Source organism: Hyperoodon ampullatus, assembly GCF_949752795.1.
Source record: "Hyperoodon ampullatus genome assembly, chromosome: 17".
Lineage (NCBI taxonomy): Eukaryota > Metazoa > Chordata > Mammalia > Artiodactyla > Ziphiidae > Hyperoodon > Hyperoodon ampullatus.
The window spans coordinates 56610251-56754429 of record NC_136930.1 but is presented as its reverse complement, the minus strand read 5'-3'; the positions used below and the strand labels follow the sequence as shown (position 1 = coordinate 56754429).

Below are 144179 nucleotides of genomic sequence, written 5' to 3'. Positions count from 1 at the left end.
TTTTCTGAATACATAATGTGATTTTCTTATGAGACCAGTTACTGTCAGGGTTATTTTGCTGTCATCTGTATGCATTTACATGAATGCAGTTTTCCTCTCTTTTCAGTAAGATGACTGACTATATGGGTATGACTTGGAATACTCTGGAAATATTGATCTTCTCCCCAAAACCTGCTCCATCTGCAGCCTTCCCCATTTAGCCTGATGGCAACTGTACCCCTCCAGTTACTCAGGTCAAAACCCTTAGAGTTATTTTCAACCCTACCCTTTTTCTTCCACTTTGTTATGGGTTGAGTCATGTTCCCCCAAAAGATCTGTTAAAGTCCTAACCCCCCTGTACCTCAGAATGTGACACTATTTGGAAACAGGGTCATAACAGATGTAGTGAGTTAAACTGAGATGAGGTCATACTGCAGTAGTGGGGGCCCTTAATCTAATACGACTGATGTCCTTATAAGAAGAGGAAAAGAGACACAGGGACATGAGGGGAGAGCACTGTGTGACGATGGAGGGCTGCAGCCACAAGCCAAGGATCACCAAGGATTGCTTGCTGGCAAACCACCAGAAGCTAAGAAGGGGCAAGGAAGAATTACCCCCTTCAGGTTTCAGAGGAAGCATGGCCCTGCCAACACCTTGATTTCAGGCTTCTAACCTCCAGAACTCTGAGATAACACATTTCTGTTATCTTAAACTACCCAGTTTCTAGTACACTTTGGCGGCCACTCTAGCAGACGGATGCAACCCTACATCCAACTGGTGAGCAAATCTTTGTGCCTCTACCTTCAGCATACATCCAGAATGAGACACTTCTCACCACATCCAAACTGGCCTCCCAGCTGGAGTCTATTCACAACATGGAAGCCAGTGTGATATTACATTAACACCTAGATCAAAGGATGTCACTTTCTGCTCTGCCTGCAGTGGCTCTCCAGTTCCTCTGAGTAAAATCCAGAACCCTCACAATATTCTATGAGGTCTGTCTTCCCTTGTTTTGCCAACACTCTCCTGTGACCTCTCCTTCTACCTAGAGCCAGTCAGTCTCTCCCCTCCCTCTCCCCTCCCCCATCTTCCCCACCTCCCTTCCTTCCTCCTCTCTCCCCCTCCCTCCCTCTCCCAGGCTCTCCCACCCTCTCCCTCTCCCATTTAGCCACACTGACCTCCCTGCAGTCCCCTGAACTAGCCATGCGGCCTCACACCTCAGAGCCTTTGCACCAGCTGCCCCTTCCGTCTAGAACACTCCTGCCCTAGATATCCAGAAGTCTTGCGTCCCTTCACCTCCTTCAAATCTCTGCTCAAATGTCATCTTCTCAGAGCGGTCCACTCTGACCATCTCATTTAAAATTACAACCTCTCCTACATTCTCAACGGCCCTTCTCCTTGTATATTGCTATTTTTTGTAGCACTTATCAGCTTCCAGTATATTATATAATTCATTTGTTATATGTTTAGTTTTTATCTTCTATCTCCACCCTCCCCAAAGAATTTTCCCACAAGCAGAGGAATCTTCGTCTTTTTTTCCCCTCTAATGTATCCCAAGCACCAAAACAGTAGGTGCTCAATAAATACCTGTCTGTTGGATGAATTAATATCAAAAGGAGCTGTCAGCTACAGGCTTGGGTCAGTTCTGCACCAGTGGTTTGCTGGAGTCTGCTCACACCAGCTTGCATCTCTTCCCAGCTTCTTGTTTGGTGACATCACATTGGTAGTTTAGAACCAGCCATGGTGGGAGTATTTATACCACAGAAATTGGCAAGGTCTACAAATCAGGGCTTTTTTTTTTTTTTTTCCAGGAGAGCTGGATGGTAAACATTTACCAGCATGCCACCTCTGCCTAACATTATGAAAGACATTACAAGAAGAGCTAAGTTTTAGCTGTGAGACCAACTGATAAATCAGAACCTAGCTCATCTGGCCTGCTTTGCTCCTCAGAAGCTAAATACCACTGAACATAAATGCCCTGCTCTGGTCAGGGTTCATGTAACAGTGTTTATCCATTATGATCACTACCGAGAAGAACGGTGGATAAAACATGGTCACCATCTAACAATGCATGTGGTCTACTGCAGAATCTATATTGAGGATACAAACAAACATGGGTAGGTTCTCCACTCAGATAATTCCTCAGTTTAACTCTATTGCTGAATTTTGTAGCATAATCATTAACTTGGTATTAGGCTTCCGTGTAATGGAAGAAATGCTTGACAAGGCTCAAGCACTGTGATAAGAAATGATGACACTGAGGTTAATAAGACCTGTCCTTTGTCCTCAAGGTGCCCACAGTCTAGTGGAGAGAATGACACAGATAATGCTAGGATACTTCAAGATACAGAGACACACAAATTATCAAAATGATTTAGTCTTGCCACCATCTGCAATTTTTTTGCTTTTAAAAAAAATCAACATAAGATAGTAAAACACAAGCCTGATGATGACCATTTGGATATAATGCAAATGGTCGGTCATTGGATACTGCCTTTTGCCCATCCCCTGAAAGGGGTCAGGCTAATATTCATATCTTCTGGTGGTGATGGAGGAATGGAGGGTAAGAAAAAGTAGGAAAGACCAGGAAGTAGAACCATCCCTCCTCAGGTGGCAAGGAGGCAGAAAATGGATCCCCATGACTCTGGCTCCATGTTTCAGAATCAGACCAAAGGAAGCAGGCATCAACTAACCAGGAGATTCCTGGAAGGTCAGCCAAATGCAGGACACAGAATGAGAGTGACCATATGCTCCAGTTTGCTTGGGACCATCCTGGTTTACCCCTGTCACCCTAGTATTGGTGTAGTTTAGCATTTGTCCCAGATAAGAGTCAGTCCGTTTGGATGACAACTGTCCTGAGAGATATTAGGACACAGTAGACATAAACCACAAGTGGCACCACATGATGACATAGCACCCTGAGATGCCAAGCCAGCTAGCCTAGTCATTTCTTTAACTCTGCAGCAACATGATGCTATATTTTATACCATTTTATGCCCATCCAAACCCCCATCTATTGTAGAAATTTGGGACGCATAACAGAGGTCCTTTTTTTGGTAATTTGTGTTTTCCTGCCAAGTCTCTTTCATCCTTCTCTTGATAATAACACCTCTCTCCTGTGTGAGAAATACATTCACGCATACCCACTGTGAACCCAGCCCCGGAAGTGGCACCTGACCGAGGACTGGCCAGCATCCTCAAGTCTAGGTCTTTTTTCCATAAGCCTGAAAATATTGGACCATTTCTCTGGCCTTATCTGGAGACCCTGCCTGAGAATGAAGCCAATAAAAAGCTGTGAGGCAGGATGCAAGGGCATGAAACAAAGAGACAGTGTTGATGGATGAGCTACAGAAGTAAGCTGGAGCCAGCTGATAATTTAGCTTTTAAATCATGTTTTTTTAAAAAAATGAACCTTGGGCTTCCCTGGTAGAGCAGTGGTTGGGAGTCCGCCTGCCGATGTGGGGGACGCGGGTTCGTGCCCAGGTTCGGGAAGATCCCACATGCCGCGGAGCGGCTGGGCCCGTGAGCCATGGCCTCTGGGCCTGCGCGTCCGGAGCCTGTGCTCCGCAACGGGAGGGGCCACGGCGGTGAGAGGCCCGCGTACCGCAAAAAAAAAAACAACAAACCAGAACCTTATCCAAGGTTCTACATCCTCCTCAGAATGTTATCCTGAGGAAATTACTACATAGCTCTCATAATTGTCCCTCGCATCCCCATGGCTACTGCCTCTCATTTCAGGTCACCATCATATCTCAACCAGACATTTGCAACAGTTTCCTAAATGGTCTACCCATCCCCACTGTCCACCCACTACCTCTTACCCTACATGCCCCCACCCCCCTCAGAGTTACCAAAGTGATTTACTCAAAATCCAGATACAGATCTTCCTTGACTTATGATAGAGTTACATCCTGATAAATGCATCATAAATGGAAAATATCATTAAGTCAAAAATGGATTGAGGGACTTCCCTGGGGGCACAGTGGTTAAGAATCTGCCTGCCAATGCAGGGGACACAGGTTCAATCCCTGGTGCAGGAAGATCCCACATGCTGCGGAACAACTAAGCCCATGCACCACAACTACTAAGCCTGTGCTCTAGAGCCCACGAGCCACAACTACTGAGCCCATGCGCCACAACTACTGAAGCCCATGCACTCTAGGGCCCACGTGCCACAACTACTGAAGCCCACGAGCCTAGAGCCTGTGCCCCGCAACAAGAGAAGCCATCGCATGAGAACCCGGCACACTGCAACTAGAGAAAGCCCGCATACAGCAACAAAGACCCAATGCAGCCAAAAATAAATAAATAAATTTATTTTTAAAATAAATTAATTAAAAAATAAAGTTCAAAAAAGTGCATTTAATAGGGAACTATGCTCAATATTTTGTAATAACCTATAAAGGAAATAATCTGAAAAGAAATATATATATATGTATAACTGAATCACTGTACTATACACCTGAAACTAACACAATATTGTAAATCAACTATACTTCAATAAAAAAATAATTTAAAAATGCATTTAATACACCTAACCTTCCAAACATCATAGCTTAGCCCAGCCTACCTTAACATGCTCAGAATACTTATATTAGCCAACAGTTGGACAAAATCATCTAACACAAAGTCTATTTTATAATAAAATGATGAATATCTTGTGGAATTTACTGAATACCGTACTGAAAGTGAAAAACAGAATGGTCATATGGGTCCAGAATGATTATATGGGTACAGAATGGTTGTAAGTGCATGGGTTGTTTACCCCTGTGATCACATGGATGACTGGGGGCCTCTGCTCAATGCCACTGCCCTGCATCACAACAGAGTATCAGAATGCATACTGCTTGCTTGGGAAAAGATCAAAATTCAAAGGACGGTTTCTATGGAATGTGTATTGCTTTTGCACTATTACAGGGTCTAAAAATCATTAGGCTGAGCCATCGTAAGTTGGGGGCCATCTGTATATATCACTTTCCACACTGGCTCCCCATTGCCTATAGGACCAAGTGGAGGTGAAAATCTACAGGGACTCACAGAGCTGCCTCCTGCCCATCTCCCCAAATACACCAACCCCTTCTAGAGCCACACCCCATTTGTTCTCCAAACCTCAACCCCACACAACTGTCTACCCTGGAGCCTTCCCTACTTCCCCTCCCTGCTCAACTACTTCAGCTACATGGAACACTCACTCCTCTATTTCTTGCCTCAGTTTTAGAATTTCCTCTTCACATAAGCCATGTGACCTCCAAGGCCCCCTGACATGGAATTTGAGATGTCTGTCCGGGACTTCCCTGGTGACGCAGTGGTTAAGAATCCGCCTGCCAACTCAGGGGACACACGTTCGAGCCCTGGCCCGGGAAGATCCCACATGCCACGGAGCAACTAAGCCCATGCGCCACAACTACTGAGCCTGCATGCTGCAACTACTGAAGCCCACGCACCTAGAGCCCATGCTCAACAAGAGAAGCCACCACAAAGAGAAGCCCGTGCACCCCAAGGAAAAGTAGCCCCCGCTCATCACAACTAGAGAAAGCCCACAGACAGCAACAAAGACCCAACGCAGCCAAAACTAAATAATAATAATAAAAAGATGTCTGTTCACTTGTTACATTTTATTGCCTTGTCAGTGTGTCTTTCTCTAGTGTCAGACCTCAGCCTTTTGAGGATATGCCCCTCCCTGAGACGAACTTTCTTCCTTTACCTCCCTCATCCCCTCAGCCCATCCTTAACTCCTCTTATCTCCACTCAGGTGGATCTATTTCTTCACACCAAGGTGTCCTCAGCCCTCCCTCAGGAAAATCTTTGGTTCTCATATTTAGTAAGCCTAGGTGGTAATGAAAGTAAAGCATAGCATCTTCAATCTGTGAGAGAGCTATTATTAATCTTTTCTTTTACCAGAACAGAACAATTACTCTTGTAGAATTTTCTCATATCATTTCCATGGCCCCAGGGTATGCCATTTTACATTATAAAAACAATTCCTTTCAGCCCTTCAATACCCAGTGTACTGTAACCTGAGTCACTATTAAACAAGGCTGAGAGAAAAGCATTTTCCTAAATGGGTTTATCTGTTTCACGCTGAGCAACTGCAGATATGGGACTAAAATTAAAAATGTAAAAGTAATTAATTATTTGAAGCTAGATTTAATTATAGGCTATATATGAATTTTTGACTATAGAAATAACTTTGTTATTTTCTTAATAAGTTTCAAACACCAATTTAAATCAATCACTTTTTCCTCCTGAGTTTTATCAAATTTGTATTGCTTATTTTTTGATAAAAGAAACAGTATTTTTCACAAACATAGAAAACAAACTTATGGTGACCAAAGGGGAAAGTAGGGGCGGGGGGGAGGGATAAATTGGGAATTTGGGATTAACTGATACACACTACTATATATAAGATAGATAAACAACAAGGACCTACTGTATAGCACAGGGAACTATACTCAATATTTTGTAATACTCTATAAGGGAAAAGAAATCTGAAAAAGTATATATAACTGAATCACTGTGCTATATACCTGAAACTAACACGATATTGTAAATCAACTATACTTCAATTTTAAAAAAAGATTAAAAAAAGGAATTTTTTAGGGGGGGTCAGGTTTCTTGAGATGTAATTTGTATACTGTAAAATTCACATTTGGGTGTACAGTTCTGTGAAAGATGACAATGAATGCAATTCTGTAACTACTACCACAATCAAGATAAAGAATATTTCCCTTATTTCAAAATGTTCCCTTATGCTCTTTTACCATTGATCTTCTCTCCCTCCAAGCCTCCTATCAACCACTAATTGGTTCCTGTCCCTATAGTTTTGCTTTTTCCAAAAGGTCATATAAATGAAATTACATAGCTTGTAGCCTTTTGATTCTTTTTTCACTCAGCATAATTATTCTGAGATTTATTCAGCTTGCTGCATGTTCTTCAGTAATTCCTTTCTTTTTGTTGTTGAGTAGTATTCCATTGTATGGCTATAACAGAATTTCTTCATCCATTCTCCTATAGATGGACACTTTGTTTTCAGTTTTTAGTGACTACGAATAAAGATGCTATAAATATTTGCATACAGGTTTTCGTGTAGACATATGCCTGTATTTCTCCTTGGTAAATACTTAAGAGTGGGATTACTGAGTTTTATGGTAAGTGAATATTCACAAGCAACTGCCAAACTGTTTTCCAAAGTTGCTCTACCATTTTGCATTTCCACCAGCATCTACAAGCGTTCCAATTGCGCTATATCCTTGCTACCGTTTGTCTGATTGTTTTCTCAATCTGATCATTTTAATAGGCGCGCATAGTGGTACCTCGTTGTGGTTTTGAAATTTATTAGTTTTAATCCCTTGATTTGAATACTGTTAAAGTCAATGAGTCAAGTCTAGAGATTTAGAGAGAATACTACTATTTATACCAAAAAAAAAGTTTCTCAGTCAGTTGTAATTGTGGGACCTGAAATAAGCACTTACAATGCCAAACAAATTTGAATCTCTGAATTTTAAAAAACACATTTTTCTTATTTTATTATTGACAATAGCTACTCTTTTCTCCCATAAAAAATTAACAACCACTGTTTCACGGCATGTAAAAAAAAATTAAAAGTCATATTTATTGCATCCATACTCTGAACAAGGCTATATGTACAAATTATTGTCTTGTCCCAAATATCCATTCTTCTTCTTTAGTAACAGATGCCCTGATTTAACAGATGCCCAGATGCCCTGGGTGTGTGGCTAACTGGAATAAAGGTTATATTTTCAGTCTCCCTTGCAACCAACAGTGGCCACATGTTGTAGAAGTGTCATGTGAAAACTTCTAGGAACCTCTCTTAAATGATGGTTTGCCTGTGCCATTTGTTCCCTCTCTTCTTTGTCCCTTCCTCCTACCTGATACAGAGCTAAAGAAGCCACCTTAATCCATGAGTTAACCTTGACAATGAGGCCATGCTCAGAGGAGCAATAAGACAGAAGCAGGAAATTCCCTGCTGGTTCAGTGGTTGGGACTCCATGCTTCCACTGTCAGGAGCCTGTGATTGATCCCTGATCGGGGAACTAAGATCCTGCAAGCCCCACGGCCAAAAAAAAAAAAAAAAAAAGACAGAAGCAGCCTGAGGTCCTGAGAATTTTGCCAACCTTTGGATATTTAGATGAAAGAAATAAATTTCCGTCTTGTTGTGGTAGATTAAACAATTACCCCTAATTCTTCACTCCTCCTTATACCCACATCCTTTCCATGGCCTCATCATGGGCAGAGAGTATTCTCCACCCTCTGACTGTGGGCTCAGCATGTGATTTCTTCGTAGGTAGAAACAACAGTGTGCTAGTTCTGAGACTGGGCCTTATGAGGCCTGCTGGCTACTTTGTGCCTCTTCTTTTACCAGAAGAATAGTCCTGGCTTCCAGCATTATTTACAACAGCTAAGACATGGAAGAAACCTAAGTTTCCATCAACAGATGAATGGATAAAGAACATGTGGTGCATATATATACAGCACTCAGCCATAAAAAAAGAATGAAATTTTGCCATTTGCAACAACATGGATGGGTATTATGCTTAGTGAAATAAGTCAGATAGAGAAAGACAAATACTGTATATTATCATTCATATGTGGAATCTAAAAAGTACAAACTACTGAATTTAATAACAAAACATACAGATTCAGATACAGAGAACAAACCAGTGGTTACTGGTGGGGAGAGGGAAGGGAGGAGGGGTAATATAGGGGTAGGAGATTAAGAGGTTCAAACTACTAGGTATAAAATAAATAAGATACAAGGAAATATTGTACAGCACAGGGAACATAGCAAACATTTTACAATAATTTTAAATGGAGTATAATCTAGAAAAGCTTTGAATCACTATGTTATATACCTGAAACTAATATAATATGGTAAATCAACTATACCTCAATAAAAGGAAAAACTGCTAACTGAAAAAAAAAAGGGAAAATAGCAGTCAAGTAAATTTAATGAGGAAAGTCTTTTTTTAAAACGCTGCTTTAACAACTACATATACCTATATAGAAAAAAAAATAAAACTTGATCCATAAGTCATTCCATACACAAAAATTAACTTGAGATGGCCAGTATACCTGAGACAGGCTGGGATCTGGGCCCCTTTGCTTCAGTGCTTGCACCTGGGTACACGTCGAGCAACAAAATACAAGGAAATTATGTGGGACTAAAAATAACTGCATGCCTGCGCAGTTAGGGAAAATTCTGGACAAAAGATAGAAAGAGACCAAAAAACCCAACTGCTACTTTTCAAGAGCTCGGAGCAAAACACGGGGTCAGCAGCAAAAGCAAGGTACTGTGCATGCCCCCTGCACATACCACCACCTAAGGGGTGGGCAAATCCCCTGGACACACCCCTACCCTCACCGCATATAAGGAACAAGCTTGCCCCCCCACCCCGAGGAGCAAGCAAGGGAACCTATTGTTTGATCTAGGTCCCCGCTGCTGCAGCAGGGATCCCAATAAAGCCTTGCCTGAATTCCCTGTCTGGCCTCTCATCAATTTCTATCGACTAAGGAGGCAAAGAACCCTGGTCAGTAACATACCTACCTAAGCATAAAACCCAGTGTTGAAATAAATTTCTAGGTCCAAGATGGAGTGGCTCCTTCCCAGGGTGCCACGTCAGCAAACCAAAGCTTAGATAATTTTTGTGTCCCTGTAAATGCTCTGCTTGACCAGAAACACAGTATATCCAGTCAGCCAACCCCCAACTCCAAGCCAACTCTGGGCTCTATACTATTTCCTTGTTCCTTCTCACCCCCAACAAGGTCGACTAAGTGGTCCCAGCCAATCAGATGTTTTCTATTGTTCTCTTCCTTGTTCCTTATTCTTTATCCCATAAATGTTTTCTGCCTTTCACACCATTTTGCAGTTCTCCAAAAGGGGACTGTCCTCTTCACGAGGTGTTAAAGTTTGTATTACCTAAATTATTTTCTTTAAACTTTTAACACCAGAAACATAAAGCACTAAGGCTATATATTTCCTAATATAATTAAACTGATTGCCCCCAATACTACTTTAATAAAAAATAATTCATATAACTTGGGCTTCCCTGGTGGCGCAGTGGTTGAGAGTGACCCTGCTGATGCAGGGGACGTGGGTTCATGCCCCGGTCTGGAAGATCCCACATGCCGCAGAGCGGCTGGGCCCATGAGCCATGGCCACTGAGCCTGCGCGTCTGGAGCCTGTGCTCCGCAACGGGAGAGGCCACAACAGTGAGAGGCCGGCGTATCGCAAAAAAAAAAAAAAAAAAAAAATTCATATAAGTACTAAGTACTTACGTGCCAGACACTCACTGAAGAACACTTCTCCTGGCATCATTTTGTTTCATCCTCAAAAACAAACGCCATAATTCCATATTCCCCTCCATATTTGTAGGGGATTGCTATGTTTTTATCTAACATTTGTTCCCTTTGGTTTGGCAATGTCACCAGAGTTTCCTTAGAAGACCCACTTCTCCCTTGTACTTACTCCTTGTGTTTTCTCTAGCTCTAGCCTCAGACTCCGGTTCCCAGGTTGGACATTTGAAGTCTTCATGACCTTCCCAGATTCCTGGTGGTGCCCTTCGTCTCGCTTTGGCGTTCTCTCCTCATCTAAGGCGTGGTTCCTAAAGCTTACCACAGGTCAGGATCACCTGGAGAGCTTGTTATAGAGCTTCTTAGACCCCATCCCCAGAGATTCTGATTGGTAGCTCTGGGGTAGGGCTCTTCAATTTTCATTTCTAACAAGCGCCCAGCTGATGCTGATGCTCCTGGTCTTAGGAGCTGAGGGTTTGTTAAAAATGCAGATTCTGAGCCCTACCCCAGACCTACTGAATCAGACTCTCTGAGATTAAGACCCAGAAATCTGAGTTCTAGTAAAATCTCCAAATGAGTCTTATGCACACCAGAGTTTGAGATCCACTGTTCCATTAAGTGCTTTTGAACCCTGATTTCATATTAGAATCACTTGGGGAGCTTTTAAAACATTCAGAAGCCCAGGCTTCTGTCCTGTCCACTTTTCTCTAACACCAACCTATTCCATACAGATCTACACAGGGTGAGATGCAAGCACTTTTTCACAGGACCACTGGATTTTAAGCTCCATTGATATTGGAGACTTTGGTCCCTACAGTGTCCAGATAGCCTATAAGAGCAAGTGGCATGTGGTAGGCTCTCAATCAGCATTTCTTTAATGAGAAAATATGAACATTTCCCTCCTACACAGCTGATTAGACCAACAGTGAATTATTTCAGACCCTGGGGCCAATCAGATTCCCTCTTGCAAAAATTGCATTCAGGTTCTGGAGAATATGGATTTACAAGCAGTCAGCTCTGGCTTTATGATGTGATATAAACTCTTTGAGGCTAAGGGCACCACTGAATGAAGGAGGAGATGGGCAAAGCAGGAAAGAGGCAACTGGCCATCTTGGAAGGGAAGAAAGCAAAGCAAATGCACAGAGAAGATCCAGAGACAAGAGACCTTACAACCTTAGAGGGAAAGAGATGGAGCTGGAGTGAGTAGCTACCTTGGATTTGTATTGCTGATTCTGATTCCTGATTTCTGGTCTTCATGAAACTCAGCTTCACACCCTTCTCTAGGTTTGGGGACATATCCCTGTGTCCTTCTATTGAATCCACCCTTGTTTTCATTATTTTGAACTGGTTTCAGTTTGTACAATCAATCCCTAAAACAACAGTGATTTACCAAGATGTGCAAAGAAAGATGAAAATGTTTTGACACTGTCTCAAAGCCAGGAACATTCAGTAACTTTCAACTGAAATATTATAATGGCTTGGGTTTCTACACCTAATTTACACAATGAGGTAAATGTTTATATAGATTCACCCCTTAAGAGTCATTTCTGCCTTTCTGAAGACTTCAGAAGCCTTTTACAGATTTTCAGTTTTTTCTCCCCAGTGTCTAAACTACCTGTGCACTAAACGTGAATTTGCAAAAATATATATATATATATGTTTCTGACAAAAGTGAAATGCAACATTTAGAACCTCCAATTAATTTAAGTAATTTAAAAGATTTTATTTGGGGGGGCTGAGTAACTATTTTCTGAATACATAATGTGATTTTCTTATGAGACCAGTTACTGTCAGGGTTATTTTGCTGTCATCTGTATGCATTTACATGAATGCGGTTTTCCTCTCTTTTCAGTAAGATGACTGACTATATGGGTATGACTTGGGATACTCTGGAAATATTGATCTTCTCCCCAAAACCTGCTCCATCTGCAGCCTTCCCCATTTAGCCTGATGGCAACTGTACCCCTCCAGTTACTCAGGTCAAAACCCTTAGAGTTATTTTCAACCCTACCCTTTTTCTTCCACTTTGTTATGGGTTGAGTCATGTTCCCCCAAAAGATCTGTTAAAGTCCTAACCCCCCTGTACCTCAGAATGTGACACTATTTGGAAACAGGGTCATAACAGATGTAGTGAGTTAAACTGAGATGAGGTCATACTGCAGTAGTGGGGGCCCTTAATCTAATACGACTGACGTCTTTATAAGAAGAGGAAAAGAGACACAGGGACATGAGGGGAGAGCACTGTGTGACGATGGAGGGCTGCAGCCACAAGCCAAGGATCACCAAGGATTGCTTGCTGGCAAACCACCAGAAGCTAAGAAGGGGCAAGGAAGAATTACTCCCTACAGGTTTCAGAGGAAGCATGGCCCTACCATCACCTTGATTTCAGACTTCTACCCTCCAGAACTCTGAGATAACACATTTCTGTTATTTTAAACTACCCAGTTTGTAGTACACTTTCGTGGCCACTCTAGCAGACGGATGCAACCCGACATCCAACCGGTGAGCAAACCTTCTTGCCTCTACCTTCAGCATACATCCAGAATGAGACACTTCTCACCACATCCAAACTGGCCTCCCAGCTGGAGTCTATTCACAACATGGAAGCCAGGGTGATATTATATTAACACCTAGATCAAAGGATGTCACTTTCTGCTCTGCCTGCAGTGGCTCTCCAGTTCCTCTGAGTAAAATCCAGAACCCTCACAATATTCTATGAGGTCTGTCTTCCCTTGTTTTGCCAACACTCTCCTGTGACCTCTCCTTCTACCTAGAGCCAGTCAGTCTCTCCCCTCCCTCTCCCCTCCCCCATCTTCCCCACCTCCCTCCCTTCCTCCTCCCTCCCCCTCCCTCCCTCTCCCAGGCTCTCCCACCCTCTCCCTCTCCCATTTAGCCACACTGACCTCCCTGCAGTCCCCTGAACTAGCCATGCGGCCTCACACCTCAGAGCCTTTGCACCAGCTGCCCCTTCCGTCTAGAACACTCCTGCCCTAGATATCCAGAAGTCTTGCGTCCCTTCACCTCCTTCAAATCTCTGCTCAAATGTCATCTTCTCAGAGCGGTCCACTCTGACCATCTCATTTAAAATTACAACCTCTCCTACATTCTCAATGGCCCTTCTCCTTGTATATTGCTATTTTTTGTAGCACTTATCAGCTTCCAGTATATTATATAATTCATTTGTTATATGTTTAGTTTTTTTCTATCTCCACCCTCCCCAAAGAATTTTCCCACAAGCAGAGGAATCTTCGTCTTTTTTTCCCCTCTAATGTATCCCAAGCACCAAAACAGTAGGTGCTCAATAAATACCTGTCTGTTGGATGAATTAATATCAAAAGGAGCTGTCAGCTACAGGCTTGGGTCAGTTCTGCACCAGTGGTTTGCTGGAGTCTGCTCACACCACCTTGCATCTCTTCCCAGCTTCTTGTTTGGTGACATCACATTGGTAGTTTAGAACCAGCCATGGTGGGAGTATTTATACCACAGAAATTGGCAAGGTCTACAAATCAGGGCTTTTTTTTTTTTTTTCCAGGAGAGCTGGATGGTAAACATTTACCAGCATGCCACCTCTGCCTAACATTATGAAAGACATTACAAGAAGAGCTAAGTTTTAGCTGTGAGACCAACTGATAAATCAGAACCTAGCTCATCTGGCCTGCTTTGCTCCTCAGAAGCTAAATACCACTGAACATAAATGCCCTGCTCTGGTCAGGGTTCATGTAACAGTGTTTATCCATTATGATCACTACCGAGAAGAACGGTGGATAAAACATGGTCACCATCTAACAATGCATGTGGTCTACTGCAGAATCTATATTGAGGATACAAACAAACATGGGTAGGTTCTCCACTCAGATAATTCCTCAGTTTAACTCTATTGCTGAATTTTGTAGCAGAATCATTAACTTGGTATTAGGCTTCAGTGTAATGGAAGAAATGCTTGATAAGGCTCAAGCACTGTGTTAAGAAATGATGACACTGAGGTTAATAAGACCTGTCCTTTGTCCTCAAGGTGCCCACAGTCTAGTGGAGAGAATGACACAGATAATGCTAGGATACTTCAAGATACAGAGACACACAAATTATCAAAATGATTTAGTCTTGCCACCATCTGCAATTTTTTTGCTTTTAAAAAAAATCAACATAAGATAGTAAAACACAAGCCTGATGATGACCATTTGGATATAATGCAAATGGTCGGTCATTGGATACTGCCTTTTGCCCATCCCCTGAAAGGGGTCAGGCTAATATTCATATCTTCTGGTGGTGATGGCGGAATGGAGGGTAAGAAAAAGTAAGGAAGGACCAGGAAGTAGAACCATCCCTCCTCAGGTGGCAAGGAGGCAGAAAATGGATCCCCATGACTCTGGCTCCATGTTTCAGAATCAGACCAAAGGAAGCAGGCATCAACTAACCAGGAGATTCCTGGAAGGTCAGCCAAATGCAGGACACAGAATGAGGGTGACCATATGCTCCAGTTTGCTTGGGACCATCCTGGTTTACCCCTGTCACCCTAGTATTGGTGTAGTTTAGCATTTGTCCCAGATAAGAGTCAGTCCGATTAGATGACAACTGTCCTGAGAGATATTAGGACAGAGCAGACATAAACCACAAGTGGCACCACATGATGACATAGCACCCTGAGATGCCAAGCCAGCTAGCCTAGTCATTTCTTTAACTCTGCAGCAACATGATGCTATATTTTATACCATTTTATGCCCATCCAAACCCCCATCTATTGTAGAAATTTGGGACGTTTAACAGAGGTCCTTTTTTTGGTAAGTTGTGTTTTCCTGCCAAGTCTCTTTCATCCTTCTCTTGATAATAACACCTCTCTCCTGTGTGAGAAATACATTCACGCATACCCACTGTGAACCCAGCCCCGGAAGTGGCACCTGACCGAGGACTGGCCAGCATCCTCAAGTCTAGGTCTTTTTTCCATAAGCCTGAAAATATTGGACCATTTCTCTGGCCTTATCTGGAGACCCTGCCTGAGAATGAAGCCAATAAAAAGCTGTGAGGCAGGATGCAAGGGCATGAAACAAAGAGACAGTGTTGATGGATGAGCTACAGAAGTAAGCTGGAGCCAGCTGATAATTTAGCTTTTAAATCATGTTTTTTTTGAAAAATGAACCTTGGGCTTCCCTGGTGGCGCAGTGGTTGAGAGTCCGCCTGCCGATGCGGGGGACGCGGGTTTGTGCCCCGGTTTGGGAGGATACCACATGCCGCGGAGCGGCTGGGCCCGTGAGCCATGGCCGCCGAGTCTGCGCGTCCGGAGCCTGAGCTCCGCAACGGGAGAGGACGCAACAGTGAGAGGCCCGCGTATCGGGAAAAAAAAAAAAAAATTCATATAAATCACTAAGTACTTATGTGCCAGACACTCACTGAAGAACACTTTTGCCTGCATCATTTTATTTCATCCTCAAAAACAAACGCCATAATTCCATATTCCCCTCTATATTTGTAGGGGATAGCTATGTTTTTATCTAACATTTGTTCCCCTTGGTTTGGCAATGTCACCAGAGTTTCCTTAGAAGACCCACTTCTCCCTTGTACTTACTCCTTGTGTTTTCTCTAGCTCTAGCCTCAGACTCCGGTTCCCAGGTTGGACATTTGAAGTCTTGGTGACCTTCCCAGATTCCTGGTGGTGCCCTTTGTCTTGCTTTGGCGTTCTCTCCTCATTCAAGGCGTGGCTCCTAAAGTTTACCATGGGTTAGGATCACCTGGAGAGCTTGTTATAGAGATTCTTAGACCCCACCCCCAGAGATTCTGATTGGTAGTTCTGGGGTAGGGCTCTTCAATTTTCATTTCTAACAAGCGCCCAGCTGATGCTGATGCTCCTGGTCTTAGGAGCTGAGAGTTTGTTATGCAGATTCTGAGCCCTACCCCAGACCTACTGAATCAGACTCTCTGAGATTAAGACCCAGAAATCTGAGTTCTAGTAAAATCTCCAAATGAGTCTTATGCACACCAGAGTTTGAGATCCACTGTTCCATTAATTGCTTTTGAACCCTGATTTCGTATTAGAATCACTTGGGGAGCTTTTAAAACATACAGAAGCCCAGGCACCTCCCTTAGAGATTCTCATTAGATTTTCTGAAAGGTCTCATGAGAAAAAAATTTGCAACCAAGAGATGAGAAAGACTGCTCTGAATTGTGTTGTCCTTAGGAAGGAAGGTAGGACCCAGGCATGTACCTGCAGAAGCTGGCAGTGCAGGGAAAGAGAAGAATGGGGGCAAGGGAACAAACATTTGTTTTCTTGGATCATTAAGTAGCCTTCGAAAATACGAGTTTTATTGGCTGCATGGTATCCCATTATAAGCTGTGCACTATTTATCTTATTTATAATCCATATTTACCCTATTTTACCCATTAAAAAAACTGAGGCCGAGAGAAGCCCCATTTGATTGGACCTAGAACTGCCTGACTCCCAAACCCAAGTTTCTTTTTACGCCAGAGGTTCTCAATCTGGCTGCACATTAGAAACACGTGAGGAACATTTAATTTACACAAATGCTTGGATCTCTCACCAGACTAAAGGAATCTAGGACATATACTTTCATTTCTCTTGGGTATATACCTAGGAAAGGAATTGCTAGATAATACAGTAATTTTATGTTTAAGCATTTGAGGAACTGCCAGACTGTTTACCAAAGCAGCTGCACCATTTTACACTCCCACCAGCAATGTATGTGGGTTCCAATTTCTCTGCATCCTTGACAACATTTGCTATTTTTTGTCTTTAATTATAACCCATCCTAGTGGGTATGAAATGGCATGTAATTTCCATTTGTCCTTTCACCTTCACAATAATTTTATTTGTGTGGTTTTTGTAGGGGAGAAAAGGGTTGTGAAAACTTCTTCTTTTATAATCTTTAAAGATTATGTTAATGCTTAGATGTGATTTTTTTGCCTGATCCCTTCTCACCTCTTTATAATAGTACCCCATTTTTTTCTTTGATGAGGACTATCCCTTATCCACTCTCAGTCTATATAATTTGAGTAGAGCTTACCTCCTCCCCCCTAGCGCCAGAATGAACACCTGAATCAGGCTTGGCTAATTGGAAACGTTGTATTAGAACAGGGCCTAGTCCGGAGCCGAAAACCACACCAGTCATGTGAAAGAGATAATGTAATATAAGCATGTATTAATTAAGTATCAAGTTGTTAACCAGGACCCTAAATAGGTAGAAAGAGAACCCTAAAGCTCCTAGAGGTATAGCAACTGCAGGAAGCAGCTTCTGCCTTTAAAGCAAGGGGATAAAACGGAAGAGGTGAGAATTACTAAAACAGAAGTGTGGAGAAGCAGCCCTTGGAGTTGAAACCTCGGAGAAGGCAAACTCCAATCCATTGGTGCAGACGTCTCTCAGCTCAGAGGAGGGGCCCCATGGGTCTGGTACCCACACACATCTCAGCAGAATGGGCTCCAGCCCCTTAGTGCTGGTGTCTGGCTCTCTGGTGGGGGGGAGAGGGGTGGATGCAATAAAGCTGTTTCTGCAAGTGTTGCAAATTGGGTTCAGGGACCGTGTTAGTAAGAAACTGCAGCTGCTAGAGTGAAGAAGTGACCCTCGCAAGAACCCCAAGCAGTCAGGGAGTCTACAGTAAGCTCACAGGAAGAAGCATGTGCTTTCTTCTTCCTTCCTCCTTCCAGGTCCTGCCTCAGTGCCCCTCAGTGGCAGAATCTACAAAAAAGCTGCCACCAGAGAATTGTGGTTTGCAGAGTTCCAGCTCCAGTGCCACAATGTAGAGCATAGAAAGGTGGGCTTGGAGCTGGCACAGTCCACCCCTTTGGCTACTCAGCATCCGTAGGCACCCTTCTTTACACATTTAAACTTTCAAACAATTAACTCCCTGTTTCACCTAACAGGATGCAACTGTCCTTCATACAAATGAAGGTATTCTCACACTCTTCAGAAAACGAGAAGATGCAAAATCCTAATGGTCATTGTAGCTGTCTTTAGGTTATGTTAATTACCTCTCAATTTCAATCTCAGTCCCGGATGAAATTCTGTTTCTGAAGACCAAATGGTAAAGTTAACTGCAAATAAAAAACACTTGTAGGGGGTGGGGGAGGGATGGACTGGGCGTTTGGGATTAGTAGATGCAAACTATTATGTATAGAATGGATAAACAACAAGGTCCTACTGCATAGCACAGGGAACTATATTCAATATACTGGGATAAACCATAATGGAAAAGAATATAAAAAAGAATGTATATGTGTGTATAACAGAGTCACTTTGCTATACAACAGGAATTAACACAACATTGTAAATGAACTATACTTGAAAAAAAATTTTTTAAACCACTTGGGGCTTCCCTGGTGGCACAGTGGTTAAGAATCCACCTGCCAATGCAGGGGACATGGGTTCGAGCCCTGGACCAGGAAGATCCCACATGCCGTGGAGCAGCTAAGCCCATGAGTCACAACTACTGAGCCCATTTGCTACAACTACTGAAGCCCACGCACCTAGAGCCTGCACTCCACAACAAGAGAAGCCACCGCAATGAGAAGCCCACGCACCGCAAGGAAGAGTAGCCCCCGCTCGCCGCAACTAGAGAAAGCCCGCATGCAGCAATGAAGACCCAATGCAGCCAAAAAAACAAAAAACAAAAAAAACACTTGTTTAAATGATTAGGGAAAGGAGGAGAAAAAAAGAAAATAATATATATGTGTGAGTGTATGATTCTTTTATACATAATATATATTGTACATATAATGTATATGCACGTATATTTATATATGTATAACATTTACATAATATATGTGTACATATGTATATTATATATACATATATGCATATAGCTATAGATACATATACACCTAACAAGGAAGAAAATATTCATAGCTGTTAGAGACATAATTTATGTAATTGGTCACAGGTCATATTTGATATTTTAAACTTCTCCATTTTTGTATTAGTGGTATTGCTGCATAACAAATCACTGCAAAACTTAGTTGCTTACAACAACAAACATTTATCTCACATGGTTTCCATGGGTCAGGAATTCAGGAGTGACTTAAATGAGTGGTTCTGCCTCCCATGAAATCACAGTCAAGATGTTGGCTGGGTTGCAGTCATCAGAAGGCTTGAGCAGGGTTAGAGGATCCACTTCCAAGATGGCTCACTCACATTGCAAGTAAGATGATGTGGGCTGTTGGCAGTAGGCTTCCTTTCCTCTCCACGTGGAATTCCTCATAGAGCTACTTAAATAGCCTCATGACATGGGAGCTGGCTTCCCCCAAGAACAAGTGATCCAAAAGAGAGCAAGATGGGGCTTCCCTGGTGGCACAGTGGTTGAGAGTCCTCCTGCCAATGCAGGGGATGCAAGTTCGTGCCCCGGTCTGGGAAGATCCCACATGCCGCGGAGCGGCTGGGCCCGTGAGCTGTGGCCGCTGAGCCTGTGCATCCGGAGCCTGTGCTCCGCAACAGGAGAGGCCACAACAGTGAGAGGCCCGCATACAGCAAAAAAAAAAAGAGAGCAAGATGGAAGCTACATTTTTTTAGGACCTAGCTTCAGAAGGTACATTCCATCATTTCCATAGTATTAGTATCCTATTTGTTATATGGGTCAGCTCTATCCAGTGTGGAAGAGGACACACAGCTTATGAATACTGGGAGGTGAGAATTTGGGGGCACCATCTTGGAGGCTGGCTATTGCAACTATGTGTTCCATGTTTCTTTTGACATCAGCCAGAACCTCAATTTGTTCTTTAATTGGTGAAGCAACACAAACCTTCATTACTGAAGTGTTTGAATACACCGTGGTTCTGCCTTTGTTTTTAGTAGTTTTTAATTAACATTTACTATCAGATATAGAAGTAATAAGAGGCATCTTAGAGGCTCCTCAGTTCCAGAAATAGTCCTCCCTACTCTCAGCCTGTAGCAGGAATCCAATTTGCTCTTTGAAATTGGGATCAATTATCCCAGACAGTAGAGTAACTCTCTTTTTTGCCTGTTGGTTCAGAGGCATAAGAAAGAAACCCCCAAATGACTTGGTGGCAGTCTCATCTTCCAAATGAATGGAATTATTGTTGCACCCTTGGTAGGAGCATTTCACCCTTAGAAACAAGACCTCCAAGCCAGCAGAGCTCAAAGTTGTGAGGGGAGGAAGCAAAAATTCTCTGAGTGGGTTATAAAATGTAATAGTGAGAGGAGCTCCTCCCATTTCTATCCTTTAATTCCTGGACCCATGTATTCTAGGTATGGAAGAGACACACCATATATTGACCTCTGGTTCAAAGTTTATACTGCATCTTGTAAGAGAATATCCATCCTTTCAAGGTGTTGTCTCCAAACTGGCATTACTTACATAATGATGTATTATAGCAAGACCATTTAATACCACAAATTCCTTGATTAGAAGCAGTGTTGGCAGAATACCATGATGGCAAACAAGCATTTTGTTAAGTGATACTGACAGAAGCATTATGGGAAAGAAAAGAAAACTCATATACACAATAGGCTCTGTTCCATTAAGGATAAATTTCTATTCCCTCCATGATGGAAAGGATCCAGTGTAATCAACCTGCCAGCAGGTGGCTGACGGGTTCCTTTCCCCTCCCCACCAGAATGGTGCTATACTGTGGGCTCAGTGTTGTTCTCAGCAGTAGTGATAACTAGGTCAGGTATGTCGTTGAAGCCCATGCATAGTCTCCATTTTGTCACCATAGCCACTTTTTTCATGGGCCCAGTGAACAAGCACTCAGCGGCGGGAAAAGACATCTAACTGACATCTGTAGAAAGTGCCATTCTGTCCACCTGATTTTTGAGAGCCTCCTCTGCTGTGAATGCCTATTGATGGATTTTCACATGGGACACAATTATCTTCATACTTTGTGCCCATTCTAAAAGATCCATCTATATACTTCTTCACCAGACATCTTTCTCACAAATCTTCCAATCCTATTCTTTCCAAGTCCCTAACTTGACTAACATGTTTGTAGTACTTGCTCCTTCCTGCTCATCAGATTCAACCTGCATAATCCCATCAATGTAGTGGGTCAGTGTGACTTTGTGTGGAATATCAAGATGCTCATGATCTCCACAGACTATACTATGGCTGAAAGCAAATGAGCTGACTTAGCATGAAACAAGACTGTAAAGGTATACTATTGACCCTGTCAAGGAAAAGCAAACTGAATTTTGGTGGTGGTCCTAGCAAATTGTTAAAAATTGAAGGAGAAAAAAAAGGATTTTCCACATGAGGTGCCAGGAGCTGTGTTGATTTGTTCCAGCAAAGATATTACATCTGGAAGAGGTCCTGCAAGTGAGTTACCCTCTGATTAACATTAAAATAATCTAGTCATGCTTCAAGATCCATCTGTCTTCTGCACAGACCAAATAGATGTGTTAAATGGAGATAAGAATCAACATTTCTGCATCATTCAAGTATTTGGTGATGGTAGTAATCCCTGCAATTCCTCCAAAGATGTCTTATTCTTCTGGTTTACTATCCTGGTAGGGAAGAGAAATTCCAATAGCTTCCCTTTGACCCTTCATACCCTAATGACCCTTCATACATGAGAGAGCTAATACAGGGACACAATCAGTTGCCTAGTATGTCTTTAAGTTGCACATTCTGGAACTGGAGAAAAACACAGGGTGGGCTTATGGACCTACTGTGATTCAAACTTGGCATGTAACTCAATTTATCACCTGACCACCATAAACCTCCATTTTGAATGTTGGACCAGATGCATTTTGAAACCCTAGCAATCAGCATCAGTTCAGAGTCAGGGTGTAGTAATCTCCAAAAGTTCTAGATATTTCTATTCCCCAAAGCACATTCACTCTAGAAAATGGCCACAGGTCCCTTTGGGGAAGGCTTCACACGGACTTCAGTAGTTGTAGCTCACGGGCTCTAGAGCACAGGCTTAGTAGTTGTGGCGCACAGGCCTAGTTGCTCTGCGGCATGTGGGATCTTCCTGGACCAGGGCTCAAACCCATGTCCCCTGCATTCTTAACCACTGTGCCACCAGGGAAGCGCCCCCTTTAGACATTCTTAAAGTAACATTTAAAGCCAACCTGAAAGAGTATTATTTTGGAATTTTTGCCATTTAACATTTACATCTAAAAGAAAATCATCCTCCAGAACTCAAAAAAAGGGATTTTTCCCCCTAGGACCTTATAAACCATTAAGAAGTTCTCAAGAAAAATTGAGAGAAATGATTTTTCAGCAAAGAATTCTTTACCTTGCTAGATTATCAGTGCAACAAATATAGGTTTAGACACACTGGTTGAGCCTCAAAAAATGTACCTCCTACACACTCTATGCTCCACCACAGCAGAAGAGGAAATCAAGAACGAGTAGAATGAAGAATTTAGGCTACAGAAGTGACAAAGTCGATTCTCTGGATAAGGACAGGAAATGCCTGGGTGATAGCTGAGCAACATGCGTGGCAGAAAACCTTTCCACATTGGAGGACAGAGGGCTGGCTCCAGAAGTATTCCAGGGGTAAGAAATGACCTGATATTATATTGAAAATTATGAGATCCTTTCCAGAGTTACTGGACAATATGGTAAGATCAAGTCAGAGGCTAGAGGAAAATGAGACCGTTATTAACTTCTGGAATAACAAAAAAGTAACATAAAAAATAAATTCAACCATAGCAGGCTATGTGGTTTAGCGGTAAACAGAGTTTATCGTCATTAAAATGAAAATACTGAATTTGGGATGTATAAAGATTGAAATATTAATATATTAGAAAAATGGTGTAGTAAAATAAGTAAGCAAAATTTCCACTCTTTCTAGTAGGAAGTCAATAAATAATGGGCAGATCCAAAGGTAGCAGCAGATTCATATTAATTTGAAATATACAGGTAAATTCTACAACCACTACATGAGTTGAAAGTTTCCTCTGTGAATCTGAAAAAGGGATTACCTCTTTTTTGTCACCAGTGTTTTGGTACTATATGATTTTTTTAAACTATCTGCATATAATGTTGGAGGGTGGGGGGCAGCAGTAAGACAGAAAGAGACAACAGTTTTACATTAAAACACAGCCTCCAGGGCTTCCCTGGCGGTGCAGTGGTTGAGAGTCCACCTGCCGATGCAGGGGACGTGGGTTCATGCCCCGGTCCGGGAAGATCCCACATGCCGCGAAGCGGCTGGGCCCGTGAGCCATGGCCGCTGAGCCTGCGGGTCCGGAGCCTGTGCTCCGCAACGGGAGATGCCACAACAGTGAGAGGCCCGTGTACCGCAAAAACAAACAAACAAAAACCCGCCAAATTCTCTAAGAAAAGTGAACATGATCACACCTAAATCCATCCACTCTGGTTTTTTTTTTACAAATAATTTTATACAAAGGCTTGTGGGTCAATATTCATTTACAAAAATAAGTTTAGTTTTTTAACGTAAGTACTTCCACAGTTTCAAAAAGAAATTCATTTTCATATTTGCATGTCTTTAAAAGCGTCCAAAGGACTCATTATCCTTCTGCATTCTGCTTTTCAGAAAGTACTTTTGAGGTAGATCTGTTTCGGATTCTTTTTCTTTTTCTTTTCTTTTCAGAGGCAGATGAGTTTGTATCCTGTGTTTTTTTCTTTTTCTTCAAACAGCTAAGAGGATTAGGGCCACTTATTTTCTTGCACTTTTTTTTCCTTCTCTGTTCAGGGTTTTTTACTAAACCCTGTTCCTCTTTGAGTTGCTTGATACTTTGTTTCTCTTGCCCTGAGACAAGCTGACCTGACTCTACTGCTTTAGCAAATGCAATTGTTTTTGGAGAAGGTTTGTCCAAGACTATAGTGTTCTGAATAATGAACATGAGAGGAATTCCGGGCTTTTTCTTTACTTTCATAGACAAATTCTGATCCTATTAAAAACAAAAATTGAATTATTTAGTTCAAATATATCAATTAAATCAGATGCCTTAAAGAGATTTCTAAGAACTTAAAGAGGGCTATACTGAAAATAAAAGAGATCCCAGGTTTTACTTTTCAAATCAGTATGTCTTACTAATGGGAGTATATTTTATGATAAAGAAAGGAAGAAAAACATAAAAACTGAGCACAAACAGTTAAGTTGCAACAATGTGAACGGGATTTATCAATATTTTATATTGATCAATATTCTAAGACCACAAATTTTCTAGGACCTTGAATTACAAACTAATGTAAAGGTAAATATACTAGGTGATGTCCCTCATTTCTACTCTGAGATATGTTTCAGAAAGGGTCAAGAATGCTCACAGAGGGCTTCCCTGGTGGCGCAGTGGTTGAGAATCCGCCTGCCAATGCAGGGGACATGGGTTCGAGCCCTGGTCTGGGAAGATCCTACATGCCGTGGAGCACCTGGGTCAGTGTGCCACAACTTCTGAGCCTGCTCTCTGGAGCCCGCGGGCCACAGCTGCTGAGCCCACGCACCTGGAGCCCGTGCTCCGCAACAAGAGAAGCTGCCGCAGCTGGTGACAGCCCACGCGCAGCGGCGAAGACCAACTCAGCCAAAAATAAAAAAAAATAAAATAAAAATAAAAGAATGCTCACAGAGATTGAAAGAATAGAAATAAAGTAGGAATTAGCTGATTCAGATTCTAGACTCAGCTCTGCTTCTAATTGTGTAATTTTATAATCCTACAAGCAAATTTAAGGAAATCTGTATGTATGGAAGCTTATTAATTAATATCGACCCTGAGAGTCTCTCCTCCCCTGCTTCCCAGTCTTTAAAAGCCTGAAACAGTTCCATACTGGTGGTATAGTCTCAAACAATATGAAACATGACTTTCTAAGAAATAATATGAAATACAGGAACGTGAAAAAACATGCATAAACATAAAATGTAAAATCTTTGCTCTACTTACCTTCCCTTCAAAAGCCCTAAAACATATCATCACATCTGTCAATAATTTTTATTTTACAAAAGGATACTTCAGTAATTTAGAAGAAAATCATTATGCTTAAGGTTCTCTCCTCAAATTCTCAAATGACAATTGCTATTGTTGACGACAAATTAACTTGAAACTGTGCATTTTAAAAAGTTGAAACACTTAAACCACTTCCACCTAATTTTTCCTAATGATAAATAGCTCCATATGGAGTATAAATAGAAATGATTAAGATTGACTCTGGTTTTAAAAGTGGTATCACCTGTGTTGCCACAAAATAATGGTGAGGATTCCCATCTTCAACCATGGAAAGCAGACATTCTGATCCACTCACTGAATTCTTGAAATGGGAACAGTTTCGAACCTGGCATTTTTGTGCAATCAGCTTTGCCCCATATAAGTCCTTTCCCAATGTTTCCAACTCTTTTAACACACATCTGAAAAAAAAAGTTATTAGCAGCTCACAATTATAACAGATGCATATCTGTTGTTCACATAAATTATAAAAAAAAATACTCAATTCTTCTTTTTAAACTACAAACCATACATTAAGCATTTCACTCTTAAAAGACCCGAAAAATGCATACACCAAGTAGAAGGAACATAATAAACAGTTAACATGTACTGAGCATTTATGATGTGCAGGCAGCATGTTAACTGCCTTTACATAAATTCTCTCTTATCTCAAAACAGCCCTACAAAGTTGGGCAGTTTACTTTATTTTTTTCTACTTTTATTCTATTTATTTATTTTTATTAATTTTTCTTGGAGTATGGTTGCTTTACAATGTTGTGTTAGCTCCCACTGCAAAACAAAATGAATCAGCCACACACATACAGATATCCCCTCCCTTCTGGACTTCCCTCCCGTTCAGATTAGCACAGTGCATAAGGTAGAGTTCCCTGTGCTATACAGTATGAGGGCAGCTTACTGTAAAATTATCCTTATTTTAGAACACCTCATTCTGAGAGATTTCAAGTAACATGCCCAAATTCAAACAATAAGAGGTAGAGTTGAAATGTGAATCTAAGTAGTTTGACGATAGATGCTTTGCACCAACCACAGTGCTACAGGCTTCTCCTTCAAGTGCAAATCGGTTCACCTTCAGAATATTTTCAGCTTAGAAAAGTAAACATTCTCAAGTCACCAGCGTGTTTAAAAACAATCACAACTTTCTTTCACTTTGCATTTTCATATTAATATCAGGCAATGTTTTTCAAAGTGTCATCTATAAACTACCCCTATCGGAATGACACAGTGATATTAATTTCTAGCTCCTTTCTCATCCCCAAATCTGAACTCCTTGTGGAGTCAAACATTAGCATCTTAATAAGCTCCCCAGGTACTTCCTCTTAAAAATTACGAGAACTACTGAGTCAAAGACTGCTCAACCTTAGCCAGCCTTTGCCTGACTCTACCTTGCCTCACCCGCTTTATCACACCGTTAGTTTTTGCTTTTTTAAAGAGATTTTCCTTTCTAAAGTCATCCATTTTGAACTCCATTTTGAGTTTCAGGCCTAAATTGCCAACTACTTATTGAATATTTCCTGTGGATGGCCCACCATCAGCTCTTCGTCAAATTCACGATGTCTAAAATCAAACTACTTTCCTGCCTCCACACTTCTCCAGGGCTTGCTATCTCTTTGAATTTATTATCTTCTCAGACACTGTTTCGAAATCAGAAATCCTATTTAACCTCTGCTTCCTCACTCCGACCCCTGCCCCTACCCCATCAGCGGTAGTCCTAGCTCAGCTGTTGGTATTTACCTCTGTAATGTCACCTTGTGAAGTTCCCACCTCTCCTGTCTCAGGTTCAGGCTCCCATTATTTCTTGACTAGACAACCACAAAACGGGTTTGCCTGTCTTCATTCTCTTGCTTCTCCAACTTACCCCTCACATAGCTGCAGTTACCTTTTCTAGAAGATACTTATCAGGTCTGATAGCATTTATCTCTTGATACACACTAAGAATTGACAATAATATGCTTTAAAATAAACTAGCAGTAACTTATTCTTAAATGAATAAGAATGGCCATGTTGGGACTTCCCTGGAGGTCCAGTGGTTAAGAATCGGCCTTCCAATGCAGGGGACGCAGGTTCGATCCCTGGTCAGGTAACTAAGATCCCACATGCAGCGGGGCAACTAAGCCCACGAGCCACAACTAGAGAGAAGCCTGCGTGCCTCAACGAAAGATCCCACATGCTGCAACTAAGACCCACCCGAGGGAGCCAAAAAAAAAAGAATGGCCATGTCAATAATTGCAAAAACTGGGTGATAGACGTTTCGTTATACTATTCTATTTTTGTGTATGTATGAAATATCCCAGAAGTTAAAATAGATTCTTTAGGGGGAAAAGTGCTGCAGAATATTTCATGCAGTACCTCTCAACCTTTTTCATATTACAGCCCTGTATTAAAAATGTTAATATTTCTATGGCAGACAGGGGTAAGTGGACAAGGCTTGTAGCCAGAAGCAATCAACTCTGGGGCACAGACCATCTGAGAACTTGTCTGGGAGCTCTGAAGGAGATGGGGATCAAAACTTAGGGGGCATCTATGACCCATTTGAGGCTCTGCTTGAATGAAACCCACATGAAGTTCTGAATATAGAAAGCTGTTCATGGAGTAGTGTTATGTGAGAAAAGCAGGCCATTAATATCACATGCAGAGTAAGAGCCCATTGGTGTGTGTGTGTGTGTAAAGAAATGGATGATACACCACATGCTTACAGTGGTAAGTCACTGGTGTGGTATTATAGTCATTTAAATTTTCTCTGTTCACATTTTAAAGGAAATATTCTACAAAGGAAAAAAAAACAAAACTAAGTTTATGAATAGTAGTTCTTCATTATGCAGCCTCAACTTATCTTCTTCCCAGCTTCTTTCCCAAATATACGCTGTGCTCTAATCTCTTTCCCTAGCATTTCACAACTCCACTCCACTCCTTTGTTCAAGAGGTCCCTCCCTACAAGTCACTTCTCTTTTCTTTCACTTAAAATATGTCCTTCCCCTCAGAACTGAACCGTGACTGAGCTCAAATGTTATCTCCTCTGTGGAACCTTCCTTGATTCCATCCTTCCTCCAATCAACCCCCCAAGATTCCATCTTAGGTGTTCCCACACTTTGAAGAAGTGAGGAAACTAGGGGTCAAAACACACCAATTAGAGGTTGATTTATGCACCTTGCTGGCCATACGGGCTGGGAGATCATCCTGTTCACCAAGTTACCCTCTGGCTAGAGCAGTGCTTGGCGTATGGCTGGTGCTCAATAAACACAGTTGAATAAACAAATGACCTTGCACAAAGTTAGGAAACATAGAGTCCTAACATCTTTCTGGGAATCGAAGATATTACATCATGGGGCAGTTGTGAAGCTTGAAAAATTCTTAAACTGGGAAAAGCTATGCAAACAACAAGCAATCACAGAGGATACAGGTCTGAGATACCAATAAACGCTCTACATATACTATACCTCGTCCGACTTATAGCAAGTTTGTAAGTAGTTACGAGCTTTTTTCTACAAATGAGTAATCCAAGCATCAGAGAGGTTAAGTAACTTGCCCGAAATCACAAAGCTGGTAGAACTGGGCCCAATACTGGAAACCAGGTCGAAAGACAAAGCACGTGCTCTTATCCTTCAGGCTAAGATGAATACTCGCCGGATCTTATACTGTCTATCTACTTGGTAGATACTCGCCCACCCTCCTTAGCAGTCCCGCTGAACTCGTGGGCGGCGCGCTTTGCCCCTCGAGGGCTCCCAATGGATGCCTGCGAGCAGCGGCCTCGCCTCTACCGCACCCGCGGGGCCCCCGCGCCTCCACCCGGACCAGCCAGGCCCACCTGGTGGTGCACAGCTGAGTCTCCCCCATGAGGTAGCGGGGCAGCTGCTCCCGCAGCTGGATGCGGCCTCGCAAAGCCGCCTGACAGAAGGTGCCGTCCAGCAGGATCTGGTACGGCTCGCGGACCCCAAAATTGTTGCGGAAGAAGCCAAGATGCTTCTTGGCGTGTTTCTGCCTCGTGATCTTCATGCCTGGCTTTCCCGGAGCGAGCCACCGGACCAGAAAGCAGCAGCGAACTCCCCCGACACAGCCCGCTATCGGCAACACTGGCTTCTTCCGGAAATGAAGAACCCTTGGCCCCGGAAGCAAACGCCCATCAGTGGGCCTGGTTACGTCACTCCCAAACGAGAGCGCGCTTTACCCGGTGCCCGCGCTTTAAGGGACACGCCCTCGGGGGCGGAGCTTGCGCGTAAGTGTGAAACCAACTAAGTGCGCGATTAGAGGCGCACATGCGCAGTCATGGTCCAGGTTAAAAAAAATACACACTGCCTCTTGCGCGTTACCTGGCACGGCATCTGAAAAATCCGCGGTATAATAATAATCAGTGAAAATATTGAGGTTTAATATGTCCTAGTCACTGTTCTAGGTAATATACCTTATATCTTTCCCTTTAATGTTAATAATTCTCAAATAAGGGAAGAAAGCGACCAAAGTATATTGGGCGACTATGATTGGGCAGGTTTGTAGTGATTGCCTTCCTATAAAGAAGTTAAGCACGTTTACTAAGGGCACGTGGTTCTTAAGTGTCAGAACTATCACCGGAACTCAGGTCGCTTGCCTGAAGTTCAAATATTCTTGCACTCCCCCTCACCTCCCGCACACATTCCCGCCATAGGACCACTCCCACTGAAAAGACAAATGTCAGGGCAAAAAGTCCCCATCGTTTTGCATTTCCTCTTCTCCTGGAGACCATCCTAAATCACTCGCAAGGAGTGTTTCCGGAGGACTTATTCAAGAGCTTCGTTTTCCAAGAGTCAGTGTCCCTAAACTAGAGTGCTAATTCTGCCCCTCACCCAAGCCATTTGACCTTGAGCAACTCCCCAAGAAACCTGGGTTCAGCTTCCTCGCTGTCAAATAGGTTGGCAGGACTAGATGACTATTAAGAACGCTTTTTATGTCTATAGTCTCTGAGGTAGGAGAACGACATACTGGGAGGTACAAAGCTGACTGAAAGTTTAGAAATTACTTGGTCAACTTGATTAATGAAGAGAGTAAATCTGAAAATTTTGAGTTCCCCCGTGGCTAACTGCCACATATCCACTTCAATTCTAGGCAAAATAACCAAAGAATGGGGAGTATGGAATTTTGCATTTTTTCTTCTGGCCTGGAATCTGTCCCAGCTCTCATTTTAGCTAAAGACTGAGAGAAAGAACCAATGCAGAAAAATAACTTACAAAGTGATCGAGATGTGTTATTTGCATTTGGGGTTTTATTTGAAGATATAGGTTTATGAAATTGGAACCAAAATCTTCTATAATGTTAACTCTGTCTTGATTCACAGCACAACATCCCTTAGATGACTGCTTTCATTTAACTGAAAATAAATTTAGGAATTGGAAGACATGAAGAGTTATTGTAGGATTGGATTCATGGTTCTTGAGCATAATTGCTCATGACCTTCCAATCTGAATACTCTCTTTATCCCTGTGTGCCAACACCCCACTCCGACTATAATCCCACCAAAGACAGAAAATATACTATCCCAGCCTTGCAAAACAGTTAAAACAGTTTTAAAAACAGGCTCACAGATTTATCTACCAGCTCCATCCTGTTAACCACGTTTCAGTACTAAGAAAAATGAGGTTCAGGACTAGGGATTTGAGTCATACTCTAGTTGTTGTTTTTTTTTTAATTTACTAGACTGTAACATTTTTTTCAAGCTCTATGTATATGACAGTGCTATTTACACAACTGACCCTTATTTCACAAATAAGAAGACAGTCTATACTGCTGATTATCAAGTTTAAAACAGAATTTTCTGTTACAGCAGTGTTTCTCAAAACATGATCATGGGACATGCAGAAAAGTTCTTAGTGTGCTTGTTTAATATGCCCATTTCTGATTCAAAACAAGTACTGAGGGAGAGGAATACTAATCAGAGAGGAAGTGACATTTATTACAATATCCCCAAGTTATTTATTATGCATATTGGTGTTCCAGAAGGACTGTCTGCAGTAAAGCATCACTGTTTACCCAATGGGACATTTTCATTAAATGGTCCACTGAATACGTTTTGGCCTGATGCCAAATGACCTAGTATTGGAAAACCAATATTTGGTCACAGCAAAGGCAGAAGCCAAATATTGCCGTTATTGGAGAAACTATTTGGATATAAGTTTAAATCTGAAATTTTACTTTGAAAATTATTATAATATTATTAAAATTTTTTAATTAAAATTTTTTTAATACTCATCGAAAATTTTTTTGACCTTAGAGTACAGGAACAGTAAGGTCTCAGCATTGCTAGCTGCTATTTTTTTCCTCAGGTCAGTACACTGGATATTTTCCAGGCCAAACAGACATTCAGTTGAGGTAGGGGATTAATTTATTTTTCTTTATTTTTTTATACTCTTCATATTCTTTATTACATCTGGATCAAATATAATTTATAATATGATGTTGTTGTACATGATTTTGAAGTTCTTTCTTCATGAAATTTTGATGAAGCCAAGTTGACCTGAAAATGATTTATTCCTGCAAGGTATGACTAATTCCCAAACAAGAATTTTCATGAAAGATTCATGTCCTAAATGGAATTAAATAGGTAAATATTAAATACAATTCATAAAGGTTATTTTGTTTAATTTCATAAATACTAGTATACGAAATAATTCAGCAAAGATATCTATTGTGATATTATTCTGCCTTATATTCATATTTAAATATTTATAAATATTTGTTAACATCCATTAGCTCCAAAGGAATACAACATTTTCCCTAATGTTATCCAGCTAACATATTCTTTAAATAAATAATTTCCTTAAATAAATAATTTAAAACAACTTAGGTAAACTGGTTTGTATTGAGGGCTGATTAGTCCTTCACTAAGATCCCCTAGGATAAACTCCATCTGGGACTTGCTTACTGTGAGTTTTTATATATAGGGGAAGGTGTTATGAAGGTTGGTTCTGGAGGCTGCCATGTTTTTAAAAATCATCCTTACAGCTTTCAAATTACAAAAATAACACATGCCTGTTGTAACAAGAGGAACAATGGAACAGCACAGGACATTCATCTCCTCTTCCTTGCCCAAATAACACATGTTAATCTACTGTGTAACTTCTGTAATTTTTTTAATATTCATATACTTATTTGCCTACATATGTAGAGATTTTTGTCACTCTATGTTATTCAAAGATAGAATCATATTTTATCACTTCTGTACATTTTGCTTTTCTTACCCAACAATCCTTGTGGAAATCCTCTCCACACATACTCCAAGTCAACTGGCATAGTTCTTATTCATTATTTTTAATGGCTGCATGAAATTTCCCACAAAATCACCACATTTAACATAATGACTGTGACACAGACTGTAAATCGATGCTCAATATCTCTTCTCTTTAGTAATAGCATCCTAATTTTATTCTGGACAATAGTGCTCCCAGAAAAGAGAATCCATTTCCCAGCCTTCTGTGCAGTCAAGTACAGTCATACAATTAAGTTTTAGCCAAGGGTATGTAAGTATAAGTGTGACAAGGGACTTCTGGGAAAGCTGCTTAAAGGAACCTAACTTGGTGATGGGAACTTTTGTTTTTTTTCCATTGCCTTTCTAACCACTCCCTGGAATTTGGATGTGACGAAGGGAACCCTAGCAGCATATTTTAGACCAAGAAGTAAACTTGAGGATAGAGGCCATGTGCTAAGCTAGCAAAGTAGATAACAGAAGCAGTCTGGGCCATCAGTGACTATGAAACTACCTTTCCAAATCTAGACTTTCTACCTCTGGCCTTGTTTTACATGAGAAGAAAAATAAACTTCCATTTTAGTTTAAAAAAATTATTTTCTTTGTATTTTTTGAGACTGTATTTTTTTTAGAGCAGTATTAGGTTTACAACAAAATTGAAAAGAAGATATAGAGACTCACCATGTAGCCCCTGCCTCCACACATGCATAGCCTCCCCCATTATCAACATCACTTAGGACTTCCCTGGCGGTGCAGTGGTTAAGAATCCGCCTGCCAATGTAGGGGACATGGGTTCAAGCCGTGGTCTGGGAAGATCCCATATGCCGTGGAGCTACTGAGCCCACATGCCACAACTATTGAAGCCTGTGCACCTAGAGCCCGTGCTCTGCAACAAGAGAAGCGTGCGTGTAGCCCCTGCTCTCTGCAACTAGAGTAAGCCCGTATGAAGCAACGACGACCCAATGCAGCCATAAATAAATAAATTCATCAAAAAAAAATCACTCACCAGAATGGTACACTTTTTTCAACCAAGAAGGAACCTACATTGATAAATTGTTTTTTTATATGCAGCCAAACCCAATCTTAATTGACAGAGTATGTTAAAACTACTTGCCAGAATTAGAGAAATTTTTATTGGCAGATGTTTTTGATAAAACTTTGATGTTGGTTAGTGTTTGCCAATACAATTACCCTTTCTTTGAACAGGTTCAAAATCCTAGTTTATAAGTTTTCTGTGAAAGGTAAAAGACTTTTTCAAAGTAAAATAAACTAAATCCTTTTTACGTACTTTAGAAGTTATCTTGACATTTGTTTCTTTTGAACGTATAAACAACTTGATTTGAACTGAGAATGTCAGTGGGATATATCTCCTGTTTGGAAAAGTTAGTTAAATATGAAGAACCCCAGCTGCTTGGACAAGAAACATCAAGGAAATGTTAGTTGTCAATCAAAGAAAGCGAGCAGAATTTCTGTCTGTTGGCCCAGCTAGTACCAGTGGGCTCTTCCTTAAATGACAAAGGAGAAACTGTCTCTTGGAAAAAAATTTCAAGGGATTTCTCTTTGTCAAGGATATTTCTAAGCAAGACAGTGATCAGGAAGTAGTTCACCATTGGTTATCAGATGACTGTTGTCAGATGGCTGTAAAATTAGACTAGCAAATTTGCTTGCTAAATAGTTTATTTGAATGAAATTATACAGAGAACAAATACTGCCATGTGAGGTAAGTTGAAAGGAATTCATTATTACACAATAGATCTGAATAGTGCTCTCCATTGGGATTTTACTACAAAATGTTCAGTGGCATTAATTAAAGTAGTAAAAACATACAATGGTAGAGAAAAAAGAAAAGTTAAGAAGTGGTAGCAATGTGCAAAATGTTTTACTTTGATACATACATAACAAACTGCTCTTTGAAATTTAATTAAATCATAACTGAAACTGGTAGAGAAGCTCATACTGTATGGGGTCATTCATTTTTAACCTATCAAAGCATTTTTAGAAGCTTAATGAATCCTTATAAAATTACTCTAAGTAAGCAAATATTATTACTGTTACTTAAAGGAGTTTAAAGATTGAGAATTATGTCAGATTATGGCATTAAACGAGTTCCTAAAAACACTATTTATTTATATTGAACAAAATGTTGAAGACAACACTTTCACTCATGGTTTCGTATATATTTTTAAGCAGCAGGAGGACTTCAGGGCAGAAACTGAACTTCTGGTGGCAAGGCTTTCAATAATTCAGTAGAATATTATTTCAAAGTCTTGTATTTATAATTGAATTACACCAATACAAGGTATTAGTTACATGATATTATACCAAATAAAAGTCGCTCTTAGAATCTGTGCAAATGTTTCAATGTGAGATCACTTTCTTTTAATATTAGTTGATAAGTCATACATCAAAATACTGGGATGAGAAGATCAAATGTCATTTTAAAAATTATTATTTTAGCAAACATATAGAAAATACCCACATGCTGAGTCATAGGTATAAATGAATATTATTTTCTTTTTATTGGCTTTCTCGATTGTGACTTTTCATAATTTTGAACAAATCACTTAGTTCTTCAAAGTATAACCTCACATAGTATGTATGTACACAGAAGAAGACATATGACTTAAATTGATCCCAGACTAAAAGAAAGACTTTTTCCCCATGGTTAGGGGGAGAGGTTTTCTTTTTCTTACAATAAACATTAAAAAAGAAGCACATTGTGTTCTTTGCTACTGGCAGCTATTTTGAGGTTATGGGGGTAGCCAGTCAGTTTGTAGACAGAACCAAAACACGGTAAAAGACAGAGTCAAGAACTGGAGTCTTTATGTTGCTTCATTTGGAGTCTGCCTCCTTGTAGACATTTAGTTATGTGATAGAATACATTTCCTTCTTGTTTAAAATAATTTAAATTGTTTTTTGTTTACTTTTCTTTTTTGGTTGCTTGTAGCCCAAAGCATCCTAACGGATGGAATATTTGTGAAATCTATGCAACAAAATGTACTTTTAAAGGGAAAATGATAATATTACCTGTATAATATTTTGCCTTAAAGAAGTTTAAGGTGTTCTGCATATGTTCTTGTTTTATCCTACACACCATTGTGAAGAGACTGGGATGCAAAGTTAAGTGTTGCTGTTAGCTGCTTTCAACTATCTCCCAAAGGCATCTTTTCCATTCCAGTTAAATATTAAGGAAAGCATTTAGTGTTTTAAGCCAAATGATTTCTTTTGGTCAAATGAATATTTGTGGACTTCTAAAGAGTTTATGAACTTAATTCAGAACCTGAGTTTTGCCCTATTTATATGTTGCTTCTTCTGGCTCTGCTGATGTCTAATTTTTGTGTCCCAGGCCTTGTGCATGAATTGTGATGGCACCGCAGAGTCTTTTGGAGAGGAGGAGATAGGACGGCTCTTGCCCTTTCCTCCTGTTTCTATAGAGTAGGGAGTTTCTGATCCCCTCCTTATGAGTGAATATTATTGGAAGGTAGGCTTCCTGTTTCTCTCTATACCTGGTTACTTATGACTCCCTGACAATGGAGTGACTAATCTGATGTTTGGGGAGATCCTGTCACCATGCCATAATGGCATCTCCTTCTCAAGGGGAAAAAAGGATCTTTGTGTTCCTTTCCTAAAAAATAATCTACAAAGAAGAGATAAGAACATACACCCCTTATAGGCTTTCATTGAAAATGGTGCTTCCTTGACTCCTTTGTTTCTAATGGGTACTAAAGCAGAACAATTCCTTGCTTGTATGTCATGAGCGCGTGGTTACTTTCCAGAGGGACAGTAAACAGAAGGTCAGCTGACTTTCTACCCTCTTCCTTCATACCAAGGCTAGAACCGATGCTAAGTTGGTCCTATAGAGGTTGCCTGCCAACCCTGAGCTCAACTCAGACCATCAAGATGTCCAAAGGAACCTTGCCTTCCATAGAGGTCTGGAAGAAGGCAACAACTGAATAGGAATAAACTGACATTAAAAAAAAAAAAATCCTTTGGCTCATCTGAATACTGAATAGGAATAAAGTGACATTTTAAAAAATCCTTTGGCTCATCTTTGGTGTCTTGACTCTTCTATTTTATTGCATTGAAAGGGATTTAGGTAAATCTTAGCCAAGTGAAGGAAAACAGCTCTAGTACTGGCTGGGTCTAAGGCATGGACTGGTCACAGTCTGACATTCACTGGGCTGTGTTTTCCGAATGGGTTGAGTTATTATGCCACAAAAGCAGAACTAGTCAGACTATTTATTTTTTCATTTTTTCGCTCAGGCATGGCAGGCTATCCTTTGCTTCCTGTCCTCATGCGGTAATCACCGTGGACAGGGCCCACAGCTTGCTTTGGAAGGCCTTTACCATCCTCTCTCTTTTTGCCTCTGACTAAATTTGAAATATTTCCAGCAAATATAGAAGTATGCTAAAAACTTTAGCTCCAGTGACAGAGAGAGAATGAAGAACAAATTATTGGGAATACAGGATAAATTTATTTTATCCAGTATATGAATATCCACAGTGAAATTAACAACAACAACATCAAAACTGCCTTTTGGAGGGCGGCTAAAGTACAATTTAATGGTTGTGAGCAATCTTCTTTGGGTGATCAAATATATTCAGTATTCTGTTATTTAATTTCTTCTGCATGTTTGCAGGCTTACTTTGCTCTAGGATCTTGAAGAGGAAGTTTAGTTTATTGATTTGAGATATATCCTCTTTTATAATGTATACATTTAGCTATAAACTTTCCTCTCAGTACTGACGCAGCTGTGTCCCACAAATTTTAACATTTTATATTTTCTTATTCATTCAGTTTACTGTGTGTGTTTTAAAATTTCTCTTAAGACTTCCTGTTTGATCCACGGGCTATTGGAAGCATGTTGTATAGTTTCCAAGTATTTGGAAAATTTTCTGCTACTTTTATATTTTGATTTCTAGTTTGAATCCATAGTGGTTGCTGAACATACTCTGAATGATTTCAGTTACTTTAAATTTGTCAAGGTTGGTTTATGACTCAGGATATGATCTCTATGTTCCATGGGGATTGGACAAGAATGTGTATTTTGTTGCTGTTGGGTGGAATGTTTTATAAATATTGATTAGATCCTGTTGATTGATGGCATTGCTAAATTCCTTTATATCCTTGCTGATTTTCTCTCTAGTTGTTCTGTCAATTGTTAAGAGAGGAGAGTTGACATCTCTAACTATGACTGTGGGTGTGTCTATTTGTCCTTTGAGCTCTATGAGTTTTTTCTCAACATAAGTTCAGCTTTGTTGCTAGGACATACACATTTAGAATGGCTGTGTGTTTTTGGTGATTGACCATTTTATCATTATATATTTCCCACTGTCTCTGGTGATTATCTTTGCTCTGAATTCTCTTTTATCTGATATTAATACAGCCAGTCCTTCTTCTTTTGACTGATGCTTGCATGATACATTTTTCCATCATTTTATGTCAATGTGCCTATATCATTATATTTGAAATCAGTTTCCTTTAGACAGCCTATGGTTAGGTTGTTTTTATCCATTCTTCCAATAGTTGTATTTTAATAGGTGTATTTACAACATTTATATTAATCTAGTTATTGATATGTTTAGGCTTAAGACTGCCATTTCATTTTTTTCCCCTATAATTCTCTGTTTTTATTTCTGTTTTCTTTTTATTGCATTCTTGTGGGTTATTTGAACATTCTTTAGAGTTTCATATTGATTTATCTATGGTGTTTTTGAGTGTCTCCCTTTGTAAAGCATTTTTAATGGTTCCTCTAGGTATTATATTAGATAAAAATAACATCACAGTTTACTGTTAAGTCATTTAACCAGTTCAAGTGACTTGTAGAAACCTGACCTTCCTATATGTCCCTTAACCAGCCCTTATTTGCTTTAAGTGTTTCTTCTACATATATTTAGAGCCACACTAGGTAATGCTATAATTTTTGCTTTAATTCTCAAAAATAATGTAGAAAATTCAAGAGGAGAAGGAAAGTCTATTGTAATTACTCATATTTTTGTTTACTGTGTTCTTTCTTCCTTATGATGCTCTAAGGTTTATTCTTTTATTGCTTCTTTTCTTTTTAGAGAACTTCTTTCAGTCATTCTTTTGGGGTAGGTCTGCTGGTAACAAATTGTTTTAGTTTCCCTTCATCCAAGAATGTTTTGATTTCCTTTTTATTCCTGAAGGATATTTTGGCTGGATATAGGTTTCTGGGTTGGTAATTCTTTCTTTTACCAGTTTGAAAATATTATGCAACTTCCGCTGGTCTCTGTGGTTTCTGATGAGAAATCCACTCTAATCTAATTGTTTTTCTCTTATATCAATATAAGGTGCTTTTTTTTTTTCTTGCTTTCAAGATTTTTTCTTTGGTTTTCAGAAGTTTGACTGTAATATGTCTTGGTGTGAATTTCTTTGGATGTACCCTGTTTGGCATTCACTCAAGCTTCTTTTTTTTTTTTTTTTTTTTTTTTTTTGTGGTACGCGGGCCTCTCACTGTTGTGGCCTCTCCCGTTGCGGAGCACAGGCTCCGGATGCGCAGGCTCAGCAGCCATGGCTCACGGGCCCAGCCGCTCCGCGGCATATGGGATCCTCCCAGACCGGGGCACGAACCCGTATCCCCTGCATCGGCAGGCGGACTCTCAACCACTGCGCCACCAGGGAGGCCCTCACTCAAGCTTCTTGAAACTGTAGGTTATGACTTTTCCCCTATTTGGGAAGTTTTTATTCATTATTTCTTCGAATACCTTTTAACCCCTGCTCTCTTTCTTTTGTCTTTGTGAGATGTCAATGACAGGATTGTTAGATATGTAAGTTTTATAGTTCCAAAGACCTCTGAGTCTCTGTTCATTTTTTGTTCCAGTCTCCTTTTTTTAAGTTGTGGTAAAATATACATAACATAAAAATTTATATTTAAAACCCTTTTTTGAGTGAACAATTCAGTGCCATTAAGTATGTTCACATTGTTGTGCAACAATTACCACTGTCCATCTCCAAAACTGTTCCATTATCCCAAATTGAAACCCTGCATCCATTAAACAGTAACTCCAGGGCTTCCCTGGTGGCGCAGTGGTTGAGAGTCTCCCTGCTGATGCAGGGGACACGGGTTTGTGCCCCAGTCCGGGAGGATCCCACATGCCACGGAGCGGCTGGGCCCGTGAGCCATGGCCGCTGAGCCTGTGCGTCCGGAGCCTGTGCGCCGCAATGGGAGAGGCCACAACAGTGAGAGGCCCACGTACCACACAAAAAACACAAAAAACCCCAAAAAAACCCCAGTAACTCCCTCTTCCTCCCTCTTTCCAAGTACTGGTAATTGCTATTCTACTTTTTCTTCTCTACAGATTTCACTATTCTAGGTGCCTGATATAAATGGAATCATACAATATTTGTTCTTTTGTGTCTGGCTTATTTCATTTAGCATACTGTTTTCAGGGTTCATCCTTGTTGAGAAGGTTCAGCATATCTCTGACTTTCATTTCTTTTTAAGGCTGAATTATATACCCTTGTATGTAAATACCACATTTTATTTATTCATTCATCTGCTGAAGAACATTTGAGTTGCTTCCACCTTTTGGCTATTATGATAATGCTGCTATGACACTGGTGTACAAACATCTGTCTGAGTCCTTGCTTTCAATACTTTTGGGTATATTCCTAGAAGTGAAATTGGTAATTCTATGATAATTTTTTGAGGATCTGCTCTACTTTTTCTCACAGTGCCTGTACCATTTTATATTCTGTTAATTTATGTACAGACTGGGTGATTTTTATCATTCTATCTCCAGTCCTCTGATTTTTTTCCATTGTCCTTTCTTTTCTGCTGTTAAGCCCATCCATTGAGTTTTTTTATTTTTGGTTATTGTATTTTTTAAGTTCTAAATTTATGTTTCATTCTTATTTATATCTTTTATATCTTGGCTGAGACTTTGAATTTCTTTTCTGACACTCTTTTCATTTGTTTCAAGTGTGTTTGTAATTGTTTGTTGAAACATTATATGGTGACTGCTTTAAAATCCTTGTTGGACAATTCTAACATCTCTGTAATTCCAGTGCTGGCATCTATTTGTCTCTTTTCATTCAGCTTGAGATCTTCCTGGTTCTTGATGTGATGATGAGTGATTTTTTTTTAAATTGAGACATAGACTTTTGGGTATTTTGTTACAGAACTCTGGATCTTCTTTTTTTATTTCTTAAACTTTAAAAAAAGTTGAAGTATAGTTGCTGTACAATATTATATAGGTTACAGGTATATAGTGATTCACAATTTTTAAAGGCTATACTCCATATATAGTATTATAAAATATTAGCTATATTCCCCATGTTGTACAATATATCTTTGTAGCTTATTTAATAACTAATAGTTTGTACCTCTAACTCCCGCACCCCTATTGCTCCTTTCCCCTTCCCTCTCCACACTGGTAACCACTTGCCCTCCAAGTCCATCCATTTTGCTGCAAATGGCAAAATTTCACTCGTTTTTATGGCCAAGTAGTACTCCATTATACATACATACCACTCTTCTTTATCCATTCATCTGTTCTTGGATACTTAGGCTGCTTCCATATCTTGGCAGTTGTAAATAATGCTGCTATGGACATTGGGTTGCATGTATCTTTTCGAATTAGTGTTTTTGTTTTTTTTGGGTATATACCCAGGAGTGGAATTGCTGTGTCATATGGTAGCTCTACTTTTAGTTTTTTGAGAAGTCTTCATACTGTTTTCCACAGTGGCTGCACCAATTTACATTCCCACCAACAGTGTATGTGGGTTCCCTTTTTTCCACATTCTCGCCAACATTTGTTATTTGTGCAGAACACTGGATCTTGAGACATATGTTTTAGCTGGTTTCCTCTGACACAGCTCTGGCAATGGAAAGAGGAGGGAGTCCTTCTTATCACTGCCTTAGGAGGGTACAAATAGAAGTTTCACATTCAGCCTCCATTGATTCCCTTGGGGGTAGGACTAGTTCCTTGTTATTGCTGGAGGATGGGAGTTCCAGCTCCCACTACACGTGAACTTATATCTCCTGGATGGGAGGGGTAGAAATGCTTCATTACTGCTCTTCTTGTTTCCTTCACTGGCATTAGGAGTGGGTGGCTTCATTACCAGCTGTGGTGAAATCCTTAGTCTCCACTAGGCCTTCTTTGACATCACTCCATTGGGGGATGGAGTGGGTGCCTTATTACATACAGTCTGGTGGGGGTGAAAGTTCAAGCTCCCCACATGGTCTCTACTGGCAGTGTGCAGAGAACAGACTTTTGTTGGAGTTTTAAAATCTGTGCCTGTTGATATTTTCAGGTGACTGGACTTCAGCTCCAAGTCTGGGATATATGCGGCAAATAGAAACTGGGAAATCACCACTGTGTTGCTCCTTGGGTCCCCATGTCCCTAACCAGTCTTTCTCCTTCTCTTCACCTTGCAGAGTCTTATGTTTCTTTTATTATATAATAGCCTGGAATTTTGTTGTACTTATAGGGAGGAATAGGAAAAAATATTTCTACTTCATCTTCCAAAAAAAAGAAGTCTGGATTTTGAATACATTTTTAATGTGGAGCCTACAGAAGTTTCCAATGAAGCAGGGGTAGGGTGTGAAGGAAACAGAGGAGTCAAAGATGGCCCCAAGGGCTTTGTTCTTATCAAGTAGAAGAATAACACTGTCATCAAATGACAGGGGGAAGACTGTGGGAAGAACATTTTTTTCGAGGGGAGGTGGTATTTGGAGCTCAATTTTTGAAAGGTTAAGTTGGAGGTGCTTGTGGGACATTTAAGTGGAGATGTTGAATAGACAGATGGATATGCTGGTGTGGAGTTCAGTGGAGAGGTCTGGGGAAATATAAATTTGGGAATCATCAGCACTGCATGATGAGACTTGAGATAGGGAGTAAAGATAAGGGAATGAAGATGTACAAGGACTGAACACTGCTGCTGTTTTTAAGTTAAATTAATTTAATTAAAATAAAATTTATTTTTAATTTTAAAATTAGGGAAGGGTAAAGAAATCAGCAATGGTGACTGAGAAGAAAGGATCAGTCAGCGAGATAGGAAGGAAACTAGGAATCCAAGTGAAGGAATGTCATTCCTTCTAGACCCTTTCTAGTTAGGGTGATCATATTGATTTCCTGTTTAAAATTCTACTTCATTCTCGCTCTCTCTCTTTCTCTCTCTGTATTTGTATCTTTTGGCTCTGGGCTATTTCATGCAGAGGGCCCACATACACTGTCTTTGTTCAGATTACAAGAACCCATGTAGTGTGTTTAGCATACATGACTGGAAAATCTTAGTGGGATATTTAAAAGGACAAAAATTGCAAAGAAATTTTAAACAAACTGCAATATGGCTCACCACTAATTAACAGAATGACGTTAGACAAATCACGTCTCAATTTCCTAACATGGGAGTTTGTACAGCTCTTCATAGTTTCCAAGATTGGAAATGGGGATTAATTTAAAAAATTAGAAGTGAAAGCATTTTTTACGAATGGGACGCTACATAAATGCGAGCTATAATGCAGTTATGATCAACTGCCTAGTGGAGGCCGACTAAACATAAAGTGCAAAACATTTTTAAAAGTCCATTTTTTCCTTTCTTAAAGCTTTCTGTAAGCCGCTAACGAACAACGCGACTGTGCAGAGGATTCCATTGCCGAAGGTGACTGGAAGCGAGAAAGGAGGCGGGGCCTCCCCCGGCCTTTCCTAAGAGCTCCGCCTCTCGAACGCCAGACTGCGTCTGACGTCACGTGAAGCTTGTACTTCCGCTTCCGGTTACTCTCGTTTCTCTCTTTTCCTGTCCGGCTGGAAAGATGGCGTCCCGCAAAGAAGGCACCGGCTCTGCTGCCACTTCTTCCAGCTCCACCACCGGCGCCGCAGCGAAAGGCAAAGGCAAAGGGGGGTCCGGAGATTCAGCCGTGAAGCAAGTGCAGATAGATGGCTTGGTGAGTGGGGTTCCGTCTCCCCAGGCCCACGTGGGGAGCTCAGTTCCCAGCCCGGTTCCGCCAGACGTGCTTCCCGGCAGCCTCCCCTCTGGGCTTGCTGAGGCTGGGCCAAGGTTTTTCCCTAAAACGTTTCTTTATCTTCATTTTCTGCTCGGGAGACGCGGCCGCCTTCTCTGCCATCTAATGGGGGAGGTGAGGGCTGAGAAAGGGGACCTAGGCTAGGGTGTGTGTGTGACAGATTCTTGGGGTCTTGTTTTGAGATGCTTGGGAGAGGTTATTTGGAGAATGACTCTTCTGGGAGACAAGTAGGTGACGGAGGTGTCGAGAAGGATCTAGGACTCTAGGGCTTTTGGAAGGGGAGAGTAAACTTTATTGCTTCCCTGCTGGCATCTGACATCTGTAACTTCACAAGTGGAGATTTACTTTGTAGCCACTTTTGAGCCTGTGGTTCAGCGCTTACCTGAAACCGCGTAATTGGAATAAATATCTTGTATGTTGGCTTCTGCTTTCCCTATCTGTGAACATTGGAGTGCCTCAGGATTTGGGTTTAGGCTTCCTTCCACCTGGTCTCTGCTTGACAAAGTAGATGAAAGCACAACTCTGGAGTCAGACTGCTTGGGTTGGAATCTAGCTCTACAATTAGCTGAATGACATTGGGCATGTTACTTAATCTCTTTGTGCTTGGTAAATTAAATGGTAAAACGTGTTACCATTTAATTTTAGCTGCTACTGGTATTATTTGTAGAAGTTACAGTGGTAGACTTTCTTTAAGGCCCCTTTTCAAAGCTTTAAATATTTGTACTTTGATAACTCCTAGATTTATATTTCTTGCCAGACTTGGTTCTTGAATGCCACTCTTATATATCCAGCTGCCTACTTGCTATCACTGTTTGGATATCTCATAGGTACTTCAAATTTAACGTGTCCAAAATAAAATTATTGACTCTCCCACTCATTAATCTTACCTCAGTCTCTCCCATCTTAATAAATGGAACTACTATCTCTCCATTTGAAAAAGTCAAAACCTAGGGATTCATGTATGCATGTTCTTTTTTTTTTACCCTCAGCTTACAGTCCCTCAGCAAATTCTGTTTGTTTCACCTTCAAAATATATCAAATCCATCTGCTTCTCATCTCTATGCCACCAACCACATCCACTTACAATAAAATACAGACTTCTTATACAGACTTCAGGGTCCTGCTACTCTTGTCTCTTTCTTCAGACTCACCTCATACTTTCTTCTAGGCTTCAGTCACAGTGAGCTTTCAGAGTTTTGTTTTCTCGGCCTGAAATACTCTCAAATATTTTTCCTTCTCCGTGGCTTCTTTTGAGCCTTTAGGTATTGGCTTAAATGTCAGCATCTCAAGAAAGGCCTTGCCTAACAACCCGGTAAAAAATAGCCCCATCCCCATCACTCTTCATACATCACCTTTATTTCCTTCGTAGTATTTTCTACTGCCTGTAATTGTCTTGTTTGCTTTCTTGTTTGTCTCCCCCACTAGAATGTAAGCTACTGAGGGCAGGCAGGGATTATGGTTTTTCACCTGTTTTGTTCCCAAAACGGAACAGGTTAATTGACACAGATCGGATAAACTGATGAATTTTGTGCTGCTCCTGTTTCATGTCCCGATATCTTCTTTTATAAAGATTATTTTAATGGCATCTTGACTTGATTTCTTAGCCTGCATACTTTTATTAAAACATTCACTTAATGTGAACGTTCAGACCTTGTTAACTTTCCTCTTGAAATGGTTTTTTTTTTCCCCTCCTGGCCGCGTTGCACAGCATGTGGGATCTTAGTTCCCCCGACCAGGGATTGAACCTGTGCCCCCTGCAGTGGGAGCTCAGAGTCTTAACCACTGGACTGCCAGGGAAGTCCCTTGAAATGTTTTTAGTGACTTTGCAATGAATTCAAGGCCCACCAAGATGTTGTCCTTGCTTTTGTGTTCACATTTATTTGCTACTATTTCCAAGCTTCTACGTAGGAACGGTTCATTCCAGCCACACAGGACTAATTTGGTTAGCCTCATGTTTAATCACATTTGTTTCCAGTGTCTTGGTAATGGCCAAGGCCAATTTTTCTTCTTTTTTTCTTGAGCCTTTCCTTTCTCAGCTTTAGTCCTGTTTCATCAATTTTTTCTGTATCTTTAATGTTACCTTTCTCTTGACCATGTGACCATTGTCAGACTTTCCCATGTTAAAATGTTGAGCCCTGTCTCTTTTTACTTAGTACTTTGTGTTCATTCTTAGTCCCCACTCTTTTCCTTGAAGTCACTGGTTAAAGAATTTGTCTATATTTGTGGTCTTCCATTCTTTTTTTAACTCAACTGCTACTAGAATCTGCTATCACCAAGTCCCTGACTTAGTTTTTAAAAAGGTCATTGATAACATTATCAAAGAACTGTAAAAAAAAAAAAAAATCAAGATATATTATACATGCAAAATAGTGTCTGTAGTACATAATTTAAATAATCAAAAAGTAAACATCCACTTACCTGGCATTTAACTTGAGAAATAGAACAACATTATGAGTATCTTTGAAGCCCCTTCCCCTGTTTCATCCCTTTCTCCCATCCCTTCTTCGAAACCTATAATCACTCCTGTGAGCTTTGTTTCAGTGATTTCTTAGTTTTCTCTATAGCTTCACCCCACAGAGTATTCCCAATTTGTTTAGTTCTGTTTATATTAATAAAAAATGAAATATTAATTAAATTATAGTATATGTTCGCCTGTGTCTTGAATCATATATATGCGTATCTCATACCATGATTTTGAGATTATTCTGTTCTAGCGTGAGGAGCTATAATTCATTCATTTTCATTACTATATAGCATTTCATTGTATGACTAGAACATAATTTTCCTCATCTAAATGTTAATGGACTGTTAGATGGCTTGTTTTCGTTGTGTGACATGATATCTCTCAATAATCTTAATTGTGCATTTCAGTAGGCCTGTCAGTGTGTCTTTTGTTATACATTGTGCAGAGTCAGTGCTCAGTATATCCTTGTAGAACGGATGAGTGAGTCTTCATTGTAGTCAAGTGGTCTCATTGTTCCTAGAGAAGATCAAGCTAATTCTTCCTATTGGACTTTTCATGTAAAACCCACCTTGTTCCCCCCAAACCAGGCTGAATCTTACCTTTCTTATGTACATTATACTTTTGATACTCAAAGTATGATCCAAAGACCGGCAAGACAAGCAGAATTGGCCTCGCCTGGTAGCTTGTTAGAAATGCAGAAATATAGTATTTCAGAATTTTTCCTGATCTACTGTTTCAGGTAATTTATAGCATATTAATGTTTGAGTAGTACTGCTCTGGGCCACATCGATCTCTTCCTTTCTCTGAACTTTTTGTGGTGACAGCTTGTGTTGCTCATCTTGGCGTGTAATCATATGCTGTTAATGAAAGGTTTACTGTATATTAAGGAGAGTCAGGGGGAGTACTAGTAGGTATCCGTAAGTAAGGTAGTTTACCTGCCTTAGGTAGGCAAACCTAAGTCCATCTGACTTTTTCATCTCAGGTTGCTTCCAAGGTTTGGATAACCCTGCAGACGTCCTGGACATTGTTCCTTTCCCTTAAGGCGAGAAAGCTTGTTGAAATCCATTTCCTTTTTTAAAAAAACTTCATGACAGTGCTTGCTTCCTGTGTTTATGGCATATACACCATCAGTGATGAGCTACATTAAGTGTTGTTCCTTGTAGCTTTGTGGGGATGATTGAAGGAGCTTAGCATATGTGGTATTTCACATGGAGATGATTTAATAAGTAGCATTTCTGGACCTTACTTTCTTCTGCTTTAATGTGAGGATAAGGTATGGTCTTCCTACTGTAATAAATAAAAGCTTAACATATAAAATTTCCTACTGATGTTTAATCATTGTCCGTAACAGTTTTAGTAGCTGGGATTGATTTTAATAGTTGGTATTAGTTACAGTGGGATTCCAAACTGGATGCCTGACCAAGTAAACGGAATATAATGAGAAATTTAAACTGTAGTTGTTTCAGTCTAGATAAAATGGCATATATCACTTCCCAAATGCTTGCTTCGACATTAAAAGGTGTGGGCACAGAAAGTCTTTTACATCAGACTGCTGGCTTTTTATCTTTTGCTTTCTTGTCACCTTTGGCTTCAACTAGCTCCTGTATAATTAGAAGTTCTGATCTTATTATCCAGGATTTCATAAGTTTATCCAGATATTTTAAGCCTTGGCAACCTTTTTCTGGGCCTTTAGCGCTGATATTTTTGGGGAGAAAAACCTCTATAAATCATTAGGCTTTGAAGACGGTGTTTGCCAGTTCTTATTTTTGTGGTCAGATACTCTCACTTTTACTTTACCAGGTCTGCTTTAGATAGTTTTTTAGATAAAAGTTCCTGATTTCAGAACTACATGGAAACTTGGTTGCATTTGCTTTTCTCTGGGAAATTAGTTCATAATTTTGTTTTTGTAAAATATTTAAATTATGGTACTTGGATATTATTTCATTTGGCAGGATATGGGAAAATATACTGAAAGAGAAAATAGCTTTATCTTTTCCCCCTGCAAACTACTGTTTGTAGAAGATTGTTCTATAAAATGGTTATCTCCTGTAAAGATTAGACTTGATAGCAAAGTATAGTATAATTTACATATCCATCTATTTGATGACAAACTGTACTTGTTTCATCAAAACCGAAGGGCTGAAGTGCGTACTGGTATATACCAGAGCCGTATTCTGGAATTTTATTGATGTTGGTACCAAGCCCAAGCATACAAGGAAAAAAAAATGGATTTAGCAAAATAGTGGTAACTCAGGATTAACTTACTCAAAATATAAAACTTTTTTACTCTTTGAGTCTGAATATCAACTGTATTTTGGCATAAAATTTTAAGGATTTGTTTTCCTCCCAAATAGTACCTAAATGCCACAGGTATTCATTGTATCTTGATGATTAATACGAAACATTTTTTTTCTCAATACCTTTACCTTCTATCCCTGTCCCCAACTAGTTTCATTTGATATAAGTAGCAAATGTTTGTTTATCTGTGGGATAGCAGTAATGTGCTAAAATTGGATGTTTTAGAAAACAAAAAATGGTATAATTCATAGTAAGAAAAATTTGGAGAAATATAAAAACCACAAAGGAAATTAGTTTATACGCTCATAACTTGAGGGTGGATACACTATTAAGAGTTTGGAATTTTCTTTTCTAGCGTTTCTTCAACGCTTTAATAAATATCTGTAGTTGAAGTTAATGGGTTAAAGGTGGTTGTGCACATTTTTAAGCATATTAAGCATGTTGCCAAACTGCTCTCCAGAATAGTTGTATAGTTCAGTGTGCTTTCCCACTTACAGAGTATAGAGTGCTGTTTCTTGACACCATTGCCACCTGAAAGTTATGGTTTCTAAAAATCTTAGTCTTTATTTTTAAAATTAAGTATGCATGTTAGTATGCTTGTTGCAGTGGTTCATCAATTCAGTAAATATTTCTTGTCTGATAGTGATAACACTCACAGATCTGCGCAAGTCACCCAGCCTTCTGGTATTATCTTTGATTGTTCCTTAGGGTTTCCCTTGGATTCTCTTAAAGTTACTTACTTAGTAGCTGTGGTCCTAGAATGCAGAAACTCCTTGGAAAAATCCTCATTACACAAAATAAAATCAAACTTTACAGCCTGACTTTTAAGATCCTCTTTACCTTTTGTTTATAGCTTCCAAATGAGAGCTTGTAGATACACTGTTTTCAAGTTTGGTTTAAGGGTAGCCTTTAAAACAAAACCAACATCTTTTTCTTTTGGGTAGAAGAAAACCCATTTTAGATTTTGTACAGAAATGCATAACCTTCAGTTTTGTTCTGAAGGACCTCTTGAGGATAAAGAAGGTGAATAATCACCTCCCCCTGGGATTATTGTGGTATACTTTTTATGCTGGAAAGTTGAAGTGCTTTTAATTTATTAAAGCTGTTTAATTAAACACAGCCATTTCTCTGGGTACACATGGTACACAAATCAAAACGCAAAAAAGAGTAGGTAGTGAAAAGAAACTGTCACTTCCATTCCTATCTTCAACCACCCTCTTCTCAGGGGCAGTCACAGTTACTCTTTTTGAATGTTTCCTTCTGGACCTATTTTGGCAAGTATTGCCTCCTGTTAAGGAAGCAGAAACAAACTGTAATCGAAGCACCTAAAAATCACCTTAAGGCCTTCTAATTAAGCAGTGGTTCATGCTCCTGAATATAATAAACTTAAACTGTGTTGGGAAGCAGACAGCTCATAACAGCTTTGAAATTTTGTTTGTTTTGTGTGAGAGGGGGAATGAATTTTGTTCCAGCTAAGCCTTTTACTTTAGGAAAATTATCTTCTAGCTATATGTGGGAAAATTTGCTTATTGGTTATGTATATTGAATTGGTAAAGTAAAAATTTAATATTCTAAGTTAAATATCCTTCTCAGTTAACATTTAATTGAAATTACACATTTGTGTGTTTGATTGCATCATTGTACTTTGTGATGACTTATTTTTATGATGAGGGCAGAGCTGTTCTGTTGAATTTCTTGAGGCTGCGTTGTCCTTCTTCACCTTTCCCCAACAATTAATAGTTGATTTAACTTTAAATCTGTGGACCATCAATGAGCATTAGATCCAAGAGAATTATTATGAAATACAGTCTTTCAACTGCAATATTATAGAAGCGATATTGGTTAAGTGTATTGGAACATTGTAACTAATCCCATATGTGTCAGGAGCAAAATATCTTTTTTTTTTTTTTCTTATTGAAGTTACTTGAATTTCTTTCACATCAAAACTTAACAGCAGTGATTTAAATCCTATTTATTATTTGACTCAGCCAGTTATGAAATGGAACCCCATCCCACTTGAGCCATAAAATGTGTTAAATTTAAGACTAATGCTGCTTTCTGTTTTTTGAATTTACATTTTGGCAGTAACTACCTTCTTTGTTCAGTGTTAGAAAAAATGATCCAGGCTTAACCAAATAAGAAAACTGCCAAGTTCACAGATCAGTCAGTGAGAGAAGCCAGAATTAAATGAAAGTCTAGATATTGACTTTACAGAATATGCTAAGGGGAGATTCTGTGGCATTACAGTTTCTTTGAGACTAAAATTCTTCTACAGTAATAGCTGTTCTTTGACGGTGATGGATGTGAGAAATTCAGGCTGTGGACCTTACTTCCCAGAATCTACAAAACTGGAATAAAGCCAGCTAGGAATCATGCATCCTGTCTGACCTCTTCTGTCTGGCTAGCAACTGGTGCAGTTTGGGCTTTACCTTTTTATTTCAGACTTAAGAAACTCTTGTAGTGGATCTAGTCTTTATTTTTAGCAAGGATAATGATGTTTTAAGGAAACTTACATCCATCCATCCATACACATATACACAATATTTTGAATAAATCAATTAATCAGTTTACTCACACTCTTGACTTTTTAATGCAGATTAAAAAATCCTGTCCTAAAACCCTGTGGTATTGGTTGTTATAAGAGATAGCTCTAGGTACAGATGCCTGGTAAGTCTAAACAAAAATGGAAATTTGGCATTAAGTGGCTGATTTTTAATAAGTCATATTTATATCTTATAAGACTGAAAAAAATCTCTGAGGAATAGACTCTGAACATTCTGAGGAGACAGGGGTAAGTGCCATGAGGGTATCTGGCATATTCTAGTAACTCACTAAATATTTGTGGGATAGATAGATGGATGGATGAATGAAAGAGATTAGGTAAAATATTTATTGTAAAATAGTAGTTGTAATAGTCGCTAACGGTTATTGAGGCTTTACTAGGCGCAGTGTGATAGGTACTTTGGGTGGGTTATTTTTTAATCCTTGTAACTATGCTGTGAGAATAGGTACTGACTGATTTATCTCCATAGGAGATAGGTGGTAAGGTAACCTTAAGGCCACGGAGCTGGCGCTCGAGCTTAATTTTGAATTCTAGTGCCCAGACTGAACTATGCTGTATGGTTTTCCTGTTTGTACAGACCAGAGGTTCACATTTGTGTGTACTTGTAAGAATTAATTTTAAGCTTTTACTGAAGTTTTTTCTCTCACTTGAACATTATTTTTTTTCCACAAAAATAAAGATTAATTCTAGAGTTACTGTGTACTAGACAACAAATGGAAGACAGCAAATCAAGGTTTGCATGTTTGGGGCTTCAGCTGGGCTTGCTCACTTGATAAATGATTTACTGTCTTACCTCTGTCTTACAGAGCATGCGATTCAAAGTGGAGTTCTGCTGCTGAAATGAGTTTGTTTTTACCCTTCTTAAACATACAGAGTTCAGAATAGAATCAAAACTAAGAGAATAGTGGTCTGAGCCCAGCAAGTGCCTGTCCTCTCCTGTAGCAAGCGGGGGTTGGGGGGAAGCTATGGGTTTGATAGCTACACAGTTTAGAGTCCACATCTATTGAGATAATGTTATATTTTGAGAGACTTCGTTATCAGTGACATAAATTAGGAAGTGTTTGATTATAAACTCTAAACGTTCCGCTCCTGGAGTTGGGAGAGAACTGTACCTGCCTAACGTTACAGGTTCTATAAACCAGTGCTGATTAAGTGTGAATTGTTACTGGTCTGCCTGAGACAAGCACGGGATTCAGACTGAGTCTTTAGAAACTTTGACAGCAGTTTAATATTGCTTTGTAGCCAAGCTTGTGACCCCTGAGCTTGTATTCTCTATGTCTTTAAAAATGTTTTCACTTTCTAGTAAGTAATTTTTTTTCTTTGACTAAAATACTGGTCTGTGGTGGACGGGAGGAAAATGAGTTCTTTGCTGCTTGTAGTTTGAGAAGCGCTGTTATAAATGATTTGTATGCCTATTTTAGATAATAGCATCTTCCTATAACCAGAGGAAAGCCACTTCCTATAACTAATAATATTTAGTAGAACCTACCTAAAATAATATTGTGATCACTAAATACCACTACTTCTACTTTTTTTATTATCCGGTTTAATGGTAAAACATTTAAATAATGTCAGCATTTCTTATCTGTGAATTCTAACAAGATGAACAAATAGATTCAGTGTTTGTTTACCCTAGGTGCACAGTACAGGTTGCAACCTCCGAGCAGTCCTTATGAGCTCAGCTTTATAAAAGAAGGTTAAAAATGATAGATGGTATAGTTCTAACAGTTTGGAACTACTTAGGTCCCAAATCATTTAAACTGGGCTTTCAACAGATCCTTTTTATGTGTAGTACAGAGACAGTGGGAAACCTGCTGCTTTTCCCGGTGAAGATTTATTGCCATAAGTTTGCACGAAGTTTGAATTGATATTTTGCTGATTTATAATTGGCTTAGGTTAGGCTTCTCTTAAACAGATCTCTCTGCTTGTTGAAAACCAGTCTATGTATCTGGAAGTTACCTCTTTCACCTTGATGGTGTGTACATATGCATATTTTCTGGTAATTTTTGTATGTGTGCAGCGACATCTGTGAATTGAGTTGAAGAGTAACCGTATCAACAAGACATTAGAATTTAAAGTCAGCAGGTGCTCAGGCTTATAGTGTGTGGATTTTTTCTTTTTCTTTTCCTTTCAGAGCCACTTAACCATGCTTCATTCAGTCCATATTTTTTTTTTAATGTACCCGAAAGAACATGCTAAAATCAAGATACATTATGTCCACACCATTCTGTCAACTCAGGAGCACTGTCAAAAAAGGAAATTAAATTAGTTTGCTCTTCTTTGTGCAACGCCATACAGTAAATTGCAGTGATTGCTGTATTTTAAAATCATTTCCCTTAATTTTTTCTTTATTTGATTTTTTTTTTTTTTTTTTTTTTGCGGTACGCGGGCCTCTCACTGTTGTGGCCTCTCCCGTTGCGGAGCACAGACTCCGGAAGCGCAGGCTCAGCGGCCATGGCTCACGGGCCTAGCCGCTTCGCGGCATGTGGGATCTTCCTGGACCGGGGCACGAACCTGTGTCCCCTGCATCGGCAGGCGGACTCTCAACCACTGTGCCACCAGAGAAGCCCTATTTGATGTTTTTTGAATTAAAAACAAATACATGCTTATAATACAAAGATTCATAGAAGAAAAGGTATGTCCTTCCACACCATTCTTGTTCATACAAACATAAATACATAACTGCACGTATATAATACATTTTTTTACTACTTTTTAAAACTCTTTCTAACCCTTTGTGTGTCATGGGCCTCTGGGAATCTGGCAAATGCCATGGACCTTTTTTCCAAGAAAGTGCCCTTAAGTATGTAGACACAAAATATTACATTTGATTTTAAGAGGTTCTTAGTTCATTTGTGACCTTCAGGTTTGAATGTTTGCTTTTAGGGTTTATGGACTTGGAGAAGTATACTTGTTAATGTAGAATTTTGGGAAGTGTGGATATTTTTTAGCCATGTCTTTTTTTTGGGGGGTGTGTATGTGTGTGTTTGTAAACATGTAAACATCCAATTTCTGGTGAATTAGTTTTACATAAACAGATTTTTCTAGGTAACAGATTGTATATTAATTACCTAATTAATCTCATTAAATTCTAAAATACTTTAAAAGAAAAATTCTGAATGTTATACTCGGACTTCTAAAATAATACAGATTTATTTTTGATTTATTTTGATTTATTTTTGATTACTTAGGCTTATTATAAACTTGAGTTATTTTAAACTTGAGTTTATATATACACATATAAAATATAAATAATGTCAGAATATAGCAGTGGTTCTTAATCTGGTTCCTTGGGCCTCATAGCATTTCAGGGGATCTTTGAACTCTGAAATTGGGGATAAAATTTGGAGTGGGTACATATGAATTGTTTCTTCATCATATAGACATTTAAAAAGTACATACAGTTTTTTAAAGTTAAGGTATTATTTATATACAATAAAACCCACTCATTTTAAATGTAGTTTGATGAACTTTAGTAGTTGTAAATAATTATATAATGGGAACCACAATTATACAATTATTTGTGACCTTCTGCCCTCAGTATCCTCCCCCTCACCTTGGCCCCAAGGCAACGGCTTATCAGCTGTGGTTTTGCCTTTTCTAGAATTCCATATAAAGGAAGTCACATAATGCATAGCATTTTGTTGACTTCTTTCACTCAGTATAATGTTTTTGAGATTCCCTGTTGTTGTATTGATACTTTGTTCCTTTTTTTTTTTTTTTTTTGCGGTACGCGGGCCTCTCACTGCTGCGGCCTCTCCCGTTGTGGAGCATAGGCTCCGGACAGCGCAGGCTCAGCAGCCATGGCTCACGGGCCCAGCTGCTCTGCGGCATGTGGGATCCTCCCGGACCGGGGCACGAACCCGTGTCCCCTGCATTGGCAGGCAGACTCTCGGCCACTGTGACACCAGGGAAGCCCACTTTGTTCCTTTTTAGTGCTGAGTAGTATTCCATAGAATGGATAGCCTATTGCAGTTTTTTATCCACCTGTGTTTGGTAGACTTTTGGGTTGCTTCCAGGTTTTGTCTATTATGAATAGTGCTACTGTGAACATTTGTGAACATATATTTGTGTGAATATGTTTTTATTCTTCTTGGGTAAATTCTGAGGAGTAGGGATTTGGATCATGTAGTAAGTTTATATTTAACTATACGATACTGCAATTACTGTTTTCTATCTTTCCACCAACAATTTTCATGGAGCTCTAGCTTTTTGGAAAGGTCTTAGTTTCCACTTCCTTGAGTCAAACAAGTCAAGACCCCATCTGCTGACCCAGGACAGAGATTGGGCTGCAATTGTTCCTTGCCCTTGGGGATTGTATCTAGGTCTGATGTACCTTTGGATACTGCTGTGTTAACTCACAGGGTTAATGCTTTGGTCTGTGAGTTTTCTCTTCTAGCTTGGTTGACTGTCGAGTTAAGCTTTTCAGAAATGCAGCTTATTCATCATTTCTGCATGCACACAGGAGTAGAGGGGGTTGAGGTACTTCGTATTCGTATATTGCAAGGCCAGAAAGTTCCAGATTCAGTTCTTAAATTACTTTTTAACTTTGAACTTCATTAGAGTTGCTACCTTGATTAGAAGAATTTTGGGTGGTAACTTCGTAGACGTATCTTTACCAGGTAAAGATTAACCTTGACAGTGGTATTAGAAACATTGCTGATTATAAAAGCCATGGCAAACCTTTCCTGAAAGGATTTTATTAATATATTGTTTCACAATTCATCAACAAAAATGATATGAAATTGTTAGTTTTGAATTATGTAGTAGTATCTTAGGATGTAACTGAGTCTGCTAGGAGATCGGGTTTATTATTTATATACCAGAGCTTTTGGTAAAAACATGAAAGTGTGCTACTCTCACCCTACTGTTCATCCCTCTTTAGGCCTTTTTGTTCCCTTAAGATACAACTTGTATATTTTATGAAAAGCAAATATTAGTATTTTTTTGAACTAGTGTTTAAAACCCGTAGTTGGCAAATATTCACTTCACCCAGCTCTTCGTAGGGCTGGCTGCTTGTTCTTCAGCTCTCTGCTCAGGGGTCATCTCAGAGAGAGGCCTTTTCCAGATCAGCCTAGCTAACAGCACATTTCTCTGTTTTCTTCATAGTGCTTTTAACAATGTATAAGCACGTTTATTTTCTTAATTGTCATTCTAGAATGGTGGTTCTTAAACTGTGAGAATCCCCAACACTCTTTTAGAGGGTGTCCGAGATCTAAACTATTTTCGTAATAATAACTATAAACATTATTTGTCACTTTTACTCTCATTATTTCATGAGTGTTTAATGGAGGTTTTCAGATGCTACATGATGTGTTATGTAAAAGACTGAATGCAGAAGCAAATAGGAGAATCCAGTTGTCTTTTATTAAACTAGACATTAATAGGATTTACAAAACTGTAAAACAGTGTCATTCTCCTATCCTGGTTAAAATTTATTTTTGAAAAGGTAAATGTTTTACAGAAATGTGAAACAATGTCATTTTTGTATCCTGGTTAAGTTTTTTGTTTCGGAAAGTAGTTATTTTACATAAAAATGTAATTTAAGTTAGTTTGTGATGCATTTATTGTTTTAAGTGAATAAGGTATTTTGAACATTTTTGGTTTGAATTTTCATATGTAAATGTCAATATAAAAGTTCTTTGAGGTCCACAGTAGTTTTTAAGAGTGTTAAAAGGGCCCTTTGATCAAAATATGTGAGAACTGATGTTCTAAAATATAAGCCCCACGAAAGTAAAGGCCTTATGTATTTGATTTAGTTTCATATTCACAGGGCCTGGCATTGCTATAACTGGCCTGTAGAAGTCACTCAGCAAATATCTGGGTGAATGGATTAATGAGTGAATGAAAGAAGCTGAAAATAACAGAATTCTGGTGATTCTATGCAGGGCTTCCAAGTTTTTCTGTAGTAACGGGTCTTTGTAGACATCATATTTGATAGAAAATTACTCCAATTCATCAGAAAGCATAATCTTTATTTTGGTCAGATTTAAATTGTTCCCTGGTATGGAACTGAAAGTTTCTGATGTGCTTTTGATTAGAGATTCTGCTAAGTGTTCCTTTCCAGGAAGGATGGAAGATTTAACCCATCATGCTTATTAATTAACTCAAAGTTTAGGTTGATTGACTTCTGGTATAACTAATTTATTTGGATATTTTAGATTATTATTTATATTTTATCCTATAGTATTGAGAATACTTTCTGTCTTGGAAGTTAAATTCTTTGTTGCTTTTAGCCTTTTGGGCAAAGTTAGGTTTTCATTTTTTTTTTTTTTTTAATGTCAGACACTTAAATAGTATTTTGTTCATTGGAGATTAGAAATAGTCTGCTTTGCATTTTCAAATTGTCTTCACTGAATAGTAAACAATAGTAGGAAAAAATGGTTCCTCTAGGGTACTTTCAGCAGACAGGAAGTCTGTTTACTGTCTTGCAAGTTGGGATTCTTTGGCAAGGTTTGCCCATCCTGAGAACATGCGAACTTCAGAAAGCTAGGAGATGGTTCTAGAGACTGCTGACCTATTCCAGGAACAGTACTTACTGTGCAGGGCATGTCAAGGAGGTTAATAAGCATTTAGACTCAGAATATGACAATGTTAGGGAGGTGTAGAAGAATTCAGTAATTTCAGATTCTGCTGGCCAGTTTGTTTCTGTCCCGTAAGGCATAATTTGTAGAAGAATCTTCATTTACCTGCTAATTTATAGGATAAAGGAACCTGGTCGGCACTAGTTCATAAGTAGTCATAAATATGGGGTCAAGCTATAAAAAGTAAGTTTTACTCTGCTATAGACATGTGAATACTTCTCAAATGAACTGCTCACATTACCTATCTTCTCATTTTTTTATTGTAGGGATCCTTTCAAGTAGGGCTTGAGTTTCTCTTTATGCTTTTATAAATAAAAGGTTCATTCCTGGGTTTGTATTTCTCAGTGTACTCACTTTTTAGCAACACAGGGAGTCTTAAAACAGGAAAGAAAACTTGTGGTTTAACCAGTTGAGTGCGTTGCAATCACCTGAGAAATTACAACAGAACAAAAGGACTTCCCTGGTGGCGCAGTGGTTGAGAATCCGCCTGCCAGTGCAGGGGACACGGGTTCAAGCCCTGGTCTGGGAAGGTCCCACATGCCGCGGAGCAACCAAGCCCATGTACCACAACCACTGAGCCCGTATGCCACAACTACTGAGCCCGTGCGCCTAGAGCCCGTGCTCCGTGACAAGAGAAGCCACCACAGTGAGAAGCCCGCGCACCGCAACAAAGAGTAGCCCCTGCTCACCGCAACTAGAGAAAGCCTGCACACAGCAACGAAGACCCAACACAGCCAAAAAAACAAAAACAAAAAAACCCACCTCATTAAAAAAAACAACAAAAAACAGAACAAAAAAGGAAGGCTGGTCCATACTACCTCATTAAAAGTTAGAATGAAGTAGGATGTTAGAATCACCTGGAGAATCTAAAAACAAAAATAGAAACCAAAAAGCAAAAAAAAAAAAAGCCCACAAAACCCCAAACCCAAAAAACCAGTATAGGAACCCCAACCCAGGTTAACTAACTCTGATTTTTAGGGATTGGGTTTCAGGCATCAGTATTTTAAAAATACTGATGGCTGTCATATGTAGCCAGGGTGAAGACCTCTCTTCATTTATTTAAAAAAGCTCCCCAGGTCATTTTGATAAGCTAAGAACATTTGTGATGCTTATAAACAAAATATAATAGAGGAGTATGTTTTTGTTTTGGGGAGCTATTAAGTTTTTCATTTATCTTGCTTTTAAGAGTAAGAACAGGTAGCATGACATCAATAAACAGGATTAATTAAAAGTATGTCAGCACTGTTTTATGGACAGAAGCATATGATTGGTTGGAGGGAGAGAAAAATGAAAGGCTAGTAAGCATGACTGAAACAGGACATGTGTGGTGGAACGTTCCCATCTTGTGGCTTGTGAGGATAGTGCTACTAAAGAGCTGAATCGCATTCTTACAGTCAGTGGCAGTTTCCTGTTCATGCTACTTCTTATCAGGGCACAAAAAATGTGACCACCAGTACCATTCCCTCAGTCTTTTTGCTGCAGGTCCCTGTAAATCTTTCACTGAACTTTTCTTACTCCATGCAGAAACCCTGCGTCTACAACTTAGTTACAGAGACTTCTTCCAGAGCTGTCGCCACTGCATTCTGTTTCAGTCTTGTTATGAAAAACATATTTGGAGCCTAAAGTTACTCGGTTACTGTGAAGTAAGTAATTAAATGTACCTTGGTGTCAGAAGTCAGATCTCACTTTCCTGATTTAATAAATCTATGTCAGATTATCTGTTTCCTCCTCTGTAAAATGGGAAAATAATATTGCTAACTTTGTAGAGTGATTTTGAGGATTAAATGAGTAATTGCATGCGAGGCACTTGGTGGGGTGCTTGGCATAAGTGACTGATAAATGTTTACCATTCATTCCTTTAGCAAATATATTTTGAGTATTTTTTATGTGCTAGTACCTGTGTTGGGTGTTGAAGATGCAGTGAGTAAAAACATCCCTTCATTTTTACGAGGACATTTAAGAGGGGAGACTGTGAGCAGTACATGGATTCTTATAAATACCAATAATATCTGGAATATTTTTCTATATACAGTAAGTTCTTGGTTATTTGTGTAGAATTTCAGAAGCCTGTATGTCAGTAGGTTCCTTCTGCTCAGGAATTTCCTTTTGACATCTAAGTGAGCCTACTCTGAAGTTTGTAATGCAATTCTAGTACATTATTTTTTGAACTAAAGAATTGAGATTTTAATGTGTATATAAGAAATAGGAAGGCTCTAAAATGTCAAAATGAAGAATGAGTTTGCTTAGTTTTGGTAAAGTTGTTTTTTTTCCTGAATGTTTTATTTCATCAGATTTTATTAAATTGGCAAGATCATTTTAGTGATCACCAGGCCTTTCCTAAAGGCTTCTATTTTGGACAGCCATAAATGCTAGAGAGAATTCATCTTTAAAATTGAAATACTCTTTTCTGAAACTGTCACCTGTGGTCCTTAGTTTGTCTTTCAAAGTAAGACGCATTCTCTAGTGCTTCACTATTTGGAAAGTGCCTTTTTTTTTTTTTTTTTTTTTTTTTTCGGTACACGGGCCTCTCACTGTTGTGGCCTCTCCCGTTGCGGAGCACAGGCTCCGGACGCGCAGGCTCAGCGGCCATGGCTCACGGGCCCAGCCGCGCCGCGGCATGTGGGATCTTCCTGGACCGGGGCACGAACCCGTGTCCCCTGCATCGGCAGGCGGACTCTCAACCACTGCGCCGCCAGGGAAGCCCATGGAAAGTGCTCTTTATGAGTGTCCCTAGCCTGGAGAGAGATTTGAATTCATTGAACTGGTTCTCATCACAGAGTTTTAAACTTTCTCTCTTATAATTAACCCTTTTGGGGTATACTTATTCATGTTGATAGTGTTTAGCCGTTGGTTAAACCACTGTGCTTTTCCCGTTGCTCAATTGAATACTGTTAAATTTTCTCTTGATTGTTATAGAGAACTGGCTGTAACAGGTCAGTGATGCTTGAGAGAGTGAGATAATAATTTCTTTTACTTGGAGCACTGTACTTCTGTGGATGCTGTATAAATTGCATTGATTCTTGGGGCAAGCATATCAGGCTGCTATGCTGTTTGGTTACATTGCTCCCAACCCCTTTACAGTTCACTTTGGTAAGAGTGAAGACAGTGTTTCAATATAAGATACTTTTAAACTATGCTAATTTGTTTTTAAACATAATTATTTTTTCTCATTTCTTTATAAAAGGAAATAAGATTATTTTGGCCTGGCTTTTTGTGAAACTATGCTGGGCCCTAGTCATCAATACTGCTTTTTGCACACACAGGAACCAGCTGTTAGGAATCAGTTCTAGGATTTGTGCAAAGATCTACATTAAGCTCAGATATCTTCTAGCATCTCTCATTTACTTTGATTTCACCTGTGGTTCAGTGATCTCATTAATAGGGTTAAGTATCCAGGAAACTAGGTAAACTACACAAGTTGGTAGGTGTGTCTGTGATAACTCTTTGTCAGTTTTGTTTATCCCTTCTTATTCATGTTTCTTCTGTTCTTTTAAGTGTGTGAAATGATTGTTCTTGGCAGAGAGTCAAGTTGAATAGGAATTAAACAGTTCTGTTTTCTTTTTATTGATAAAGTCAGTAATATTGATGATTTACTGAGCATTTATTACATGGCAGACCCTGTGTGAAGTATTTACTGTACATTTTCTCATTTTTAATAGTGTCAGTAATGCTATGAAGTAGCTCCATTTTGCAAGTCAGAAGTCTAAGACTTAGGAAGATTAAATAGCTTTCCCAAGGTCACAGCTAATAAATGCTAGAGCTGTAAATCATTCCTATTCCTGCATGACCCCTTAAGCCCATTTTTTGCCTTTCAAGAAGTGGAGAGGTCTTTTATACAGGAATATGTAAGGTTTGTACACTTTCTCCACTTCACAGTATTGAAGTAGTACACCAACTAGTACTGCCAGTCCTTCTACATGAAGCTTTTTTCCCTGCTGACAGCTTGCTGTTCTTAGGAGGTCTGGATCTTACACTGGTGTAACGTCTTTTTGGGTCTGTTTATCACAGAGTCTTTGCTTCATATCTGTTCCTAACACATGGTTTTAATTATTAAGTTACTGATATGAAAGTCATGTCCTTGTTAAAGTATGCACATGAGCTTTGGAGTTTGACTTGGTTTAAATTTTGGTTCTACCATTTCCTGGATGTGTGATCTTTAGTCATTTACTTCTCTCTGCTTCAGTTTTCGTATTTGTAAAATGAGTATAATAATGCCTTTTCCCTAAGGTAGTTGTGAGAATTACGTGATTGATAATACATGTAAAATAATTAGAATACTGCCTGGCACATGATGTTCAATAATTTTAACCTGTGTTACTAACTGGTTACCAATGATTTATTTCTGTCAATAATATACTTGTTTTAAATTAAATGCTAATCAGTAAGATACTAATTATCATTTTGTTGTTAGACTTATTTTTTCCCTCTGAGGACTTTCCGTTATATTGTAGACTGTAGTGCCCTTTAGTCTTCAGGCCATGGGCTTGTACTGAATAATAGACTACTATTAATAAATACTATGTGCCAAGCACTATTCAAAGCCCATTAATATATTACCAGTCTCATGTTGTAGGAATTATTATTAATCATTACTGTTACTGTGAACTTTTAAACTAATTGCCTGTTCAATCCTGTTACCTCTTTATCTTTATGGAAATATTAAAGGAGAGAGTAATGGTAAGAGCTGACTAATCCATTAGAGATTATTTGGTGTATCCTTCTGGTTGAGAAAAATTAGGTAGTGCTAGAGACTGGGTTCTCTTTGTGTTCTCTGTTACCAAGCAGATTCTTCTTAGATACATGTTCCCATTGTTGCTTCCTCTGATTAATTAGATGCTCTGTTCAGGAACCATCTTGAGGTGTTGAGAATTTGTCAGAGGGTTCTGCTTTTAGGTGTTCAGATAATTGAGGTCTTTATCTCTGTGTTTTATTGATACTTTTAACATCTGTGGCAGGAAATTATCTTACTATTAACAAAGGTTAACAGTATCACTTTGTAATGATCTCAGGTTCAGGTGATGTTGTTTGATTTGACAGAAGGAACTCTTGGATGCCAGACCTTTAGGGACCCTTGACTTGAAGGTTGTGAGTGCTATACATGGACACTTTTTTTTTTTTTTTTTTTTGCGGTACGCGGGCCTCTCACCGCTGTGGCCTTTCCTGTTGCGGAGCACAGGCTCCGGACGCGCAGGCTCAGCGGCCATGGCTCACGGGCCCAGCCGCTCCGCGGCATGTGGGATCCTCCCGGGCCGGGGCACGAACCCACGTCCCCTGCATCGGCAGGCGGACTCCCAACCACTGCGCCACCAGGGAAGTCCTGGACATTTTTGACATGTCTTCAAATTCCAAGAGTTTCAGATGTACATTTAGACTATTTAAGACTCTATTATTTATGTAAGGGTAAAGGAAATGATTTGTAAGGAATTTGGTTAGGCAAGTTTTATTTTTTCTTTGAAATAAAGGAAGTGTAAACTATAAGATGGCATTTAAGCTTCTTTCTGTTTTTTTTCTTCTAGGTGGTATTAAAGATCATCAAACATTACCAAGAAGAAGGACAGGGAACTGAGGTGGTTCAAGGAGTGCTTTTGGGCCTTGTTGTCGAAGATCGGCTTGAAATTACCAACTGCTTTCCTTTCCCCCAGCACACTGAAGATGATGCTGACTTTGATGAAGGTAAGGGTACTCGTCTTACTGTGTCTTTGCAGTGCACACAAATGGTTATTAATCCAATGTTCACCATAACCTTTGATATTCTGTTACTGGGAGTCTATCAGGGTAGCCTAGTTCTGAGTTTCTTGAAAAAAAAATTATACAAATTCTCTGAAATGAAGATTTATTATAAAAAACTTCATTGGTTTGGCCTTTACTTATTTGGAATTTGTGATTCTCATAATTTGGATAGGAGCTGTGCTGATGTTAACTTTCCCATTATGAAATCAGCTTGCCAAGTACGTTGTGAAGGACTGTGTCCAACACCCATTTCCTACTATAGTATTTGGCTTACTGTTTAAGAAAAGATGAGTTGAGCTATCTACTTCAGAAAGACGACACTCCTTAAGTATTTCAGGAGCATTTTATTTTTGTGCTACAGGTATAATTGCTTTGTTAGCAAAGGTTAATAGTAGTTAAAAGCTCATACCAAAGGCCAAGGTCAGCATCCTAAAGGATTAAAAAAAAAAATCTAGTTGAAAATAATTTCTCACTTGTCTGAACTCTCAGAACTCATTTTGTACATACCTTTTTTTTTAATGGCAGTTAAGACAAATAACATTTTTATCAGCTTAATTATTTTTAAGTGTACAGTAGTGTTAACTTTATGCCATTTGTTGTGGAGCAGATCTCTAGAACTTAGATTTTGCAAAAACTGAAACTCCATATCCATTGACCAACTCCTCCCCTTTTTGCCCTCCCCAAACCCGTGGCAGCCACCGTTCTACTTTCTGTTTCTAAGAGGTTGACTGCTTTAGATACCACTTATAAGTGGAATCGTGCAGTATTTGTCTTTTTGTGACTGGCTTATTTCACTTAGCTTAAGGTCCTTAAAGCTCATTCACGTTGTAGCATACGGCAGGATTTCCTTCATTTTTAAGGCTGAATAATACTCCCTTGTATGTATATACTATACTTTCTTTTTCCATTCATTTGTTGATGGATATTTAGATGGTTTTTACCTCTTGGCTACTGTGAATAATGCTGCAAATGTCTCTTCAAGATCTTATTTTCAGTTCTCTTGGATATATAATCTTGTCAGAAGTGGGATTTGCTGGATCATGTGATAATTCTATATGTAATTTTTTTGGTAGAACTTTCATAGTGTTTTCCACAGTGACTACACCAGTTGACATTCCCACCAACAGTGTGTGAGGGGTCCCTTTTCTCCATCTTCTTGCCAACAGTTGTTATTTGTTGTCTTATTGATGATAGCCATTCTGACAGGTGTGAGGCGATCTTTCATTGTGGTTTTGATTTACATTTCCTTGATATTAGTGATGTTGAGCATCTCTTCATATGCTTGTTGGCCATTTTTATGTTTTCTTTAGAAGGAGAAATATCTATTCAAGTCCTTTGCTAATTTTTTAGGATTTTTTTTTTGTTGTTGTTGCTCAGTTGAAGGAGTTCTTTATATATTCTGGATATTAACTCCTCTTATATATGGTTTGTAGATGTTTTGTTCCTTTCACTCTTTTGTTTCCTTTGTTGCGCAGAAGCTTTAATATAATTTGACTTATCTATTTTTGGTTTTGTTGCCTTTGCTTTTGGTGTAACATCCAAGAAACCATTGCCAAGACCAATGTTATGAAGGTTCTTCCCTGTGTTTTCTTCTAGGAATTTTATGCCAGTGCCGTACTCTTTTGATTATTGTTGCTTTGTAATGTGTTTTGGAATCAAGAAGTGTGAGGTCTCCAGCTTTGTTTTTCTTTCTCAAGATTATTTTGGCTATTTAGGGTCCTTTGGGATTCCATATGAATTTTAGATGTTTTTTTCCTATTTCTGCCAAAAAAAAATGCCATTGGGATTTTGATAGGGATTGCATTGAATCTGTAGATCACATTGGGTAGTATGGACATTTTAACAACATTAAATCTTCTAGTCCATGAATACAGGCTGGATGTCTTTCCATTTATTTGTGTCGTCTTTACTTTTTGTAGTTTTCAGTGTACAAGTGTTGTGCCGCATTGGTTGAGTTTGTTCCTATTTCAAGTATTTCATTCTTTTTGGTGCTATTGTAAATGAGATTGTCTTTTAAATTTCTTTTTATCATTCATTTTCTATATAACTTTTAATTGATCAACTTTAACTTTGATAAAATGTTATCTCATTTGACTTCACCTCCTCATAGTACCTTGAACATTTAATAACACAAAGTATATTCTTACTGAGGTTAATACCTTGATATTGCAGTTTGGTCTACACATCTTCTTTTCATTAAGATAGTACTTCTAGAAACTAACCAAGGCTGTTTTATTCTAGGCACTTAAGTATTAGCATTATTAAAAAACTTTTGTGCAATATGCATTTTATTTTGTTTTATTTTAAGCCAGTTAGGATCTCCTTGTTTCATTTGAACTACTGTAATATTAATATTAGATGTGTGTAATACTCACATAGGATTATGGTTGGGATTTCTCTTCAGTCCGTTTTGGCAGTATTAAGTTATCTCTATTCCCATATTCACCAGCCTATCTGGAGATACTTAATTATAATTCAGTAATAACTATTTTAGATCTGGAAGACAAGGGAGAAGACCAGGGATTGTTAGCACAATTTCTTTGATTTACAAGTTAGGAGCCTGAGAGGTTCATTTGAAGTGACTTACTCAGTTTCCTTGTTAGTGGCACAGTTGGGAGCAGAATCCATTCCTGAACAGTTTACATTGTCACGTGGCTTTCTCGGGTAATTAATTTTGTTTTATAAAATTCTCAATTTAGAATATGAGCAAGAAATAGCTGTTCAGTGCAAATATGGTAGATGAACAAAGCAAAATGTTTGACTAATTTTAGATCTTGATCATTGGAAGCTAACTTTAAAAAAAAAAATTTTTTTTATTAGTCATCCATATTATACACATCAGTGTATACATGTCAATCCCAATCTCCCAGTTCATCCCACCACCACCACCACCCCCTGCTGCTTTCCCCCCTTGGTGTCCATTCGATTGTTCTCCACATCTGTGTCTCAATTTCTGCCCTGCAAACTGGTTCATCTGTACCATTTTTTTAGGTTCCACATATATGCGTTAATATACGATACTTGTTTTTCTCTTTCTGACTCAGTTCACTCTGTTTGATAGTCTCTAGATCCATCCACGTCTCTACAAATGACCCAGTTTTGTTCCTTTTTATGGCTGAGTAATATTCCATTGTGTATATGTACCACATCTTCTTTATCCATTTGTCTGTCGATGGGCATTTAGGTTGCTTCCATGACCTGGCTATTGTAAATAGTGCTGCAGTAACATTGGGGTGCATGTGTCTTTTTGAGTTATGGTTGTTTTCTCTGGGTATATGCCCAATAGTGGGATTGTTGGGTCATATGGTAATTGTATTTTTAGTTTTTTAAGGAACCTCCATACTGTTCTCCATGGAAGCTGACTTCTTTTATGGACTTGAGATAATTGGCCTTTGTACCTTTTCATTAACATGTGCTTTAAGAAGCTCATTAAAAAATGCTTTAATAACACTGAGATTAGAACAGACTTCAATTTAATGTTAAATAATAATAAAAAACTTACAGGGCATTGTTTACTGTGTATTATATGTGCATTTCCTATAATCATTTACTCTACATAGTTGAAGGTTTTACCAGTCCTGTTTTCCACATTAGGAAACTGAGGTCAACTTGTCCAAAATCATTTAACTGGCAGTTGGTAGAATAGGGATTGAGATCTTTGGGTCCCTGGTCCCAAATCCCATGATTTTCCCACTAAAATGGTGTTGATTTTAGAAATTTAATGAAGTAGAAGCCAGTGATTAAAGGGTGTTGAGTGCAGAGCATCATTATTCTATATCTTAAATTTGTTTTTGGGAAAAACAACTGAATTTGAATTAGATTTTCTTGGTTTGCCTTTGGAAGCTAGTAGGTTTTGCCATTTTCCTTATATATGTGAATAATCGTAAGACAATGCTCTGTATTTCTTCATAGCCTCCTGTAGTAGTCTTAAATTTTAGGTTCTTTCACTTAAGCCATTTATTTAAGTTTTTTCGATGTGAACCATTTTTTAAAGTCTTTATTGAATTTGTTACAATATTGCTTCTGTTTTACGTTTTGGTTTTTTGGCGGAGAAGCATGTGGGATCTTAGTTCCCCGACCAGGGATTGAACCTGCACCCCCTGTATTGGAAGGCGAAGTCTTGTGTGTGTGTGTGTGTGTGTGTGTGTGTGTGTGTGTGTGTGTGTGTGTGTGTGTAGAATAGATTACAAGACAAATTGTAATTCTTTTTTTATTTTTAAGAAGATGTTGGGAGTAGGAGTTTATTAGTTAATTAATTTATTTTTTCTGTGTTGGGTCTTCGTTTCTGTGCGAGGGCTTCCCCTAGTTGTGGCAAGCGGGGACCACTCTTCATTGCAGTGCGTGGGCCTCTCACTATCGCGGCCTCTCTCGTTGCGGAGCACAAGCTCCAGACGCACAGGCTCAGTAGTCGTGGCTCACGGGCCTAGCCGCTCCGCGGCATGTGGGATCCTCCCAGACCAGGGCTCGAACCCGTGTCCCCTGCATTGGCAGGCAGATTCTCAACCACTGCGTCACCAGGGAAGCCCGGAAGGCGAAGTCTTAACCTCTGGACCGCCAGGGAAGTCCCCATTTATTTATCTTAATGGGCATTGGTATGCAGTCACCATTAGATGTTTATCAAACCTTGATAAAAGCTAAATTTTCCCATTATAGTCCTGCATGTTGATTATTTTAAATCATGCTAAAGTAAAGGCCTGTTGTTTTGCTTACTGCTATTCTGGTATTATATGCTTGCTAAAACTAATATTTATTCAGGGAAGGATCTTTTCCTCTGCTTTTCACCCTATGGAAGTAAAAATCACTGAACATTTAATAAACTTAGTGATTATGTATTTCGAGTTGTGTTAGGTTGGGTTTTTTGGTTTGTGTGTTTTTGTGCCTCGTGTAAAGTTGAGATTTCTAATCTGTGGTCCAAAAGAGAGACGTTTTAAGTTAGGGCCTGGCAAATGATGATCTGTGGGCCTGCTTTTGCATATAAAGTTTTATTGAAACACTGTCATGCCCATTCACTTATGTATTTTCTGTGGCTGTGTTCCTGCTACAGTGGCTTAGTTGAGTAGTTGTGACAGAGACCATATGGGCACTGAGCCTGAATTTTTTTTTTTTTTTACTGTCTGGTTCTTTAAGAAAGTTTGACCACTTCTTTTTTATATATAATTTTTTCTTGTTATTTTCCTGCTCTCAAAAGTTAAAGATAGTTCCTTCTTTTCATCATAAATTGATGGCTTTTTGTTTGTTACTTATTTCTTCTAGATGTTGCCCTTGACATTGACTCTCATCCAGAATGTATTATGGGCACTGTAATGAAAATGCTGGTATTATCAGGTGTTTGTTTCTCTGGTGCATCTGCAAAGTATCAGAATGGTATTTACTTTAATTTTAATGCATTTTTCTTTTCAAAAAAATCCCACATATTATTGATATATGTGAGAACTGTCTGTGGATAACAGGGAAGAAAGGCTTTCAATTAATGGTTGTAGACTTGTGACCAGGTGTTGTGGAAAGGTAGTGGTATGAGGCCTGAAAACCTGGGTGGAAATTTCAGCTCTATATTTAGGATCTGTGTGACGCCAAATAATTCACTTCTGAACCTGTTTTTATCTGACTCGCTAATGTTTTTCATCAAGCACATATTAATTGCTTATATACTGAACATTGGGAACATAGCTGAAGGATAATTTCCTTATGAGATTAACTTTCTGGGTAGTGCTACCATGGATGATGTTACAATAAGCTGATACAGAAAACAAGAAACAGTTGTGGCATGAAGTTTCTCTCCATGAATTCACTTTTTTTTTTTTTGCATATGTGATAACTTCTCCTTTGAGAGGTTTAAATCTCGATAAACTTTTATGTTACAGAATTTACTTTCTAGAGAGATAATATGCTCATGTTAGAGAATATATGATTTTTAAAAATTAAGTAGAAAAACTCATATTAAAATTCCCATTAGGGGGCACTATTATCAAGCTTAGGAGAACTGGAGACTAATTTGTTTTTTTAGACATGCAACCCGAGGCTTGCTAAAAGGGAAAAATATTTTCATCTGATAAGATTCAGATACTGTTTTATACAACTGAATTCCTTAAATATGTTTTAAAGTGCAGTGAATTAAACACAGATCCAATAACTCACTGTCTTGTTTTTCAGCAGACTAAATCAATATAATATTGCAGGTGATACAAGAAGCTTACTTTATTCTGCATCAGAGCCACATCCATAATTTTCATATTTGGAATAGACAATTTTAAAAATTTTGCTCTTTTAAGTCGGTCACAAAGGATGATCCTTGGCCTTCAAATAAGTTTCTTTCAGAAATGAAGCACGAAGACTGTATTGTGCTATTAAAATGCAGTTAGGGGAATGAAGTGATGCCTGAGACAGTATTGACGTGTGCAGCATGTGTAATTACTGAAGTAATTCCACACAGTGAAGCGATATGTACACGCACATAGCTCTTAACCTTTCTGTTTATTTTCAGGTACTTGAAAATTATTTTCTTAAACTCAAGGTTAGTGTTAGACCAGGAAACACTACTAAAGGCTGTGTTATACGCTATCATTTTATCATTAAGCTACCAGCAGAAGAGCAGTAAGTAGTATCGTCTTAAACAGAACTCTTCAAAGGCTAAAATAAAACTCGGCAAAAATGTAATTAAAATAAAATGTAATCACAGTAATTTTTCATGGCATAGGTGTTATTTTTCTATCACTGGGATCGGAGAGAGTGGGTTTGTATAGTTATATTACTTGCAATACTTTCTACATAGGTAAGCTATATTTTACACTGGAGAAAGTCTCTGCTTAATTACTTGCTTCCTGAAGTCTCGCCTTCCTTCTCCTTAGTTTGCTTGCAGCCCACACTGAGTGCAAAACTGCTTTAACCCTAGCTGATGATCACTATTTTGTATTGCTTTTGGGTTCAGGGAAGGGTTGAGTCAGAATGGAGAAAGCTTTTCATGTTTTTTCAGACAGATGGGGTCATTTTGTAAAAAGACATGATGTTTACTTATTATTTTGTATTATCTTCCATCTGTATGAACAGTCATTGATCACTGTGGTCTGTTCGACAGATTTCGTTTTTTTTAAAATACTGTTTTATTGCTTCTTTTCCCCCCCAAAGAGCTTTTCTTGGTGGAAATATTGGAAATATTATATATAGATAGTTTTGAAGTGTGTTTTGAAACTTACTGGAGAAGTAGGAGCATGTTTACTTTGTGACCTCAGATCATCAAGTGGAGGTATGATAATGTTTCAGATATCAGAAAAAAAATTCCTTTTCAGCTTTTATCCAGCAAATTGCATTGAGTAGGTGGTGAAAAAAAATTGCATTGAGTGGGTGGTGAAAAAGATACAGATATGAAATCCTAGTTACTGCTTTGAAAGATTTTAAGTGGGAGAGACAAGTGTGTAAATAAAGAATTGTGAAACAATTAATCTAAGTCTAGTGTGAGGAAGGGAAAAAATGATGGCAACACTCAGATATGAGCTACTAATTCCTTTTGGAGGATGACTTCACAGGGGAGGTAAAGTTTGATTTTGTAGGTGGTTATTAGTTGCATTTTAAGTAATTTTTAAGGAAGTTATGTCTTGTGAGTTTGTTCCAATTATTCACATTTCTGGGCCCTCATAAATAACACAAGCATCTCTAGAATTTAATATATATTCATTTTGGCATCTTTATTGTTCAGAGCTAATTATGTTCCTTGATAATATTTTTCAGATTTTGTTGCTGATTTTGTATTAGGTGGAGAAGTTGTTTTTGACATCTAGGCTCTTTTGATACATAAAAAGATGCTTGACAATAATAATTGAGTGCCTTGTTTATAGAAACTCAAGACCCATGCTGCAGTTAGCTCTATTTAAAATATTTAATAAATATTTAAATAGGATACTTAATAAATTTTAAATATTTAATAACCTATTTCATTTTAAATGAAACATTGTATAGTCAGGTAACTAGAGAGAATCTGTACACTGAATTATGGCACAGTTCTCCAGGGTACTGATGTCTTTGTTGTTATTCATGGTAGTATTTTGAAAATGTTAAACCATTCACATTGAGTGATTTATCACTGAATATTCAGGGTAATGAACTTAAGATTATTGCTTACTTAAATTATTTTGCTCACTCAGAAAGCTATAGTTTGTGATTTGAAACTAAGTTAAAAACCTTAACCTTACTTTATATGTTTAGTTTTTGGCTTATTAGGGTGATTAGAATATGAGAAGTAGAATCCAAATATAAAGCATCAGTCCTGATTATTTTTATGCCTTTTTTGTTCTCTCAGTTTGGGCGTCTCAAGATTTTAAATACAAGAGTAGGAACAAAGTCTAACTTCATTTTAAAAGCTTGAAAAATATTTTTGCGTTTATTGCATGTTTTAAAATTTAGGGTTTTTTCCCCCTTTTAAATGAGAAACTCCTGTGCATGGAAGGATATACTATTGAAAATGTGGTCAAGGTAAAAGATTTTTCTGCTTTAAGAAATTAAAGTGCTTTACACTGTACCCTCCCTTGGTCCCTAAAGCGTAAGTGCTATGGTTTGGAAAGAAGCCAAGTAAAACCTGTTCAAATTTTGTCCAGACTTAAAGTAATACCTTAAGATTTGAAAATTACAGGTGGATACAATACTTAAATAGTGTTTAAAATTCCTAAGTTTCCCAGGTCTAAAAATGTAATCCTTAAATTACTATTCCCAGTGGTTTAAATTTTAATTAAATAAAAATTGCCTTACTTTTGAACCACAGCGACATTAGGTATAGATATTTGAATTTATTACTAAACTTTAAGGTAATAACCATTAGAAATGAACTGTTTTGGCACTAATTAAAATGTCAAAAAGCCACAGCTACAGTGTGTAATCAAAGATCCTTGCTATTTCTGTTTTTCCAAAAATTGTCCTAACCATCACAGTTCAAGCTTCCTGTCTTGCCCTGGAGAAGTGCTACCTGGCTTCTTAAATACATTACCTGATCTGCAAGTTTTATAGATTGATAGATTATAGTTAGATTTAACGTTCTGGTGCTAATACTGAGTTTTGCAAACTGCCCTTTAATATAGAGTGATATCTTAGCCATGCCAGTGAAGTGTTCTGTTTTTTTTGTTTTCATCTCTCTAGGTGAAATTTTCATAGCTCTTGAAACTTTTATCTGTTTGAGGTTACTCTTCAAGGCTTACCTATTATCAGTTTCAGACTGGTGTTTTCATACCTTTATCCCTTTTCAACATGAGGATTATTTGCTGCCTTTTTTTTAAATTGGTAATTTTTACTCAGTACATTTTTGGTGCTTTCTGATACATTTGAGAACAAAGACAATATTTATTTTGGCTTAAGTAACAATATAATGGCATAGGTTTATAATGCAACCCTACATCTCCCCCGTTCTTCACCCCATACATCTTCATCCTTTGTTTTCTCTAATATGTAACCTACAGACATTTTAGTATACAGACAGCCTTTCTTCCCTCCTTGATCGGTGAGAGGATCACAGAATTACTCCAGTGGTCTTTGCAGAAATGTGTCTGTCTTGTTGCTGTTTTGTAGAATTGGATAGGTGAGGACCTTGTGGACATGGTTTTTGGTGGCAGGCTACTAGTCCCACAAGCAGCAACAGTGGTTAGAAGAGTCAGGCAGCAGAGTCCTAGTTAGGGAACTTTGGACTTGGGGCATGTGTCAGCGACCCCAGCAGGCAGCAAAGGCAGCAGTCACTCCACAAATAACGGTTGTCCTCACGCTACTGTAGCTTCCAGGCTCCTCTGTTCTCACCTTACCTTCTCCTTTTCTTTTCTTTCTTTATTCCATTGTTACTCGTTCATCAAGTCAGTATTTCAGTGGGAACTGTGTGCCAGGCATTTCCACTGGCCATTTCGTGCCTATATCTGCTAAGGATATTTTCTGAAGTGTTCGTTGAAGAACTTAGCTGTTCTAAGCAATGTGTTTGACTTGAAGCATGGGGAGATTTGTTAGCACATTACGTTAGTGAAACCAGATTATTGTATAAAGTGAAGATTATGTTGCTATTCAGGTGCAAGTGTCTAGAAAAATTTTTGTGTAGTTGGAGAATGACTTGGGTTTATAAAGATGTGTCCGCAAGCCTACACGTCTCCAAGTTTGTGATTCAGAGTGATTCCATTATTTTGTAACTTAATTTGTTCCCTAAAGATTTGTAAACTCATCATGTTTTTTATTTTCATATTAGAAATATTTTATTTTTGATCTCACTTGGTAGGGACTCCCAAACCTTTAGATGAAAATTTCTCTGTCAGTAATTTAATCTATAATCAAATGTACTCAGTTTTAAAAGTCTGTTAGCAAGACTTTTTTGGTGAGGTGAATTATTTCTTCTTAATTTTGAAATTTCTTCTTTTCCTCCTCATAACACTCTTCTCACCACTCCTACCTTGAAAACACAGATAAAACAAAACATTAAAAAGATTCATTACTAGAAGAGAGTGAAGGGTTGTATGAAGAGTGGTGATAGAACACCTTTATGGGTATTAGCCATTTTCTCTGGTGAATGAATGAGGAATGGGGTGGTATAGACATACTGTGAAATGTTACATATTGTGAAATGTTAAAATCACGGTAAGCAAGTCTGGGTTACTTCCCTGCTCCTTTAGGAGATGTTTGACATGATTAACCATGAGAATCATGTTTTGCTATAAGCCAGATTTGTATTTCGTTTTTGTCTCCTCATCCTATGGGCGGCCTGCTAAAAAATAAGTAGTAGCCAATTCCATATATATGGAAATGGTGTGTGTACACATTTACCATTATAGCTGTTAGTTGAGAAAAAGTTTAAAATATTTTTTATACAGCTCTTGCAAACTTTCTGAAAGGCATAAAAGGAAGGGAATTTAGACTGAGTTCTGGTAAAGTTCTGGTTTATTACTGATTGTAATCATTTGTCTCTAGCCTCAATTTTCACATTTGCAGAGTGGATCACAGTAGGAACTTTTGTGATTCTTTTTGCACGTGGGAAACTGAAGCCCAAAGAGGCCCAAGTTTAAAATGAGTGGCTAATCCAGAACTAGAAATTCCAACGTGCCCATCTAATATGTAATTCACCACAATTTAGGAGGGTTGTCAGTAATGCCAGTATTTTTTGAAAGCACTGTGAGTGATACAGATGCATGCAGTTGTGACTTGTAGGCATGATGTATTTACTTAAAAGTGACTTCTTGGTGTTACCATTTACTGTCAGCACAGCTGGAATCAAATGTTTGTTGAATTTAACACTAGATTCAGAAAGTTTCTTAAGTTTCTCCCTGTATACTAGGTATTAAATTAAAATGAAGGGCAATTCTAACCTTTAGGTCAACAGAAAATTAGTGGTAGTTGAATATATACAGTCACCTCCTGCACTCTAAGACCATTTCAATGCTGAAAGAATGGAGAAGCTAATTGAAAGTATACATTGATCTGGGTGGGTTAAGGGAGGAAAACCACGTTCTTATTAAATGCTGTTGAATGCAGTTACAAACAATAGGTTGAATAGATGGTTTAATTTGACTTAGGAGATCAGCCTCTGACTGATGACACAGGAAGACTTTCTAGAATACATTGCTTTGCAGATGACTTAAACAGACAATACTGATAAAGCTTGTCATGTGAATTTCCTTCTTTACTGAGTACACAGTATGCTTAAGTGATATGTTGTGCAATGCTTCCAATCTGCTGTAACTGCCATCTGCGCAAGCAGAGTGAGAGAGAAGAGAACATGGAAAGGAAATGGATCAGTTAGTAAGTTGTAAGGAATCTGTGTGAACACTGGGTGCCACTCATGAAACACAAAGCAGTGAGTGATTTTCCTTTGTCACCAGTACACCCAGCTGTCTGTAAACTGGAGGCTTGCGATACATTCAGCTCTCAACTTCCCCTTTTAGATGTTGTGGTACCTATGCTTGAGACCAACTAGAAAATCCAGGGATAGTAACCATGATCATGCCAGCCTCTTATTATTTTTCTCTATTATTTTTTTTTGATAAAATCTTTTTGCTGCTTCAGTGTTTGACACCATTGTTGAGGTAGGTTTAATAATGCTAGCTAGAATTTTTATGTTGCCTAAATGGAATCTTTTTGGAAACAAATTATGCCATAAAACAAGTTTCCTGAGAAACAATTAAGTACTTTAAAAAAGGTCAGTAAGACCTATAGATGGGAAAATTGCTTCAAAATCTCACAAGTTGTAACCAACAGGGAACCAACCATATGAATGATGGAGAAGTTGTGTATGGGTAAGAGGAGTTGACTGGCAGAATCTATCCTGTATACCTTTGTCAGTGAGTAAATCTCTTATTTGACTTTGAGGCTTATAACTTGTAAAACAGTTCTTTGTGTGTGCATATGGTTACCTTTTTGATGTAAACATATGAGCTCTTATGAAGCTGTTAATCGTGAGTCATCTGGTACCTCCTTAGGAATTAACATAACCTTATATAGATGACTAATAATACAAAGCCACTGTGGTTTCTGTGGTTTTACCAACCATGGCTCTAGTTCTAAAACATTTAAAATGAGACTTGCTCCCTCTTTAAAAAATTTTTTGGACAAAGAGATGTCTTATCAGAAAACTGCAGTAACTTAAGCAGATCCATAACTGGAGGGAATTAATAACAGAAAGTTTTTGTTGACACCAGGAAGTAGATTAAATAGTGCAATTGTGGTAATGAGTACCGTATATGATAAGCTTGAGCCACCTGGGTTTTATTAGGCTGCTTGATACTTTGATCACAATATTATTTCAAGGCTTGTCTATTTAAATTGCTAAGGTTTCTTGTCATCTTTGTGATTTAGACCATAATTTCTTTCACTGCAAAGAGATTTTTTTAAAAGAAAGGCTCTGGCCAAGCTGAGATTCTGGGGAGGTGCAAGTTCAACAGCTAAGCGAACCTTAGAACGAGAAAACCTTTTAAACAAAATTAAAAGCTTGAAAGTGCAGCAGTTGAGTATCAAGTTCATCCGACCTTGCTTCTCTTTAGTTTTTTGCTTGGATCATAATTACACTTTTGTTTATCCTGTGGTAGTGGAGCACTATAATGCTGTTTGGTGTAATTCAATTAATTATTGTTTGATATAAATACATCCATTTAAATATATATTTCATGTCTTGAGAATGTAGTAACTAACTGCTATCGGTTTCCCTTCAGCTGGTATTAAGTGGTTTTGATGAGCATCTTTGAGAATTTATGGAAAGATTTTTAACTACTTCACCCATAATGAATGAATTATACTAATCACAGAATTTAATTTGTTTGATAAATTGTCTTGCTTTGTCTTTGAACTTGAAATTTTAAACGTTAGCTAGCCCATTAATATAGATCAATGAAATTTTTAGTCATCAAAATCAACAGACTTTCCTTCCACTAATTTTAGAAATAGTCTTTCACAGGTATTTAATAGTATCTTTGTCCTGTAGTTAAGCAAATGTTTTGGCTTAGGAAAATAAATATTCATTTGGACTAGTAAATGGAGGACAGGGAAGATTTAATAACTTAAGATATTGTTGTTCTTAGCATGATAGTAATAATAATCATTATTAAAAGTGCTGTTTTGAAAATGTACATGTAAAATGCTTTGTACATTTATTGATGTGCTGATTAATTTCACTGTCTTGATTTTTTTTCCCCCCCACCTCTGTCTTGATTTTTGAGAACTCTTACAGCTATTGTGGACTTCTTTTAATATACCTGATTTGCCCTTGGTACTGAAAGACATATGGAAGTGATAATCAACAGCCTTTTTGTTTTCCCTGATAAGACAAAGGAGAAAAGTGTTAAAAATAGGAAGAGATTTGAGCATTGGAAAGGTTGCTTACCAAGAGTTTGTAACTTTCTGTTTTTAGAAAGTAGGGTAGTACTTTTAAGTTTTAGAGGTTTGTGACTCATTGAGGAAAGGTGAACTCATACAAAATGAAGAGGCATAGATTTAGGAACAAGCATGTGATACAAACATAGGAAAGTGAGGTCTGTCACTTAGAGCAAAGACTTACTTTGGGGAAATGGTCTGAAATAATAATAGATAGGGTCAGATTATGGAAGACGGAATGCTTGAAAAACAGGCTTAGACTTCAGACAGTTGTGTGTCATTCTGAGTTCCCCAGCAGAGGTGTAAGGGTATAACATCAATATTTTTTGTCTAGATAATGAAGATTTGAATGAAATGTGAGCAGTAGCATTAAGAATGAAAAGGTGAATACTAGAGAGATGGAAGAAATTGTAAAAGGTTGAGCTCAAGGTTATACACATATTTTGAGGGCTTGACTTCATGTATCAAATAGCTTTAATATCTGACATATTCTAGAAGAATTAAATCCTGTTTGTCATCCCTTTTCCTCTTGAATAATTTGTAAACAGCACCCGTTCTGTGATAATGGTATGTATGACAGAGCAGGTGGGTACAGTAAATGTGAGCTGTTGATGACCGGCAGGGCAATACGAGCTTTACTAAAATATTAAATATTTAAGATTTTTCAATTAAGGGAGATTTCGGGGCCATTTTGAAAAGTACACGCATTGTTTGGAATAGTCAATATGGTATAGATGTGGATTGATATTTTTAGGGCTGTCTTAAGGAGAGAGGATTGATCTTTATTATAAAGCTCCAAAGGGCAGAACTAAGATCTTCTAAAAATAGAAATAAAGAGTAAAGTAGATTTACTTCACTCGTCCAACAGAACTGTCCATTCATGGGATGGAATTCTTTAGACAGTTGTGTCCTGTCTTGAGAATAGTTTTTACAAGTTGGTGGATTCATTCATTCATGTAAAAGATATTTACTGAGGGCCAGCTACCGCAGGAACTTTGGCAGATATTGAGGGATAACATAATGAACACGTTGAGGAGAGAGACATAAGACAGTTAACCAGATAAAATAATTACAAATTGGGTTAAGTAGTGTGGAAGAAATAAACAAATTTAGCGGGTGGTGCCCCACCTTAAATGGGTCCCTTCAGAGTCCCTGATACTGAGGTGTATTCAGGTGTGTGAGAGCCAGGAGTAGAGGAAAACGAAGTGTGAAGGCCTCCCTGAGGTGGGAATGAGCTTGCCATTGTTTAGCAACTTTTAGAAAGCTAGGCCGTCTGAATAAATCCTTCTGAGTTAGAAACAAGGGGCTGTGTCATTCAGAGCCTTATAGGAATTTAGGTTTTGTTGAGTAAGCAGCAAGAGGTTTTAAGGGTTTTAAGTTAATGGTTGAGTTAATGACTGTCATGTTCTTTATAATTCTGTGACTTAATCTAAGACTTATTTTTCTTCTTGGTGGTGTATTTGAAATATTCATGAAAACTCAGCTTGGTGATTGAATGCATTGGTGATAGTGTTTATTCCAAGAAAGTTTATCTGTGGCTACTAGATAACTTTTATAAACAAATTTGTCTGGAGTTTTTATTTTTTATTAACTTTTCTATTTTGGAAAAATTGGGGGTGTACTGAAAAGTTGCAAAGATAGTTCAGAGAGTTTTCCTGTAGCCCTCAGCCCGGCTTCCTCTAATGTTATCATCTTACATTCCTGTGGTACATAAGTGTAACTAAGAAACCAACTTTGGCACATTACTGTTAACTAAACTCCAGACTTTATCCAGATTTCACCAGTTTTTCCATTAATGTCCTTTGCTTTTCTGGGATCCAGTCCAGGATACCACATCATGTTGCTTTTCGTTGTTGTGTCCCCCTAGTCCCCTCTGGTCTGTGGCCATTTCTCAGTCTTTCCTTGTTTTTCATGATATGAGTAGTTTTGAGGAGTACTGATTAAGTGTTTTGTAGAATGTCCCTCAGTTTGAGTTTGTCAGATATTTTTTCATGATTAGACTGGAGGTTTGAAGGGTAAACCTACAACGGTGGGTGCTCTTCTTATTACATCCTGTTGGAGGGTAGAATGTTATCCACATGACATCACTAGTGATGCTGACTTTGGTCACGTGGGTAAGGTGGTGTCTGATATCCTTTTTAAATCATCACTCTGTCTTGGAAGTCTTTATAATTTACGGAAACCTTAGGACATTGATGTTTTGGTTGAAAAATTAGAGTTTCTCTCTTGGAAGAAACAACTCAACTTTTCTCCTTATACTTTCTATTCCTAATAGTTTAATAGCTGAACAACATGGGTAGAGTTATGTACTATGTGCCTTAATATGTAACTTTTCACAGTTTAGATGAACTTTTTTTTTTACTTTTATGCGGTACCATCTCAGACATACTATTGGGTATCTAAATTCATTCAGGCCAGTTGGGATCTATCTCTGACAGAATATGAATTAGATGTTGGAGAACATTCATTGTAGCTCATCAGCACTTGAATATCAGGAATATTTGATGCAGGAATTATCATTTCCCATGTGTGATCCTATGCAGTGTTATTGGCAATAGTTTGTATCCACTGCAAAATGCCTTTTGTACAAAGGAACTCGCCAAACTTTTACATTTGGTGTGAACACAACTTTGTCCACTGACATAGCATATACTACCACTGTGAGAGCTACACAGTGTTATACAGTCTATGAAATTGTTTGAGAGGTGAAGTAAAAAGGCTTGAAATAATTAAAAACCAGCCTTAAATAGCTTGTGTTTTCTTTGGGATGTTTGAAACATTTCAGCTTTTAAACTACTAAATTTTGAGTTTTCCAGTTAAGAAAATAAGAAAGGATGTACAGCCATCCCTTGGTATCCACAGGGGGTTGGTGCTAGGGCCTCCACAGTGAATACCAAAATCGACGGATGCTCAAGTTTTTTATCTTATATATCCTTATTTTGGAACCTTCTGGAATTTTTCCCCCTTCCCTGAATACTGTCAATCTGTAGTTGATCAAATCCACAGATGTGGAACACGGGGGATATGGAAGCCTGCCTGTATTGAAATTTTAGGGACATTCCTTTGATTTCCGTTTTCTGCAGTTCTTAAACTTTTGTTTGATTATTGACTCCAAGTATCTCTTCATATTTGTTGACTAACCTTATTACTCTTCTGTGTATGGGGAAGAAAGCAATTGTACATCCAAGATTTTACTATTATTAGTAAAATAGGTATTTTTCCTAGCTATTAGTAGGAAGGAATTGTCTTTTTTCTCTTTTTCACTGGGAAAGCTCACTAAAAAGTAAAAATCTTGAAAGTTAGCCATGGGGAGGCAGTAATCTTTGAATGTCATCATCATCACCACCATCATCATTATTATTGTATTGGTAATGATAACATTACACCTCAGTTGTAATGGCTAACATTTATTGAGCACTTATCAAGTGCCAAAAATTGTGTTGAGCATTTGGTATGCATTAAATATAATCCCCATGGCTACTTTATGAAGTAAGTGCTGTACTATTCCCAGGTGATACTTGGTTATACACAAATGGCTCGTATAGGAAATGATTTCAGAAGAGGAAGTCACTTCAGCCCTAGGTTGGAACTAGTGGAATTTGCACTAGATCTTGAAGATGTGTGGTTCCTGCTTCTCTCTCTGACATGTCCTTCGACATTACCCTCAATTTTCCCCCTAATATGCCAGCTGTGCTAAACCACTTGTTTTCTACCCAAACCAAGATCTGTCTTGTTCCTGGTTAGGGGATTATTCTGTTCTCTTAATTTGAAATAATTTCAGATTTACAGAAATTGCAGAGAGTTCTTGTATACCCTTCACCAGGTTTCCCTTACTGTTAACATCTTATATAACCATAACATCTTACATAACCATGGTGTTGTCAAAACTAAGAACTGGGACCATTAACTAAAGTACAGATTTTATCTAGATTTCTCCAGTTTTCCTACTTATGTTCTTTTTCTGTTCCAAGGTTCAATCCAGGATACCATGTTGCATTTAGTTGTCATGTTTCTTTAATGTCCTGCAATCTGTGCCTTTTCCTTGTTTTTCCTGACCTTGACATTTTGAAAAGTACTAGTATCAGGTCCTTTGTCCACTGTCTGTCAGTTTGGGTTTGTCTGATGCTTTCTCGTGGTTAGATTGAGGTTGTAGAATTTGGGGAAGAATACAAAAGAAGTGCCTTTCTCATCACATCATATCAGGGGGTACATCATCTCAACGTGTTTTAGTACTGGTGATACTAACCTTGGCCGCTCAGTTTAGGGGGTGACTGCCAGGTTTCTCCACTGAATATTTACTATTTTTCCCTAGAAGTGAGTTACTACTCAAGAGGAGGGGAGTTAAGTTCCACCTCCTGGTGGAACAAGTAGCAAAGAATTTTTGGAGGTAAGTGAAAAACACCCCAGTAATTAATAAATATTATGAGGACTCTCAGGATTAATCTTAATTATCTTTTTCAGTTATCCACTTTTATTAGACTGGATGTTTATTGAGCTCAGGAACTAAGACTGATGTATTGTTTCCCTTGTATGTAGAACAGTGGCATATGGTAAATGCTCAATAAAATATTTGTTGAATGGCTAGAACCAAAAAAAGGAGATTGTAAATTGCTCACAAAGCTAAATTAGTTAAACTTGATCCTTTAGGTAGCAGAATAGTATTAGCAGTATTGAATAATGTGACAAAAATTTTTACTGTTTTAGTTTCCTTTGTTTTAATTTTGTTTGTGATTGAAGAATACATTCTTCCCTAATTTTAACATATATAGAAAAAGTATTTTTTTTTCTTAGCTTTGAAGGAGAACTGATTAGAATAAAGAAATTTAACAAAATAAATTTAGGCCAGAAGTCTTATTATATGATAGCTGGTTGAATGTTTTGAGCACACTCTATATTTAGTAGGGTGGATTTAACTTGGGAAAGCATATAATTTCTAAGTAAATTAGCAGTGATAGAAAAATCCCATCCCATTTCTCAAAAAAGGTGTTTAAAAGTTACAAATGTTATGTTTAACCTAGCTTTTGCAATATAAATGGACTCTCTGAACCCCAAGCATGCTAAATTTAACTTCCATATTGGATGCCGGTTTTACTTATGGATGTTTCTGGCTTCTCTTAAAACTGTATAAATCTTTTTTTTTTTTTTAAAGAGTGTCGGTTGATCCACTAAGAACAGGAACAATAAACCATACTTGCATTTGACCATTGGTGTTTTTGCTAAGTAGTGACTAAAAAGTGAAGAGGAGTTTTGTTTAAGAAGATGTTGAACACTTCAAGAGATTGAAATTGGTTAATCAATTGGATAATCTTTTGTTTCAGCTGCAGGTTGCCACCATCCCACTAAGGATGAGTTTTGTTACCTGCTTTTTTCCCTAGATGGTTAAGCAGTCTTGCTCCAGTGCCAGATTATCATTGGCTACTTGAGACTGTTAAAATACTGTCTTCTATTTCATTATTTCCATTAAAAACAAACTACACTGTCATTTGCCATTGATCCTAAGGGCCCTTGCCATTCGAAGAGAATAATCAGAGCACCTATGTGTTCACTTAAATAAACTGTTAAGGAAAAAGTTTGTTGAGCTTAGAGGAGTCAAATGTCACGTGTTTTATTGATGACGAAAATTGTTGGGAAATTGAATTATGAAATGGATGGAAATGTAAGCAAATGTTATCAAATCAATGTGAATTAATAAAATGAGACCTATAACTTGGTGAGTTTTGGCATACACACGCAAATAAATGTATATATGTCTGTGTGTAAAATTTATATGTATAAATTCCTAACAGCCCCACTGCTGTCCCTTGTTAAGATGAGCCACTGATATTAACAATGTCTTGCATCTCAGTAGAAAAAAATCATAAACAATGAAATTTAGGGGTTGGCAGCATTAAAGAATTGGCGTTCACATGACAGATTAGGATTTCTAAGAATGGGGAAAGAGGTTGATTGCGGGGAGAGCTTTTAAAATAGAGGCTGTTACATGACCAAGGTACTGATAGATAGATGGGGAGTATGTAAAAGTCCTTTAGCTTCACTTTCCTCATCTGTAAAGTGGAGACAGTCGATACCTACAACATAGATTTATAGTAGTTTTGATCATTTTGTTCAAGAGTTTGGCCTTTGTACCATTGACAGTGGGCAACTATGAAAGCTTTTTGTATTATGACAGTGTTCAGATCTGTTTTAAGACCAGTCTGAGCACTGGTGGTGAGAATGAGAGCAGGGGTAGATACGAGAAATTTGATGTCTTCTGAGTAAAGGAGTGATTTGCATTAGTGAGTGACAGCTGACTTGACTTGTAGACTAGACTTAATATGATGATCTAGAAAATTGCAGTGTAAATTCTGTTTTGAATTAAATGTATGAGAAACGTATAGGTTTACTTTTTAGAATAATCAGCCATGTCAAATTTATTTTATATCACATTAATCAACTTGTTAAAGCTAAAGGTAAAAATTACTGCAGTTATAATTATTTTGCATGTGAAACAATAGCTACCTAATAGCCAAGCCATGATAATAGCTCTCTAGTGTAGTGGTCCAGGGGTAGGCTCTTGCTGTGTTTGAATGTGATGTGATCTGTACCATGGTGATACCATCTACCTGTAGGGTTGTTCTGGGGATTAAGTAAGAATGCATGTAAAGGGCTTCCCTGGTGGTGCAGTGGTTGAGAGTCCGCCTGCCGATGCAGGGGACACGGGTTCGTGCCCCGGTCTGGGAAGATCCCACATGCCGCGGAGCGGCTGGGCCCGTGAGCCATGGCCGTTGAGCCTGCGTGTCCAGAGCCTGTGCTCCGCAATGGGAGAGGCCACAGCAGTGAGAAGCCCGCGTAACGCAAAAAAAAAAAAAAAAAAAAAAAAAAGGAATGCATGTAAAACATTAAAGCAGTACCTGACTCATGGTAAACACTTAATGAGTGTTAGGTATTGTTATTTTTCACAAAAGCATAACTTTGGGTACATTTGGGGTAAAATTTTGAGTTCATTATAGCTTGGAGGCATATGAAACATGTAGGGTCTGTCTTCTACTGGAGCATAATTTAACTTAATCAGTTGAGATTATGTTTATCACATTTCAAGATCAAGCCTTATTGAGTAGTCTCATTTGCATTGTATAATTCAAAGTAATCAGGGCAAGTTGAAATTTAGAAGATTTTTAAACAGTGTGATATTTAATAGGAACAAATAAAGGTTTGGGCCCTGAGGGAAGAAACATAAACCTTTAGTACTAATTCAGTGCGAGGAGGACAGGCTCAGCTAGAGGTTCCTGGTAAAGTGGGTAAAAAAATGTTGTAACATAATGCAGAGGGAGGCTCACCTCTTGGTAGTGGCTTTAAGCAATAGGGAAAGTGGCTTGAGTACAGACTCAGAGGGCTGTGGTCATCCTCATTCCATTTTAATTCACAAGCTCACTGGTGGAGTGAACTCCACTTTGCTCCCTGTCTGTAGCAGAACAGAGGAGGAAAGTGAGCAAATTTGCCAGCCTTTGGGTTGGTGAAGGCAACAGTAGGTCTTCGGTGTCCATATGTATGCAAATAGGCATGCATTAAAAAAAAAAGCTTTTCTAAAATCCTAAAACTCTATCCTTTTTTTATTGTTTCTTTTAAAAAAATTTCATCCGGGCCCAGTATTTCCTTAGGGGTGATCTGGAACCCCTTGGAAAAGCCACAGTGAGACTATTATGTCTGTACCCTTATTGTAATGGTCGTATTGTAATACAGGCAGGCTTGGTGTCCTAGCCTTTTTTATTTGACTGCATGTACTGCCTTAACTGTTTTCATTTTATTTTGTTTGTTTTGTTTTCTTAAAAAAAATTTTTTTTTTGGTTTTTGTGCTTTTCATTCTGTTTTTGGAGCAAGGGTGTTCTGCCTTAAATATTTTGTAGTCAGATTTACACTTCATCAGTTTTATCCTCAAATTATTTTGATTTATTTTCTCAAGGAGACTAAGCATGATACAAGGATTAAATATATGAGTATGTAGTAGAAATTCAATATCATGCTAACAGCACCTCCCCCCTCACCTGTATTGTAAGTATTCTGAAGCCCTAGTCATTGAACCCTGTATGTTAGGCAGAAATAACAAATTATTTCAGAAAGATTATTATAGGGCTAGAAAAATTTGAGTAGTATGTGGAAAAATCTTATTTCCAAGTATTTTGGGGGATTTTCCAAGTATTTAGGGATACTTTGAAAGTATGCTATTTAAAAAAATTTTCAGCTTATTCATATACCCTTATATGTATATATACCCCATGGTTTCCTGTTTTATTCAGTGGGTTACTGTATGTTGCTGTCACTTTATTTTGATGTTCATTTTATCCTGTTTGATCAGTAGGTTATCATTCAAGGTAGCTGTGTCCTTCAGCAATGTCTCCATCAATTAGTTGAGCATTTTATTGCTTTGTGACATAATATGATGTTCCAGGCTCATTTTGTACTTTCCCTGTCACAGCTCTGGAATCAGTCATTTCTCAAAGGAGCCCCATATCCTCGTAGAGAAGAATGGTGTCTAGAAGAGAGAACTGGGCATTGAGTGTACTCATTGCTGTTGGAGTATAGCACTGGGCCTTTTGAGGCTGGCAGATCTAGGGAATGTATGTATTTAAGTGCACAAATAACACACAGAAAACACATTCACATCTGTACTTCTATATTTATCTGTATTGAAAACCATGAGTTCACACTGAAACGGCCAACTCCAGTGTACTGCAACAGAGTTTATTTTAGGTTTCTCCCTTTCCGTATTTATAACTCCCTTCTCTGACAGTGAAAACACTGGCCTTTGCTATTCTTATTATGTTTACTTACTTGGTTAATCTCTCCCTCACGTAACTCAGCTATCTCTGCTGTCACACCTTTTCCCACGCCTATATCCTCCTTACCTTGCTCAGGCTCTGACTCCACCTTCCATCCCCTTCTCCCATGTGACCTTCTTCACCCCACTTGGGCTCTGATACCCTATGCCAGACCACCTGTCCCTGGATTGCCCCGCATTCCTTACCCTGCTTAGATGCTGGCCCTCTTTGCTTTGCTCCCCGCGCCCCCAACTTTATTGAGTCTCTGACTCCCCATGCCACCTACTGCCTTGTGAGGCCGCCTTTCTTACTCTGTTTAGTATTGGACACCTGCTCACCTGCTTGGGCTCTGACACTCTGCTCTGGACCGTTGCATCTCCGCCCCCACCCCCCCGACCAGGCTGTGAACTTTTTTTTTTTTTTTACTTAATTACCTGTGCACAGTAAGGCACAAGAATTTAGGAGGTTGACCCTAGTTTTTAAGACCTTTGCATTAGATGGGATTTTCTTATTGCTGTTTTGTTTTTAAAGACAGTATGGGCATGGCTATGGGATAAATAGAGGATGCATGGAGAGAAACTTTTGTTTTCTTATTCCCTGTTACTGTGTTGCAATACACCTTCATGAGTCAGTTTTAGCTCATGCTTCCTTCTTTGAAGGGTTAAACTAACTATCAGCATCACATAGTATCTCTATCTGATCTGAACATGATTTAGTTTTAGGGGAACTTTTAAGGAGAGATTGTAGAACTACTTCTCAAGAATAATTTATATATAGGTCAAAGATTTCAACAAAACAAAACAAATGAAATCATGAAAGAACTAAAGGAAAATGTAACTGAATTATTTAATATTCAGTCTTAGATTAGGTAAGACCTTTCTGTGTATGTTACAGAACCCAGAAGGCATAAAATGAATGGTTGATAATTCAGAGAATAAAAATACAAACATATATATGGCAAAGCGAAAGAAAGTATTTGCAATTCAGCACTGACAAAAAGCTAATTTCTTAATTATATAAAAATTGTTTTTACAAATCGAATGGTGGGAGAAAAGAAAACAGACCACTAGAAAAAGTGGACCAAAGGTGCCAGGCAGTTCATAGGAAAAGATAAACAAATCAACCTTTCATAATGAAAGAAATGCAATTTAAAATGTATAAGAAAATACTAGTTTTCACCTTTCAGATTTGGAAAGATTAAAAAATTTTATCGCACACTGCACTGAATTTGATAGACACTGTGTAAGGAAGCAGATACACTCATATATTACCGACGAGAGTTTAACCTGGCACAAACTGCCTGAAGAGAAGTTTGGCGGTATCAAAAATGGAAATGTTTGCTCACAGTTCTTTACCTTGCAGTTTCACTTACAGGAATTTGATTTGCACGTCTCCTTACCACGTATGTGAAGTGATGTATGTATAAGGATATTTATTACAGGATGTTTAATATCAAAAGATTGAAATAACTTAATGCCTGCCAGTAAGGGAATGATTAAAATATGGTGCATCAATTCGGTGGGATGCGACACGTTTGTACAAAAATATGAAAAGCTTTATGAACAAGTGTGGAGAACCCCTCAGATATATTTTTAAGGGAGTACGTTTTTCAGTTGTTTGTTTTTTGAGCATGCTACTATTTTGTTGAAAATATGTGAATTTATATATCTTTATGTGTAACAGACTTGTATATGCTAAGACTACCCCTTTAAGAGGATACATCTATAAACCAGAAAGAGTGGTGATTTCAGAGGGCATAGGAGTGAGAGGGACACCTACTTTTCAACTCATTAAGCATATTATTATGAAGAGTGTTTGTAAATAAACATCTCAGTGCCACTATATAAGATGAATATACAGTGAGGGTAGCAGGAAAGGATTTCTTTTTTGAAAGACAGATAATACTTTTCCTGAGTCTTCCTTAATTGTGGTGTGGAATCCTGTCTTGATTCTTGGTCATTTATTACGCCAATACATTCTCTAAATGTTTTGCCTAAGTTCCACTTAGATTTGATTTTAAGGCAATACTTACTTTTAGTAGAAGATAATAAGCAAGGTGGTCTTTTCTGTAAACCAGAATTTAATTGGTCTTTACTGCATTGATGATTTTTTTTTTGTATAATCGAGGTCCTGAAAAAATGCATAGTTTATGTTTGTAAATCTAACAGTCTTTTCAAATGCACTGAGAATTTGCCATTAAGAGGGCTCTTGGGTGAGTTTTATAAAGGGAGTGGTTCTTTCCTCTAGTTTCTTTCAGTTTGTTTCATATTATTGACGTCATGGTAAACTTTTATTGGATTTTGAGAGCCTTTCAGAGTGCTTGCAAAATTATGTGTATATCCTTCTATGCTTATCCCTGTAGTCTGTTAGATTTAGTTCAGTCCAGTAAGTAAAGAGGGTAGTGCCACAGTGGGATGCTAGGGAGTATTTCTTAGGAGGTTGTTAATTTAGAACACAAGACCTTATCTGCCAGTGTAAAAAAGTGAGCATTGGGAAGAGGGAATTTCATATTTGTGATTTCACTAGCTATGAGAAAAACCTCTGTTCCAAGAGGAATAATATAAAAAGTAATTTTGTCTAATCTCCCAAACCTTAAAATTGAAAATAGGGACTTTGTACATCCCCCTCCTCATTTTTTTTTAAATAGAAGGGCATTTCTTTTGTAGGCTTTAAAATTTTTATTTCTTTTTAATAGAGGTTCCTGTGGTGGTGTTTTGAAACAAAATTTAAATTTAAATGACTGAAGAGTACATATAGAGTGGCAGGCAAGAATTGCAAGATTATTTAGTACATGTTAAACAACCAAAACAAAGAACACTTGAGTACATTATTTGGAGTGTCCTTGGGGCTTTATAAGCGCACCCCCCCCCCCCAAATGCTAGGTTTGTGGGGGGTGGGGGAGTGATGGTCAAAGCCAAAAGGTGGCATTTGGCCTTGAACTGGAGTCTGCTCTTAGCACTGTTAGCAGCATTTTTTTCAAAGTGTAGTTAGTATGTATGTGTATCATGGATGCAGTGTACAAATGGGTTGTTATTTATAAATGGAAAATGAAGGTTTTTCTTGCATTTCTTAGTAGTTTAAGCAGTGTTTGCTGTCATTAGGAGCTGCCATCAGGCTTAGTAATGTAATAAACTATGTTTGCTCTAAGGCTGTTTATTAAATGCACCTTTGATCTAAGAACACTAGGAAACAATGTTTACCTGAACAGTGAGCATGGGGGTTGAGTGTACTCTCAGAGATACAACACTGTTACTAATTTTGGTGAAAATTCTATGGATTAGCCATGATACCTGTTCATATTGCTCTCACATTTTATTTGATTGTCAGAGCCTTTCATATGTTGAGTATAATGGCCTTCTTCTTAGTCACTTGCTTAATTTAGCAAATATACTTAAAGCATTTTCTACCTGTGTTTTAAATTTTCTCTTTATTTAAAATGAATACACAGAGCAGAACTAATCTTTGAATATTTGCTGTATCAATTATATTAGACATTTTTCTTTTACATGCTGAGAATGATAAGCAAAGTAGGTTATAATTAGATCCCAGTGTAAGTCAACCTAGAAATGGTAGTTGGGATCAAAAAGGAATGTTAACAGCAGTCTGAAGGATTAATAAATCCAGTATACCCTTTCCTGGGCTTCAGTGTCTGCAGCCTTTCAGTAAGTTGCCTTAGCTCAGCTAGAGCTTATTTTCAAATTTCATTTTTTGTTTTTTAAATTAATTAATTTATTTTGGCTATGTTGGGTCTTCATTTCTGTGCGAGGGCTTTCTCTAGTTGCAGAGAGCAGGGGCCACTCTTCATTGAGGTGCGCGGGCCCCTCACTATCGTGGCCTCTCTTGTTGCGGAGCACAGGCTCCAGACGCGCAGGCTCACGGGCCCAGCCGCTCCGCGGCATGTGGGATCTTCCCAGACCAGGGCTTGAACCTGTGTCCCCTGCATTGGCAGGCAGATTCTCAACCACTGCGCCACCAGGGAAGCCCTATTTTCAAATTTCTTAGCCCTTTATTTATTTTTAAATAAATTTTATTTATTTATTTATGGCTGTTTTGGGTCCTCTTTGCTGTGCGCAGGCTTTCTCTAGTTGCGGCGAGCAGGGGCCACTCTTCGCTGCAGTGTGCGGGCTTCTCATTGTGGTGGCTTCTCTTGTTGTGGAGCACAGGCTCTAGGCGCACGGGCTTCAGTAGTTGTGGCATGCAGGCCTCAGTAGTCGTGGCTCCCAGGCTCTAGAGCGCAGGCTCAGTAGCTGTGGCGCACGGGCTTAGTTGCTCCGTGGCATGTGGGATCTTCCCGGACCAGGGCTCGAACCTGTGTACCCTGCATTGGCAGGCGGATTCTTAACCACTGCATCACCAGGGAATATATACACTTTCCTATTGGTGAGATTCATTTCACCTGTAATAGTTTAATTAAAATACAGAAGATCTGACTTTTCAATGTGATAGGGCCTCTGACTACATTTGAATTTTTAAGAATATATACAGTTTTAAAACCCTGTAAAAATGCCCCAGATTAAACAAATGTCTCCTGGCCCTTCTAACTTAAAAAAAAAAAAAAGATTAAGAGCCAAGTAGGAAATACTTCATAAAGCTTATCAAATGGCTGAGTCAGTTTCTCTTGAATTCCTACGTCTATTTACAGGAGAAGTACATAAAACAAATACAATTTGTTGAATAATTATAAAGCAAGCATCCACATAACTGCTAGTTTAGTCAAGAAATAGAACATGGATAGCACCACAGAATCTCCCTGATCATAACTCCCTTGCATTCCCCCTATAAGTAACTAGTATTCTGACTTTTCTGAAGCTTTATTTTGTATAGTTTTACCAGGTATGTTTTTATGCATTATGAATTTAATTTTATCTGTTTTTGAACTTTATAAGTGTAATGACAGTATATGTTTTCTTTATGTCTTGCTTGTTTTACTCAGCATTATATTTCTGAGGTTCGTCCTCTGTAGTGCATTCATTTTTTTATTGCTGTATTCTATTTGAATATATCACATTTTATTCATTCATTCTGTCCTCAATGGGCATTTGAATTGTTTCCAATTTTTATGTGAAATTTCTAGGTTTTTAAAAGCACTGTATATGTCAAAACATTTTGTATGCTAAAGTTGACCATTTATGACTCCTCCTTAAGGCATGAATACCAGAGAGATTAGACACCATTCTGTGTTTAGCGCTCATACTTGAGCATATTCAGAAGAAGGCATTTCACTACTGTCTAATATATTTGTGGTGAGTTTGACAGTAGGTGCTTGTTGCAAAGTTTTTGGAACTTTTCCCTTGGTATTCAAATGTTTCTTTAGTTTTTCTGCATTATATGAATATCATATGGATAGAAGTGAGGGAAATTATGAGTTAAATTGGGCTGACTAAATATGGTATTTATCTTTATTTTTTATTGCTTTGCCTTGACAGTAACATTTTGTTGTGTTGCATTTAAGCTGTGGTCGGAATGTGTCTCTTGACCTTCTGAAGTACTATATTTTTAACTAACCTTAGCTTGTACTTTATAAGTATACGTAGGCAGTAGTCAGACCTGATTCATTCTAGCTTAGTGTCTTGGGCATTTTAGGTTTCTTACTTGAATGAATGATTGCTTTTGTGACCAAGTTTTTATTACAAGTATCTTTAAAAGGAATCATGAGTATATAAATAACTTAGCAACCCTCATTGTTAGAGGTTTTTGTAAATTTAGGTGGTTTTCAGTATATTCGAAAATTATTCCAGAAATGAAAGCAGTCATGGGAAAAGCAGTTTGGAAATGATGCTGTTTTAAAAGTTTGTAAAAATGCCCCCCAGATTAAACAAATGTCTCTTGGCCCTTCTCTTAAAAGGAAAAAAAAAGAAAAAATTAAGAGCCAAGTGGAAAATACTTCATAAGCCTATCAAATGGCTGTATCAGTTTCTCTTGAAGTCCTACATCTATTTTTCTTTAGATAATATAGTAACAAATTATGGAATCATAAATTATCGCAGTTATTTATTTGGAAACTTTCAGGTTGCACTTTAGATTTGTGAATTTTGTGATGCCAGTTTGTGATTAGTGTTTCTTTTGCTGGAGCACCAAGGTTGGAGCAGGCACGATGTGGATTTCTAGTCCTTTTCTTGAATGTGTAAACTTTGTTGATTCCTACTAATTGAAATTGTTTTGCAGTATTCCTTTAATGTGGTACCCAACCTAAAATGCCTTTTGGTTTTCTTGGTGGCTCATTTAAACTTTCTGCACAAGCTAGTTTTAAAGTTACCATGTAAAGTTGCTGAGCATATTCCATTTTTCATGTTAACTGCTCAGTCTGTCTACATTACCTGACTTCAGGCTTTCATTATCATCTCTTGCCTGAATTCTTGTGGTAGCCTTTTAACAGGTTTCCTTGCCCAAGTCTTTTCCTTTTTAGTCCATTCTCCCCTCCAAAGTGATGCCTTAAAAAAAACAGAAGTGGGGCTTCCCTGGTGGTGCAGTGGTTGAGAGTCCGCCTGCCAATGCAGGGGACACGGGTTCGTGCCCCGGTCCGGGAAGATCCCACATGCTGCGGAGCGGCTGAGCCCGTGAGCCATGGCCGCTGAGCCTGCGCGTCCGGAGCCTGTGCTCCGCAACGGGAGAGGCCACGGCAGTGAGAGGCCCGCGTACCGAAAAAAAAAAAAACAAAAAAAAAACCCCAGAAGTCTCAGAGTGTCACTTTCCTACTTAAAACCCTTCTCTGGCACCTCTGTACCTGCACAGTAAAGTCCGTGTCTCCCTGGCCTGGGACGCTTTGAGATTTGCCTCAGGCATATGGTTTCCACCTTCTTTCTTACTCTCTTTCCTGTGTACATTATATAGTATGAGATTGTTTTATAGAGTTCCCTAAACATTTGGAGTCTCTTACACTTCTGTGCCTTGCACGGTGGTTTCCCCAGGCTCTACTCCAGCTCTTACTCTTTCTGTCTGGCAAGCTCTTACCCTTCCTTCAAAACTTAGCGCAGGTTTTGAACCTCTGCAAAGCCTTTCCTATGCCCCTATCCCCATAGTCCCCTTTGTGTTAACTGTGCAACCCATATACCTTGCACTTATCGCATGGTATTGCTAATGTGGCTTTCTTACCTACTCTGAACTGCTTGAAGGCAAAGATTATGTCTTGATTCAAGGCTGGCTGTCACCTTTTACCTTAGTGCCTAGAAAAAAAGATAGGTGCTCAGGAAATGCTGGCAGAAGTCATCTGGAACTGGAGTTGAGACTCACTCTCTAATGACATTTGAAAATCTTTTCACATCCTCCTGTTTTTAGCATAGTATGGATGATTTGAGCCCATTTGGTCACTCATCTTTTATTTTCCGGGATATGTAGACTGTATTATCCTTTCTGATTAGTAGGTAGTCAAGATATTTACAGAACCATCACAAATTATATAAAATTCCCTCCATAGGACTTATCATTGACTTTGAACTTGTTGTAAAATCAATTCCTGATGTGATGCTAAATGTTTTATATTTTAAGTAATATGGTTTTAATTCAGAATATGGAACCCCAGATAAGCTTCATAAATAACACTTGTAAACTCTTCCCTAAGGCATTTGTGATTAGTTGTTTAGTCCAGTAGAGAAGCGGCAGAAATGGGAAGTTGAGTATTCATTTTCTTCATTGATGACTTCCTGTGTTTCATAGTAGGATTAGTCTGTAATTGTGTTCTCTTTTCTACTGTCAGTAAAGTTTATTGTATTGAAATGCTGTATAAAATCCATGTCTCTTTCATGGATACTAATGGAAGTAGCTGATAGTGTGAGGTGATGGAAACATTTGATTTCTAAACACTTTTCAGTTTGCATTTGATTTCTGTTACTCGAGGGGACTGATCCCTCACAGCTGTTAGAAAACGTAAGTGGGTTCCTCTCCTGCTGTACAGATCTTGCCTTGTTTGGGAACCTCTGATGGCACAGTGGGGGCTTTTAAAAGTGTCACAAAGTAAGGCAATTTATACTGTAGTAAGCATAGAATTTTGTTGTTGCTGTTTATGGCAGAAAATTGAAAGTTAAAAGTAAATGGAGGAGAAAGGTTGCTGAGCATGGTGTGCTTGTGAAAGCAGCCTTTTTTGAATTAATAATGCCATCTCTCCTGGTCATCTGGGCTTTCTCTCAGTTTTCCTCTCCTATTTCTCCTACTCCAGATTCTCTTATTGGTGAATTGAAAAATAAAAGCAGAATAGATTGATGAATCACAGACAAGAAGTAGCGTACATTTTGTCTTGATTAATGTCCTAGGTTAATATACTTGGGGGAAGGGACGCCATCAGCCATCCCGTGGTAGAAGCAGTCTATTGAATAGGTCTGTGTTTTGAACTGAAGGATTTACTTAGTACAGAAATAGTTCTCCAAGTATTCTGTGAGGCCCAGTTGTTAGAACATTGCTGAGAAAAAGAAAGCACTCTGGGGTTGGAGAAGATGCCTCTTTAGTACCTTTTTATTCTCCGTTAGGCTTTTACCACTTAGCATGGAGATTACAGCCATCACGTTGGAATACTAACCTTAGCAACAGATGTGACCCTGAAGCATGTTACTCATTTCACCAGATGTTCCATTTCTCTTCAGGGCAAACTTCTGGTTAGTTTCTTGTATCAAACACTATAAGAAATCAGAATTTGAAGTTTATTTTAGGCAGACTGTGGTTGTTTATAAATAAGAGAAAAGGCACAGTCTTTTATAACCTGAAAGACTGAGTGATTTGCATTATATCAAATAAATTGTGCTGCAGCTACATTTTACATTTTGTAATTGATATTGCCTGTATATTCTGTTTGAAAAGGTTTAGAAAATATGTATTTCAACAATATACTTATTTATTATGAAATAAACAGTTAAGTAGTATTCTTTGTTGATTGTGCAACAACTATTTATGATTTACATACTCCTTCCAAAAAAGCATTTGAAGCAGATATGAGTTTCTTGCTAATTTGACAATTTAAAACATTTTATAATTGAACAAATTGTGGATATTCTTAATCATAACATCTGCAGGATGTTGATTTATAAAAACAATAAAATGTTTTCATGCTATGCATACTTCCTGTAGTGTATGCTTACAGTTCAAAAGAATTATTTTCTTATCTGTTTCCTTCAATCTTTGAATTTTAGCACTAGTCATAATTCTGAGTCTGGAAAAGATTTCACGATATTCCAAATTTCTGTGTTTTTCCTTCCCATCAATAATGGTTTAGCAGTTTTATGTAACATTAGAAGCATTACTTTGTAAAAGTAGCAGTATCGAGGAATACATCATCTTGTTTCTTTTGAATAATATGAATATAATAGCTGCAATGTAATTGAAAAATGTGTATTAATTGAAGAAAGGGAGGAATCCCGGCATCTTTTCTTTTGGAAGCTTTGCTTTTTTTATGTTCATTCTACATCTTCACTGTAGCGGGGGGATCCAGCAAGAACAGTTTTATAGTGCATTTCAGAAGATACACTCTCCCTTCTTCCTACTTTCAGTCAAATATTTTGGTAAAGCCCTCATGTCTGCAAGACTTCCATCTGGTGAGAACTTGATCCTTTCTGCCCAGTTTCATCTTGGCTCTCTCCAGTGGTTGTAGCATAATAGCTTCTCTTTGAGATTAAAACACAGAACAAAGACAGGCTCTTTTTATTAACAGTCAAATGAAAGGCTGCAGATTTGCGAATAGTCCTTTTTCCAGATAGAGAATTATTAGAGACAGGTCTTATTTTCTTCTTTTAAACTCTGTATTCTAAAATCGTACTACTATAATGGACAGTTCTTACACTTTCCTTGTCTGTAAAATGGGGATAATAGTACCTACACCATAGAACTGTGGGAGGATTATCATAAATACATGTGAGGTGTGTAGGCTAATAATCAATGTAGGCTATTATTATTCATCTTGTGGCTTAAAAAAATAAAGCTGGCTAAAATTAAAAAGAATTCAATGTATATAACCTGCCTGGGTTATATAAATCACTGAATACTGCTGTGACCAGAGCATTTACAAAACAGCATCTTCATGATAACCAGATTTTTTATTTTTTGCTTCTGCCCAATTTTGGTATTGTTTTCTTATAGTCCTTTTTATGAATATTAATATCAGCCTTTTGTATTCAAAAGTTGTTATGATTTAAATAAACAGTTTTAGCTTATGTCATCATCCCTATGCACACACCCCATTGCCAAATTGAGAAATTTAAATAGAAGTTCTTATAGACTGAATGTTTGTGTCCCTCCAAAGTCCATATGTTGAAACCCTAATCCCCATTGTGATGGTACTTAGAGATGGGGCCTTTGGGAGGTAACTAGAGTTAGATGAAATAGTGAGGATGGGGCTTTGGTCTGATAGGATTAGAGTCCTTCTAGGAAGAGATACCAAGAGCTTGCTCGCCTTTTTTCTTCACTATGTGAAGGCATCAGGGGGAAGGCTGGCAAGCCAGGAAGAGAGTTCTCACCAGGAACTGAATGAGCCAGCACTTTGATCTGGGACTTCCCAGCCTTCAGAACTATGAGGAAGTAAACTTCTCTGGTATTTTGTTACGGCAGCCCAAGGGAAGCTCAAAATTGGAGTAGTTAGGTAGGAAGTAAGCTGATCTCTCTCATACTAAAGGGATACATTCATCATATAGGGCATTGTGACAATGAAAAGGCATTCTGTTTAATGTCTGGGGTATGGCTCTGTCCTTATTCCTGATACAGCAGATGTCTATTGAAATTTTTGTTTTATGACACCATCTGTAAAATGTTATTGTTTGTGGATGGTAGGTATTCTGAGATGTTTTGACCTTTAACAATCATGTGAGTTTAGTTGATTTTCTCTGGACAGGCACTTAATGTAGTAGTCATAATTCAGCGTCAGATGATTATCATCTAAGCAGAGGTCTCAGGAAAAGTTCATGCACCACAACCATAGCAAACAACATATCACAACATTTCATTTTTATATATTCTCTTGATTAGGTTGTTGAATAGAAGTAACAGGCAATTGGAAGCTAAGACTTTTACCTCCAAGAAGTCAAGTATTTCCTGCTCAGTTGGCTTCATACCATCCTGCGTGTCCTTAATAAAATTCCATTTTAATTTTGTAGGAAAGGTAAATTTATTAGGTACGGACCAAGCACTTAGAATAATTTTTACTTTTTACCTATTGTGAGTAATTTCACCAGAGTATGCATCTTCTACCCTCTTGAAATGTGACCTGTAAAATGTTTTGTGAGGGCATTTGAACCATGCTACCTCTGAAGACAGGAATATCTTTTTAAAGAGTTTTTCATTTGGTTTTGAGAAGTCCTGGAGAAAGGACAGTAACATTGCCTAATCTAAAGAAAAGTAAAACAGAAGAGAGATGCTTAGAGAGAGAGGCATTGTGGCACTGAAAGCAAATATCATGGATATTTGCTAATTACTGTTGGTAACTTAACTTTTTATGGCCTCACATGAGACACTGTTCACTTAACTTATGCTTTTGACCGCTTTGTTTTGACCCGATTGCCAAGCGTCCTTTTCCCAGTGAAATGCTTGAGGAAGCAGTCTTCGCATCTTTCCATTGCTTTCTTACTCAACTGATTTTAATTGTGAGTTTTGCTGAGAGCTTAGTGTGGCTTGATCTCTTCAGTGTAATGGACCCTACTTTTATGCTCTTTGATCTGATATAGCCTATGACATTATGAATTTGTCTCCTGGACCTTCTACTGCAGTTCCATAGGAGCATCTGGTTTACCTCTTGAAATGCTTCTGTTACTGAACTTCTCAAATTCTTGCATCTCTTTTTTGCTTTTTCTCTTCCTATCTTATCTATATCTTTAAACTTAACTATCATTTTTGTGAGCATGTGAATTTTGTTATGAATTAGAGAACAGAATGTACTCTGTTTGAACTTTTAGCCCTTGCTAAGTTTTTCTTTTTTAAATAAGCTTTTTGAATTATAAAAAATTAATAGAACAATATTTCAGAGAATTTGGAAAAGAGGAAAAATTATCCATCTTTTATCTTTAACATAATGATGGTTAATAATTTGGTATATTTCCTTCTAAGTATGCTTTAGCATTTTAAATTTTAGAGTGCTTTTACCTTTTGTATCTGTTTCATATTATGTTGCATATTATTGTGTTTTTGAATGCTTTTCACCATTGTTAAAGCTGTACTGTGAACTTTTGAAGGCATAAATGTATCACAATTAACTTCTTCCTATTGTCAGACATATTCGACAATTTCTAATTTTTTGTTATAAACAGTTTTTGATGATCACTTAAAAACATACCCCTCCCTCCAGTTATGAATTATAGCCTTTTTGCTGATTTCCAGCAGAGGAATCAGAGTTAAAGGACATAAATATTTTTATGGTATATTGAAAAGAATGTGGGCTTGGTATCTGGGAACATCTAGCTTTGAGCCATGGTGGTCACTTCCCTATTATATGGGCAATTTACTCATGTAACAAATGGAAAAAGTAATATCTTCCTTACATATAAAGTATAGGGAGTATCTGATTTATTGATTGAAATACAGGTAGGTGCTCAGTAAGTAGAAGCTTTTCTTAGAGCCAGCGTTTTTCCTTAGAGGATGTTGCTCTCAGTAGTATATGGTCACACATTTAAGTGTGACCATATACTTTAACACACAAATTGGGAAACTTTAGTTCCAAACCTATGCCAAGTAATGTGGGCTTTGGACAAATATAAACTGGAGCCCAGCCACACTTGGAACATATGTCACCCTGCAATTAAACCACATCTTCACCGTCATTGTGCATATTTTTTTAAAGTTACATATTTTTCAGGTGAAAATTGACATATTTTGGTTCAAATTTATTTGATTACAAATAAAGTTGAATTATAGTCTGCCCAATGGAGTAAAATTCTCCATTTAAACATAATCTTAAATATTATCTCTATTTTCCCACAATATGTTCTTCTGAAAAAGACATAAGTAAATTAGCTACGTAACGTCGATTCATTCTTTCTAAATATAGAGACAGTCTTCTACAGTGCTCATTGAGATTTCTAATCCAGTGTTTGCAGTGTTCCAGATTGCTTTCAGGATTTTTTTTTCTCTTTCCTTGGTATTAATTACTCTGGATAAACTTGCATTTATTATTATTCCTTTTGTATATCATAAGGAAAGCTATCATAGGATTCATCTGAGTTTTTTTTTTTTAAGAAGGACTTACTAAAGCACCACTTGTACCAGGCAGTGTACTTGGTGCTGAGGACACAGTGGTTTTATTGTGAAAATGTAAACACAACAAGGTGATTGTAGCGTAGTGGAATAATCTTATAAAAGCGGGAGCACGGTACACAAAGTAAGGGCACTTAGCCTGGACTAGGGAACCTGGAAAGTTTCTAGAAAGAAGGGGTTTCTGAGCTAAGACCTGAAAGGTGAGTAATACATGTCTAGCCTTTCCCTTGTCTGCCATGTATATTAGTACTGCTGTATTAATTCAGACTTGTGGTCTACCCACCCTCTGGTCTTTCTATAATTAGTGTTAGTAAATAGTATTGTATCAAGAGACAAGTTATAAGAAAGCATGATCGCCATAATTGGCCCCCAACTTGCAGATCTCAACTGCACATGTATTTGTTAATAGTTCTTCTAAACCAATTGAAAGTCCTTCATGTCCCTGGCCTATATCACAGTTTGATAGTAGTGAATTTTATATTAAAACACTTCGAATATGAACATTAAAAAATTTATCCCTCACTTTCTGCCTTCAAATATTGGTGTTTTCAGAGGAAAAGGCATTGAAACAATTGTGGTCATATACATTTTACATATTGAAGTGTAAGGTTGATTATGACTTTCCTAGAAGACTTCTCTACATTCCTAATAATTGTTAAGTTCTTAAAGCTTGTATGTGTGCTCTAAAGGATAGTGAGTTGGTCAGTGTGTCTCGGATGATAGTTAATACGGTAGTTTGTTTTGGTTACCACTTTTACATCATTTACATATTTTTGTTTGTCAAATTTTGATTTTTCATTCTTATTATTGTATTGTAATTCCATCTCAAAAATGGGGGGCGGAATGGTTCATTCAATCGTAAAAATAGGAACAATATCACTGTGTCTCAGAATAATATGTGATAATCGAACAAGGTTCCAGTGCCTACATCAGTGTTCTGAGGAGAGTTGGGGTTTGCTCCTCAGGGAACATTGGCAGTGTTTGGAGACATTCTTTCTGTTATCACTTTGGGGAGCGCTGCTGGCATCCAGTGTCTGGAAGCCAGAGGTGCTGTGCAGTATGCTACAACGCACAGGACAGCCACCACGACAAGGAACTATCTGGCCCAGAATGTCTGCAGAAACTCTGGCCTCAGTGGAATGTGGATCTATCTGTATATGCTAGGAATGAGAATCTAAGAATGTGGTGATTTATACAAGCAATAAAAGGAAAGTGAATAAGAATCACTGTGGCACATGCCTCAAAAGTAGGTTTTATGGACTTCTTGAATAATTTGCCCCTAGTTCCCAAAGTTTTTGGTTATTTAAGAAACTTTGTCAAGTGGTGGCACAGTGCCACCAAAACATTTGTGTGATTTAAAACTACAATGACAATTTTTATAAATCAATAAACTTTTTCCAGGACAAATGTAGTACTTTCCAAAGAACTATTTCCAAAAATAATGAATCTTGTCGCTAAAGATGGACAAGAGTCCCAACTACCAGAGAGCATCATTCAAAGTAGCACTTTTTTTTTTTTTTAATAACACAAGTAGAAGTTGCACTATTGCAGATAACCTTTTAAAAGCAGCTGTAAAGTTAATGACAAAATGCTGTGTTTGGAGAGAAAGCAGAGTACCTATATCCTTTCCTTTACAAAACTACTGTTAGTTAATATTTCGTAGTTTCAATCACATAGAATATGCAAAAGCACTTCCTGTTAAATGTGCACGTTACTAGATACTCAGCTTCACTGTTGATGTGCACAAAAGCATTCATCCTTAGCATATATGTGATTCTTGTATGAAGGAAAAGTGCCAGGCGATTTTGTGTTCATTATGGAAAATCCATGATTCAAGAGAAGAGTTTTTTTTTTGCGGTACGCAGACCTCTCACTGTTGTGGCCTCTCCCATTGCAGAGCACAGGCTCCGGATGCGCAGGCTCAACGGCCATGGCTCATGGCTCACGGGCCCAGCCGCTCCGCGGCATGTGGGATCTTCCCGGACCAGGGCACGAACCCGTGTCCCCTGCATCGGCAGGCGGACTCTCAACCACTGAGCCACCAGGGAAGCCCAAGAGAAGAGTTTTTAATTTAATAACTATTTTGTGAGTTATATAGACTAGAAAAAGTGTGTTAGAGTACTGATAGAGTACAGTTGTATTTCTGGCAAGAAAAAAGCATTGCTGCCACAGTGCCTGCCCACACACTACTTTATTTACAGGGAACAGCTTCAATGGCTCCAGAATTCTCCCTCCTCTCCTTGTTTTTGCACCTGAACATCTATGAAATTGGGATGTACTTTTTAATCCATGGTGTTTTATAATTAAAGTTGCTAGCTCTCTTTCCTTTCTTATGCTTTAGTGGAGTTTTAGACTTGATGAAATAATGCTATTATGCTTTTCAATCTTAATTTAGTATGTAAGAAAATAGTGAAGATAATAAAATTGAAATTTCAATCTTTCAATACTTATCTTTAGAATCTGTTCAATGAAAAATGTGTGGGAAGAGATTAAATCTGACCCTGCTTTTCTAACCTGCCTGTGAGGAGTAAAGATACCTGTATGAATCTTTGACATGAGAGTAGAGGTTACTTTTTTTTTTTTTTTAATAAATACATATCTTTTTTTTTGTTTTTATTGTTTTTATTTTTTATTAATTTATTTATTTTTGCTGTGTTGGGTCTTCGTTTCTGTGCGAGGGCTTTCCCCAGCTGTGGCAAGCGGAGGCCACTCTTCATTGCGGTGCGCGGGCCTCTCACTATCGCGGCCTCTTGTTGCGGAGCACAGGCTCCGGACGCGCGGGCCCAGCAGCCGTGGCTCACAGGCCTAATCGCTCCACGGCACGTGGGATCCTCCCAGACCAGGGCTCGAACCCGTGTCCCCCGCATTAGCAGGCAGACTCCTAACCACTGCGCCAGCAGGGAAGCCCGAGGTTACATTTTTGTACCTTCTTTATAACAGTCAGTGACAGTAAAAGCTATTTTCATTCCTTCCTTCAAATAATTTGCTAAAGTGGCATGTTTTAGCTAAACATGTGGTATCTTGAGTGGCTTTATAGTATTAATTTTGAGTAAAAATACCACAGTTTTTAACATTGAGATTATGATACTGGGATGAGGAAAGTGTTCCCACTTTACTAAGCCTTGATAATTTTAATTTATTAGAGGAAGAAATTGATGAGATTGGTAGACATACTAAACTACATCTAAATAGTGCAGCAGGATATGAATAGCTCCAGAGCTTAATGAAATCAAGGATTAGAATCTAGTCTATTTCATTCATATATGTAGCATCATCTGACAGTAACGCAATGCTGGCTGCTTTTCCTGATGAGACCTACAAGTCTGAGTAAGGAGCTGCTAATTTAGTAGAAATAGAATGAGAAAAGAACCTTCTTAGATATATAACCTGTAATCCAAGTCACCCATCTCCAGGCTGTATATTTAAACCCTGGAGGTAAATGCAAATCATCTCTGTCACTGATACACAGCAGTTTTGTTTCATTTTTTAATTTTATTAAAACTTTTATTTATATAATTAAAATTAGGATAACTTCTTAAAAACTTGAAATCAGTGGTTTTCATGAGTGCAAATGTCCATTAAATATTCTGCAGATGATTCACGTGTGAGAGAGGTTGTTCCAGTGCTTGTTTGTCTGAACTAAACTTATGTTGGGAGGAAAATCTAATGATGCTTTTGGAACCGCTGCCTCTTCCTTCAGGGATTAGCCTCAGGCCTGTTTCCTGTGTGAGGAACCCACTTGTGCTCTGTAGTCTAGAACTCTAGTCACTTCTTAAACTGTGATCCTTGTTATGCTTCTCCCCTTCTTCTGACCATTCTTATTGTTTGGGTTTCTAGATCATAGTTCTTAGTGAAACTGACTTTGTCCCCCATTGATCTATGGAATATGAGCAGCTGAAGGCACAATAGAGATAGCTGATTCCAATTTCAAAACCTAGCAAAGAAACACATGAAGTTTTATTCATGGGGGATTTTTATCTGGTCCCTGCCTTAACTCTTTTAAAAAATGTCGGTTTTCTCACAAGGGTAATCATTGCCATTTTACTACTGATTTGATCACCATTACCATGTGATAAGCATTAATCCAAATCATTTTTTCATTTGAGATATATTAAAAATTAGATGATTTTAAAAATGTATTTTTAAGGGCAGTTTGGTTATCTAGAGGTTTTCCTCTGCTTTATTTTATTGTATTTAATGGCAAAGCCAAACATGCCATTCAGGTCTGCTCTTTTCTCAGCCTGCAACTATTCTTCTGTGCTGTATTATTTTGCAAAGTAAGAAGCCAGGCCTTTGATTCCCAAGCTTGATTTCCTGGTTGTTATTAACAGAGATAGTTTGTTCATTTTAAAGGCCCAGAGAACTATATGTGATTATCCAGATCTTTCCTTTAGGGAACATTAAGCGTTCGAGTAGACCCAGGAATGCTGGCTGTCACCCTGCTCCTCTCTGCTAGAATGTCAGCTGCAGGAACCTTTTCTGTCTTTGCCCTGTTGCTGGACAGCACCTAAAAGTCCAGCACATTATAGCTTGAAATAAATACTTGCTGTGTGAATGTATAAAGGGATGAATGTATGAATTTGCTGTTCAAGATTTTTCTTCCCCAGAATATAAGGAGGAAGCCTCTGTAAGCTGTTTGTATTGTCTTTATCTGACCATCAAAATCTATTCTGCAAGGAAGGGATATATATCCTTTGGGGATAAAAGACTTTTTTGTTGTTGTTGTTAAGGTGATGTTACCTGGTTTGAAAATGCTTTGAAAGATTGCAAATGGCACCTTTTTTTCAAGTCTCGGCATGCCCAGCTCACTCTGTATCTGGACACTGCAGTGAGGGACAGTTTTTTTTGGCGGTTTGAGTGGGGGTGAACAATCTGAAACAAGTTCAGGGAAAGTAAAACAAAGATAGCCTTTTCCTAGATAGTTATTTATGCTACCCTAGATATTTATTTATTTATAGTTGTGCTGTGTATTTCTGTCAGTGCAGCCCATAGAGGTTAATTCTATTTCAAACATCTGGCAGGATCCTGCCTGCCAGTTGCAGAAGAGAATTATTTGGTCTGTTTTGTAGCCTTCCAGCATCTTTCTGTAATACTTTTCTTGCCTTTCAGTGATTTTTACTTCTCGCCTGTACGCTCTATTTCACCTTCCTCTCTAATCCAAGAGCTCCGCCATAGAAAAGCATCTTTAGGAACCTCAGATTACATAATGACAGCTGATTAGACAGGTCTCAGTAATGGCTTCTAGAGATCTCTGTGTAAAAACTCCAAAAGGTAACAGGATTACTGAGTTGCTTGAGGATGGTTTTTAGTGTGTGACTGTAGAACTGTATTTCAAGGTACGTTTGTAACATAGCAGGATACAATTTGTGCTAAGTGTATTTTTATAACATAACATTTTTGCTAGAGACCAGCTTTCCCCCAAAATGTGTATTCTTCTCAAATGGGGAAAGGTTACCTCTCTGTTGGGATCACCACTCCTTGCCTTTAGAACAGTCTTAGCTTACTAGCTCCGGTCATATCACCTGGTCGGTAAAGGAGTGTATTTTCTCTTGGGAATTACTAATCTAAATCACAGAGTTGTTTAGATGAAGCCTCCATCCAGCTTCCCACATGATGGACTTCCTGGTCTTGGTAGGACAAGGGTAAAAGTGACAATCTGTTGGGTGTCCTGCTGGGGTTTCCTTGGGACCTTCGGCCTGTCATTTTTACTCTCCCTGCATGGTGTGTCTTTGGTGATCTCAGTGCTGTCTGTGCTACTGTTTGTCTGCCCCTGAACTGAATTGATTACTGCTTCACATCTTGCCTCCTTCCCAGCTTCCCCCTACATGTGCACAGAGGAGTGGAAGTTCCCTGAGAACCAAGACCACATTCGGCTTGTTCTCCATTGCGTCTCAGTGCTTGTTACTCTTTTTTGGATCTTTTTAGCCCGTTTGAGAAGTTAGTGAAAGCTTTACACCCGCTCTCCACACAAGTGCATATTTGTATGGTTTTGGGAACAGGAGATTGTAACAGGAAAAGTAACATGGCCTCCTTACAAACAAGCCGCAAGGATCAAGCCTCACATTTATTGTGGTGGCTATGCAGGTTTCTGCTTGTTCATTTTCTCAGCATAGACCTCTTTATTCCTTACCCCGTAAAAATAAGTTTGCATGTGTAGGGGAAGAGATGGGGGTAAGAAAGGGTTGGGTGGAGAGTGTGGTTACAAGTCCTTCTGTTTCTATGATATAAATAATCCATAGGAAATTATTTGCTCTTCCTAACCTTTTCTTTAACTCCTGTCACTTTCCATTCTTGCCAGCTTTCCCTTCTTTGCGTTGCAGTGAAGGATACTCTTAAAAGATTCGTGTCCTTCAGGCTTTCTTCTTATAGCACCTTTGATACTGATTTTCTAATCCAAATTGTCCTGATGTTTGAAGGTAAAGGGCACTATCTTGCGGCAGTTGAGGCTGCAGGAGTGGATCACCCCACTAAGTGATGGGTGGCGCGTTAGAAAGCTGTTTGCTGTATTGAGCTGAGTTTAGCTCCGTCACTTGGGTGGGCAGTATTTCCAGTAACCTTTGCTCAGTCAGCGCCTTGTGTAAGGGGGCACTGCTGCTCACTCTTCCTTCCCATTTCCACCCGTATTCTCAGTTCAGTTTCTAAAGTCACCTGTTGGGGAGGGGGCAGGGAGCTTACTTCCTTTCTTTGGAAGAGTTTCAAATGCAATCAGGAGATAGAAACTTATATAGCACAATGCAGCTATATTGTTATATACCCAGTAATAATAGAACACCCAAGATTACCTTTTCTCGAAATCTAATTTCTGTAGCTTGTCTCTTTCTTTATTGACTCTGTTCTTTATTGTACTGAAAATAATTAGCTTATAGTTTTAGTATCTAAGAAGTATTTTTTCGTTTTGTAATCCTTTTTCATGGTAGACTGTTTTTTGATCATATTCATATTTTAACCTAAACTTTCCTTTGACTCAGATAAGTACCATAACCTCTAGATTATAAATAGCATTTCTGAATGATAGGTGATGGTGAAAACCCACTGAGCTCTTCTTGAGGTTATTCAGTGCACCAAGCTCTTGTTGCTAAGGCTTTCATTTATCCTCTTTACTACTTCATGAAGTCGATACTGTTTTTATTCCCATCTTACAATGGCAGACACCTAGGCTGAAACAATTTGTCACAGGTCACACAACTAGTATGTGTTAAAGATGGTGTCTTAGTCAGCTTGGGCTGCCGTAACAAAATACCATAGACTGGATGGTTTAAACAACTGGATGGTTTAAACAACAGGAATTTATTTTTCAGTTTTGGAGACTGGAAGTTCAAGATCAAGGTGCCAGCAGGGTTGATGTCTAGTGAAGGCTGTCTCCTTGGGTTGTGGCTACCTTCTCACTGTGTCTTCACACAGCCTGATTGCTCAGTACTGCCTATGGATGGAGAGAGGAAGCAAGCCCTGAGGTGTCTCTACTTATAAAGGCACATACTCCATTGTGAGGGCCCTACTCTTATGACCTCAACTAAAACTAATTACTTCCCAAAGACCCTATCCCCAGATATCATCACATTGGGGGTCAAACTTTTAACCTAAGAATTTGGGGTGGGTCACAGTTCAGTCCATAGCAGATGGTATTCAGACCAGGTTGGCTACTTCAGATTCTGAATAGTCTGGTACCATATTCTTTTCTCTGCTCCCACAGTTTAGGAGCTCTGGTATCCAGATTATTTGGTGACCATGTTAAATGTAATAAGTTGGCCAGCAAAAGAAAATGCTGTTGATACTTGTGTACGTACTCCTGTAGTATTGTATGTATTGCATACTTCTTTTGCTGAAAACCATGGAAAAGAAGGGTAAGAATAAATAAGAAAACAAAAATCATCTGTGATCCCACTCCCCGGAGAACTGTTGCCATTACCATTTTAGCATATTTCTTTCTAGTTTTTCTCTTTCGGAGGAGGGAGCAACCTAGGTTACTCACATATTCTGCTTTTCTTCCTCCTCTTGGCATCTCACGAGCATTTTCCCAGTTAAAATTTTTAGAAACATTCTAAATGATTTTTGCCTTGGAGGAAACAGATTTGAGAGCTCCTAAGAAAGTAGAGGACTGTATGAGCGGAGTGTGGGAGAAGGTGGACAAGATTGATGACTCAGGGCCTCTCACTGAGGGAGAAAACAGAGTTAGTAGGCATGGAGGGTGGGATTGATAAAGTCAGTGTATACTTTTACCGAGTGCTTTACCTATGGAACTCGCGCTGAAAAATGCTTGTTAAGCAAACAGCCATCTGGACTGGAGGTAAGTTTTTTAAATTGCCATCATCATATGGTTGGAAGTTGAAACCACCATTTTCTAGGTGGGGAAGTTGAGGTTCAGAGAGATAAATGTGTTAATTGGCCACCAGCTCCTATTGAAGAGGGGGTACCTTTAAAGCTTATGTCACTGTAACTTTTATCAGGCTCCCAGCACAGGTGATACTCAGTAAGTGGTTTCAGAATGAACAGTGCTTGTATGCTGCAAACAGTTCTTCCAAAAAATGATCATTTGTTCTCTATTTTGAATATTTAGTGCTCACTACTGATGCATCCCATTCTATGTTTTGAACAGCCTGAGTTTGATAGGTAGTTTCTTACAGGATGAAACTATTAATTCATTTTGGTAGCCCTTTCTCCTTTTATTCCCCTGCTGCTGCTGCTGCTGCTGCTTCTGCTTCTGCTGCTGCTTGTAACTTGTACAAACTGTTTTCTGTGTTAAGACTCATGAACCATTCTCTCCTTGTTTTCCTTTAAAAACCTAGATTTATAAAAAAGGTAAATCAGTTGTGATTGTTCTATTAGAGAAATGCTTTTGCTTCTCAAAAAACTGTACAATAGTTTTCCTTTGAGACCCCACATGAAAATTTCATTTTAGGCTTAAGAACTAGATAAAAGTCTTACCTACTTTGGGATCTTATGTTTTTCTCCCTTTGGATAATATAAATTACCATGTTTCCCTTTTTGATTTGATTGCCAGAGCCCAGAACTAAATTTGTGTGTTTTAACCTAAATATCTCTGGCTTGCTTCACTTTGTGCAGGTCTCTGCCTCACCTTCAGTTTCCACCTTCTTTAATCTAATTTATACTTTCCCTAGATGTGATTTTACTGGTTATGCTTTTTAATGCGCGCTACTTCATGTCCTTCGTGGACATGGTAAGATGGAGATGGATTGATTTATCCATCTATAATTTCCTAATAATTGTGACCATTCTCTAGTACGTTAACAACAATTAGGTTTCTGAAATATTTCTTTTAGTACCTAACTTTGTGCCAGCATTAAACAAGTACTTGATATACAGCTGTAAATATGACAAGGGCATTACCTGTCCTCATGAAAGAGCATGAAATATATATTTTTCTAAACCCAGAGATTCTCATTTGGTCTTCTAACATACTGTGCTCCTAATTGTAGCAAGTGGTAGCAGTGGTCAGTAGGTTATTCTTTAAGTGAGAATTCTTCATGGTGATAGGTAAGGAAAGGGGGTCTATATCCCCTTGCTCCCATCAAAGTGAATTTACTTTGTTTGTGTAAACAGATCTCAAGTGACATACAATTAACTTAGTTGCTGTTCTCTGTCATTCACTTATGTGCATCTCTTTTCATCACCAAGGACATAAAATGTATATATATTTTAAAAATTCTCGTAACCTCAAAGAAATAGGATTTCTTGGCTGTGTTTCATGATTTGGTTAAGAAGATACAATATGAATTTGTTGCAGGATATACACAGTATTTTCTGTGAAGAATCCAGTTTATTTCATAGGAGACTTCTTGAGTTACATTAAAACCTCTAAAAAACCCTGATTTCCAATAAGTTTCAAAGCTCTTACTAGTTTTAAAAGATAGAGTAGCACACACATCCTCTTTCCTTATTCCCAGCTTGGCATACAGAAGAAATTACTTGTCAGAATTCATAAACACTTTAAAGAAGAAATTAAACCACCCAGGACAAATGAACACCTTAAAAACATTTCTTTTTAAGATTAAGAAAGGCAGTATTTTTGTTATTTCTTTTTAAATAGAACAGGTTAATATCTAGGTAGAGTAGAATTTATATTGGACTCTATATTTCTCTATATTGTGAGAAATTGAACTCTTACCATAGTTCTTAAGCAGTCCCAGCGTGGCCTTAATAACAGGTGTATTATTTGGTGGGGGGGAAAGGATGAATACGTAATGCAGACTGGGTGAAGAGAATATGGAAGTTTTAAGAAATATGTACTCTATAGTTCTCTCTACCCGAAGTAGACTCTTATTTAATTCTTTTTTCAAATGCACATTCTGTTTGCTTAAATCTACATCTGCTCCTAGCTTTGAGCATCGCCTGAAACGTATGTGTGGCTTGGCAGAAAGTCTGATATGAAGAGGAAAGCACAGAATAGTTTGTCTTATTAAACAACGAGGCAGAGCCTTCACAGTTCATAGCCTGTCCGCATTCACCGTGTCTCGTGGTGCTGCTGGGAAGGAGGGTTGTGATAATTTTCTTAAAAGCCCTCCTTAGGTTAGCCCTAATGCTAGAACAGATATATTTGGATGTATTCCACTTTCCTGTTATGTTTGTTATCATTGATTTGTTTCAGCGTTGTGGGGTTTTGTTTGTTTGTTTGCTTTTAAAGCCCTTTGCATCTCTTGGTTGAGCTTAGTTTGTTTCTTTGTTTCAAGAGCATGTACAACTACATCTGGTCTCCCTTTGTTCCTTTTCTTGATCTGTTTGTGCAGGTCATCTTTGATCTGGTCCAGTGCTTAGTTTCAAATAGTAACATAGAATGCATTGTTTTAGGAGTTTGATTACATGTTTGTGATAATTTCAACTTTGACATTTAAAAATCTTTGAAGGTGGTTTTATCACTTAAAATCTTACTGATAGTGCTAAATTACTAGTTAATTTAGTGATCAAACATGCACAAGCTGTGGTTTCTGAAAACCTAGAAATTGTGTATTTCTGCTCTATCTCTGTTATGCTTTATTGATTCAGAAATAATTCACTCTATACTTTACTAATAAAGAAGAGATGAGATTCTGTAAATGGATGGTTGCCTGGGCTTCGGAGTCAGAAAGTCTAAAGTCCAATTGAGCCCTGCCACTTTACAAGCTGTGGTAAACAGCTTTTCTAAAAGGATTTCAGTAATCGTGATTAGCTCATTGGAGTTATTGTGAGGAATAAAGTCAGATAACATATGTAGACCACTTAGCAGGAAGTGTGACATAATAAGTGCTCACTAAGTGCTAGTTTCTTTCCTGATGCTTTAGTCTTGTCCTTTTCCTCCAGGCTATATCTATGTATATTTTTATTATAATATATTTTTAAATGATTTGGATTTGTTTGATACAATATCAAAGTAGTCAAATAAGACAATAGATCCATTGAATTGTTTTTAATTTTTAAAATTTAAATTAGTTTATTACTTGGTCCTTTAATTATTCCCCAATAATACATCAATAACACTCCCCGCCCCGCCCCCCCACCCCGAATCTGCCAGACAGATAGTTTTAGAGTACACTTCAGCTTCAGTTTTCTACTTTCAGCTCATCTCAGCCTGGCCAAACTGTGGTAATTCTTTGTTCCTGTTGTTTGGCAATAAATTACATTTCATGAGGGCTCACTTAAAATAATAAAATAAAGATGGTTTTTGAAATGAAGGTGAGGAATTGGAGGTGAAAAGAATGCTGATTAATTATTGTGCTGAACTGAAAAGCTTCGAATTCATTGTCCTTCCCGGTGATCTTAAGGAGAACTCGTATCTCAAACTCTTGTTCGATTGTTTGCCAGTGTGTGAGTCCAGATCCAGCATTTAAATATAAGGCAGCATAGTATTTTCACTGTTTTCATATTTGGAGATAAAACGAGAGAAAGCCCAGCAAATGTGGTGGATTTTTGAAAGGAATAGTTACTGGGCAGCCTGCCTCAGTTAAGACTGTTTAGCTCTAGGCAGTTTAAAATTGACTGTTTTGCAAAGAGGGTATCTGGAAAAAGTGAATGTGAACACACTGGTGCCAGATTGCGGGCAGATACTCGGTGTTGTAAACCAGGCTCTCCTGTGCTTGGGAGCGGCTTAAGCAATGAAGGCAATTGTAGAGGTTGAAGAGATTTATAAAACTTCACCTCATTTTTATAATCCTTCCAAATTTTGTAGCACCACCTCAGTTGCATCTAAGTGTAGCTTTTGTATTAGTAATTTGAGTTGGCTTGGTAGTAACTACCAATTTGTCTTCGAAATTCATTTGCTGTGCACTGTTTCTCCTCAGTCAGTCGGCAGGGGGTTTGCTTTTTAAACTAACAACGTTTAAAATGTTCTTTCCTAAACTTCTCACTACACAATTCTGAGCCTTTCTACTGAATATTATCATATTTTAAAGTAATCCCCTTCTCCCCAAAAGTTTTCCCTTGCTATTCATCTTTGGAAAGTTCTCCAGAAATATTTAGCCATTAACTCAGAAGTTAATATCGTTGGTTGAAATTGCCACTTGGGCTTCTGTTAAATACAAGAACTTTAGAACAAAAATGAAAGTGTCTCTAACCCTGAGCCAAGTCCTCAGAGTTGCCAGTAAATGCTTGTCTCTTATTTCATTGATCTGCATTAACTCAACTATAGGGAGGTGTGGCACTTTATATCAAGGAACTTTGGTTTTCTTTTCCTTCTCCTTTCTCTTTTGTTTCTTTTGCTGTAATTCTCTTCCTTCTCAGAGATAGGAGTGAACCTTATCTGTCTAACCACATCTTTTCTACCCAGCGGTGGGTGGTGGCTGGCGGTGGGTGGTGGCAGGGAGGGGGTAAGTGAGGATGGCTGGGAATGAGAAGGAAATAGCACCAGCCCCTACTTCCCAGAGCCTGCGGGCTGGGACACACGTCCGTCCTCACAGTCCTTTCCAGATAGCACGAGCCCTTCCCCTTTCTGTTTACCCGGTGTCCTAGCTAAACTGGGTCTCTTGTTTGTGCCTCACCTGCCCACCCCCAGCATCCCTCCCCTCTACCTCCAGCATAACTCCTGAGAGGGACTAGACTAGCAGAGCCACTAAAGCAGTGGCATTTGCCTGGGAGATTAGAATCTGGAATGAACGTTCCTTATTTCCTGTGTAAAGTTTACTGGCATGTCACTGTATCACAACTTTTTTTTCCTTGTCAGGGGGTAAATGGGTGTCAGCTGGTGTGGCAGCTCAGCTCAGTTGATTGATGGGCGTGTTGGGAGCACAGTTTTGAGACAGGTTAGTGGGACAGTCTGCTGTGCATTTCTTATCCCCACGTAGGTTTACCGGGAAGCTTTTGTAGGGTTTGATTTTGTACTTTTTGAGAACTTGGGTTGGAGGAGGAGGAAAAACTGTGAAAGGAGACAAGGGTCACATGTCTGTGTTAACATTAGAGCAAGGACATAGACCTGAAAGACTGCAGAGATAAAAATTCACTTGGCTGTTTCTGAGTTGTCTCTTGCTTGCATATAATAGAACAAATATGACTTCCTTAAAAAATTTTTTTTTATTAAATCGAAGTAACCTCTTTAAACTGTGCATTTATTGGAGCCTCATATGTGTAGTTCCAGCAAGGACTGGGCCTCAGTGCACCCCAACTTCACTTTGGATCTCTAGCACCCTTACCCTCACCTTTTCAAGGATCACTTGTAGTCTTTTTAGATCCTTTCTTTCTCTGATACCTCCAAGAGGACATTCATTTAAAAAATTTTTTTTTAAGTTGTGTTTTTTAATTTAAAAAATTGGGGTGGTAAGTCTAAACCTAGATGAAGAATGACCTGAAGTTTCACATATTTTTTTTGTGTGTAATGGTGAAATTCCAGTTCATTGTAGATTTTCAAAAGCAATTTTATTAACTCACCTGTCATTGCTCTTAACCATTGCTCTTAGATTTGTATTTTCATCCTATGAAAACTCTTATGACCTTAAAAATAAATTTTTATTAAAGCCTCGTAAAATCTTGTATGACATGATTTTCTAAACTGTAGAAGAGGAAAATAGAAGTGCTCCCCCCACCTCCAACCTCGCCCATAATATAGAGGTTTATTTCTTCGTCTCTCAATCCCCAGAAATAAATACATTGGCATTTATTACAATGGTAGTTCCGAGGGCGACAGGCTTCATTCATAGGCTTAGTCTCTTCTCTAGCTGAGAGAAACACTTCATTTTCCTCCTTATCGTTACCAAGGGGCTGCAAAGATAGGTAAGACTCTGGATGAAGAAGGAATCTGGAGGTTTGCTACTGATTGTAAAGTTTTCTACTTCATGCATCCTGAAAGTGCTATTATAAAATCTGTTGTATTCAGGCTGTTTGACTTAGTAAGATTACAGAATATTTTTCATAGGAAAGCACTTTTATTTTAATTATTAATGCATGCTACCTGCTTTAGTTTATAGAAAAATCATTACTTGTAATTAGCATATCCAGTGAACAGTGTGTGGAATCGTTGCATTTTGACTGGGATGAGCTCTCAGATCTTTTTGGAGATGGGAAAACTGAGCATCAGAGAAGGACAGCGAGATGCCCCACGGCAGAGCCGACACGAGAACCTAGATTGCTAGATTCTGGGTCTTTTCTTCTTTTCTACTATTGCCAGTTGGTAGAATCTGTCTTCTGCTTATATTATAGCTAAATTGTACATTGACAGATGTTTTAGAAGTACCAGTTTTAAAAAACTCATCCTATAAAATCGTGTTTGTACTGTCAGTTGCTTGGTAATTGCTCCCCATCTCCTCTTTCCTATCCCTTTAAAATAAATATTAAATTTAGTTCTGGCTCCTGTTTTACTGGTGATATTAGAATTTTTCATTCATAAGTTACATTTGATTAAATTTTACTAGCCAAATCAGTGATTTTACTTTAAAAGAGTTATGAAATTTTAAAGCAGAAAGAGACAATAGTGATGGTTCTATCCCAGTTTTATGTGGTTGATAGGAATCTGTTAAACTGGCTAGGAAGGGGCATATCTTATATGCTAGAGAGCGAAAAAATTAAGCTAAAAGATAATGGATTCAGGATTACCATGTTCATTTTATACTGCTGCTTCTTGAAGCCATCATATTGTATATAAAAAGAAAACTTCAAAAAACACATAATTCTTGAGCAGTTGATGAGTCGGCTGCCATCTTTTATCATAAGAAATATAACCTTCGTTGGAATAAGCAGATTTATACTTTCTTAACCTAGTAACAAGTGTTGAAAAGACCGTGTCCATCTGGGGGAAGGTTCTTCTATACTTTATGATCCTGAATTTTGTTTGCTTTGTAAAACCGTAGTGCTCTAACCAAGGAAATGACAGACATTTAACTTTACTTTTGCTAAAACCTGATTAAGAGTTTTGAAAATGAAATGGTTAGATTTTGAGTTAAGCAAATATGTTTACTCAACACAGTCATGCATTTTTATTTTAATAGAAATAGCTTGAATATTATGTTAACTATGAAATTTTCTCCTGTTTTACAAATTTGCTACTCATTATTGGGCTATACTGCTTTTTAGAATACATTACTGTAGTGTCTGCACCCATTTTTCTATTAATACGGCTTTGAGTTAATAATATAAGTTATAGTCATTAATTTGACATGTAAAAGTCATCCAACTGTTTCATTCTGTACGTGGCGATTAAAATATAACTATTCTAATGAAAAAAAATACTGTTGATTACTTAACACAAAGGAACACACAGACAAGAAAAAAGAATTCTTTTCTAAATTTAGCACATGCAGCAGGGGGCACCAGTTGAAGGCAAAAATGAGTTCTTATATTTTTAATCAGCTACAGCTTGTGTCCTGTTCATACTTAAATAATGTGGTAGTTAATTGTTTTCCTGTTGGTTTTCTTGATGGTTTTAACTTCTCAGTTCTAAAAACTGTGTTGAAGACGTTGATAGCTACTCTCAACTTATTAATTCAAACATAACTTCTTACAACCAACCAATTTAGTAATTACACAAATTTTTTCCTTAAAAGTGGAGACACATTTAATAAATAATTACTTGTTTGGAATAAGGCATTATTATTACATTTTTAATACTGTTTCTACAAAATGTGTTTTTGTTAATGAGAAAAAGAATGCCCTCATGATTTGAAAGCTTAATTTGTTTTCTTTATATGTGAAGCGAATGAATTTAAAATCTGGAAACCTGTTCCCTTTAGCTAATAAATAGTTGTGTAGAAATTTGTTTCCAAAAAGGCTTGTTTTTAATATGGGTAATGTCATTAAATAGTTTTTCTTTTGTCCCCCTCGTCCCCATCATCTAGTGCAATATCAGATGGAAATGATGCGGAGCCTTCGCCATGTAAACATTGACCATCTCCACGTGGGCTGGTACCAGTCCACATACTACGGCTCGTTCGTCACCCGGGCGCTTCTGGATTCTCAGTTCAGTTACCAGCATGCCATTGAAGAATCTGTCGTTCTCATTTACGGTTAGTAGGAGTTCCCTTTATTATTCTTTTCTTCCCTTAATATTATTACTACTACTATTTTTGCTTTCTGTCTTTTCGCCTCTAAGAGCAGCCTGGCAGGCCTTCTCAAGTAAATACCAACCCTGTTTCTGCAGCAGCCTCAGCAGCAGCTAAGTCTAGACAGGGTTTCCTTCTTTCTGTTTATTTTTCTTGCTATCAGAGCCCTGATGTGTACATTTTGGAATGCTGGAGTAGCTGCTTCATTTTTATTCCTCCATCTCCCCTCCCTCATTTGAAGGGGCTGGTGGAACTAGACCAGATGTCTAACAAACCCCGATTGCTAGAGTGTCTGGCTCTGTACGTGACTGACCAATCATAACACAGTGTGCCAAGTTTTTTTATACCTCTGACAGCAGCGTACAAAACCTGGACTGTTTCTTAGCACAAAGATTTTTTTCTTTTCGGCCTATTTAATGGTGTTTCCTCAAGCTCTCCAGACCAGATGTTCTGTGCTGTATCAGAACTGTAGGCAATTTAACAGCTTTATAGCCTTCCCCCTCCCCAAACACTCACAGTTTGCCATATCTGGCAGACTTGCATATAGTTTCCAGCTGAGAAGTAAATGTAACGTCCTGAGTATCTGTCAGAAAAAATACTAATGAATACGATCAATCTTATGAGCTGCCCCCAAATTGTTTCAGTATGTTAACAATTGGATTACAGTAAAGAACAAGTTGTTAAAGTGTACTTATACTGGCTGGAAACATTGCATCATCAGACCTTGATGAATTTTCCACTTGTTTCAGTCTATTTTGGTTTTCATTTTATCACCTATTGCTAAAAGTTTCACTGTGTTAAGTTTCAGGCAACATGAATGTTAACACAGGTTTTAGGCGAACATTGGCATGCCGGAGTCGTTATGCAGCAAGTGCTAAGCTCCGTTACTCACGGAGTGTTTAAGCGTTAGCTTTGACAAAATTAGTTTCTCTAAAACTAAAGAGATATTCGTGATCGCACTTTGACTTTAGTGGTTTTGTTTTTAGAATCTGCTTTAACTAAAAAATTTGAACAGTGATTGTTAGGATGGATAAATTTTGGAAGGGCTGTTCATTTTAATTAGTGGACTAAGAACTACACAATGCGTCCAGTGAATTTTCATGTTTAATATTCATTAGTATTTTCCTCCTAATTATACAAGATGTATGTAAGATGTATAGAACATATGCTATATTTAATTTTTGTCAAGATTGCTGGTTCTAGCTGAGGAATAGATTTGAAAATAACTATTTTGTATCTTCTGTTTATACTTTCGGGAGGAAGTTACTCTGCCTATTACAAGTAGGATGATAGGTTCCTGCATTTTCACTTACTGTTTGCTATGCTGGTATGAATCTGCTTCAAATTGTGTTCTGATATTTATTTTGATCTTGATTTTGCAAAGACTATGATAATTAACAGAATGTGCCCAGAACCAGTGTCATTTGGGCACTGGTAGTGACAGAATTCTTAGTAATTTCTTTTTCTTTTCCTTCTTTGAGATCCCATAAAAACTGCCCAAGGGTCTCTCTCACTAAAGGCATACAGACTGACTCCTAAACTGATGGAAGTTTGTAAAGAGAAGGATTTTTCTCCCGAAGCGTAAGTGTTTGGGGGCCTATAAGGCATATGTTAAGGATCGGGTGTTTTTCTTTTAAGATATTAGTTTGCCACATGTATTGAATCCTCGGTGGTGGTGTGGTAATGCTTTTGCCATGTGGACGGTAGAAGTTTCTGCATGGCTGAGTGCCACTTGATCTCTCCCTTTCCATGTTTAAACTGTTCTTTATGGAATGTCTCATCTGTTGTTCTCAGCATGGGTGAATTCAGTTAGAGTGGGGATTAATTAGCTACTGGATTTGAAGAAATATATGATTAAATAAAGGGAGATGGGATGAGTGAGTGTTCAGTGGCTGTCAGATTGTAAGTTCTGTGTCAGAACAGTTGTGAGCTGTTTGTCTTATTTTCTGACCTCCTGTTTCATTGGTGGGGGGGTGTGTGGAAAGATATAAATATTTTATAGGGTTCAGTAAGGAATGTGGATTTTTTGGATATTTTATGGGTGACAGGTATGCAGAGAATTAATTGAAAAAGCTGTTTTGTGATCCTACATAATGGCATTGGAATATTTACATTAAAATTTTAAAAATTCAGAATTCTTTCATTTTCTGTTAAGTATAGGAATTTTTATTTCTTATTAAAGTTAGTGCTTTTGACTTCATGTAGGACAGACAATTCATTACTAGTTTACCATTTGGCTCCTAAAGAAATTAAGATTCAAAGCATTTAAAAAGAAAAGCTAACTCATGAACAGTTCCTGGGCATGGTAGTTATAACTAAACTCTGAGGAGTTGCGTTCTCGCCGTGTTCTCAGCCACCGCGTGTGGAGTAACGTGTGAGTGTCCTGCTACTTGTTAATCTCTTGAGTTCAGTTGGCCTTTAAAGTGAACTTTCCAAAAACTAGAGTATTTCTCTTTTCTAGCTATTTTAAATGTTTTAGATATAGATTAAATAACATGATTTCCTATGGCATTTACATTTTAGTATCTGAAATTTTGAAGATACCTGATTGTGAAGAAACAATAGTTTCTTTTGCTAAGAGTCTTATTTTCTAGTCTTATAGCTCCAACTCGGATTATTTTCAGAGTTGTTCAAATCACTCGACTTAGGCTTGACTCTGTAAAACTCTAGTTTCTCTCCCTTTTTAAAAGAGTGCTAATGAGACAAACAAAAATCCTGAAGAGGGCCTGTAATTAGGGAAAATGTATGAAATAATCACTTTAACACTTACTTCTGACCACCAGACTAACGTATTTTTAACATGCTTCACAGATTGAAAAAGGGAAATATCACCTTTGAGCACATGTTTGAAGAAGTGCCGATTGTAATTAAAAATTCACATCTGATCAACGTCCTAATGTGGGAGCTTGAGAAGAAGTCAGCTGTAGCAGATAAACATGAATTGCTCAGTCTTGCTAGCAGGTAAGCGGCCCTGTCTAATGAAAAGTCCCTTTTTACCACTTTCTGCAAAAGAGTCTTTTACTTAGACTTTAACCTGTGAAACAAGAAGAAAATTACTTAAGCACATTTTGAGGTTCTTAAGACACAGTAGCAACATGTAGTATTTGTCCAGCTCTGCTAAAATCCCAGGAAAAACACCGTGATTATTGATAAAGTGAGGTGGTATTTGAATACTAATAGCTCCTGTTATTATAGGAGCCCTGTGCTGCCTTTTCTGTGTCATTTTTGCTTTGAGATGGTACATGCCCACAGGGGAGGGGTTTTTTGATTTGGCTCAGCTTTATTTATTGTACAGTGTCCTTAGAGGCTATGGTATTATGTCTGGATATTTAATAATGCTTGGGAGAAAACCAGAAATGCTTCTTTGTTTTACTGTGGCATTTGCCCTTGTTCACGTGTAGACTCTATTAGCAGTAAACTTGCCATTTGAATTTTCAACCAAAATTAGAATTTTCTGAACCTCACACTGGCTTTTGCTATCTTAGACAGTGGTGACATCATTTGCTTCATCGTGACTGCTTTGGCTATCTAGTTGCTAAGATATTATTTATTATATTGATAAAATGGTGACTGAGGTGTTCTAAAACCGATTATTTCCTTTATGGAATTAATGTTTCATTTCCTCTCATTTATTGCTTTTAACAGAAATATGAACAGTCATGTATTAGCTCCTCTTAAATTCCCTTTAAGCTTGATGTTAGTGATTGTTTTGTGGCAGGAGAAGGCTAATAGCAAGTAGGTAATCTATCAGTACGCATTTGCTGAATGGCTTAGAAAAACAAGGTGTGTTTTCATAAAGCAACCAGTTTGGAACAGAAGCTCAGTCATTTATCAGGTTTCTAGTTATCCCAGATAGAAGCTAGTACAAAAGAATATGCAGGCTTTGCACTTCTTCAGTATAAGACAAGTAGGGTTAAACCCAGAAGGACCAGTGTACCCAGTGTTCTTCTCCATGCACTGAGATGGGTGGGACTGTGGTTGAAGTGCCACCTTCATTGCATGAATTCATCACAGAGGCCACTAGAAAGTCTTAACAGGGGAAGGAGATGGAAACTGGATGGTAAACGAAGTGCTCAGTAATACAGCCAGGTTGCAAGGGTTATTTGGCACTGAAGAGTGTACTGTTTGACTGCAAACGTATGTTCACAATAGTCCTTTAATTTGTCTCTTTTAAAAGGTCATATTTTTTCATTGCTTTCACAAGCACACTCGGCACACCTGTATTTAAAGCATTGAGCTAAGAACCTTTTTCAGCATGCAATTTGATGTATTAAGTATATAGTTATATAATAGTTTTAAATTTACTATGTGAAAGCTTTTGCTTACATATTTTTTATGTCTTCACCTTCCCCCAAGCTTCCTTTATTGAGGATACAAAACAAATACAGCCCTTCTCTGCTTTCCCATTACCAACGAGCTGGTCTGTAATGTCTGTTTGTCCAAAGCAGCATTTAGAATAGCCAAGAAAATGTTCCCAGTTCGCCATAGCAACTAAGATCTGGACAAATATTTTATTATAGTTTTTATCTTCTGTATTTTATATGAAGTAGGAAGAGAAGATGTTTGCTTTCCATGTGAAGTTATTTAAAAGGGTAAATTGGTGTTCCTATTGGGAGAAGAAAAAAAAAAAGAGGCAACCTTGAAGCAGTGCTTATACGAATGGACTGTTACATTGGCCCAAATTGATAGTACTAATTTAAAAGACTGAAATGTAACCTTTGTACCTCTCAAATTTTAATTTCTAACATTAGTAGCATGATGATGCTAATCATCATTTGCCATAAAATTTTCTCTATGAAACCGCATCAGAAATCATTCTGAAGTAGTAGCTCCTTAAACATTTTGCTTGGTCTTGCTTATCACAACCCATGTGCGTGTTCCAGTTCTTTGATTTACCTGATAAATTTGCTTTATGCTATGAATAAAACATACTGCATTCCCTTTCATTTGAAAAATTCTAATTCTTAATTTTAATATTATTAGATGGAAGTTCTGGTAATGGTTATTTCATAATAGCCTTTATTAATTTTTTAAAATCTGTTACACAAGCCTTTGGCTTTTCACACATGAAAAAACAATTCTGTTCTTATTTCCTCTTTAAAAAAGTAAACTAAGGGTGGGCATCATACATGAAGGATAATAAGGACAAATTGATACTGTAGCCAGAGCAGACTTATCACTGCACCTCTCCGTTCACATCTGCTTAAGTTATCTGTTTTCAGTTCTTTGTTTCCTTGGCAGTAAAAGAAAAGACTATATTACTGAAACTGCCAACAGTAACTCCCTGTTTCACTATTCTAGTTGAACTGGTACTGAAAAGATCCCCATAAAATTGCTCTTGGTAGTGGACCTGATTTCCTATGAGTGTTATCTGTGAAATAGTTCTGTATTATTGTTAATTCCTTTTGCCCTTCAAGACCTGTACTGTGCAGATTTTCACGTATCTCTTATCGGTTAGATTTCTGAAGAGCACTGTAGTAACAGAAATGTTATGAAATGTTTCAAGTCCACCTACCTGTGCTTGTGCTCTTTCACTATAATTACATATACCTACAGCACGTAATGTTAGTGCTTTGCATTAAAGACGCTTTTTAGTAGAGAGGGAAGTCCTCTTCTAGTAGCGCCTTTCTCATTGCTAAAATCAGTGTAGTCAGTCTCCAAGATGTAAGGTCTGGAAAAACTAATAGATCTTTCTCTGCAATGGCAGTTAACTCTTCTTAATGGCTTTCTCCAGTGTCACTGCTCTCTCCTCGATCACCCAGTCGAGGATTGGTGGTGATCGTTCCCTTCTGTGGATTTCTTTTGCGCTTAAGAACATAAATGACTTAGTTAACAAGTAATCATGTAGTTAATTACAGTATTTCTTGTATTTAATATAGTTCTTCGGGCCTCAGTTCTTTCACTGGTGAAAATGAGGGATCAGTGTCTCCCCTGAGGCCTCATCCAGGTCTGTCTTTTTCTGCACCCTCTCTCCTTGGGTATCTCCAGTTCCTCTCTGTACTGGTTCTTTTCTGTTACCTTTATTGACTGGATTTTCCCATTAATTTTTTTTTTTTTAATGCTCGACAGTTGAGAAAAATTGAAAGGATAATAAGTAATACAGTGAACACCCATAAACATTGACCTGTATTCACCAGGTGTATGTGTTGCTACATTTGCACCTGTTCTCTTTCTCTCTCTAGACATAAATGGGTACTTTCTTTCCTGAACCATTTGAAAGTAAATTGCAGACGTGGCACTTAACCCCTAAATACTTGAATATGAATCTCCTAAGAGTAAGTAAGGACATTTAAACTTGTTTAAAGTCACCGTCATCTTAAACAACAAAGTTACAAAAACAACACCTTTTGACCTCGTGCCATTAATATCCATCTCCTTTAACCTTTTACTTCATTTTCTCCCCCCCTTTTTTTTTTTACAGTCAAACTTCCTAATAGGATTTTCTATATGTTGCTGTCTGTATTTACTCATTTTCCACTTATCCTAAACACTTAGTATTCCATCTATTCTGTGTTGTTAGAGTTCTCGCTGAAGTTGCAAAAGATGACTTTATCACGATATTGCTGGATGTTACAGAGTGTTGAAAATTTAATATGTTGATAAACCTTCTTCCTGAAATACTTTCTTTGTAGTTTAGGATACTACCACTGGGTTACTTCTGGGTTACTTCTCATTCTCCACAGTCAACCTTCTTCTGCTCATCCCTAAATATCAGTGTTCCTTGGGGTCCCTGTGTGTGATTCCTGGGGTGATTTCATCTTATTCCTTGTCTTTTGCTACCTTAGGTCAGGGCCTCATCATTTCTTTTCCTGATTACTTTCACAGTCTCCTAACTTCCTGCTTCTTACCTTTTCCTCTTTCACTGCAGTGATCTTGCTAAATGCAAATTGTATGATCATATTACTCCTTTGCTTAAAATATTTGGCTGAGCCCCCATTGTCCTTGGAGTAGCATCCAAACTTATAGCCCAACTTCCAAGAGTCTTTGCACCGTGACTGTTTGCCTCTTCAGTTTCATTGCTCTCTTTTTTCCCAGTCTTGCCCTTCTCCGGTGCTTCTTCTGATGGCCTGAGTTACTTGCAGTTCTTCAGATGTATCCTGCTTTTCATGCCAGTGTCTCTGACCATGCTAACTGCACACAGTACCTGCAGTGTCCTCTGCATCTGCCTTGTCTCCAACTCCCATCTTCAGCTCCTTCAAAAACTCAAAATTCAGCTGTCACATAATCTGGAAAGTCTCATCTGATCCTACCAAACTATCTTTTATGCTTCTGTTCTGTTATAGAATCTACTACCACTGTGTTGCATTTCTTTTTGTGTTCCTTGCTTCTCACTAGAATGCTTTGAGTGCAACAATGTCTTATATAGTATCTTATAACAGAGTGACTGAATATAGTATCTTATAACAGAGTGACTGGAAAAGTAAGTATGTACTCAGTAATGTGTGTTGAAAGAATGCGTGTGAGAGGACACAGTATAGTTAAATTTCAGCCCTGAAGTTTCTTGGAAAGCATTGTAACTAAATAATCAGTGGATCTGGACATTTGATTAGCTATTGGGGGAAAAAAAATCATTTAAATTCCCGATCTTGCACCATCAGCTCAAATTATGGATGAATTAAGATCAGACTATTAAGAAGTTGGAAAGGAACAGAAAAGTAAATACTTAATCTGATGTCCAAAGAAGAAATATTTAATAGTGAAAAATGAGTCACAAAATTACAATGGAATAAGATAAATATGAAATAAAATTTAATTTGAAAAAAGCACTTGATTCTTCAGTTAAGTCATTAGACCAAGCTGCTGGATCGAGGTAAGATAGATAGTGCCAGACCTGGGATTAAAAGATAAATTTACACACACACACACACACACACACACACACACACAATCTATGCTCTTTCTATTATTTAAGATAAAGAGCCAAAGCTTTCTAATTATTTTCTTCACGTTACAGATGGAATCCATGTTTTAACTGGATTCACTCTTAGTCATTCCCAGTATTCCCAGTCTGTTTCTTCCTCAGCCTTTTCTTCCTCTGTAAGTGCTGTATGTAACCAACCAGCTGCTCAAGCCAGGAAACTGGGAGTCGCCCTTGACTCCTCTCTCAGTTCTGCCCACTTTTCTCCATGTTCACTGCCACTGGGCTGTTCCAGGCCACCACTACTTCTCTCTGCAATGCCACAGTAGATTCTGTGTGTGTGTGTGTGTGTGTGTGTGTGTGTGTGTGTGTACGCGCGCGTGTGTGCAGTTTTAAAATAAAATTCATGTAAAATAAAATCTAACATTTTAACCATTTTTAAAGAATACAGTTCAGTGGTTTTTAATACGTTTGCAATATTGTGCAATCATTACCACTAATTTTGAAACATTTTCATCACCCCAGGCAGAAACCCCACGCCTCTAAGTAGTCACTTCTCCTCCCCTCATCCCCTTGCAGCCAGTAGTTACTTTCTGTCTCTGTGGATTTGCCTCTTCTGGACGTTTCCTATAAATGGAACCATGCTGTAAGTGGCCTTTTGTGTCTGGCTTCTTCCACTTAGTATAATGCCTTTAAGTTTCATTCATATATCAGTACTTTGTTCTTTTTATAACTCAGTAGTATTTCATTGTATGGACAAATCACAGTTTGTTTATCCATTCATCCTTTTCATTTTTTTCCCCCAATTTCTGTCTGTTTTGAATAACGCAGCTATTAACATACATGTACAAGTTGTTGTGTAAGCATAAGTTTTCAGTTCTCTTGACTATATATCTAGGAGTAGAATTGCTGGGTTATATGGTAACCCTATGTTTAACTTTTTGACGAGCCACCAAACTGTTCTCCACAGTGGCCGCACCATTTTACGTTCTCCCCACAACGTACGAGTATTCTAATTTCTCCACATTCTTGCCAGCACTCCACAGTGGACTCTTAACCGTCTCCTAGTTGCTACCCTCCGGTGTATTCTCTGCATAGCAGCCAAGCTAAATCATTTTAAAATTTTAGGCAAGACATGTCACCAGGGATTCATGTCAGGGTCGTGGGTTCTCATTCACACTAAGTGACCGTGTGGTTGGGGTGTTGCGCGAGGCAGCGAATGGCTCTTCGTGTGTGCCTGTCTGGCCTCCCCAGCCTGTCTCTGTGCTCCTCCCATGCCAGGCCTCCTCTTTTTACCTGTCTCGTTTTTACCCACCTCGGGCCTTCAGCACTTGGGCTTTCTTTCACCTAGAATACTTTTTGCATGGCTGATTCCTTCTCATCTTGTGCTCCCAGCCTGTCACCTTTTAAAAGAGATATTCTGACCACACTCTCTAAGTGTCTTATCTCCCCTCTTCTCTCCTTCCCTCTCCCCATCGATTGTAAGCTCAGTGAAGACCGAGACCAGGAATGTCTCATTCACTAGTGTCTCCTTATTTGCTAACACTGAGGCTGGAACATAATAGGTGTTTAGTAGATACCTGTGTGGAATGAATGAATGAGTTCTATTTGTCAGCTAGTTATTTTTAGAGTACATATACGTGTAGTGGGCCTTAACATGGTAGGAGATAGCTGTGGGCAGAAATCAGTGAATATGGTGGGTGTTGTACTAACCATTAGCATCACTTTGTAAGAAGATTTTGGTAAGTAAGCTGCAGTAGAAATTTATGGAGAGGAAAAGAAAGATGAATGACTGTACTCCAGATTCTAGGAAGGGCAGAGGGGAAGGAGCCCTCTTTCTTCATTTGACCTTGCAGAATAAATGCTATTGTTACTGTTTCAGAACCTGCTAGGTAGAGAAGTCATGTGCCAGAAGTCTCAGTCTGTTTGCCGGTTCTTCCTTTCTGTGGCTACTGATTTGAATGCTCTGGAGCACAACTGGGGAGAGCGGAGGTGGGGCTCAGGAAACGGGTTCAGAAGTACTGAGCCTAGGTTAAACGTGGTTGTTCAGAAAGTACCCATTTTAGATACCCTGCTAGATATGTTTAACTCTTTCTACTCTGACATGTGTATGCTCTGACACTAAGAAATTGAGCTATTTCAGATACCCTTGTAGTTAATAGTTGTGGGTTCGATATGGGAAGTTTAATAACAAGCTGACTCTCATTCTCTCCTCTGCCTTTGCTTTCCTGTATGTGTGTGCTTTCATTTTTTTTAGCAAATGGCAGATCAGTTTAATATCTCAAAACTACTTAGAGCAGTGGCAGAGCTATAACTTTAAAGTATGACATGTCAGTATACTTCCTTTATATTTCAGCAATCATTTGGGGAAGACCCTCCAGTTGCTGATGGACAGAGTGGATGAAATGAGCCAAGATATACTTAAATATAACACATACATGAGGAACACGAGTAAACAGCAGCAGCAGAAACATCAGGTTGGTATTATGGGAAAATTCAACAAACATAGAATTTCTTTCGAAGTATGGTGCTTCAAGAGTCATCTTCAGAACGATCTAAATTATCTTTGATAAAGCATTGACTCTTAGCTAGTAACTCTATCATGTTTTAAAAGATTATTCTTTATATAGTATGTTCCTAATATATTATTTACAAGTTGTACTTAAAAATACCTATCTTGAAGAGAGCTGGTAGATTAAGTTCAGATTGTAATGCCAAGGTTATGCAAAAAAGAGATACATTTATTGAGAAAATCAGAGGCAGAGAGATTCTAGAGGGTCACAGCTCATTTCTTTACTAACTATAATTGGCTTGCTAGTGGCTCATTGCAGTACAGTTAGCAGTCTTCAGTTCATTTAAAAAACGGAGCAATTGTGATGAAGAGCAAGCAATTTTGATAGGAAATAATAGACCAACTGCTGTGAAATAGATAGTATAATACAGATTTACCTGGAATTACCTGGATATTCTCATATGCACATCCACACTGCTCTGGCCATTTAATCTTAATCTTTATTAGTGTTGCCTGAAGGCCACGTGATTTTCACAGTTCCTGGAATACTGTTTTGGACTGTATTGCTCTGAAATGTTCTTAGCATTTGATTCATAGATAAGTTGATTCCAGAATGTACATACATGTGAGTGTTTGTTTACTCTGTTCATTAAAATGTACTTTAAATTAGATGTTGGTAACTGTAGGATTTTAAGCACAACTAAGTGGTTCTGAGAATATCATATTTAAAAAATTAATTTAATACCAATGTTCATATATTTAGTGAAATTTAAAATACTGTGTTTCTATACACACAGAATTTTAAAAACACATATAAATCTATAAAGTATCGTTGTTTTAACTGAAAAGCTGGTGGTGAAGATGGTGATGGTGAAAATCTCTTATAAACTGGGGAGAATAAAACCAGCTTGATCCCATCCCCCTGCTGGTTCTTCCTGTAGGTAAAAGACCCAACTGGAGGATCAAATTGAAAATCTGTCACCAATGAAACAGTTGATTCTGGAAACCAATCTTAGGAGATATTTTTTAGAATTCTAGTATGTCATATATTTTTGCATTTGACATTTATTCCTACTTAGCACCATTCATAACCCTTTTTAGATTTGTCTCACTTCTACTCTCATACCCCATAATGAGTAGAAATTTTTGCAAAGCAAGTTACTTCCCTTATCTAAGGACTTAAAATGTTTACTAGCCTACCGTGGTTTCCCATTACCTGACCTTTTAAGGCTGTGTGTGGGATATTATTTCCTATGCTGTCGTAAGCAATCCACAGCTATTAGCGTCTTGATTGTAGTTTAAACTGTAAGTTGATAGTTGATATATACCTATATATATAACCCCACTTTCTCTGCATTGAGTCTTAAGAATCCAGAGTTTGAAAGTTTTTGAAGCATTATCTGAGCTAATCTTTCTTCGGTGTAGAGCTAAAGCACAGATGATTATCTGTTGTTAGGAATTGATGGTATTTACTGTTACAATAATAGCAGGAATGGTGACGTTATAATAGTAACATCATCAGTATTATTGTTACTTTGGTCAATAAGGATAAAGCTGAAAAAATTCCCCAATATGGTATTTCATTACTTAGTTCTTCAAGTTGAGATGAATCATACTTGCAGTGCTGTTTACCCCGTTGTCATAATTGGTCAAGTTACTCCCTTTCGCTCATGAATCTTGAGCTTCTTTGCCTGTAAGCCCCATGTTTCTCACATAACCAGTTTTGTTTTTCTAAATCATTAGTTATATAATCTTAGAGCTCAGAGTGACACTAGAGTTTACAACAAGGAAGTTTTCTTTGACTCTTAACCATATTTAGCCTCTTAGAAGCAAGAGTTATGAAGGGTTACATTTATAAAACCGAGATTGGAGTTCAAAGCAGTGGAGTTTTGCTGATCACATAAGTGAGGGAGGTCTTTTTTCTCCCCAGGTAGAGAAAAATAACCCAATCATTTCCTCTCTGAATTTTAGTATCAGCAGCGTCGCCAGCAGGAGAATATGCAGCGCCAGAGTCGAGGAGAACCCCCGCTCCCTGAGGAGGATCTGTCCAAACTCTTCAAACCACATCAACCCCCTGCCAGGATGGATTCTCTGCTCATTGCAGGTATTGTTAGCCAGTGCAGAGCATGGCTGGTTTTCTTTATTCTTTAGGGAGCAGAAGACAGTGAGAGATTCACAGGGTAAGACATCTAAAAGTTAGTGTATTTAAAATGGTTAAATGATGGACTTGAATCTAGCACCTGTAATTTCTGAAATTTAAGAATTTGTCAGTCTTTGTTATTTCTAAGGTCCTTTCAGTACTTCACTCTGTGTTTATCTAAACAAACACTTTTGAGATGGGATTATATAAACTTTCTAAAATGGGAAGGTTTTGTGTGAGTCATCTTTCATGGAAACCAAGAAAAAGTGTTTATCATCTCATAATGCAAAAGACCATTGAGTTCAAACCCCTTACTTTTGATGTTCTAGCCTAGCCTTGAGCCCAGCCTGTAAGTGGGTGTTTGAATTGAACTGAAGTTTTTGATTCAAAGAAGTATTTCCCTTACTTTGACTTGTATTGTAGCAACATGAATGCAACATGGACTTTCTCTGGGGATAAACATTTAACACTACCTTAAGGTAGTAGAGCCGTTGTGTCCTATGCTAGGACTTGATGTTGAATATATAACATTCATGCCCTTATTTAGCTATAATCACCTTATTTCTGTGTGAATGTTGTTGAATACTGTTTGATTCAGTCAGCCAGTTGTCTGAGAGATTTGTTAGAGTGAAAATCCAACTCAGAGAAAAGCGGGTCTTCTGCAATTTCTCAATTCTGTTGATATATTTTTAGTGTGGGGGAAATTCCAAATTCCTTAAAGCTTTCTGGTACCTGTATAAATGAGATTCGGGAAACTGAGACGCCTTACTTACTTAAGGGCCACTTCAAACAGAATTGTATTTCTTATACTTTCAAGAAATGTGTAACTGTTGCATCAGATTAGATCATTAGTTTTAAGACTAATGCAGTGGTGGAGCCCTTTCCTCACATGGGCTCCCTGCTCATGCTCTGTCTGGGCTCTGGTGGTGCAGGAGGAGGCTGTTAATATTTCCGGAGCACGGACTGAAAACTACTGTAGTTAACATCTGCGTCAGGTGGGTCTGTTCAGTTTACTGTTCTGTGATTTGGTATCTCCTTTCTACCTGGCTAAGAAGAGCTAGTGCTGTTTTCTCACTTGTCTTAGTTACAGTGTTGGTCTGGTCTGCACAGTCAGTACATTTTGATTGACAGCTAATATGTGCTTAACTGCTGATAATCTTTTTAAAAGTTGTCGTTTTTCTTGATTATCCATGTAACCAAGAGTGGAAGATAGCTTATTTAAAAAAAAAAAATTAAATTCTTTATTAATCCCTTATGAATGAATAGAATTCTTAACTCTTTTTAAAAACATTTGTATTGAAGTATAGTTGCCCTACAATATTATATGTTACAGGTTTACAATTTAGTGAATCACAGTTTTTTAAGGTTATACTCCATTTATAGTTATTATAAACTACTGGCTATATTCCCTGTGTTGTACAGTATGGCCTTGTAGCTTATTTTATACCTAATAGTTGTACCTCTTATTATCCCCACCCCTATCTTGCCCCTCCCCCCTTCCCTCTCCCCACTGGTAACCACTAGTTTGTTTGCTATATCTGTGTCTGTTTCGTTTTTGTTTTCGATTCAAAACATAACAAAATAAAATTCTGATGATTCTGTATTATGCTGATTTTCTTGTTTGACTAGTATTCTGGGTAATTTTACAGTTTGTGGAACATTATGACTGTCTTTCTCACTTTCCCGAATGCACAGGCCAGATTAACACTTACTGCCAGAACATCAAGGAGTTCACTGCTCAAAACTTAGGCAAACTCTTCATGGCCCAGGCTCTTCAAGAATACAACAGCTAAGAAAAGGAAGTTTCCAGAAAAGGAGTTAACGTGGACTCTTGAGATCACATTGGGGCAATTCTCGGAAGAAACACACTTGCATATTGAAAAGTCTCTCTAGCAAATAATAAAATAATAATAAAACAATCTCGACTGCTTGCTCATTTGGTTTTAGACATACTATACTCAGCTTCTTATTTTTATTTAGCTTATACCTGTGTATTTCCAAAGATAAAGCAGGCTTGACCAGAAGCATCACCAGGCTCAGACCGACAGACTCATCACCTTTGTTATATATCTTCTGTGGTGCCACGTTTCAACCACCGAGTCCAGCGCTGCTTGTCCCGATGCCTGACCCAGAGGCCCTGGTACCTACTGTGAATCTAGTACTTCTTCGCTCCCAAATGAGCGCCCCTGAAGCCCCAGGCTTTCTGTGCTTGCCCTGGCACCCCTGGTCCCCAGGCCTAGAATCGCTTGGCGTGCCTTCCCATGGGTCCGCCTTTTCATTTCTTCAGGTGATGGTTGCCCAGTCCCCATGCTCACACGCCATTCATCGGGCACAAGAATTAAAAAAAAAAAAAATCATTTCACCAAAGGACCATGTTTTTGTGTAAAAATGAAATTGATTCTGTGTGTGTGTGTGTTTTCTTTTTAATTGAGGGCTTCATGTTTGTTTTTTTATACCATGAAATATGATTATGCTAATAAGTTTTATGAGTGGGGAAAGAAGAATTGGGAGACAAGTGCTACACTGGGGGGAAAAGACTATTTTAATAGTTTTGTATTTGAAAGAAAAAAAATCCTGCCATTTGTATAACCCCAAAATCAGTGAGATTTACCAGCCAGCAGAGGTGTGCCTATGAGACTCTTATGGATGGTTTTCCCTTTGAAGACACGGCTCCTAGGAAGATGATCAAAGGAATGGGTGGTGGGTAAGAAGAGTTGAGAAATCCTTTTTTTTTTTTTTTTTTTTGTTGCAGTAACATTGTTTTCGAGGCAAGACGGGGGCTCTGGGATCAGTCGGCTGGATCGCACCCTGGCTCCTTTCCCTTTAGTGGGCCCTGAGACACGTTGTGCCTCACTGTCCTCATGCAGAGGAGGTGAGAGAAGGAGACCAGTGTAGGGTGCTGTGGGCGCTAACAGAGTCCACGGGGAGCCGTGGTTGGTGTGGAGCAGCCTCAGAGCGAGCTGTGACGCAGGGCGCGCCCTGGGCCCTCCGTTCAGGATATTGGGGGTTGTTAGCAGGTTTTTGCTTTTAAAAAGATCTGGCCCTCGAACATCCTAGAATTCAAGTCCTTGCTCACATGTAATTAATTTTCCTAGGATAAATTCCTAGAAGTGGACTTACTGGTCAAAGGGTATATATAATTCTAAGGCTTTTAGTTGCTGTATTGCCTTCAAGGAAGGTTATCCTGATTTGCACTCCCGCCCATGGTGATTGCTTAGTAGAGTGAACACATCTGAGTGTGGCTGTGTTAGGCAGAGGGGGATATATTGATAAAGCTGGTCATGGTCCCTGCCTTTGTGGATGGTATACTCTTGGTTCATTTCCCTGCATTCTGGTTGCCTAGGTTTGGAATTTTGTTGTGGATACACAAAGCGCCCTTGAAGTATCAAAGAGCAAACTAAAAAGAAGGAAGGCAAGTCAGTTCAAACATAATCTTATATACTGTTTTCCTCATGGTATATGTTTAATTTAACAGGATTCAGTTGTATTTTTAAAGATGTGGCTCTTTCTGAATTCTGTATGACTGTTTAGGTCCTCATAACTCAGTAATATGTGAGTACACACTTAACAGAAGATTTCAGTAGTTTTTGAGTTAGGAATTACTGTAGTGGGAAAAACTGTTTAGGAAAACATGTCAATGGAAATTAAATCTCCACAGTATGTAGTGTTAGGGAATAGCTTCTGTTCGGCATTTGATTTGAGTGCTATATTCTGACAACCTTCAGGAACAAATACATGTGGTTCATCTTCTATAAATATTTGCAGTTTCCTCACGTTGAAACGAGAAAAGCTCATAAACTGAGTACCAAGTCTGATAAATCATTCACTTACCCAAGAACAAAAAGAACAGAAAAAACTAGCATGTTAACCTAATGGAAAATTAAATGTTACAAAGTAAGAAAAGTAAAACCTATTTGATACTTAACCCCATAATCATGGATAATACTTTATAAGTTTCTAGATAATGTCACATTATTTTTAATTGAAAATACCTGAGAATGAATCTTTAGCCTCCCCCAAATACCTTATTCTTTTAATATGGAGGTAAACTAAAGGAACTTTTTTCTCCATTTTTTGAAGCTTGGAAATGGAGATGTGGTTATCTAATGTTAACGTCATTAATGGAGTTCGGTGTCACTTCTCATTTGCAGCATCTGAATATTTAAGTTTTAGTGTCTTCTAAAATGTTACTACACTGTTCACAGTATGTTTTTACAGCATTCTTTGGAAAACCTATGTCAGCTTTACTTTCAAACCATGCTGGCATTGAAATCTGGTGTGGATATCAGAATGTTATGAAAGAATTTTTTATTTAAGTTGCAAATTCCATCTTCTAGTAAACATTTCTCATTCAAATTAAATATATAATATACCATTTATCAGTTTTCTCTTTTCATTAGGCATCTTTTTCTTTGATAGTTCTGTCATAGAGATAGGGCCGATAATACTCAAATTGGGTCAAACCAAATGCCTATAAAGGCTTATTTTAGCAAATGACTCATGTGCCCATCTATAGAAAGCACAATCAAGTCGTCATTGCCAGCAGAGGATTCCTTCTTTATTTGGCCTGTATGGAAGTCGGTGGGGGGCAGTGGTTAGTAGATATGTAATGAAGGGAAGGTTGAAGATCTGAGTCTGTTAATATTGACAAAGATGAGAGAAAAGCAGTAGATGGTTTCTGCATCCCACAGCCTAAGAATGTGCAGTGGAGGAGTTCAAACCTGCTTGTTGGGCAGTGACTCCCAAATTGGAGTCTGAACCTCTTTGGATGGATTGGAACAAGGGTTTGATCTGACGCCAAGTTACTTGAGATAGGGAAGGAGGAATGGGGAGCCAGAGCTCTTGGGAAATTACCGTTTGCTGGAGCAAACAGCTGTGGCCTAATAGCCGTTGCCTTCAGCTTCCTTTTTACATAGATGCACACTCCCTATAATGTACCTTAAGCCTGCTTGGTTCTGCAGCATAACCCAGAATGGCTATACTGAAGCCTCAGTAGTGATTTTTAGGAATACAGTTCCCGGGTGCGGAATGGTTTCCAAGAGCCACCCCCCCCAGCTTGGGGAGTTTGGGTCATTCTGTACGGGCTTGGTCTGTCCTAGATATTTCTTTAAATACCTATATCCTCCTTGTTCTCAGAGACTAAGTTCTCATATGAATTGTCATATGATCAGTTTATTAGAATCACAATTTGATTTGGTGGGGTTGATTTTGAGGTCAGTTGCATTTTCTTAAAACTATGAGTTAGGCACCCCATTTTCAATCCTTTCATTGAATCAGTGGCTAGCGGACTACCAAAGATTGGATGCAGTCTCAGAGTCTCACTAACTTAAAGTATTCCATGGAACCTTCAGGAGTTGAGTGGGTAGTAGGTGGGGTGCTGAATCCATGCTCACTCCTAGGACTTGTTGGAAGTCCTCTTCAGTAGGTTGCAGGTACACGTTTACTTTCCCTGTGCATTCTCCCCTACTCCCAGAAGAAGTATAGGAGAATTGTAATTGACGGATGCTGTACTGTAAAGAAATGTAAAAATGATTTTTCTCTTCTTGTAATCCGAAAATGACTGCTTTTACATTTGGACAAAAGTGAAGGACTCTAGCACTTCATAAGACCCTTAATGCGGGGTGGCCAATTTCCAAGTGTCCTTATTTACAGTCAAGTTGATTGCAGTAGGAAAATATTGCTTCTAGCATTTGTGTCAACCTCAAGACATAAACCCAGGTGTCATTTCTATTTCCTTCAGTAATATTGTTTTTCATTGACCCTTCTCCGGGGCACAGACATTTCTGGCATCTTCCATCTTCCTTTGTGGGCCTGGAGGCAAAGTATTTGTTGAACTTTTCAGCAGTGTTTACTGCTTCTGACGGTAAATGGTCCTTGCCTTTTCTTCTTGCACTGGAGTCTCTTCTTGCCAATGTTTTACTTTGTATGTATTGGAAACAGTTCTTGTTTTGTCAGATCCCCTGGGTAATCTTTCCCCGCCTTTGTTTATCTTGTCATTTGGCTTTCACTTGCTTAACTCATTCTTGGATTCAGTCTGCCTATGATTCTTTAGTTTTCATTCTTGCCCTTCTCCATTTTGAGGCTTTTAAATTGCATTTCATTTTTCTTAAACAGTTACAAAGATTTTAATTTTTTCTCTGATGGGATCACTCATCTCTGAATGTCATAATTGTCCAGTCAAGCAGGCAAGTGTCCCAGTAACCTCATCTCCTGATCAAAATGGTGAGGGTCTATTTTTCTCTTTGATGCATGCAGCCACCATTACTGCTAATGGAAGGTGGGAAACTAGACCTCTAATGAGATACAGAGAGGAATTACAGCTGATGACTTCTAGCCCACCGTACTATAACAGAAGTGCACTCTCAGGAGGCAGTGGGCCAAAGAAATACAAAATGCATGTGCTGCCCACATAAGTTTGGTTTCATCATCCCTGAGCAGGAATTACCAAGTACCAAACACACTGGCTTCATAACACATCCATACTCCTTTCCAATCTCAAATGAGAAAATACACGAGCAAGTACTTGGTGAACTGTAAAACAATGTATTAATGTAGGAAATCGTTCTTGATGGGTGGTATTATTTTGGCTTGTAGTCCCTCTGATATTCCATACCTGCGGAAGGGGACCCCTGTTACGGAGGCGAAAGACCCAGATACTTGGAAAGGAAAGTGAATAGACTAATTACATTGCATTTGAAACAGCTCTTTGAAGAACGATTTCCTACGTTAATACATTGTTTTACAGTTCACCAAGTACTTGCTCGTGTATTTTCTCATTTGAGATTGGAAAGGAGTATGGATGTGTTATGAAGCCAGTGTGTTTGGTACTTGGTAATTCCTGCTCAGGGATGATGAAACCAAACTTCAGAAAGGTGCGATTAACTAAAGCTCCCATGCTGCTAGGTGGCAGGACCAGGACTGGAGCTCAGACCTTGATTTCTCTTATGAGTACTTGGCACAATCTCCCTCCTTAACACAACTCCAGGAAAATAGTTCTCAGTTCAGCACGGCTTCCCGTTTGTATGAAAGCTTCACTTCTGTGGTGAGCCACTCTCTCCCTTCCTCCCACCAATTTTGGCGAACTGTTTTGCCTCCTAATTCAGCCCACCCCCTAAATTCATAGGATCCCAGTGGTGAGCCCCCAACCTCCATGTTTATAATTAGGCAGGGTGGACACCTCACCCAATTAGTGACCCTTTTCTGATAAGAATTGAGATTAAGGAATTCCAGTGTCCATTTGGGCTCATTTCTTGCCAAGAGAATATCTAACCTTATTAACCATTTTGTAATATAGGGCTGAGTGGCAGAGAAGAACTTAGGGGAAGAAGCAAGAGAGGTACAAAGGTGGAAGAATGCTTCCAAGTTCCTTTAACACTTGGATTTTCTGTTTCCAGTCCCTTTCTGAGACCTGTTTGTGTTCCTGCCCTTGGGTCTTAGAAAAACACTTTTGAATCTTATTAATAACACTGCCTTTTTTCCCCTTCAAATTTGAGTTGGTTTCTGTTGCTTTTAACCTCAAAAATGCCTAATCCAACTCATGTATATACTAAGGCTTATTTGCTATTAGGCCTGAATGGGTTAGAGAAGGTACTGCCTTAAGGCAATAGAAGAATCAAAGTTATTTTGCAAATACATTGATGACATTTTAGAGCAGGAGGGAACCCAGCCTGAGCTGTTGGCCACCACACACACTTTTTTTTTTAATTTATTTTTTTTACTTTTTATTTTATATTGGAGTACAGTTGATTAACAATGTTGTGTTAGTTTCAGGTGTACAACAAAGTGATTCAGTTATACATACACATGTATCTATTCTTTTTCAAATTCTTTACCCAATTAGGTTGTTAAAGAATATTGAGCAGAGTTCCCTGTGCTATACAGTAGGTCCTTGTTGGTTATCCATAGCAGTGGCACCAGACGCACTCTTATTTACCGATGAGGAAACAGCCTTCAAGAGCTATAAATATTGTTTCCAAAATAGCCTAGATCATTCACTCTTCTTTTGTATTATTCTGTGTCTCAGCATTTCTTCAAGAGCTTGAGTGTTATCCCTTCGAGCTGAACCTTTCTGTTTTTGAGATGCTCTCTGATGCCCCCTGGAGTTGAGGTGTGTTCTCAGAAGCATTTGGAGCACAAAGGTCACACTATCGAGAAAGAACAAGATGTTAGGGGCTAATTAAAACCCTTTTGTAATTTATCTCCTCGTCACCCTGACTGTTCCACCTAGGAAGAGGATGGAAGAGGTGATGAGCTTTCGCTGCTTTGCTGGAGATTGGTGGTGTAAACAGGTGGCAGGGTATTCTAAATTTGGTCTGAGATGAAAACATTGCAAGCAAACAAAATTAAGTTAGATTCTTTTGACAGTGAAATATTTCTTTAGAGATGCAGATGTCAGTTTTATCAAAGTACAAATCAGCATTGGAAAAAAGGATGCTTGATGGGGTGTGTGTATGTGTGTGTTTAAAAGATCCTCCTGACAAAACATGTTGGAATGCTGTGACTCACCTTTTCCTCTGCCTTTGAAACTTAGGATGAAATGACCTGTGGAGTGCATTCCCTCCCCTTCCCAAACTTAGGGGAGGGGGGAACTGGAGCAGTTTGTTAGGAACAAAGATATTTGCATTTATGATGTTCATGTCATTCTGCTCATGCTTCTGTGAACTCACAAATGTACAGAAATTCAGAAATCATCTGGGGTAGGAGAAGGAGAAAGGGGAGGTGTTGATTTTGCATTTTGACAAAGCCCTGATGTGGCAAATCTCAGATGACAGTCTCCCGTCTGGTATGGGTGGACGGTAGCGACTGGGGGGTGCTCTGCTGAAAGTGATTAGAGGCTGGCCATGTAAATCCTCCCTGGATTCTGAATATATTTAGTGTGGGCAGTAAATCGTTGTCCCCAATTTTTTTTTTTTTTTTGCGTTACACGGGCTTCTCACTGCTGTGGCCTCTCCCATTGCGGAGCACAGGCTCCTGGATGCGCAGGCTCAGCGGCCATGGCGCACGGACCCAGCCGCTCCGCGGCATGTGGGATCTTCCCAGACCGGGGCACGAACCCGCATCCCCTGCATCGGCAGGCGGACTCTCAACCACTGCGCCACCAGGGAAGCCCATCGTTGTCCCCAATTTAAGCACACTTGGACCACAAGGTGATCTTATGTAGTAGACGCTTGTCTCTCATTACTTCTAGGAAGAAAAGTCAACCAACCAACCAATTAAGAGCAACATTTTTCCTTAAAAAGAATTGAGTGTTGCTTACTCTTGTCAGTTCAGTGCTTCTGAGTCTCTCTTTATGTCTAACTTGGCAAGTGGGTTTTAGCTTTGCAAATGGAGCATCACTGTGGGATGAAAGTAGAATCACAAGCTTACACTTTCTAAATGGTAACTGTTGTGTGTTTTCCTCCGTACTATACGTATGAATGTTGGAGCACCTTCTGGTGGTCATTCAGCAGACAGACGTGTCACACATGATGCTGAACCCCGGGACTGGAATTGCAGGCAGTCCTGACCCTAAGGGACTTACCCATGGGCAGTGGTTCTCTTAAGTGTGGTCCCTGGAGGAGCATCGCCTGTGAGCTTGTCAGAAATGCAAATTCTTGGGCCTCCGCCCAGATTTACAGAATCAGGAGCTTTGAGGGTGGAGCCTAACTGGTGCTTTAACAAGTGCCCAGGTGTTTCAGAGGCTTGTGAAAGATTGCTCTGGAACAGTGGCCCCTGAATCTGGCTGTGTGTCATTATTGCCTGGGGAGTTTAAAGTCAGGTCTGAAATAGGCCTGGGAGTCTTCTTCTTTTTTTAAGCTGATTTTGGGAGGACAGAATGCAATAAGTTATTTTAGAGTAGTCACCCCTATTAGAGGTTAAGAGTAATAGTCATGTCAAGTCCTGGAGAAGGATTCCAGACAGAGTGTAAAGCCAGGCCTGCAGGCATACTTGGCCAACACCAGCACAGAGGAAGAGGTGGGAGAGAAGGGGGGAAGGAGGCAGTGGGAGGAGGAAGAGGAAGAGGGCTGGAGAAGGCGAAGGGTGGAGGGATGCCCGCCTCCAGAGAGCCCTGTACGCAGGCACCAGGGAGCCTTCTCTTGAGAGTCTCCGGCATGTCAAAGCAGGTGCGCAGGGAGCCCGAGACAATAGCTACATCAGGGCTTTGTTTACTTGACTGCTGATGGCAGCGGCCACCTAGAGGCAGCGGTGTTAACCCTGCAGAGAAAGGAAACCAGCGTGTGCCACTTAACAGCCTTGAACTGAGCGAAGGCTGAGTGACACGAGTTCCGTTTTGACATCTGTTTGAATCCCGGCAGCAGAAAGGAGAGGGAGTTGCGACATTTTGCCTTCTACCTTCACCCCTAACTCCCCCTAATTAGGGTCAAGGAGTCAGATTTTTAAAAAACAGAGACGATTCAAATATAATTTTTCTAGCAAAAATGTAATTGCTGAACACTGTCCCCGTAGTTTACGGTGAAAAGCACGTTGATGTTAGAAAAAAATAATCACACTGTATGCTGTCTCCGTGGTCAGTCCAAATCATGCGCAATTCTGTTTGAGCTGATACCTCCCAAATATGGCCCATTACATCTTTGGAGAGGTTTCTTGTACATTTGGGCACCATTGGTAGAGTGTTACACCAGAGTATGGGAGAGGTTCAGCATTCGGTGTTGAGATTTCTTCTTCAGCACCTTTATAAAATCGGCAGGGAGAGTGCGTTTTTAGCAACCGCATATTCTCAGGTGCAAAGAATCTTGGGGATGGAGACTGCGTGGCCTGCGTGGGGAAGGCAGATCTGCATCCCTTGAGGCCATCGAAACAAATCATTGGAGGCATTGAGAATAGAGTTCTCATCTTGCTTGCTGTCAATATCCCTTTCTTCCCCTCTGTTTCAATTCTTTTTTTGCAGTGTTTTCTGAAATTGCCTTTTTTTTCCCCCCAAAGAAAAGCATATAGAAATTTAGATTTAATTTGTCACAGCTTGCATTTAGAACTCTGGAAAAATGAGAAGTAATTGGAAGATAACAGTAGCACCTGCCTAACCAGTTGTTTCAAAATATGGCAATAAAATATTAAACTCGAGGCTTGCTCTTTTTGTGCCCTGATGTCTGTCATTGGTTATGATAGATTTCTAACCTCCCCACCAAATTAATATTTTAGGAGGGCGCAGGGGAGGATGCATATGACAGTTATGGACTTATATTATTCCTAAAGAAAATTTGTAGTAAATGAGGCCCTGACTGTAAACTTTATATATACCATCCATTATTTTCTTTTAAAAAGGAGGGAAAAAAATAAACCCGCTAAGCATATATATACCACGTTGTTTAATTGACCTGGACTAAAAGGCAATCTCAGATTTTGGGTACTGCCATTGGAAAAAAGCTTGAAACTGATTCGGCACATAACTTCTATGAAGAATTTGGATTTAGAGGGAGAGCAAGCAGTTTTGATGGAAGATGCAGTTTATTTGCATTACAAATGGGAGGTATGGGATGGTTAAAGTGTATTAAATGAACATCCAATGCTACACAAGGATGGAGCTTCATTATTCCTGTAAATGGAATTAGCCAGCAGCAACAGCAAGAACTATTCAGGTTATTTTAGTGAAATTGGAGTTCAATTTGCCAGTGGAGCAAGGTGCAGTGTGTCTCAAACATGCCCAGAACAGTTGTGTGGGCATTCCGGGGAGGCAGGAGGTGGCTACAGCCAGAGGACTGAAGATGACGATGCCTGTGAAGTGTTGCAGGCTCTTTGATGGGGATGGGGGGAGTGGAGGTGTTTCCCAAAATGTGTTTTGCCAAGGAAGACTGGTTTTGTGGGATATTCGTAGGTGCTACTTGGGGGAGGGGGGGATCCCCAGAACTTTTCTGGTCAAATAAATTTGAAAAAGGCTTGCTTAAACAGCCTTAGACTAGTTTTTTACTTCAGTAGTAGCACAACCTTTAACACACAAAGTGAAGTGTAAAGTTTTAAGAAGAGGCAGTGTAGCTAGTGGCTGCCCTAGGCAGAGAGCTCGTTAGTATCTGAGCACTTGCACTTAACTGAGTGCGGATGGGCCAGTTGCCCCTGTGTTCTCATTTTCAAAATGGAGATAATGGTATTAGCTTGACCTACCTGAAATTGCCAGTATTTGACCTACAAAAAAATAGCAATTTCTTATTGCTTAATCCAGTGCTATTAGCACAATATGTCCTTGTACAATAATGCATACCTCATAGGATTGTTGGGAAAATTAAATAGGATAATGTGGGTATAAAAATTAGTGAGTAGAAACCTCACTTAAAATAGACTCAGGAGGCCAGAAGAGGGCGCTGTCACATCCTGTGCTCTTAGCCAAGCCCTACGATAGCAGAGCCCAACAGAAGGAAGAAAGACTTCTTCTTTCCTGGCAGGAGCTCAGCCAATAAGAGACTGTCACAGCTCAGCCAGTGAAAAGCCGCTATACTCTGAACTCTCAATTGCCCCAACGGACTCTGTTCAAAAAACTCTGTTTAAAAAGAGTTCTCCTCTCCCTGCTATGTGGGGACTTGCACACAGCTTACTATGGTTGCAGAATTGCAATTCTCTGTTGATCCCAAGTAAACCCATTTTTGCTGGACAAATAACTGGCGGTCTCTGTTTTAGGTCAGCATGGGTGAAGCTCTTTGCACTCCTAGGAGCAAGCATTCCTGAAGGGCCAGTTGGTTGTGTGAGCTATGTGACTGAATCAGTGTGACCACAGAGCTCCAGGACTGACGGGATTCCAGGCGAAGTTTGCTAGAGAGCAGAGGTCAGCAAGCTTTTGTCTGTAAAGGGCTAGATAGTAGATGTTTTAGGCTTCGTGAGCCATGTGGTCTCTACGGCAACTACTCAACTCGGGCTGTTGTAGTGGGAAAACAGCCTCAGACAATAAGGAAAGGAAGAGGTGTGGCTGTGTTCCAATAAAACTTTATTTACAAAAATCAGGCAATGGCCTGGATTTCGCTCCAGGGCTGTAGTTTTCTGACCCTTACTTTAGACAAAGAAAGGCAGTGGGTTGTAAAAGCAAGAAGTCAGAATTGGGTATTTGGAGACCTGATCTGCTACTGGCTGTGTCAAAGTTGACTTCTCTGAGCCTTCGTTGAGCCTTTATCAAGTATTTTCTGCCCTCATAAGCTCATAAGCTGAGGACAGCATGGAAGGAGATGCCATAAAGGCAGTCTAAAACCTATGCACACATATAGTATTAGTTTTCTAGGGGGATTATCTGTGCATTTATTCATTTGTTCAAAACATCCTTTTTTAGTATCCTCTGTGAATCAGCACTTTGGAGATATCGTGGTAAGTAAGACAGATGTTGTCTATGTCCATATGGAACACACATTCTCTTGGGGGTATTTATTTCTGGAGTGTTGTTACATGATTTAAATGGAAAGTGGTGATGTAAAAAGTATTGATTCCTCTGCTTTTTACGGAAGACGCTTTGTCCTGAGTTGAAGAGAGTGAGCTAAATGAGAAGGTGAGTTCTTCAAATATAACCTAGTTCAGAGGAGAAGAGATTGCCTTTTCCCAAGAGACATACTAAATAGGACTTAGGATGAAGTCAGGCTTAGTTGGTATTTGAGCTTTAGCTACAGTCCTGTGTATAAGAATACTATATTCTGTTTATACAGCAGACTGCACTTCCAGCCACAGATGTTTCCGGCACCTGGTTAATTTCTCCAGGAAAGGCCAATGCTCATTAAGACTCCCAAGTCCCAGAGCTAAGTTTTATGAGTGGGGAAACTGAGGTACTGAAACTGGTTATGGGATTGGCTCATATCACGGACGTAGGACTCTGGCCACCACGACTGGTGGGTCCTAGGAATGGGACAAGGTCTCTCCTGGGGACTCCCTGACTCTCCAAAGCGGCTGAGACTTCTCAGACCACCGACTCCAATTAGGCTTAAGAAGCATTAGAGGGACCTGAGACCCTGCTGGGAGAGAACCCGTTTTCACAAAGGAGAGACTTGAATCAGGAAACCAGATGCTGCTTCAGGGCGAAAGAAGTTTGGCAGCATCAGAGCTGTGAGTCGGGAGGCTGCAGTCTGTCAAAGGCAAGCTGTGCAATGTGGAAACAGGGTCTCTTCTTTCATGAGCTAGTTTCTTCCGTCCCTTGAGTGGCCTGTATTGAGGTGGTCTCTCCGGAGAAGTATCCTGGAACCAAATAGATTCCCATCTAGATGGTTGTAATATCATTTGTCTATCGCAGTCTTACTGAACAGTAGTAAACAACTGGGAGGGCACAGCAGAACCTCCAGAAGTGTCCCCAGCAGGGCTGGAGGAGTGGGAGTGTTAGGTTTATTTTGAAGACACTTTTTAATATTATGGTTTAATTTTGTATTTGGGGAAATTAAAAAGGGAATCTGTTGGTTTTGTAACTTGCCCATCTTGGCACTTGCCGAAAGGGAAGCTCAATCAAATTTTCTTGGTCACTTGGGATAACTAGTCAGTCTAAAAATTGTTGGGAGATAGGGAGATTTTAATGTTTATCAAAGGAAGGCTGAAATAAAAGTAGACTCTTTCCTAGTTGCCTGGCTAAAACAACAAGCTCAGAGTAAGGGGATTCTGGATACAGTCACCGATAATGTGAAGACTAAAAATAATAAAATGCCTCGTCTTTGGAAGGGCTGATGCCAGCTTTCGTCACGGACAAGGAAGGTTAGCAAGTGGGCTTTGCACCGTGGATGGAAAGCCAACTGATTTGGTTTTGCCGGAACTGGTGAGAGCCGGGAGTGTCAGTGCAAGAGCATGTCTATCGCTATGACCTCAGGTCCCAGAAGCCTGACTCCAGCAAGTAAGTCACAGATATTCCCTGGTGATGCGAGGTCAAAGCTAAGCAGGACCTCAACAACTCAGGATGCAGAGGCCAGACAGCCCCTGGCACGGTTCAAAAGGTTTATCAGCTCCTTCTTTGAAAGGCTAGAAGGAGGAACAAGATGTCAGGAACAGAACTTGTATTTCTGTATTGAATACAATACTTTTAAGCCATCAAGATTTGAGGGTTTTTATCACCACAGCAAAACTTTATCCTGATTAGCCTCAGTGTTCTCATCTGTAAAATGGGAGTAAGAGCAACCCTGTACTGCTATAGTGAGAAGGCAATAAATTAATGCTTAGAAATTGTGTGGTCAATGCCTAACACATACAAGGTGCTCAGTAAAATGTAGTGTTGGTGCTGATGTTGATAACAGCTTTTTTCTCCAGCCATGGGTATGGTCACTCTCACAATACAAAGGCTCTGAGGAATGGGGTACTGGTATCGATTCTATAGGGCATATTTCTGTTGTTGTTTTCGCAGAGGATGAATTAGATATGATCTGATTCATCTACACTCTCTCAACTGATCTTCACCACGTCTGCGAGCATGTATTCATTTTACACATGTATTTGAGCACCTGTTATATATACACCAGGCCTTGTTCCAGGCCCTGGGGAAACAGTGGGGAATAAGCAGGAACTACTGCCTGTGTCAGTACGAGTCCTCCAGGTCCTTAGGAAGCAGATGCCCTTCGAGAGAGGAAGAGGAGGGAGCTGGAGGGGTGGGGAGAAACTTCCGATGGGCTTGTGAATGGGAGAGGGCAGTGGGGAGTACAGGGTAGCAAGAGTCTCGGACTGCAGCCCGGTTCTGAGAAAGTTTTGGCCAGGTGAACAGGGAGCCCTTGGAGTGAAGTCGTCTGTCGGAGGAGTCCCACATCTGGCAGGGACGACTTGCATTTCGTGCTGACCTTGATCAGTGGCTGGGAACAGCCCATGGGAAGCGAGGCCTTGGTGCAACACCATGGTGGATGCAGATGAGCACAGCGGCTGGGGCCAGCAGTCACTCACCCTCCCTGCAGCAGGAGACCTGAGGGGCTACCACACTGCCTTCCTGGCATGGACAGTCTGGAGGGGGAGACAGGCATTAAACAAATAGTCACGTAAGCAATCAGTGACTTGCAATTGTGATTAGAGCCACGGAGGAGAAGTATAGCAGACCACAAGGTGGTATCACAGAGAGCCTGCTGTTATGAAAGTCGGGAAGGCTTCCTGGAGGAAGGGATTTCCTGGGGCTGAGGGTGGAAAGACAAGCAGTAGTTGGCCAGGTAAAGAGGGGCTAGAAGAGTATTCCAGAGAGAGTGAGAGGCTGGGGCTATGGACCTTCGGCAGGGGTGTGGGAGAGAGAGAGGGAGAGAATAGAAAAGAGAGAAGGGTAGAGATAGCAGAGATGATGTCTGACAAATTGTCATAGAAATTCTGGGGGTTTAAAAAAGAATTATTCCTATTCCCTCATGTTCTCTCCTTTGGGATTCAGTGGTTCCATTTTTTTTTCCAGGAAAAAGACTCCCACTCCCACCCCAAGCATACATTCTAAGGAAACCCACCTCAGACCTTGTACATAAAGTATCAAAGAAGTCTGGGTTTATCTGCTTCTTGGGGGGCATTGGGACATGCAGGTCTTATTGATGAGACTTTATCAAATCCTTGATACCAAGGGCCTCTTGGTGTTAGG

General features: G+C 38.7%; 2 protein-coding genes across 2 annotated transcripts; one reads left to right on the top strand and one right to left on the bottom strand.

Annotated features, from left to right (window-relative positions):
* Positions 1–23522: 23522 nt before the first annotated feature.
* UTP23 (UTP23 small subunit processome component) lies at positions 23523–29142 on the bottom strand. The gene is made up of 3 exons (XM_079722733.1): positions 28954–29142; positions 25378–25552; positions 23523–24107 (listed from the first exon to the last, which is right to left on the bottom strand). Exons 1-3 carry the CDS (start codon positions 29139–29141, stop codon positions 23724–23726), a joined length of 747 nt encoding a protein of 248 aa, XP_079578859.1. The 5' UTR covers position 29142; the 3' UTR covers positions 23523–23723.
* Positions 29143–43136: 13994 nt separating this feature from the next.
* On the top strand, positions 43137–129627 carry EIF3H (eukaryotic translation initiation factor 3 subunit H; the record flags this gene model as incomplete). Its single annotated transcript, XM_079722552.1, has 8 exons — positions 43137–43268; positions 62772–62928; positions 114995–115162; positions 116680–116779; positions 118010–118159; positions 125413–125533; positions 127540–127672; positions 129404–129627. The coding sequence occupies 8 exons, from the start codon at positions 43137–43139 to the stop codon at positions 129499–129501; spliced, it is 1059 nt and encodes a 352-aa protein (XP_079578678.1). The 3' UTR covers positions 129502–129627.
* Between the last annotated feature and the right edge of the window lie 14552 nt (positions 129628–144179).

What these genes read in the sequence shown, in the direction of transcription:
- UTP23 (XM_079722733.1), bottom strand. Translation starts at nt 29,141, where the DNA reads ATGAAGATCACGAGGCAGAAACACGCCAAGAAGCATCTTGGCTTCTTC. An exon ending in ACTCAGCTGTGCACCACCAG is followed by an intron (nt 25,553 to 28,953) that starts GTGGGCCTGGCT and finishes TTTTTTTTTCAG; the next exon opens with ATGTGTGTTAAAAGAGTTGG. An exon ending in ATTATTTTGTGGCAACACAG is followed by an intron (nt 24,108 to 25,377) that starts GTGATACCACTT and finishes TGTTTTTAATAG; the next exon opens with GATCAGAATTTGTCTATGAA.